A 144179-nucleotide genomic window follows, 5' to 3' on the forward strand; every position below is an offset into this window, starting at 1 on the left:
CAGATCTTCTCAACACAAAGTGCTAATCCCATTAATGTATCAGTTAGTTGCAAAATGTGAGAGAATTATAAGAGCTCATTTGAAAATGTCAATTTCAAAATTTCAGTGAAAAATGGTGTGACGTTATCTGATTAAAATATGACCATATAGATCATTGTTGCAACAAATCTTGTACAAAGGTTGTCAAGTAAGGTGTCTATGGAAAGGATATAATTTGGTGAATATGATTATGCTACTTGTATGCATGTATGATTTTTGTATTTGAAGTTATGAGTATTGGCTCTATACCTGAATTTCAAATGTTTGCTCCTGGGGTAATGCCCACAAGGTATTTAGCCTGCACATCTTGGAGGGACTATTCGGATTAAGTGGCCAATCAAGAAACACTTAACTGACAATGGACCATGGGAGACGCCCATCTACACTGAATGGACTGTCCTGTAAATGTTCTGTCTGGGGTATAGGTAATGATTTCCTGCTGTGACTAAGCAAAATTTATGCCTGGACACGTGACTTGCCCATGTGACTCCAAACACCATCTTGTTCCTGTAATTTTCCACAGTAAGAACAATGGGATTCCCTCCACATGGCAGAAGATATAAAAGGCCCTGGAAACATCTCCATTTAGCCTCTTTCCTGCTCCAGCCTCTGGACTATGGATTTACACTAATGGGAGCATTCTAACCGACGAATTGAGGACCTTCCAATGATTTCGAAGCAACCAGAGACTTGACTTAAGCCAGCAGTTTGTTCCATCACTGCTACAAGCCTTAACCTAGAACTTTCCAATTATTGTATGTATTTGATTCCTTTAACCAATTTTCACTCTAACCTTTCTTTCTTTTTATAAATAAACCTTTAGATTTTAGATACTAAAGGATTGACAACAGAGTGATCTTTGGGTAAGATCTGAGTTGTATATTGACCTGGGTGTGTGGCTGGTCCTTTGGGATCAGAAGAACCTGTTATTTGATTAAATTGGTTTTAAAGAACCACTCATCTATAAGTCTAGTCTTTTTGGTGGTGATACAAGGACTGGAATGCCTAAGAAAACTGCTGTTCTGACTTCTTGTTAGCCAGTGTGGTGAAACAGATGTTTACTTTTGTTGCTGGTTTGGTATATCTCATGGGAGAATAATTTCCAGTTTTGGGTGTGTCTGCCCTATTTCTCAGCAGTTTGTCCTGAATTTAGGTATTCTCAGTTGTGACCCACAAAGGCACGGTTACAAATGGCAACACATTTCAGTGCAGTTTTTCTTGGAAGGTTATATTTGCTAACCTCTAGTAATAATTAATAGGCCAGAATATCTCCTCCCAACTCCACTGTTACATAATATGCCACTGGTTTCCTCTTGTCCACTGCTGAGTGAATTTGAAACGTCCTCAGCAGTGGCCGAATATTGCTCCCATTAAAGAGCCAATGGAAGTTTTACTGTTGACTTAACTAGAGGCCGATAGGACAACATTAAGCACTTCAGAAAACTTTACTCGTACTAATTTTATAGGCATCCAGTGAGGATCCTAAAATGATCCTTAGCACTGAAAGCTGAACAGGAAAATGCCTTACTTATATCCACTAAATGAGATAACATGTGCTGCATACATATTACCCGAGACACCTCTGCTAATAAAATACTAACCACCCCTGAAACTTGACACCTATACTGACATCCACAGTAATGAATACTATGTGGGTGGGGCGGGGAGTGTTGTGCATATATTCTCCCCTTTCCTGAAAAGATTTATGCACATGCTTAACTTTATGCTTTTAGGTAATGCTGATCAGAAATTTTATGACTAAACTTAGCTTAGTAGAAAAATGCCAATTTGATAGAACTAGTGCTTAATGTCTGGAGGACTGAGGTAGGTTGTGGAGGGTCACAGATCTCAGATTTTTTTTTTTAAAGTTTTAGGAGGTCACTACAGGGTTAAAAGATTCTACTAGAGCTGCTGACCTACCCAGCCCCTGGGCTCTGCTCCACTGCCACATGGGCAGGTACTGCCCACTCATTGGCCCATCCATCATGTATAAAGGGGTCTGTATCCCTGGGGGAGTAGAGCTGAGCCCAGGCTGTGAGCAGCAGGAACCAAGGGAGCAGTAGTTGTAACTTGGCTGGAAAACATTGCAAAGATTTTGGGTGAGCTAAACTTCATTAGACAGGAGAGCATTTTGTTAATTAGTCTAAGCGCTAGAATGTGTGTTAGGATTTTATTTTACATGTAACCATTTGTTTTCAATATTTTTACTTGCTACTTCTTAAATCTTTGTTTACTTTGTTAAATACATTTTTACTTGTTTTCACTATAAACATATCTATGTGCTGTTTGTTAAAGGGGGTGGTGATCTGAGGTAAAACTGACAAGCAGATGTGTACTGATTCTTTGTGAGCAGCAAATCTGTGATTTCTGTGAGTGTCCAGTGGACCAGGGGCTGGACACTCTAGGAGGACACTCTGAGGTCATGCGGCTTGGAGTGTGCCTAATGCTGATTGTAGAGAGTGGATCCTGCACAGTCCTAGAGGGGAGTGCTTCTGTTGTCAGTGGCCGGTGGAGTGGGGGAGCTGACCTGCGGTGGGCTTCCTCACACTAAGGGCAGGTGGTAGCAAGGTGCCTCACAACCCTAGGTACTGTCACACCCAGCCTCAGAGACTCCCCTAGCCCCACTGTCACTGCACCCCCATGAATGGAGAAAACCCCAAACCCACTGATTGTCACTTTACCCCAATTCCCAGAGAGCCCTCCAACCTCACAGAATATCACTGCACCCCATTCGCCCATTCCCAGAAAGACCTCCACCAATCTATCACTTCACCCATTAGCCCCAGAGAGATACCACTGAATATCACTGCACCCCTAGGCCCCTCTCCCTAGAGAGGCTCCCCAAAATTCACTGAATCTCACTGCAGCCTGAGCCCCCTATCACCAGGGAGACCTCAGCCACATTAAATTTCACTGCACCCTCCAGACCCACCATCTCCCAAACTTCCAGGATTGTATTTTATTTTAATAATTTGTATGAATCCCATTGTAACATTAAAAAAACAGTAACTATAAATAAGCATAAATAGCTTAATGAGCTACAATTGCATGCAAGTATGTAATATATGTATAAAAGAATTTGTGAATTGTCTGTACCAAGTGCATGAAAATTGACCTCAGAGGGGTTATGACAGACCCATACACACACTATTTTTAGACTGGGTACAGAAAAATGTTTCAATGAATTTATTACAGATTACATGAAACACAGGAAGGTTTCTGCGGAAAAGGACCTAGGGGTGACAGTGGACGAGAAGCTGGATATGAGTCAGCAGTGTGCCCTTGTTGCCAAGAAGGCCAATGGCATTTTGGGATGTATAAGTAGGGGCATAGCGAGCAGATCGAGGGACGTGATCGTCCCCCTCTATTCGACATTGGTGAGGCCTCATCTGGAGTACTGTGTCCAGTTTTGGGCCCCACACTACAAGAAGGATGTGGATAAATTGGAAAGAGTCCAGCAAAGGGCAACAAAAATGATTAGGGGTCTGGAACACATGACTTATGAGGAGAGGCTGAGGGAACTGGGATTGTTTAGTCTGCGGAAGAGAAGAATGAGGGGGGATTTGATAGCTGCTTTCAACTACCTGAGAGGTGGTTCCAGAGAGGATGGTTCTAGACTATTCTCAGTGGTGGAAGAGGACAGGACAAGGAGCAATGGTCTCAAGTTGCAGTGGGGGAGGTTTAGGTTGGATATTAGGAAAAACTTTTTCACTAGGAGGGTGGTGAAACACTGGAATGCGTTGCCTAGGGAGGTGGTGGAATCTCCTTCCTTAGAAGTTTTTAAGGTCAGGCTTGACAAAGCCCTGGCTGGGATGATTTAATTGGGGATGGGTCCTGCTTTTGAGCAGGGGGTTGGACTAGATGACCTCCTGAGGTCCCTTCCAACCCTGATATTCTATGATTCTATGATTCCACCTCTCTCCCTTCTAGCTCCAGGAAATGGAGAAGCACAGAGCTGGTGCTCTGCCTCTCTGTCTGCCCCCTGTCTCCATGGGACAGAGCATCACAGTGCTCTGCCTTCCTACCTAGCTCTGGGAAACAGAGAAGCTCTGGCAAATAAAGAGACACGGTATCTGGCCACTCTCTCTCCCCACTAGGTTGAAGGGGTGGAGAGGCAGAGTATTCCGCCATCCTGCCTAGCTCTGGGTGATGGACTCCAAGAACTGGATGGTTGGTTGGGAGACAGAGCTCCCAAGCTCTCTGCACCTCTCTCCAGCAGCCAGATGGAAGGCACTTGTAAAACTGACAAGAGCCTTCCCTGAAGGCAGCTGGGAAGCAGAAAATTTTCATTTGCGGTCTCCTGAACTGAATTAGTCTTTAAAACCTTTTCTCAAACAAATTTTGTGTTTTTGATGTTTCTTCCTGCTTCAGGATGAAACTTTTTCTTAAAAACACATAGTATTTTGTGAAAGGGATTCCCTTTTTTCAGCCAGTTGTACTTGTAAGTATGCCTTGACTGACTGGGACTACTCGTTAAGTGGGCACTATTGGAATACAAATAATAAACTGATTATGGGAGTATGGTCTAATGATTAGGGCCCTAGCCTGTGGCTTCAGAGAGGTGGGTTCAATTTCCCTGTACTGCTATGGACTTCCTAGATGACCTTGGGCAAGTCTCTTAGGTGTTCTGTGCCTCCATTTCCCATCTCTAAAAATGGGGATAACACAGGGATGTTGTGAAGCTAAATATAGTGAAGGTTGTGATGTGCTCAGACACTGTGGTGATGGGGGCTATTTGAACTAAAAATAGTTAGGGGTAAAAACACTTAGGAGTTTGGATGTTTGTCTACCTTATATGTTAATACTGCATTTGCACTCTTTATTTTAATAAATCAGGAATTACCTTTTTAATTCAAAACATTTATGGTTATAAGAAAGATAAATTAAAGGTCAGTTAATGAACAAATATCCAAGTGAGTTAATTGGCAAGATAGGGCTACTTCTATTCTAACCCTTGGCTTTTTCAAAATCACCTTTCCTAAAAGATCCTAAGTTGTTGGGTCAAATACTTCCTGGGTGTAACTCCATGGCCATGGATTTACAATCCGTGATGAATCTGATCTAGGGCTTTCGATTAATCGCAGTTAACTCTCGTGATTAACTCAAAAAATTAATCATGATTAAAAAAATTTATTAAATATTTTGGGTGTTTTTCTACATTTTCATATATATTGTATTCTGTGTTGTAATTGAAATCAAAGTGTATATTATTTTTTATTATAAATATTTGCACTGTAAAAATGATAAAAGAAATAGTATTTTTCAATTCACCTCATACAAGTACTGTAGTGCAATCTCTTTGTTGTGAAAGTGCAACTTACAACTGTAGATTTTATTTTGTTACATAACTGCACTCAAAAACAACACAATGTAAAACTTCAGAGCCTACAAGTCCACTGAGTCCTACTTTTTGTTCAGCCTATCGCTAAGACAAACAAGTTTGGTTACATTTACAGGAGATAATGCTGCCTGCTTCTTATTTACAATGTCACAAGAAAGTGAGAACAAGGCATTTGCATGGCACTTTTGTAGCTGGCATTATAAGGTATTTACGTGCCAGATATGCGAAACATTCATATGCCCCTTCATGCTTCAGTCACTATTCCAGAGGACATGCTTCCATGCTGATGACACTCGTTAAAAAAATAATGCATTAATTAAATTTGTGACTGAACTCCTTGTGGGAGAACTGTATGTCTCCTGCTCTGTTTTACTCACATTCTGCCATATATTTCATATTATAGCAGTCTTGGATGATGACCCAGCACATGTTGTTCATTTTAAGAACACTTTCACTGCAGATTTCACAAAACACAAAGAAGGTACCAATGTGAGATTTCTAAAGATAGCTACAGCACTTGACCCAGGGTTTAAGAATCTGAAGCGCTTTACAAAATCTGAGAGGGCTGAGGTGTGGAGCATGCTTTCAGAAGTCTTAAAAGAGCAACACTCTGATGCAGAAAATACAGAACCCAAACGACCAAAAAAAGAATATCAACCTTCTGCTGGTGGCATCTGATTCAGGAAATGAAAATGAACATGCGGCAGTCTGCACTGCTTTGGATTGTTATCAAGCAGAACCCATCATCAGCATGGACGCATGTCCCCTGGAATGGTGGTTGAAGCATGAAGGGACATATGAATCTTTAGTGCATCTGGCACATAAATATCTTGCGACGCCAGCTACCACAATGCCATGAGAAGGCATTGTATATTGCTAATGCTTTCATATGCATTGGAAAGGAGTTCAGGACGGGCTGAAAGAGTGTGGAGTGAAAGATTCCTTTGCAGGTTGCGAGAGGCCGAAGGGGGAGGAAGGGAGAAAGGAGCGGGTTAACTTGACACTCCAGCTAGGTCCGAAGATAAGAAGCTGACTCCAGCCCAAGTTTACTGCACACAACAGATTCTCTGCTACCTGCCAAGAAAGACGGGAGCCTAGATTCCAACCCCGACCAGCCACGAGAAAGGAGAATTGCTGAACAGAACTGCAGGGGCTGCAAAAATGAGTGAGACTGCGAAGGTCAGCGAGTGGGAAAACAGTCTCGCATCCCTGAAGGTGTATATTAGGACAGCTGAGGAAGCCGCAGAAAGCCAGTGTGGACCGGTACAAAGAGCACAGGGGACAGAGGTACCTGAACGAAACGCCCCAGGGCTTAAAAATCCTCTCAAAAGCCAAAGCAGGTCGGAGATCAACAGCAGACCCTGGACGGCCTGTGCACAGGACTGAACTCTTGTCCACCTTTCCCCCTCTTCTTCTTACGTTACTCCCAGGCTTGGCCGGCCTTGGGTTGTGCGTGTGAGTATGAAAGCGGATGAGGGCTCAAACACTAATGCTTTCTTCCTTCCTTTGAGTGACGTGGGGAGAACCCAGCATTCACCTGTTATTTTATTAATAAAGCTTCAAACTTAATCACTTGGTGTGCTCCTTCATCTCCTCCCCTAAAGATCCTGTGGCCTCAGCCTGATCACCTGACGCCCCAGACAGATCCGTAACCTAAATCTGTCAGATTTCAGAGCAGCAGCGGTGTTAGTCTGTATCCTTGACAAGAAAAGGAAGACTTGTGGCACCTTAGAGACGAACAAATTTAAATCTGACGTACAGTCAGGTCCTCGGCCCCTGCCCGGCTGGGTGGCCCTGGGCGAATCCCGGCCCGGCTCTGCGGCTCGGTTATGGGGAGGGGGGCTAGTGACGATGCCCGGCTTTGGATCCGGCTCTGCATGACTGACAAGGGCTGCGAGTCCCGCTCGGGCCCGCCCACTGGGTAGCCACTGCCGGGCCTCGTTAATAACCAATAGCAGCAGCGGCCGCGGCTTGGTGGGAGTGTCCCCGCCCGGGGCCGGCAGCAGCACGGCTCTGGCACATCCCCCTGCAGCCGCCACCGCCAAGCGCCGTGTGGAGCGAGCCCGGCCCGGGCCTGGCCAGCGGGGTCCGCAGCCGCCCGCGCGGGCGCCCCGGGCAGTGAGCGGGAGGCCGGCCGGCCGGCCCGCCCGCCCCGCGCTCTCCGTGCCCCGGCGGGGCCTGCAGGCGGCCCCATGGCTTTCACCCGGAAGAGGCGGCAGGAGCAGCAGCTCTACTCCAAGGAGAGGTGGGGACTCCGCCGCGGGCTCGGCTGGGCCGGGCAGCCTGGCAGGGGCGGCCCCTCCCGGGCCGGGCAGCCTGGGGGCAGGCTTCGGCTTGGCCTCTTGCGGCAGGGGGGCCCACAGACACCCCTGCCCCCAGCAGAGAGGAAGGGCCAATTTGGGCAGCGCTGCCCCTGCCCTCCAAGAGGAGGGGGTCGGATTTGGGCAGCACTGACAGTTCCCGTTTCCTTTCACGGTGGGGGTGTCTCGTACGGGGCTGTGCATAGTGCAGACTCTGTCACACACACACACACACACACTTATACCCACGGAGCAAGTGTTCTGGACGTATGGAAGCACAGGATAAAGATCTGTTTCAGAGCAGCAGCCCTGTTAGTCTGTATTGGCAAAAAGAACAGGAGGACTTGTGGCACCTTGGAGACTAACAAATTTATTTGAGCATGAGCTTTCGTGAGCAGTTCACGAGGTGCCACAAGTCCTCCTTTTCTTTTTGAAGATAAAGATCTGTTTATTGTTACATTTGGGGCATGGGGTTGGGAAGATGACATGAACACTACTCTGAGCACTTCTGGTTAATGGAGAAGACTAGAGTCACACACATTGGGTCAGGCCTAACTCTTCATTGATGCATTGTACTCTTCATCCTCGGCAAGGAAACCACAGAACGATGAGACAAACTGAATGGCTAATTGGCCAATGGCTAATAGAAAAGGGGAGCTGGGGTGAAATTAGTAAAGCATTCTACATATACATTAAATACAAATGTCCATTGGATTACTTTTATATTATTGAATATTCTGTTTACTTATAATAAAAAATACCACTTTTATGCTACTCTGATGCTTTTGGGGTAGTGTTGGGCACTGCCATAGGAGAAGGGTGTGATTCTTAGGAATATACAGCCTTGAGGGGGAAAAATCTTGTTGGAGGAGGAGGAAAAGAACAATCCTTAAAGCTCTGATGGGGCAAAGAAGTTCTTAGAGGGAAAGAGGATAGGAAAGAAACACTAAATCTGTTCCACCAAATTTCTTGTTTTGTGGAAGAATGGTTTTCTTTTGTTTGAATGGAGAACTTGTAAAATGTAAAAAACATGATGAGATCGGGGTTGGAAAACTTAGTAGTGGCTGATAGAAAAGGTGAAGGACCCATTATCACCTGGGTTTATGGGCAAACTCATGTCTAATTCATTGTTCATTATTTGTGGATTGTCATCACTGCTTCTGAGACGTTTTCTCAGCCATTGAAATCTGATTATTTTTCTCTCAAATTTAATCTCACAATTTTATTGCCTATTGTTTCTAATTTCAGCAATTCAAGAAATACTGATTTCCATCTTTACTGGTATTTATAACCCCTCCCAGTTTAATATCTGTGAATTTCATTTCAAGTGCTTGCTCCTTCCCAATCATTAGTCAAAATCAAAGTTCCCTTGAGCCAGTGGCTCATGGGGTTGACCTGGTTAAGTGACGTCAATTTCATAGCCAACAGTACACAAGGTAATGATGTGGCCAGTGTGTCCTGGTGCCTTTGAGTGCCCTAACCTGCTGGACCAGCTACACATTTTGCAGCTGGGTGAACTGGAGCTGGCCTTTCAGTGTGAAATCGAGTGAGACTTGAACCCACAACCTTCAGAATTGTGATCATGTGATTGTACCTGTAGATTCCTTTGTTTTGATACCCAAATAGATGCTCCCCCTTTAGTATATTGGTTTGTACCCTTTTTATGACAAAGAAGACATGAAAACATTTAAAGCAGGGGTAGTCAGTAGGCAGACCCCAGGCCAAATCCAGACTGCCAGATGCTTTTGAATGAACCCTTTTACTTACGTATTATCATTATTGTTGTTTTTTAAATTATTTTTCTCTGGAGTCTGGACCTTGCCTATACATTGACCAAGCAATTTGGACCTTGACAAAAAATAATTGACTACCCTTCCTTTAAAGTGTTTTTCTGCTCCACATGTTTTTTTTTTTTTTTTTTTTCAGTAATATAAAGTCTTGACACTCCTGTTTTTCTTAGATGCTTTTTCATCCCTTAATTGAAGGGCTAAGCTGTTGATTCTCTAACAGAGAGATTTTCTTCTATTTGCTTGCTGGGTATTTGTTAAAGGGACACAATTTTTGTCCAAATGCCTTTATCTACTAATGTGATCTTGGGTGTTGTAACTATATAACTGAAAGAGATTTGATTTTTTTCCCATTTTATTTACTTTGTGCATTTGACAGTTTGTGTATAGTCAGTTTTGCTGGCTTTTTGCACAGCAGCATAGAGAAATATTTAAGATATAAGATGGTAAAAGTAGAAAATTTGACTGAGAGGCTGGCATAGTACCTCAAACAACATTTAACTCTCTTCGTGAAACTGACTAGATTAATTAGTTAATTGTATCCTTTTAAATGACCCACAGAAAAAGTTTTAAATCTCAATAAAAATAATTCCCTTCTCACTTAGTATATGATTTCATAAGTCTCCTACTCTCCAGTTATCTACAGTTTTCCAGAAAAACAGGACAAGACCAGAATTTCTTGTGGTACAAACTGAGCAAATAAAAAAGCAAGACTTCTTTGTATTTCTTAAAAAATGTCAAACACGAAAAAAGGGCACAAAACCCAGTGTCTCTTTTTTTCCTTTGCAGACCATCTTTAATAGGTTTAGAACAGAAATATCCCTTTCAGATGGGTAGACATCAATTCTTATTTCTCTGACACTTTTTTTCTCCCATTTGCTTTGTAAGAAAACTACTTGAGGGGCATGTATTGTGTCCCTTTTAATTGACTTGAATGAAAATCTTCTGTTTTGTAGCTGCTATTTTTGCTGTATGTTTGTTATTTGAAGGAAATAAAATTAGGTTTCTAAAAAGTACACTAATTTTAGTTACAAAATTTACAAGTAAAATGATATGGCTTTATTTCCTGTAAGATCATTGTAGTGTTTATGGATTGAGTTCTCTATGCTGTTGACTGTTAACGTGAACAGATGGGGGTGGGATTAACTCATTGGTCTGACACCTGGTACAGAGGAACTTATAAACAGATATCTAATGATCTACATCTTGCATGCTACACCGTTTCCTGTTTAGGAAGCTTATCTGTTTCTGCATTAGTGTTCTGTTTGTGTGTAAAATATGGCAGCATACAGGTTCTGCAGGTGGATCCTGAGCAAAACAATTGTTTGGCTTTTTTTTCCCCCTAAGCTAATAACCTTGTCATCCTCTTGGAGCAAAATATCCAAAAACTTACTGAGGGCTGTCATGCTCAAACATCTGTAAATGAGTGCCACTTCTTATTTATGGATACTTTGTTCAGTTAATAGTGTCTAAAATTTTATTATGAGTTTTAGTTTATGAATAACCTGGTGATTCCAGCCATTGCAGATGTTACTCACATTCTGATGCTGCAAGCTGTTCTATATAGATAACTTCAGTAGGGCTCTGTGCAGGCACAGAGGTCCACCCATGTGGGGCACGTTGCAGAACTGAAGCTTAAAGCTGCACAAGTTGGAAATCCTACTTAAGGTTGCCTCCTCTCAAATAAGTATGTCTTTGAAAGTCTGAGAGTGAGCTAAAGGTGGAAATAGAACTTCTATTTATTTTGTCTTACTGAAGGCTTTAAAACTCTGTAGTTATCTAAAATCTTCTCTCAGTGAATATAATTGGGCTGATTTGGTAAGCAGACAGCTTAGAGACCCAGTGGGAAGGGAGAGTGGTGAAACTTCAAATTTTCAGGCATCTACTAATCAGATTGATATGAGATGAATTTCTCAGCAGGATCCAGGGAGTACCCTCTCTGCCTAGGCGCTGAGGATGGTAATGATAGAAATGGGCTTCTCACAAGCGATTGACCTTGGTAGCCTCGCTTTCATATCGGTCTCTTTTTAGTAGGTTTGACCAAGGGGTTCCTGAGGTACAGACTCTTAGGGGGAAAAAACAGCTTTTCTTAGTGACGACACACTCTAGTAACATTTTTTTTGTGCACAGATAGAGATGAAACCAGAGCGCCGATCATCTCATCAGGGTCTCAATTGCTTGAGGGTGCCTAGCACCCATCAGCCTTTTGCAGGAGCTCAAATGAAAGCGTTATTTCAAAAAGAGTTTGGTTCTCCATGTTTGTGCATGTGAAACAGTTCTTAGGCTCATGTGCCTATTTATGTAGCTAATGGATTTCAGATGTGCAGAGAGAGAGGCTAGCTATCTGGAAAACTATCTCCACATCACAAGACCTCAGGGTGTGTTATGGTTAAGGTTGCGAATCTGTCATGGAGGTCATGGATTCCATGACTTTCTGCGATATCCATGAAATTCTGCTGCTGCAGCGGATAGTGTGGCTGACCCCCAGGGCTGTCCGAGCAGGTGGCCACGGGGCCAGCCGCTGCTGGAGTGGCCCCACAGCCAGCCGCACTGTCTGCTGCTGGAGCAGCCGCATCAGCCGCTGCTCAGTGGCCCCGGGCAGCTGGCCCTATGGACCGCCCAAGCAGTGGCCAGTGTCGCTGGTCCTGGGTGCTCCCCAGAGTAGCAGGTCCCATGACAGCTAAGATTTAGTCACATGTGTGTATAGTAAAAGTCATGGACAGGTTCGGCTGTGAATTTTTGTTTGTTGCCCATGACCTGTCAATGATTTTTTCTAAAAATACCCATGACTAAATCTAAGCTTTAGTTATGGTCACTGGATCTGAGCACCACCTCAGTCATTGTAGGTTTGAACCCAAACCAGGGCAGAATCTGAAGTGAAAAAAGCAGACACAATGCTCCAATCCGCCTCTGTCAAAAGTTGGTTCTTATTTTGGGGAAAAGTAATTTGAATACAGCAGAATATTCAAAAGGTGCTGAAACCATTTTTTGAAAAGAAAACAAACTACATAAGAAAATGCTTGCTGGTAGAGGAGATGATTGGGGTGGAAGAGCAGGTGGGACTAGGGGAGAGGAGTGGGGGATGGGAGGGGACAGATGGGGGAGTGGGAAGGAGGACATAGAGATGAGTGACGGGGGGATTGGGGAAGAATAGAGGCAAGTGCCTGCCAGCCCCACATTCCCCTCTCCTGTGCGTGCCATGATCAGGAGGCCCCCAGCCCATCTACAGGGCTGTGACCCCCCTACCGTGCCTCCCTCCCATTTGAACCAGCTTTTAGAGGGAGCTTGCCTATCTGAATGAGGAGGTCTAAGTCCCTCTCGCTGTGCTTTCATGTTAACTGCAGTCTGGGGGTTCCTGTCCTTTGGGAGTGTCTGAGCCCTGAGCCATGCCCTTGTGGTGTGCCAGGATCTGGGGGGACTTTGCCCATATATGGGGATGTGACGTCCCTTGGGATGTCCCACTCACTGCCCCACTCTGTGTTCCAGAATCTGGATGCTCCTGCCCATCTGTAGGGGTCTGATCCCACCGTGTGAGCTAGATTTGAGGGAGGGGACTTGCCTCTCTAGGAGTGTCTGGGACCTTCTCCTTACCCCCTCATGTGAACTGGGATCTGGGTTTTATTGTGTCTCTAAGGGGGCCTGAACCCATCTCCCTACCACCTCCTTCCATATAAATTAGGATCTGGGGAAGCCCTGCCAGTGGGTGGGGAATTTAGGACAGGTGTGCTCAGAGTGTTCATGGACAACACACTGGGGTGAGGAACTGAGGATGGGTATGTTTGATCCACCCCAGGACTGGAGAGTTTCTGAGATGTGGCAAGGGAACGCTCACCGACATGAATGGATCAGTTTGTGCATCATAGTGCTATTGTTTCAGGCTGTGTTACTCTCCATTGGGTGTTCTGTTTCAGCTGAGAACAAGGCCATGTCTCTACTACCACTTATGTCAGCAAAACATATGTCACTCAAGGGTGTGGGGAAAAAAACCACCCTCCCGAGCGACTTAAGTTTCACCGGCATAAGTGGTAGTGTGGACAGGGCTGTGTCAGCAGGAGAGCTTCTCCTGCCAAGATAGCGACAGTCGCTCGTGGTGGTGGTTTTATTATGTCGATGGGAGAGCTTTCTCCTGTTGGCATAGGGCGGCTACACAAGCAATCTTACAGCAGCACCGCTACATGGGTACCGCGGTGCCACTGTAAGCTCTCTAGGGTAGATGTGGCCCAACTCATTGAGATGAATGGGCACTTAACACCTTTCCGAGCCCGCTATGCTCCCTCTAATTTCATAAGAATTTATAATGAAGCGTCAGCTCATCTGTAGCTATGGTTGGGATTCTTGCTTAAAGGCTGACTCTTTTGAGGGGGTAGCTACACTTGAAATACTGTAGCCGCACAGCTGTGCCACTGTAGTGCTTCAGGGTAAACATGACCTACACCGATGGGAGGGGTTCTTCTGTTGGCGTAGGTAATCCACCTCCCCAAGAGGCGGTAGCTATGTTGCAAGAGATGGAAGAATTCTTGGGGAATAGAGATCCTGGAGATGGTCTGCAATTCTCTGCCCAAGGCTTCTTGGAAGGGCTGCCTTGTTTCTTCCCCCATGGTCGGACACCTTGCCATGCCACTGGGCAATGACTTCCGGAGGCACCATTGCGGCACACAGGCTAGCAGCATACGGACCTGGTCTGCAGCCAGACGCATGCAGGAGCTGTTGCCTTGTAACTTCAGTTACTGTCAGGAGTGATATATCAGGTAAAATCACCACCAGCTGTGAAAGACTGAGCTAGTTTTCAGTGCAGTAGCCCTATCCATTTGTACTGATGCCACAGTGCAATCCCTTCCTATTATTCCAACTCACCCGCTTCTTCCCCGGGCCATACTCAGCATGGCTAGGGCTGCCATCATGCTCTGAGTCCCAAGGGGAAGTGAGAATGTTGTGCTTGTAACTTGTGTGGATCAAGAGGAGTAAATGCAGACAGTAGTACCTCTGCCCATTGTTTCATTAGCAGCTGCAAATGTAGCATCACAGCAACCCCCACGGTTGACTGACTCCAAACTGATTCCTGACTGACTGATAGCAATCTGGCATTGCCAGCTTCCTCATGGTGATCACCACTTGCTTCTCCACTGTGAATGCAGCTCTCATTTTGGTGTTGCTGCGCCGGAGGGCTGTGGTGAGCTCCATCCATGGTTCCAGGAAAGTGTCCTTGCCCATCCGAAAGTTCTGCAGTCACTGCTCATCATCCCATACCTGTATAATGATGCGAGCCCACCACTCAGTGCTTGTTTCTTGGGCCCAGAACTGACGGTCCCCCATGTGCAGCTGCTCTGTGAATCCCAGCAGCAATTTGAATTGTTTCTTTCCATGGCACACAGCAAGGCAAACACCAAGGCATCTTCATCAGATTCGCAGCTCAGGAAATGCTGCAGGGTCAGATGTGTTCATAATGCTCAGCACAATACTGAAAAGCAGTGCAGGATCCATGCTTTCTGACAGAGATGGCGGGCATGCAGGTTACTGGGCCTGTTGAAAAGTGTGGTGAAACCTACATGGAATGATGGGATGGAGAAAACTGCATCATGGGATTCTGAACCTGCCTCCATGAGGTATTGCACACTCTTTCTAAAGTATATGGTGGCGAGTTGCAGAGTGGGCTACCCATGGTGCACTGCTCTCTTTGCTGATGCAAGAGTTGTTACTGTGGATGCGCTCTGCTGATACAAGGAGTGTAGTGTGGACATGCAATAGGGTTGCCAGTTTTGGTTGGATGTATTCCTGGAGAGTTTATCACATGACATAATCTTTAATTAAAGAGTAATCTTTGAATCCTGGAGGGTTGGCAATCTTATGGTGGTTTAATTACAGCGGCAGCTGTATGTTGCCATAATTTACTTCAATTTAACTTTGTAGTGTAAAAAAGCTCTTAGTATTAGGATGTTTGGCTGTTTTCCTCCATAGGTACAGTGGCTTGTGCCAACACTCTTTCCCCCTGCTCTCCCACAATGTTCAATCGATAGCTCAGTGGTTTGAGCATTGGCCTCCTAAACCCAGGGTTGTGAGTTCAATCCTTGAGGGGGCCATTCAGGGATCTGGGGCAAAAATTGGGGATCGGTCCTGCTTTGAGCAGGCGGTTGGACTAGATGATCTCCTGAGGTCCCTTCTAACCCTGATATTCTATGAAAGTGTAGATGATCTGTTGCTCAGGGTCAAGTACTCAAGCAGTTTTCTATACATGTGTCTTAGCATCTCCGCAGGCAAGATTTTTTTTTTTTAAATTTCTTCTTCAGAAATTATATTCCACTTTGTCTCCACATTTATTTTTCTTGTATTTTAGTAAATTAATCCATTAATTTAATTGGCACAGTGTAAAAAACAGAGCTATGAAATGAAAGCTGTTCAAGCAAAACTATATAGGTTGTTCTTGGTTACTACAGAAAGTACCCTTATGTAGGCATTTTAAATTCAGCTGGTACTGTGATATGTACAGTATTAAAAAAGTGCTAAACACTTTCTACACCCACTGACATCAATGGGAGTTGAAATCACTCAGTACCTTGCAGGTTCTAGTCCCTAAATCCAGATTATCTTTTATGAATATGTAATCTCTTATACAAAGCAAATGCTTTTCAAGCCTCCAGTTACTAGGTTCGTACCCCTCCATTTCCAAGCTGTATTTTAGGTTTCAGCACATCTCATGAAAGTAACTAATAGGCAGTCCCCCATCTCTGGTATGTGTTTTAAAAAACTAAAACAAACATGTATAAATAGCCGTGTATGTGTGTGTGGAGATAGACTTTAACAATCTCATTACACCATTTCAGAGAGAGATCCATGTGAGTCAATACACAATATTACAACGCTTCCTGTTTCTCAATCAGTCTGACTAGGTTAATTTAATATCAGCTGAATTTGTTTCCATAAACTCACATCATCTTCTCTTTTAATTTACACATTGATACTGATGTGCATCCTAAAGGTTTTTTCCCCCACTATCAACAAATATTTTTACCTGAAGACGTGAGACCAGCTTGTGATCTTAGGTAGTCTCCAGAGTTTCATTGATGCCTTCTGATTGCCATGAACACTTTCTGGAGACTATTTCTGTGGATGTAGCCCCTTTGCAGACAGTCTGCTTGCAGACACGGTGTATATTCAATTGAGTTTCCTTGCACTGGCTGCTTGCTGGTATCGTTATGTTGGAACTGGTAGGATAGTTGCTTCCACATCCAGAAAAAAATTATATTGAATAGCAGAGTTCCTGGAACCCCGACCAGGGGTATTCTATCTGCTACCCAAGATCCATAAACCTGGAAATCCTGGACGCCCCATCATCTCAGGCATTGGCACCTTGACAGCAGGATTGTCTGGCTATGTAGACTCCCTCCTCAGGCCCCATGCTACCAGCACTCCCAGCTATCTTCGAGACACCACTGACTTCCTGAGGAAACTACAATCCATCGGTGATCTTCCAGAAAACACCATCCTTGTCACTATGGATGTAGAAGCCCTCTACACCAACATTCCACACAAAGATAGACTACAAGCCATCAGAAACAGTATCCCTGATAATGTCAGGGCAAATCTGGCGGCTGAACTTTGTGACTTTGTCCTCACCCATAACTATTTCACATTTGGGGACAATGTATACCTTCAAATCAGCGGCACTGCTATGGGTACCCACATGGCCCCACGGTATGCCAACAGTTTTATGGCTGACTTAGAACAACGCTTCCTCAGCTCTCGTCCCCTAATGCCCCAACTCTACTTGTGCTACATTGATGACATCTTCATCATCTGGACCCATAGAAAATAAGCCCTTGAGGAATTCCACCATGATTTCAACAATTTCCATCCCACCATCAACCTCAGCCTGGACCAGTCCACACAAGAGATCCACTTCCTGGACACTACGGTGCTAATAAGCGATGGTCACATAAACACCACCCTATACCAGAAACCTACTGACCGCTATGCCTACCTACATGCCTCCAGCTTTCACCCAGACCACACCACACGATCCATTGTCTACAGCCAAGCTCTACAATACAACCGCATTTGCTCCAACCCCTCAGACAGAGACGAACACCTACAAGATCTCTATCAAGCATTCTTACAACTACAATACCCACCTGCTGAAGTGAAGAAACAGATCGACAGAGCCAGAAGAGTACCCAGAAGTTACCTACTAAAGGACAGGCCCAACAAAGAAAATAACAACTCCACTAGCCATCACCTTCAGCCCCCAACTAAAATCTCTCCATCGCATCATCAGGATCTACAACCTATCCTGAAGGATGACCCATCACTCTCTCAGATCTTGGGAGTCAGGCCAGTCCTTGCTTACAGACAGCCCCCCACCCTGAAGCAAATACTCTCTAGCAACCACACAACAGAACCACTAACCCAGGAACCTATCCTTGCAACAAAGCCCATTGCCAACTGTGTCCACATATCTATTCAGGGGACACCATCACAGGGCCTAATCACATCTCCCACACTATCAGAGGCTCGTTCACCTGCGCATCTACCAATGTGGTATATGCCATCATGTGCCAGCAATGCCCCTCTGCTATGTACATTGGCCAAACTGGACAATCTCTACATAAAAGAATCAATGGACACAAATCGGACGTCAAGAATTACAACGTTCAGAAACCAGTCGGAGAACATTTCAATCTCTTTGGTCACTCGATTACAGACCTAAAAGTGGCAATTCTTCAAAAACAGACTCCAGTGAGAGACTGTGGAATTGGAATTAATTTGCAAACTGGATCCAATTAACTTAGGCTTGAATAAAGACTGGGAGTGGATGTGTCATTACACAAAGTAAAACTATTTCCCCATGTTTCTCCCCCTTCCCCCCCCCCCCCGAACTGTTCCTCAGAGGTTCTTGTCAACTGCTGGAAATGGCCCACCTTGTTTATCACTACACAAGGTTTCCCCTCCCCCCCACTCTCCTGCTGGTAATAGCTCACCTTACCTGATCGCTCTCCTTACAGTGTGTATGGTAACACCCATTGTTTCATGTTCTCTGTGTATAGAAATCTCCCCACTGTATTTTCCACTGAATGCGTCTGATGAAGTGAGCTGTAGCTCACGAAAGCTTACGCTCAAGTAAATTCGTTAGTCTCTAAGGTGCCACAAGTCCTCCTTTTCTTTTAGCAGAGTTTGAGTTGGCACACTGTGTTGATAATGTCAAAAAGGGGAAACTGTACTTCTGTGGTATTCTCTTGTGATTTCCATATTAAAATGAATTTCTCTTTACTCTGGCCTTCTTCTGCTATAATACAAATAATAAATAATTATCTTAATAATTTTTCACATTGGTCTCAGAAACAGTAGATGGTAATCCTATGTATTCTAGGTGTCCTGCTGTCTTTTAAAATACATCCCCAAGGCCCCAAAAGTTGGCAGGGTGGCTCAGATAGATATGGTACCAGAAGTTCCTTTTAGCTGACTTGATTTTAAATGCTCCAGTCCAATATATGAAGCCCTTCCCCCTTCCTAGGCTTCATAGCCTGAGCTCCAGCTTGAGCCGCAACTTCAAAGCAATGTCTCTACAGCTATGTTTAGAGTGCTAGTGTGAACCCTGCTAACTCGAGTCTCTTGACCTGCTTTAGGAGGCTCACTCCTACTAGTAGCTCCAAAACATTGTGGAGAGATACTCTTTGAGCTCTTTTGAAAGCTTCCCCCTTTTGTTTAACTCCTTAAAGATGTCCTTTTCCTTTGTCTTCTGTTTTAAGGGTATTGTTGCCTTTAAAAGCAGTCTACTATTTTTCATTCCAATCCCACACTTAAGATAAAATATTTAATGATCCTCAAAGAAGTAATAATTTGTGAGATACTCATTGTATGATGTGTTCCTATCAATGTATTTCTGAGCAATTAAACTGCATAGTGGTCCTACAACTTGTGGCCATATCGATGAAAAGTGTGTCTTGACTTACAGAGAGGCAACATAATTTGATTATATTACATACCCCTGAGGGAATTTTGCACCACTGCGCAATACAGAATTTTGCAGAAATTAACGTGCCTGCAGAATTTCCTTTTTCCCTCCACAGAAATGTGATGCAGAGATGTTGGCCGCCACTAGGGGCCACTGGACCCAGCAAAGCCCAGCTCACATATAGTTAAGGCCAGGGGGAGGAGAAAGGGGAGGGAACTTGAGGGTTCCCAGCAGCTGCAGTTCCAGCATGCTCTCAAGGAAGGAGAGGGTGGTGCCATGCAGGAAACTCTCTGCAAGCATGGGACCCTGCATCAGCTGTTTCTCCCTCTGGATCCCTGGGCTCTGGAGGAGTACAGGGTTTGAGCATCTGGGCTGGGGTGACCTGCAGCTGGTCTCTTGAGGGGAGGAAGCGTGAGTGTCTAGGCTGGGGGGGGCGGAGGCAGCTGGCCTCTGGGGAGTAGGGGATGTGAGTGTCTGGGCTGGGTGGGGGGCCTCTGGTGGAGATGGGCTGAGAGTGTCTGTCCCTCCGGACACTCTCAGAGAAACAGGAACTGGGCTGTCATAGGGGTTACTTTAAATCTCTACTCCTGGAAGAATTTTTGTCTGTCTGTATTATTACAGATCTATTTGCTGACAGGTATTTTGGAATAAATTACCAAAATAATTGAAAGTGGCATGATTATATAGTTTTATTTTGACAAATACAATTTGCAGAATTTTAAAGTATTGTGTGCAGAATTTTTAATTTTTTGGTGCAGAATTCCCTAAGGAGTATATTACACAAGTGCTTCCTATGATCAACTTAAAGTGATGTTTCAGTATGGGTCGCTTGAGGTTTGAGCCCAACAACGTTGAAGTCAAAGGTGATATTTCCATTGGCTTCAATGTGCTTTGAATCAGCTGGTTATGTGTATAGTGCTGAGTTATTTAATATAATTGTTAACAGTTAGTGTTAATTAATTAAGTGTCTTACACATGGCAAATTTCTGATAGCAATAGTCGATTTACACACTTCCAGAAAACTGACCACTTTTTGGTGTGAAGAAAAATCTTAGTCATCCACAGTTCTCTCTAATTTCACAAAGACCCTACAGGTTAGGGCCAGACACTAGTTTTCACTCATACCAAATAATGGAACTGAGAAGGGCTGAAACAAATTTGCCTGAAAGTGTGTGTGGGGGGGAACATCGCCCTTTTATTTCTAATACAGAAAGCAGGGCCTTTCAGAAGGATTCATTGTTGTGGTTATTCACAGATTACCCAAACAATCTTGACAGTGCAGTTTTTAAAAATGTTTATTATTATAATTTAAAAGATTATGCATATACATAATGCTTTCCTTGTAATGCTTACAAGAACATGTACATCTAAGTGATGGTGGCATAGATAATATCAAATGATTCAAGGCTATATTGTGGAGAGAAGCCTTACTTATTTTGAAATAATTGTTTGCTTCCTGTTTCCTTTCAAACTGCTGTGAGGTCAGCTTCTGTGAACGGTGCTTGGTGATACTTGTTCCCTGGTTTACCTTGATCAGGTTGAGCTATACTGGTCTTTGTGGTCCTGCTGGGTTCATCCAGGCAATCAGGATTGCTTTTTTGACCAAAATAGTAACAGAGCATAAAAGATTTCTTCTATGGAGTTTTAACACTTCAGAAATGCCTGAAACACAATTGTGGTATTTTTTATGAAAACCAGTTTCCAACATGTCTTTAATTGTTACTCCTGCCCATTTGACAGTATATTTTAATAAGAACAATGCAGAGTCTGATCTCTGCATGAAGAACAAAGTTTCTTTAAAAAAAAATAAATTCCTCTTGTTGTTTTTATTTGTAGGTTTTCGCTGCTCCTTCTTAATCTGGAGGAATATTACTTTGAACAGCATACAGCTAATCATATTATAAACAAAGACTGCAGAGATGAAAGGTAGAAAGCCATTTGTGTTTTGAAAATTATACTGGAGTCATTCAGCTATTGGATCTCAATTTAGTTATGCAAATCTTTTTTTTTCTTTTTTCCTTTCTCTTTTTAGGAAAATCAGAGGTTCACTAAAAATCTGCTCAAAATCAATTATTTTTGAACCAGATGAGCAAATCCAGCCCATTATTAAGGTAAATTGTCCAGTCTGATCATTTGGTAGTAACTTAGTTTCTTTTTAAAATGTATGTTTAAAGAAATATGTATTTCTATAACTTCCTGCAGATCCCATTGCGAGACTGTATTAACATAGAAGCAGCAGAAGATAATGAAGAAAATAACCCTTTCACATGGTATGTGGATTTAAGATGTTTAGATACTTCTATTTTTGTTTTTAATAAGTTGAATACTTGTATTTCAAGTACCTTATCTGCATTATAGGTATACACCTGGAGTGATTTCTGTTGTATCCAATCAGGTAAGAAATACATATAACAAATTTGTGGCTCATAAGTAAGAAAAGTTTTTTTTCTACGGTTCCTTTAAGTATTTTCAAAAAACAATATTGGACACAGTGAACTAGAAAACAATATGCCACATTACCTTTCTTAACATCTTTCATAAATAAGTAAATACAGAAAAACACAAATGTTCAAATCAAACTGAGTTGAGGTTATCTCTTGAATAGATGGTAAGTCAGATACGATAAATTTACCTCCATGCTCAATTGCAAATTGCCTAATAAAGATAGTATTTTCAGAAATGAATGGATACAGGAGGATCACTTTTATCATTAAAAACCAAGGGAGGTGTATTCCAGCTTTGATACTTCTTGTTTTGGTCTTTCTGCATGTCTTTCAGTTTTTCTGACTCTCTACTCTCACCATGGCTTATATTTGTCTTTTGAAAGATTCAAGTGGAAAACTCTGTTCAAAGATTGGACGCTGTTCTGCGTGTGCATTAAATTTTTCGGTAACTGGTCATGAAGTATGGAAGTAATGTTAGAGCATGGAGTGTCTTGGGTGTGATTAATTCAGATTTGTAAATAATGTTCAATACTCTATGCTTCATTTTTAAAGTGGAGCGGAGATAAAAATTTCAAAATTAGAAAGACTTCAACAAAAAATGGACATGCTTTTCATGAAATCTTTTGAGAAAAAATTCACCCCATTTTTCATGTTGGTCCACTGGTAGATTTCACACTTGTAATCTTGTTTTTGCTCTAATAAAGAACAAATTGCTGCAGTCCAAAATTAATTTGGGCAGGTTACTAGATTGTCTACATGGGAAAGTTTTACTAGTTATGCTGATGTAGTTATACCCAGTATAGTTAGTTATGCTCTTTTCAGTGTAGAGCTTCTGTAAAAATGACATTCTGGGGTTGTGGGTCCATAGCAACAACTTCTATATAAAATGTCCTCTGTTTACAAATATAAAGATGCCTTTCTAACAACCAGTCCTGCAAACTCAGTCAGGTCCCTCAAAGTGGAGCTATGTTCTTTTCCTTTTCGTCCCCACGCTCCCCGGTTAAAGTTGTGAAGAACAAAACACGTTAGCCTAATCTGTGGTCCAAGGAGGATTCCTCTTACAGTATCTCAAAAACATTTTATAATGGAAAGTGTTTGGCAAACTAAATATGGGGTAGTTAGACGCTACCATCTCCTCCCTATAATCAGGGTGCTGGAACAATTTTTGTGAGGGGGTGCTGATGATGGAAACCAGGTCTTTGGTGTTTGTTATTACTACTTCAAGCCAAAGGATGCAGGAGTACTCTTAGTTCCAGAACCACTGCCTATAACACTGGTAACGTATTGAAATCCTTGGATGAAAGCTGTGATATAAAAGTATTTTATATAAAAGAGAGGGAATTTAAAGTGTATAAAATGTATATAATTGACATTTTCTGATTTATGTCACTCTGTGCAGAGAAACCTTTATTAGTATATAAGAATTAGACATTATTACATCCATTTTGTAATAAGTTGTAGTTATATTGAATTATAATGGAACATTTGTACAGTATAATCGCAGTCAGGATTACTTTCTCTGTAAACTCAAAATTCATTGCCAGTGCATGACTGAATAAGAAGCTTTTTGTTTTGACTGCAAATAATAGGCAACTGAAAAGGTATTTAATGCCATAATATCTGCGAAATAAAACCTGTAATGTGAAGGTCATTGGAGGTTATCAAAACAGTATTAAAAAACTGTAACTTCTGCTTTTGTTATCTCTGAGGAATAACAAGATGCATTAATAATATATGTTAAAACCTGAAAGAGCCTTTTCTGTTATACTTGTTTGGTAATACAGATGCTTTCAACCTTCATGTTCTATTTGGTAATTTAAATTTGGGATACCTATTTGAGAGTTCTCCAAACTGTAAAATATTCATTTAACATGCAGTAATACAAGCTAACTGCAGTGTAAGCAAACTTTAGGATTAGGCCCCAATCCTGAAATGTGGGCAGACCTCTGCGCCTGCACAGAGCTTGTTGCTAGGTCAGGGCTTTCATAGCCATAGTTTGATTATTACGGAGCACCTAGGAGCTCTAGTCATGGACCAGTACCCCATTGTGTTAGATGTTGTACAAAGACAGAACAAAAAGACAGTCCCTGTCCCAAAGAGATGTCTACAGAGCTAGGTGGGGGAGTACAAGGAAACAGTGAATCAATATTGGTCAGCACAATCGGCAGTGCTCTCAACACACCAGCACCCACTGTCAAGTTTTTTGTAGGCATTGCTGAAAAGGAGAGTTTTTAAGGAGGATAGTGAGGTAGCTTTCGGGATGTGTACATGGAACTACTCCCAAGCATGAAGGGCAGCATGAGAGAAAGCATAAAGGTACTTTTTTTGAACATTTATCAGGTGGCCAGTTGGAGGTGACATCTTTTCAATGGACTGTTCTGGCCTTGAAATCTATGAATCTTAAGAGTGAATGAGAGAGAGGCCATGCAGGGCCTTGAAAGTGAAGACGGTTTGGAATAGTAGTTTGATTTAAACATTAAAACTAATTCAAAGAACAACATTAGAAATGTTAAATGCAAAAAAATTTCTAGGAAAGGTCTGTGTATCAAACAGCCTTCCAATAAATATAGTTAGACTTCAGTGCTCTTTCTGTACATTGCATTTAATCCTCTAAATGTTGTGGAGTCTTTTAGAGAATAGATAAAAATGCACTAAATCAAAAAAGATGTTTAAGAAATTAAGCTTCTTGGCTGAATTGAACACTTGTGCCTTTTGTAGGTGGTGGTCATATTGCTGAAAAGCGATAGCTCTCGCTAGCAGAAGTCACTCAAAGCAAAAGAGTGCAATCCTGCTTCTATCTTGCTTAATAGTAATTTACTGTCTTTAAAATCAGAAAGTGCTTACAACTTTTTAAACCTGTTCTTACATCAGTTTTAGTGTGTACACACACACACACACACACACACACACACACACATTATGAATGCCTTTGTTCAGCAGTATCACCAGTGAACCTGCCATGCTAATGGCAACGTAAATTCTGGGTACAGCTAATTGAGTGAAAGGCATCATAACATAATTTAGTTAAAAACATTTAATGTAACTGACCTTCTTATTAATATTTGTTTCTATCTTTGGTCTTTTTACATAACATAACAAAACAGTGATGTTGACAAGTTGTTTTAACAGTCATAAATCTTTAACTTTTTGAATCTCAACATCTACCGTCACTAAATAATTATTGTCTGATCCCTTCATACTTTCCTGCAACTGTGAAAATTTAAGCGATAAAAAGCTTAAAAATAAACATTGATATTATCCATCAAAATTATATAAAAACAATTGAATTCTGCCAAGCCTAATTATATAGGATTAGAAAACAAAGCAAAAGCTGCGAAGTTTAAGAATGGATACAAGTCCTCATGCTTTAGGGCATAAGCCAACTTCTAAATGAAGAGTTTTGTGAATGATGTTTTATGAATTTCTAAATGAAGAAATTTTCCTTACAAAAAGGTAGTTCCATAATTGTCCACGTCTTGGTTTCTTGCACCTTACTCTGAAGCATCTGGTACTGGCCACTTTTGGCAACAGGATACCAGATAGAAATTGCCAGGAATGGCCCATGTTCCGACCCCTTTGTCACTGTCACTCTCACTCCCCTCTCGTTTCCACCCCAAGTTAATAGAAGATCTCTCCTCCCTGCGCAGACCTCCACATACACCTCATGAGCGCACACACTTTATCCACACATTATCACCAAACAGTGTAATTCATAGAGAGTTTATTGTCCAAGCGTATTCTGGCTAAATGATCTTTTATCCTTTTTCAGGCTTTTCTCATTAAAGAACAAAACATTATTGCACCCTATAAAACTGAAAGAGTAAGTAGACATTTTTCATTATTTTTAACAATCTAAGGATTTTATATGAACTATGCTCTTGTTCCTGAAAGAGCAAGATTATTTATTTAATTGCCATCTGAGGTTTATGGGAACAAGTGCAAAGTACTCATAATAAGTACTTCTGTGTACTGTATAATAAACGGTGTCTGGGTATTTGTCTTAATGTATGCATGATGTGTCTTTAAAGGTCTAAGGCTGCCATGACTTGGTATTGAAACAAACTTTGAATGCATATAAAAGCTTTTCAATTGCTAGGTTAAATTAGATCAAGGAAAGGCAAATGGAAGAAAATGCAGTGTAAAGAAACAAACTTTTATAAAGTTGCTGTGAAAGAACATAAGCGCTCAAATACCAATAAACTTCGTTCTTACCCAAAAGTTACTGGAAAAGAGTGAACAGGCACAAGAATTGTTTAAATTGCTCAAGATGTTCTGTCTTCCTTAAATAAGGGCAAGATTTCAAGAATAACACAGCCCACAAATTCCTATTTCTATAATGAACAGCAACATGTCTTGGAAATGCTCTCTTGCTCCCTTCACAACTTTTTTAGGTTTTCTATGTACTCTTTATTAACTAGATCTCTATTCATAAAACATAAGCACTCTTGAAAGTTAGGGGGAAACAGTGAAAACCTTGTTGCACTGCTTTTCCCCTGATTCACCAGCAGTATGTTGGCAGTACAGAAAATAAAACCTTATTGACAGGAAAAGGTCCTTGTGACAGGATGCTGGGCTAGGACTGTTGAACCAGGCCTCTGTCACGCCAGCTCCAATTAAGGGAGGTAGATTGGAGCTGCCTAGAGAAACCTGCACCTGATTGGCAAAGGGGAAACATCTGCCAGCCCAATTAGCCTGGGGCTGCATAAAAGCCTCAGAGGAAGGAAGCCAAAGTGGGGCAGACAGAAAGGGGGGAAACCAGAGAGTGGAAGGAGAGGGGTAGCTCGCTCCCCCCAGTTGCAAAGATTGAGAAGCCCTTAAGGCTGAAACCTCCAAGCTTTAGATGGTGAGAAGGTGGTGGGATTACACACTGTAAATAAACTGCACCGATGATTGCTGAGCCAGAAGGTCTCTGCTTGGTTTTTGGAACAGAGCAGAGGCAGATGCAAAGGAGGCCCTGCTACACCCTGTTACAGTCCTGGACAACAACAAACCCAGCTGGATTGAGCTTGATGGGAAGAGATTGAGTCCTTGCTCCAGAGTTCAAATTTACTGGAGGCTGGCTAATTGAGAGGAACTTTTTCAGTCCAGTTCGTGACCAGTTCAGTCCAGTTTGTGTCAGTTATTTTTAGGTACTGGAGATGATTGATTTATGTGAGTGGTAGGGAATCATAACTAACACCATAAAGGGATGAAGCTGTATTGCTGCATGTTAAAACAAGAAACCTAGTGTTTCTTCCATAGCTTCAAGGGCTCACTTGTTCTGCTGTTACCAAACCGATCTTCCCCCTGAATGATTACTAATTCCAGACACTCATATGAGTACTTTGCTCTGGTACTAAGTTTAGGTGTGTGTGTTTTGAAACTCCACTCGTCCTATCCTACATAACACCTATGCAGTAACACTCTCCAACAAATCAGAATATCCTGAGTTGTGGTTTTTATCTTTCCATGTGACTGGGGAGATGGACTTTTTCTGAGATACCTTTTGCCTATGATGGCTATAAATAACCCACAACACTATTCTCTAGCATTCGTGTTGGTCTGGCAGCTTCCACCTTTTCATATTTTCTGTATGTGTATATATATCCTCTTACTATATGTTCCATTCTATGCATCTGATGAAGTGGGCTGTAGCCCACAAAAGCTTATGCTCAAATAAATTAGTTAGTCTCTAAGGTGCCACAAGTACTCTTGATCTCCCAGAGTCACTCCTAGTCATTGAAGGAAAGGTGCAATTCCAGAAATGTGCTATAAGGGTCGTCCTATCAGGCTAGGACCAGAAATACTTTGTTGTTCAACCCTCTTTCTCTTCACTCCAACCCCAAGTTCTTTGAGACTTCCTATTTTCTTCACTATCATATCAAACATTTTATTTTTATTTCCTTAGTTGGATTGCTCTCTACCGTCTGTGAACTGGGACTGTAAAACTGAGTTGAACATAATCCAGATCTCACTAGTTCTTTGAGCCTGAAAAGCAGCTCTTTTGCAAAATAAATCTTTCATTGCATCTACCTGTATCCCAGTGTCACCAAATACCTCTTACTATTCATCTTGCCTCATTAGGTTGTATGTTTAAAAAAATCACAGGAGTTTATTTGATATACTTTTATACCATATTTAAGGGTTGTCAGAAGATTCTGGGATCTCCTTGTTGTGATACAATAGAGTGCAGATGTAAAATAGAGATAGTTAAAACTGAACCTTGTTTTTAATGTTCAGTGTTTTTCCATTGTACATATTCTCCTTCCTCATTCAGAGACCTGTACTGCAATTAACCTGTATAGCCTAAAGAAAAGGAGTACTTGTGGCACCTTAGAGACTAACCAATTTCTCTAACGTGCCACAAGTACTCCTTTTCTTTTTGCGAATACAGACTAACGCGGCTGCTACTGTGAAACCTGTATAGCCTGATCTTCTAAGATGTTGTAGATTAGAAACTTTTGTCTAAAAGATGTACAGTAGCACTAATTGTATCCTACAATAAAAAGTCAGTTGCTAGATAACCATGTACTGGTTCTAAAGTTACAAATAAATATGTTGACCCTCTCTTTTAGGTGTACAAGCATTTAAAAGCTTTTACTTCTAACTAGGGCTGTCTGTTAATTGCAGTTAACGCACGCGATTAACTCAAAAAAATTAATCAGGATTAATTGCAGTTTTAATTGCACTGTTAAACAATAGAATACCAATTGAAATTTATTAAATATTGTTGGATGTTTTTCTACATTTTCAAGTATATTGATTTCAATTACAACACAGAATACAAGGTGTACAGTGCTCACTTTATATTTTTATTACAAATATTTGCACTGCAAAAATGATAATAGTATTTTTCAGTTCACCTTATACAAATACTGTAGTACAATCTCTTTTTCGTGAAAGTGCAACTTAAACAAATGTAGAATTTTTTTTGTTACATAACTGCACTCAAAAAGAAAACAATGTAAAACTTTAGAGCCTACTAGTCCACTCAGTCCTACTTCTTGTTCAGCCAATCGCTCACACAAACAAGTTTGTTTACATTTATGGGAGATAATGCTGCCCAGTTCTTATTTACAATGACACCTGAAAGTGAGAACAGGCGTTCGCATGACACTGTTGTAGCCAGCGTTGCACGGTATTGACATGCCAGATATGCTAAACATTCATATACCCCTTCATGCTTTGGCCACCATTCCAGAGGACATGCCTCCATGCTGATGACACTCATTTAAAAAAAAAATGTTAATTAAATTTGTGACTGAACTCCTTGGGGGAGAACTATATGTCTCCTGCTTTGTTTTACCCACTTTCTGCCATATATTTCATATTCTAGCAGTCTCGGATGATGACGCAGCTCATGTTGTTCATCTTAAGAACACTTTCACTGCAGATTTGACAAAACACAAAGAAGGTACCAATGTGAGATTTCTAACGATAGCTACAGCACTCGACCCAAGGTTTAAGAATCTGAAGTGCCTTCCAAAATCTGAGAGGGACGAGATGTGGAGTATGCATTCAGAAGTCTTAAAAGAGCAACAGTCTGATGTGGAAACTACAGAACCCAGACCACCAAAAAAGAAAATCAGCCTTCTTCTGGTGGCATCTGTGTCAGATGATGAAAATGAACGTGTGTAGGTCTGCACTGCTTTGGATCATTATCAAGCAGAACCTGCATCAGCTTGGATGCATGTCCTCTGGAATGGTGGTTGAAGTATGAAGGGACATGTAAATCTTTGGCACATCTACCACGTAAATATCTTGAGACACCAGCTACAACGGTGCCATGCAAATGCCTGTTCTCGCTTTCAGGTGACATTGTAAACAAGAAGTGGGCAGCATTGTCTCCTGCTGTAAACAAACTTGATTGTCTGAGCGATTGGCTGCACAAGAATTAGGACTGAGTGAACTTGTAGGCTCTAAAGTTTTACATTTTATTTTTGAATGCAGGGTTTTTTGTACGTAATTCTACATTTGTAAGTTCAACTTTCATGATAAAGAGATTGCACTACAGTGCTTATATGAGGTGAATTGAATTTTTTTTGTTTTTTTACAATGCAAATATTTGGAATCAAAATTATAAAGTGACCATTCTACATTTTGTATTCTGTGTTGTAATTGAAATCAATGTATTTGAAAATGCAGAAAACCTAAATATTTAAATGGTATTCTGTTATTGTTTAACAGTGCAATTAATTGTGTGATTAATCACGATTAATTTTTTAATCGCTTGACAGCCCTACTTCTAACAGTATAATAATCTGAAAACTTGTCTCAAAATGTTTATTAAATACTGACTAGCTTGCCAAATACCACTTAAAAAGCTGCATTTTGTAATTTATTGTATATTTGTTATGGGTATGAAATCCAAAATAGTTCAAGAATGCCACCTTCTTTTAAAATACATTTTGGCTAGACAGTGTGTGGTCTTTTGGTACTGTGCTTAATTATAGTCTCTCCTCCAGTACTAAACATACTTTTTGTCTTTGTTAGGGTAAAACTGAATACCTCTTTCAGTTGGATGTTGCTGGGAAGACGGATGATGTTATACAAACTCTACTTCAGGTACAAGTGTTTGACAGCTTTGCAAACTTCACCACCACATCATCTAATTTTGGAATATGTGATACAGGTAGAATCTCTCTAAGCAAATAGTTTGAATAGCTTCACCTTCTGAAGGCAAATGAAAGCATTTTAGGACACTTCCCTCAGAGTACTACTGATTTGCTTGGAGAACCTGTGGTAAAGTACACTAATCAAACATAGTGCTCATTTTGAAATCTGCCTTATACGTCTCTCTTAGAAAACTTTTATTTCTTGATGGTGCTTATCTGCATAGACCACTTATTAAAATGACTTCAAATTTGAACAGTAGATCTGAGTAAAAATTTCTTTTAAAATTAATGCACGTCATTTCTCAGTTAAGTCAGTGTGCAAGTCTGCTGAGTGCCCTCAACTTCTATTGACTGTAGTATGAATCTATATGGTATTTAATTGTAACTCCTTTTTTTAATAGCTCAACCGGGCCTCTCACCTGGACAAGCTGGGAGATCAAGCTGCCATGGTAAATCCCTGACATATTTTAAGGGCATGTTGTTGATGATGATGATCCAACTGCAATTAGGAACATAAAACATTTTAACCTTTTTTCATTAGATAACTGCTATATTGCAGTCACGTTTGGCTAGAACATCATTTGATAAAAACAGGTATGTTTCTAATTATTTTTTACTATGAAGTTCAAGCGTGTTTAGAGATTAACAAAAGCTAATTAGCTTGTTTAAAGTGTTTCAGAAAACCATGTTTACCACAGCATGTGCATTTTAATTTAGAGGATCTTACTTCTCTTTGCATTATGACTCAGTATTGTAGCACCTTACATTTAGCAGAGGATGGAAAATTCTCCGCTATAAAGTCAAATTTGTTACCATTTTATACATCTTCAGACTGTTCTGAGTCCTTCTTATCCATGAGTTTCTGGTAGAAATATGGCATTTCTGAACAGACTGTGGAAAATGCAGCAGTGCATGTGAAGCTGCCAGTGCTTTAAAATGATGGCTGCTGCAGAATGTGATGGAGACGGTGTAACAACTTCTACTTCGAAGTAGCAGGGAAGATGGGGAGAAGACTCTGATACATTTTTCAGAGAACCTGTTTTAGGCATGCAATAAGGTGCACGTAAAAACATTTCTAGAGCAGTGTGTGACCATTTCAGTTAAGCAGGAACTAGTGAGAGATAAATTGACTTCTGTTTTGTTTTTTAACTTTTTTCAGATTTCAAAATGTTTCTGAAACCTTGCATATGGAATGTGAAGCAGAAATGGTGACACCACTGGTGACTAATCCGGGGCATGTATGCATCACTGATGCAAACCTGTATTTCCAGCCTCTTAATGGGTATCCTGTAAGTAAATAAAATTTTGTATGTATTTTTTTTCTCCCCACCCTGCTCTTCTGTGTACCATATATAACTTTTTTTCTAGATTACTCCTCTTAAGAAAATGCCTTCTCTTGGAACACATGCAATAAGCACCTACGTAAATGTAATTTGTTGTGTTGATTAAAGTAATAACCATTTAATTTTCCACAGTCATCTTATGTAATATTATACATATCACTTAAATAACTGGGACTGTTCCTTGGTCTTGACTATTTCATTGAAATGAAAACATAGTTCTTATTTTTTGATTTGTCAGAAAGAGATTATTTTCATTGGATACTGGCCTAATAGCAATTATTAAATTGCTTGGCAGACTTTCCTTGTCTTACTATTCCATGTAATTTACAATTTATAGGACCTTATTCTAAAGTACTGTCCCTGCATAGTGGAGATTTGAGTACATTCTGGTTAAAACTGAACAAGGTTAACTACATGTAGGGGGCTCTCCAGTTCTTGGCCTACTAAACTTTTTTTTTTCGATGGGGGTAAAAGGAAATGTGTTGTAGATTAAACTGGTTGATCATTGCTGCTTCGTTCATGGGACTGTTTTTTGTTTGTGCTGTCAAATGGTTAAAATGATTCTAAAACAATTGTTTAAAAAACTGTTCCAGAACCTACAATAGATTACCACTATGTCCTAAAGTCAGATCCACTGCCACCTTGTGCTGTGTTAGGTGAAAGAAATGCTATTTTATCTTTGTCCATAAGGTGGTATCCACAGCTAGCAAATATTTTTCCTAGCATGCTTATTCTTCAAGGACCTTTTCCATATTCTGACAACTTCCTCGTTTTGCCTTCTACTGTTGTGTGACTACTGTTTTGAGAAAAATTTCTGAATGATGTATAAACAGTGGAGTTGTCACTAAAGTTGGCTCTCAATCTGGGAAGCAGCTAATAGCAAAATAATTATTTCTCCTACAAAATAACTATTTCTTAGGAGAACAGGGGTAGTTTCTTCTCTAATGTGGAGAATAAATCTTGCCTCCAGGGCATTACATGCCTACAAACAAAAAAGAAAAACAAACCCTTGTTTAATTTCCTTGAATGTTACTGATCTCATATATAAGAACCTGTGGAGTATTAATGCTTTTGGGCTATGTCTTGATTTTTATTTTACAGAAACCTGTGGTTCACATAATGATGCACAATGTCCGTCGCATCTACAAAAGAAGACATGGTCTAATGCCATTGGTGAGCTGGGGTTGTTTGCTTTTAGCTACATATATTGCTAATACCTTTCACACTTTTTTTCTCCTGTTGGATAGATTCAGAGAAAGTAACTCCTCTTGCTTTTTGAGAAGTATGAATTAAGAATAAGACTGCAGTTTTCACCCACCATGTGTTTTGTTAGCAAGGTAGAAGTTATAAACTGAAAGGAACAGTGAACTGTCTGTATGAGGGTGAGAAGCCTCTTCCATAGTTACTTCTAAAAAATTAATATTTCAGTTTGATGTTAGTGGGAACTAGTCCAGATCTTATGCTAAAAAGCTATTTAAAGGATTTTATTTAATTTGCTGATTATTCCGATGTGTGAATGAGATGCAAACTTAAGTAAACTCTCAGTAACTGACCTATATTACAGTTATTTCACGGTGAAGTAACCGACCTACTTTCTTTTGTTTTCCATAAAATAATTTGGTTTATACATTAACTTCTGTGGCTTTAGTGTCCAGATTTGGAGTATATTAACGCTTTTTTTAAACTATACATTCTTCTGCAAAATGGCCCGCTTGGTAAATGTGCGTTCTAAAGATTATATATAATCTTGAAGTACAAGAAGGAAATTGTGTTAGCTTACATGACTGATGTGAGAGAGTGGCAGAGGGGCAGCACAACAATTCTGCAGTGAGATCTTGGTTGTACACTTTCAGTGTTTTTGTTTGTTTTAACATAATGTAAATGTAAACTCTAGGCATAACAAAATTTGAGGGGAGGGACCCAAACTTTTGCATTGTTTCAGTCAATTAGTATATATTTTATAAAATTAAAATGTGTACTGTGTATTGTATATGAAATTGTTTGTTAGATTGTCTCATGTGGATCAAATGTGTACAGCTATAAATTTCCTTTCTCTGATTACAAGAAAGTGCATGTGTATGTGGTTGAGAAGGGGAGGAATCTTTACAACAGGCAGCGTATTAGCCAATAGTTAGGCAAAACTGCTGGCAAACTTCTAATATGGGAACAGTCTTAAGTTTTGGATATCACTAACTGGAATGGGCTGTTAGTAACATGGGCAGTAGGGCTTGTTGCTGAATTTCTACATTTAGTTTTTCTCCTTTAATTTTGAAGGGCCTAGAAGTATTTTGCACGGAAAATGATCTGTGTTCTGACATCTACTTAAAATTCTACAACTCTCAAGATCGAGATGAGCTCTATTTCTATATTGCAACATATCTAGGTTTGAAACCATTTATTTATTAAATGTCCTCCTTCTCCCCCTTGTGGGGAATATGCTGAGTTCTGTTGTCTTGATGTGTGGGAAGAGGTAGGTCACAGTTATGCAACTTTTTAATAGGTGGAAAGTGCCATTCCTCTGTGGACTTTTGGGCTTATAGCAGTGCATTTAGAGGCCAGCTGTACCCCCTGTTCATAGGGGTCAGCAGCCTTCGGCACGCGACCCATCAGGGTAATCTGCTGGCGGGCCGCGAGACATTTTGTTTACGTTGACCATCCGCAGGCATGGCACCCTGCAGCTCCCAGTGGCCGCAGTTCACCATTCCCGACCAATTACCCCGAGGATCACCTGTTCTATAAAGGTTACTGGGTAGCTGCAGGGGAAGTAGAATGAGAGGGTATGAAGAATAACCGGTTTCTATATATCTGTGCTGTAGGAGCGCATATAAGCTGCCCTCTTCCCCTCACTACAGGTTATCATGCTTGCACTGTAACTAGCTAAAGATGTTTTTATTTTTGGTGGAGGTTGGCAGGGGGGTTGGTTTCTAGGAGCCACCCACAGACTTGCATCTAATCTTTGATAGTCTTAAGGAACCTGTCGTCCGCTACGCCACCACCCCCAAGTTGCATGTATCAACCTTTGTAACGATGTCTTCTAGTTGCAGAAGATTGTATCTTCCACCTTGATTGTTGCCTTCTTTGTTTTTTTTAAAAAAGAGATGAATGCCAGCCATTCATCAGTAGGATTAAAACTATCGTGTATTTGTTACCAGACTTGGCCAATATTGTTAGGGCTAGTTCACTTTGTGACGACATGTATTTGTGAAATATTAGGATGCACTGTTGAGAGCTCTCTTTTCATCTTACAAACTCAGTGAAGGTGTTAACAGGATTGTCTTAATGAATAACATAATTAATGTTCTGTGAATAATTTAATAAGAGGCTGTCATACAAATCCAAACCCCCTTAGTCTGTGATTAACCCAGTGTGTGTCACAGGGGTGACATAGCAGAATCTACTTAGATAAGCTCAAATATAATCAAAGAAGCAGCCAATGTGACAACAGTACCATATTCTGGAAATGGCCTTTCAGGGTTCCTTCCCCACTCTGAGGTACAGAAGTGAGGACCCGGTTGTAAGACCCCCTAAGCTTATTTTTACCAGCTTAGCTTAAAAACTTTCCCAAGGCACAAATTCCACCTTGTCCTTGAACAGTATGCTGCCACCACCAAGTGATTTAGACAAAGAATCAGGGAAAGGACCACTTGGAGTTCCTGTTTCCCCAAAATATCCCCCCAAGCCTTTACACCCCCTTTCGTGGGGAGTCCTGAGAATAATATCTGAACCAGTTGGTTACAAAGTGAACACAGACCCAAATCCCTGGATCTTTGGACACTGAAAAAAAAATCAATCAGTTCTTAAAGAATTTTATTTAAAAAAAAAAGGGGGGGGGGTAAAATCCCCTCTGTAAAATCAGGTTGGAAGATAACTTTACAGGGTAACAAAAGATGCACAGAACACAGGGGGAACACCCGCTAGCCTTAGTTTCAAAGTTGCAACAAAATAGGGATAAACCTCCCTCCAGCAAAGGGAAAAGTCACAAGTTGAGAAAACAAAGATAAACTAATACGTCTTGCCTGGCTGAACTTACAATTTCTGTAATACGAAGGACTGGTTCAGAATGGTTTGGAGGAAATGGTTTGATGTCCGGTCCCTCTTAGTCCCAGGAGCGAAAGAACACAGAAACAAAGAACCCAAAACAAAGCCTCTTCCCACCCCACCTCACCCCCCCCCCCCGATTTGAAAGTATCTTTTGTCCCCATTGGTTCCTTTGGTCAGGTGCCAACTGGGTTATTTGAGCTTCTTAACCCCTTACAAGTAAGGAGGAAGGCTAGGCTACCCTTATGGTTATGACATGGCCTGTCAGCTCAGACCATCTTTTCCTTTAAGAGTATGGCTTGCATAGCCATACTTCCATTAGAACTGTATTATTTGGTTTTGGAGCTAATGGAGGGGTGGATCTCTGACAGATGCTCGACTCGGTATTCCACAGACAGACAGACAGATCCTCCTGTAATAATTTCCTTTTTTCTGTGTGGTGTTGGTATTGCACCTTCATCAAATCTGTTAAACAGGACCTCATTCACAGAAAGGTGAGACCATGTTTCACTAATAGATGTTAAGCAGGCACCATTAGTTACTCCATAGCAAAACAAATTCCTTTCATGTAGTCTCATCCCTTAGTAAGCCATGGTCCAGAATCTTAAGAGTCTTCTCACTGCTAAGAAGAAAATTCTTCAAATACTATAGACGTCATGTTTCTCTTTATTTTCACAAATGTTTAGTCTTTTTCCCCTGTCCATTCAATTGGACTCCTTAATGATTTTTATGCATTTTAAAGCTATAGATAGATATGTTTTAATTAGATTGTTTAAACTACTACACATTTGGAGTGTATAATGTAGTGAAATAATTCAAGGTGCTGTAGAATAGAGAGAAGCTAATTTTATTTATTTATTTTTTATTAAAGAAAATCATATTACAGAGCAGACGGCTGAGAGTTACATGTTGCAATGGCAGCGAGGTCATATTTCAAACTACCAATACCTTCTTCATCTCAACAATCTGGCTGATCGGAGCTGCAATGATCTCTCCCAGTATCCTGTATTTCCTTGGATCATAGCAGATTATTCTAGTTCAGAATTAGGTAAACAACATATATAGGAGGAAAAAACATAGTCTGCACATGATGTACAAATCTGAAACTGCTGCTTTTACACTGCATAAATATCATGCCACATCAACCTGAGGTTGGAGGGTGAGGAACAGGATGTTAATCAATGTGCTAATCCCAGCTCTATTATGTCAAACAAGTGACCGTGTCTGATTTCTCCATCTGTAAAATGGGGATAATACTTGATGATGAGGTGTGAAGCTTAACTAAATGTTTGTAAAACCTTTTGAGATGCTTGCTGAAAGAGCCACATTGTCGTCTTCCACAAGATTTTTTTTAAGAATGAGTCAACAATATCTGGTGGTCAATAATCTCAACAGCTTTTTGCATTTTTTTTATAAGTCTACATGGACCAACCATATGATAGTCTGGCATGGAACAGACTGATAAAGTACAGAAGAAATGTATGTTGCTAGACTGGGCCATCACCACTTTCTGAGAAACGCTTCCTAAAAAAGGAAAGTTCAAGGCAAGGTACTAACTGTCAAGGTTAGTGCCTAAACTGGCTTCCTGAGCAAGGTTCTAACTGTAACCTGTTTGTGTTGCTGGTAGCTTGCCCTCCTCAGAGTTGTGAATGCCTTTTCCATTAATGGGTCCAGCGTGTCTTCGCTTATGCCTCTCAGCTTCCACTCAGACACTTCCTATTCAAACAATGTTGTCATGACACAATGTAGGTGTCAAGTTATTTAAAGGATGGTAGGGGGGAGATACGCCATTTATCTGTGCCTCAAGGCCACTGGGGACAATATTAACAGATGGGAGATGTTTGCCCAATCGTAGTGCTGTGGAACATATAATGTTAGCAAAATCCTACTCCAGAGCTAGCTGTTATGTGCAACTTTTAGATAAGTAGCTGAAAAACTAATGTTGCGAACAGGGTATACAGTCACTTAGGGCAAGTCTACACTACAAAATTAAGTCAACCTAAGTTATGTCTGCATGTAGCCACCACAGTAATTTAATAGCTTTTTCATGTCCACACTACACACCTTGTGTTGGTGGTGCATGTCCTCATCAGGAGCACTTGCACCAATTTAATTGTGAGTGTAGGAAATTGTGGGACTGCTTCTGAAAGGCTGCAACAATTGATGTAAGCAACACACTGACACTATGTCGCCCTAACTACATCGAACTAAGCACTACGCCTCTCATGGAGGTGGAGTTAAGTCAGTGTGATGGGTGAGTTACATCAGTGGGAGCTACTTTTTAGTGTAAGCTGCCTTACGTTGACCTAGCTCTGTAGTTTCAGAGTAGCAACCGTTTTAGTCTGTATCTGCAAAAAGAAAAGAAGTACTTGTGGCACTTTAGAGACTAATACATTTGTTAGTCTCTAAGGTGCCACAAGTACTCCTTTTCTTTTAACTCTGTAGCGTAGGCCATGCCTTAGTGTGAGAGCTTCTTGTGCCTGTAGGAAGAGGAGGAAAATGTTTTAAAATATTGGTTTACAAGTGATTCCTATCCGTGGGAGCAATCCATACAGATTAATTTCTTTTCTCTTTTAGATTTGACAAAGCCTGAAACGTTCCGGGACCTTAGTAAACCAGTTGGTGCCCTGAATAGGGAAAGGCTGGAAAGACTACTGGTATGTGGAGTTCAGTTTTTTTTTGTTCTATAATTTGTGACCTACAAATCTTATTACTAAGAGGACTCAGTTTTCCATCTAGCATCTCTTGTGAGGATGAAATTTGCACAATACAAAAATAAAATAAACATGCTTGTATGACTTGTATTCAGATATTTCTAGGATTATTCACTGTATTTCTTATGTTCTGCAATTCTTAAAGCTGTTATTGAAACGCAGACTACAAACGTTATCAGAAGCAAACTCTACCTGTATTAAGTTAGTGTGGTGTGGCATTCGATATATACATAATTAATAGTGCAAACTTAAATATCTAAAAAAGAAAAGGAGTACTTGTGGTACCTTAGAGACTAACAAATTTATTTGAGCATAAGCTTTCGTGAGCTACAGCTCACTTCATCGGATGCATTCAGTGGAAAATACGGTGGGGAGATGAACACATCCGATGAAGTGAGCTGTAGATCACGAAAACTTTTGCTCAAATAAATTTTAGTCTCTAAGGTGCCACAAGTACTCCTTTTCTTTTTCTGAATACAGACTAACACGGCTGCTACTCTGAAACCTGTCATTAAATATCTAAGAAGCACTGCAAGTAAAATATGGAACACAAACTCTTTAAATCTCATTACAAATATGAGGCTTTATGCCTCTTTAAAATGAAGTCCAGTAGGTAGTTAACTGTTGTGATTGCTTTTCCATGGATACTACAACGATTAGCTATATAAAACCCTATGATAGATGGATAGATTACAATACATAATGTAAAATAAGTGTGTGTGGATCAGTCAAATTATTTTTTAAAAACAGAAGAATCTGTTTTAACAAACACTATGGTTACAAATTAAGGTAGAACATAGGCACATGCTTCTAAAGCCATGTCTAATTTTTAGGTTGGAAAAACTTGTGTCGCCAGACGGGGTGCTTTTTCACCCCCCTGAATGCCATGAGTTTTGCTGGCATAAGTGCTTGGTGCACAGCACTATGTCTCCCACCGACATAGCTACTGCTGCTTGTTTAGGTAGTTTTATTATGTCAACAGGAGAACTGTCTCCTGTCAGCATAGAATGGCCACATGAGCTATCTTACAGCGGCACAGCTGTATTGATACATCTGTGCCACCATAAGCTTGCTAGTGTAGACATGGCCTAAGTCTCTAAGAAAAAGGGTTTAATGGGGAGAGGAAAGGGGGGGAATATTTAAAAAAGAAAAAAAAATTGCGCACACATGGCAAAAGACCAGGGTAAAAAGTGAATGCAGTTATAGACAATGCCACATTAGAAATTCTTTCCCATTCCACATCAGGAAGGAATTTTTTTCATGAGCAATCTAACATATAAATGCAGTGTTTGAAAGATCCCCGTCTCTTCACTAGCGTTAGACTTCATGATTGTAAGACTTAGACATAAAGCTGCAAAAACACTTTAGAGAATCCTAGTATATTCTTTATAGAACCTGTCTTATTGGCAAATTGGCAGCATTAAGTTATCATAAAGGAAAAATCATATGAAGAATATAAATATTATTCAATAATTATCCCCATGCTGCTGAGCTACCTTAAGAAGCACTGGGACAGGAAATTCTTGCCAAATCAGTAGCATCTTTACTTGTGAAAAAGAGAAAAGGGTTTTAAAGAAATAAAGATTCTTAATGCAAATTCTGACTTCCACCTGTAAATTTCTTTGATTCTATGCTCTGAATCAGTTGATTGCTTTATTTGTATTGGAATACATTCTAATTTCAAAAGGTATCTTGAAAATATTAGTTTCTGCTAATAGATACCATTGAGTTGGAGTTGTATGTGGAGAGGCAGCATGTCCAAATAAAACAATTAAAATTATTGTAGTTATACATGTTTGGAAACTTACATAGATTCTTAGTCTGTGATTGTTATGGATGATTTAAAAAAGTATAACCTTTAACTTGTCCTAAGATGTGAAGAAGAGCTACAACACTGAATTTACAGAAATGCTTTAAACTTACAAAAATGCAAACAGCCAATGTACCTTGGTGTTTTTCCACTTTTAGCCTGCTCCGCTCTTTTCAGCGTAATAGGAATGCATTTCAGATCTTGTGTATAGAAAGATATATACACACACATATGGGAATACAGGAATTCTTTCCTGAGATTAAGTATCTGTAACGACACAATTTAAAAGCTTTGTATTTTGTTTTTATCTGAATGAGAAGAAGTGTTCAATCCTATCTTAAGTTTTCTGATAAACGTGTGTGTTTAATACAGAAAAAAATACTATGATTTTAAACAGTTTGTCTTGTTTTCAATATGTTGCAGACACGTTATCGGGAAATGCCAGAGCCTAAGTTTATGTATGGCAGCCACTACTCATCTCCAGGTTATGTTCTGTTCTATCTTGTTAGAGTTGGTAAGATTGCTTTCATTGCAAGTCTGTTGAATACCTGGTGGGTTTGAAAATAGCAGCATTTGGACAGATCTGACTTCCATTCTTATTTCCCCAGCACCAGAGTACATGCTTTGTTTACAAAATGGAAAGTTTGATCATGCTGACAGAACGTTCAATAGGTTTGTTTAAATTGAATTTAACAGATTTATTTTTCACTATATAATGGTTTCCTTTAAATTGTATACTTATACGGGGTGTAAAGTCCTTTTCTGACTGATATACCATTGACTTTATTATGTCTAGTATTGCAGAAACCTGGAAAAACTGTCTGGATGGTGCAACAGACTTCAAAGAGGTAAGTAGCCAGAAGCTACTTGAGGTCACATTACCTGAGTGCTCTGTCCTCCTTTTTTCCAGTTCAAAATTTTTAAATTTCTGTTGTTTGCTTCTTATGGAGGTGAAAACTGCCTTGCTATGCCTGGTTTGAGCTTGGCACTGAACATAGGTTTAAATTCCTTCTCTTAATGTTCACATGGCTTCTGGTGGGCTGCTTTCCTTTTTTTTCCCCCCTATTTTGATCGGATCATTGGTTGGAGATTTTAAGTGAAGATCATGAGATTATTCTACCAAGTTCTTTTCCTCACTAAATGTAATTGGGACTTGGCTTTTATAGTGCAGCCCATTTTGAGGGTTTAGAATTATAGTGCATCTTTTTTTGATAGCTTCTGTTTTTAAGCATCATAGAAATATTGCATTTGAGGAGTCTTAAAAGCCTTCTCATTGTTCTTAATGTCTTTTGAAAAACTAAAGGAAATCTGTCAGGTAGATATTTGGAGCTGGTAAATCATGCTTCAGTGACATCAGAGAAGCTTGAATTGAGAAAGGAGGCTTTTCTTAACATTCCAGTCCAGTTTTCCACTACAGAATTAGGAGTGGTTAATTATATCTGATCTTAAACAACTGGCTTACCTGAAATGCTTTAGAACCTTGGCCTGATATGTTTGAGTCAGAGTTCTATTTGCTATTTTCAGAGCTTTAAAATTGAATCTATGCAAGACTTAGCTCTTTATCTACCTTTAAGATGCTTTGGGGGCTTTCCAAAATGTTGACAAGTTTGTAATACTGTAATGTTACAAAAAGAAAAGGAGTACTTGTGGCACCTTAGAGACTAACCAATTTAATACTCCATGTGTTTTTAGCAGTATTGTTTCAGCATATGTATTGATTTATTTAATTTAAAATTATAAAAAATAAAGGAAATCCTGAAATGTTTTTCTTCTCTCCCTCTTCCATCCTCGCACTAGCTGATTCCAGAATTCTATGAAAACGATTCCAGTTTTCTAGTGAATAGTCTGAAGCTGGACCTAGGGAAAAGGCAGGGTGGAAAGATGGTTGAACATGTAGAACTTCCTCCTTGGGCATTAGGTAATGGCACTGTGAATGCTTTTACTAAACTCAATACTGCACACAGTTTACCTTCATTGTTTTCAGACTCTTGGAATCCTTTGTCTTCCCCTTCCCTCCCTCAATTTTATTTTTATCTTCTGTTCTGTTTGCTGTTACAAAAACTTAAATAACAATAAGTGCAGCTATTGGAGAGGAATAATCTAAAGTGGCTATTAATAAATGAAGATCATATTCTTATATGAATGTATAAATCAAATACTTTTTTTCAAAATGTTACTAAATAGCTGAAGTAGTGTTATTTTAATAAATCTAGAAGGTTTCTCATTGGAATGTCTGTGCGGGTGAGAGAGAGGAGAGTTCAGCCACATTTAACCGTGGTAGATTTCTGCACTGATTAAACTTTCTCTTGTTAGATCCTGATGACTTTCTTCAGAAGTGCCAAAATGCCTTAGAAAGCCAGTATGTGTCAGAACATCTCCATGAATGGATTGACTTAGTATTTGGCTACAAGCAGAAGGGAAGTGAAGCCATTGCAGCCCACAATGGTAAATTGTAAAATTCTCTAAAGAATCACTTTTTTGACATTCTAGCTAAACTCGGATGGAAAACATAACTAGCAAGGTTTCCATGCTGCCCTGCGTTCTTTTGAACCTGCATCATGCCTGTGCTTGATCCTTCAGTAATTGAGAAAATTGCCAATCCTTTTCCACTGAAAATAGTGACTCCTCTTCTAAAACTTATTCCCTTTCTTGTAATGCCTGTCTTCCCGGAATACAGTATATAAATGAGAAATGTTTGATTATGTATTGTGTGTAGCTGTTGCACTTAAAATGACAGTCAAGGGAGACCGACAATATTTTTGTCATTTCTCAAGTCAATGATAATGGCAATTTGGTGCTGAAATAGTCTCTTGTGTAGGTTAAAATGGGGCTGGCACACAAACCATTTGTGTATTTCACATTTCTGCCCAAAAGTTGCAGCATGAAACTTCAGGTTCATGTGGGTAACATTGGTTTCCAAGAAGAAAGTGAGAGGGAAGAGAAAGGATAAATAGGTCGCTGGGCTTCTCTCTGTGTGCCACTCTAGCGACAATAAGTCTTTGACTCACTTACGATGGTTCCTCTTTTTTTAAAAAATTTTTTGTGATCTTTATTTTGAGTCTTATTGCTCTGTCTTTGCTGTAATTAGCCCAGAATATTAAGACATTGTAAATACTGAAAGAAAAGTAATACATTCTTTTTTGAGTGACTGAAAACTGTTTTGCAGCATCAAAAGCAGTTCTTTCATGATGAAGTTCTCTGAATTAAACTATTGAAAGTCTGCTACATCAGAAATCTGGTGTCTCATTTAGTTGGGTTTTTAATACATTTACTAACTTCTCAGTGAGGAAACACATAACATTTTGCCAAACCAAGTGGATTTCAGAAAGAGCGGGGGAGTGGATAAAACACCTTTATCTGTTCTAAGCATCTTCCCCACCACACACATTCTTGAGTTTCCTTTATAACCACCTCTAAGCCAAACAGCCATGTAGTCAGTTCTCTCCAGTCTTGTTACATAGCTTCAATTTAGATGTAGCTGAATGTAAGGCACATGTAGCTTAGTTGTACTAAGCTAAGTTTTATGTCTCTGAATTACATTCAATGTTTATCTTCCTGGGGAGCAAGAGATTGAGATCTGAAATCTATCCTACACCTATTAGTAATTGAGTCCTTCAGAGATCTAATGAGGAAGCAATAATTGTGGGTGGGTGTGTGTGTGTGTTAATACTGAACTAACCCTAAATCACCAAGCCTCTCAGCTTATCACTTAATCACAGTTTACAAAATTCTCACTTTCTTACAGATATGGGATTAGTCCACTGTGATGATGGGCTCTTATAATGATGTAATAAGATCACTGTTGTGTATCCAGTTACTGAGAGTCTTTGAAATCACAAAAAGAAAAGGAGTACTTGTGGCACCTTAGAGACTAACCAATTTATTAGAGCATAAGCTTTCGTGAGCTACAGCTCACTTCCTCCGAAGTGAGCTGTAGCTCACGAAAGCTTATGCTCTAATAAATTGGTTAGTCTCTAAGGTGCCACAAGTACTCCTTTTCTTTTTGCAAATACAGACTAACACGGCTGTTACTCTGAAATTTGAAATCACAGAAAACATCCTAGTGAAATGCACAGTCAGGAAAAGTTGTGTCTGAGACTGTTTTTTCCTCTTTGGCCTAGCTCATACCTTTTCTGTTTGGCTTGAAACAAACTATAACTTGCAATAGGTGTGAGGTGGGTGGAATTGTCTAGATGTGTAGCACAGTTAAATATTTGTGGTTTACAGCTCATGTGTGAGTTGAAAAAAATAAGGCATGTTTATCTACATTGTGCAAATGACTCTCTTTCCCGCTTCTTTCAGTGTTTCATCCATTAACTTATGAAGGTGGAGTGGATTTGAACAGGTAATTAATGCTTATAAGCAATGTTTGGTAGAGGCACGTATTAAATTTCTCTTTATCCCATAGAGTTCCCTGTTAACTATCTAAGTGCTCCCAACAATTGAGGTAGCCATTCTGTTTTGGACTCCAGAAGACACTGACCACCAATCTTACCATTGTAACAAAGGTTGTATTGAAGGACTAAGTTCTCAAATGTCTGTGCAGTCTGAGATTTCAGTTACACTGATACAAATTGCTATATTTGCAGAGTAGCATGCATGCAATTATTGCTTTTGTACACACAATCATGGTTATGTGCTTGCATTGCAATTCTCCGACAACAACTATGTAACAGGTCAGTTGTGTATGCCTTTACTGTGACTGTATTTTACAGCAATAACTGCACACATGTGCCTACATTTTCAGAAACAATCTTTCTGTCTTAAAATATTTCACTGAACACTTCGCTTTTCTTAAGTATTATGGACCCCAATGAGAAAGTAGCTCTGTTGACGCAAATCTTGGAGTTTGGACAGACACCGAAACAGTTGTTTACAACTCCTCATCCCCGGAGGATAATACCGAAGTTCAAAAGTTTGTCTCGAACATCGAATCACAATGTTTCCATAGCTGAATCTCCAGGTAAACGTGTAAAAGAATGGTAGTTATTTTTTGTATTGTTACCTGAAAACATAACTGACTTGACCTTATTTCTGGGAGGGTTGTATCTTTTTTGTTTCAGAGGTTCATATGTTATATAACTTGCTTGGCTGCTTTCCCTGTAAGTCATGGAGAAATAACTACCCGAACCAAAGGCTCTGACAGAAAACAGACTTTTGCCTGGCAACTCTTTTTTTATTCTGTTTTAAACAATCAGAAACGGAAGCATTGTCTTGTTGAGCTCTGATTATTCAGTTTGCCTCTTAAAATTGTTTCAAGGGTTTAAATGAACATCAGACTTTACTTCTATCATCGATATACAGGCCTATAAATATACAAGTCAATAACTCCTGCAGTTAATATGCAAATTACAGCACTCAGTTTTTCTATTCTATGTGGTGGTGACTTTACCAAAAAAAAAAAGTGAATTCTGTGACCTGTGAAGTACCAGATCGACAACAGTGGCAATCAAATTAGTATGTCCACAGCATAGGTACGGGATGCCCACTGGCAGTGCAAGCTCCACACAGTGTCCCACTAATGTACTTTTAATCCTGTCCTGGAAGGATCACCTCTAGGGTGAGAGGGTAATTCAGTTCCTATGTCCACTCAATCATTTAGCCACCGCTGAAATGGCCAACAAGCGTGCCAGTCAAGATGGTGGCTCTTGTGATGTGGACAGGGGGCCACTTAGAATTGGACTAAAATGTGAGACCACATATATGCTTAAATCGGTCTCTGTACCAGATGACTGTAGGGTAGCTAATGTAGTGCTGATTTTTTAAAAAGGCTCCAAAGGGGATCCTGGCAATTACAGGCTGCAAGCCTAACTTCCGTACCAGGCCAGCTGGCTGAAACTCTGATCATTCTGCTTGTTACTAGACATTTAGATAAACGCGATATGTTGGGAAAGAGTCAACGTAGCTTTAGTAAAGGGAAATAGCGCCTCCGCAATCTATTGGAATTCTTTGAGGGGGATCAACAAGCATGTGGGCAAGTCATTACAGTGACCTTGAACTTTCAGAAAGTCTTTGACAAGGTCCCACTCCAAAGGCTCTTAAACAAAGTAAACACTGCTGGGATAAGAGAAAAGATCCTCTCATGAATGACTAACTGCTTAAAAGATAAGAAACAAAGGGTAGGAATTAATTATCAGTTTTAACAATGGAGAGATGTAAATAGTGGGGTCCTCCAAGAATCTGTACCAGGACCAGTGCTGCTCAACGTATTCATAAATGGAGGGGTGAACAGTGAGGTGGCAAAATTTGCTGATGATAAAAAATTAATCCCAATAGTTAAGTGATTGCGAAGCTGACTGCGAAGAGTTTCATGGGGATCTCACAAAACTGGGTGACTGGGCAACAAAATGACTGGCAAAATACGTTGTAATGCACATGGGGGAAAAAATATTCCCAACTGTACATACAAATGATGAAGTCTAAATTATGAAGTCCAAGAGATCGTGAAGTCACTATGGATAGTTTTCTGACAACATCCATTCAATATGCAGCAACAGTCAAAAAAGCTAACAATGCTAAGAACCATTAGGAAAGGGTGGGTTAGATAATAAAACAAAAGATATGATAGTGCCACTATATAAACCTATGGTATGCCTGTTTCCTGGGGTTATCTGAACCCAAAAAAATGGTAACTAGTTTGTGTTTTCTAGGCAGTTTCAGGACATAAATCACTAGGGACATAGCTCGTCTGTCTGATAAATGATTGGTGTACACACAAGTGCTTTAAACCAAAAATCCTTGTTTTTGAGTCCAAAGCACACATCTAAAATAACAATAGTCTTGAGCATCCCCAATATAGTTACCCAAATAGATTGAGATTGTGTCAAGTGGTCAGCAGTACATTTCCAGTGGCCAGCTTTTCTCCTAGCCGCGGGGGAGTTGTATGTCAGTCTCTTAGCTCATCAAAATCCTCTCCAAAACTTCTCCAAATTGCACACCCTAACTAATCTCTTTTATAGGTTGCTCAAAACAAAGCACATAACTCATAGTAACCCCTAATGGGCAAGTAGTTTCCATAGCAACAGCCAGAAAAAAAAAATCTTATTAGCAAAGCAACTCCCACACCCAGATCCAAGGTCAGCTATCCACACTCCCTCCCCATCTCATGAGTCTGTCATTTTGTCTCCTTGTCAGCAACAATGAAGCTGTACCGCTGTTTTGTCTGCTCCGGCAAAGGCCAAATTATTCCTGACTGTGTGGTGGTCTCACTTCCAAATAATGATGGCTGAATACACAAAATGGCTGCGGTTATGTTAATTACAGTTTGTCATAACATGCCCACACCTTGAATACCACATGCAGTTCTGGTCATCCCATCTCAAAAAGGCTGTATTAGAATTGGAATGCAAGGTGCGATTCCAAGATGCAGAGAAGGTGTTGGAATTATTAATGTTTATGAAGGGTATTAGCATGACACTAATTTAACCATAAATTCCTTTATTAAATTCAAAGGTCACATGGTATTTATACAATTGCTCTGAACATGCCTATAAAGTCTAACTAATAAGCAATTTGCTACACCTACAGTAACAAAACATTTATAGGCATTTGCTCCAGATACTTACAAACGGGCTAAATGCATCCATATTGGTTGGTTCCAAAGTGGTCAGGCAGGTATTAGCAATGAAGCTTTTAAGAGTTTTCTTTCTATACCTTTTAACAAACAAATGATGTCCTTTCCAATTACTGACTTCAGCTAAAGACCAATTGGGACAAATCCCCCTTATTTGCAGTCTTAGGAGGTGGTAAATTTTATCTGGATTTTCTCCCCAAGGTCTTTCCTCCCTATCTCTTCCCCTCCTTGCTGATCAACATTTTTTCTTTTGCATCTGGTTCACATCGGCCCTCATTTTTTAAATAAGACTGGTGCGTGGGTCGTATTGGCTCATCTAAAACTGATTCTGCTTCCCGCAGTTCCCATTGGCCGGGAACAGTGAACCGCGGCCACTGGAAGTTGTGAGTGGCTGTACCTGCGGACGCTCAGGTAAACAAAGCGTCTCGTGGCCCGCCCTGAACAAGCTGCGAACCAAGTTTGGGAACCCCGGCGGCTGAAGCAACTGGCATTGACCACTATCAGAAGAAAGGATACTGGGGCTATATGGACCATTGATCTGGCCCAGTATGGCCATTATGTTCTTATACTCCGTCAGCCAATAACTATGCTTTTGACCATCATCTTAGATTTATACCATTTTCCTCATTCCCCTATTGGGTGATCTTTAACTTTGAAGTAAAGGAGTGACAATACAGGTTGCTGTTTTAAGTAGAATATCTCTTCCAAATGACTCTCCTAGAATTAATTCTAAGATTATGTTGGGTGGTTTGTCAAAATAAGATTCTATTAAAAAAATTCTAGAAATTTAAACATTTCTAAATCGTGTTATGTATTCTCACGGCTTGGCAATTCTTATTGACTTGGTGGTATTCTTGGTAGCAGTTGCCGCATAGTTAGCTCATTTAATTTCTTTAAACCCCCATAACCTTTGAAAAACATAAGCCATAATTTTAAACCTACAGCTTTACAGAATTTGACTCTTAAATACATGAACATAAAAGTGGCAGCCAGTCATAACAGAAGAACATATACTGTCTAAAAACTTCTGATCCATTTAGGAATTAACCAGAAGATTTTTGGCTATTTATGTTCTTGAACTTCTGTCAATAAATATTGTGGGATAGTTAATGACAATCTGTCATAAATTCTCTCCTCTCTATAATAGAACTGAAATGATAGAGGTGCCTTTTTGTATCATTAAATGTATTCGTATTTGTTATAACTTCAACTAATTTATTATCTGAAGTCTTATCTTTTTTTAATTTTCAATTTATGACTTCTCATTTTATGGTGGTATTTTATTTTAGTTTCTCCAAGTGAAGAATCTTTTGAAGATTTGACAGAAGAAAGTATAACGCTTGCATGGAACAACATTGCCAAACTAAAGTTAGATGAACAACATAAAATTCATAAAGAGTAAGTCTTTGTAGTGTCCTTGTCTGTGGTATAATTATTTCAAAATCTATTAATCTCCTGTAGTCATCTTGATAGTTATTGGATCACATGTTTATCTGGATGCATTATGTGAAGGAAAGCTTCAAGAAGGTGCATTCCTTCATGAGATTATCTGGTTGTTTGGCAGTGAAAAATGAGTTGTATACTAGGAATGGGCCTGATATCTTAACAGTCATCTTATTATTGGCTGACCCAGTAGAGGCTAAATGACTTAAGTGGGTATGGGCCAATTTAGGCTTTCACCACCTTAGGCACGTCCTTTTTGGTTAGGGTTGAAGCATGCTGGCAGAACAATGTGGGGGGAACTGGTACTGCTCCTTTTAGTTCTTTGGCAAGGTCTATTTTGTCTGTAGAATTGTGATGCGCTCTACAACAATCGTCTTAATTTGTTTGTGTCTAAATTAACCCTTGTGAAGATCAAATACTGAATTGCAGCTGTAAAAAAGTCACTGTATAGTATGATTGTTGAATGAAATACCCTTTGAATTCACTTCCAAATTTATTTGCCTTGAATAGGGAAATTACTGGAATAGCAGTCTCTTGCAATGGGTCTTCAGTTTTCACTACATCGCAAGGTGGGTATTCTCGTACAAGTGTCTCCTTGCAAGACACTGTGATGCAAACATTGCATCACTGTGTTATAATGTCTTGGCTTAATGAAGTTTCATGAACCATCAAAAATTCATACCACTCAAAGTATACCTTTGGATGGGATTTGCAAAAGTGCTTAGCATTGGCCTCGCTCTGCTGTTCTTGAATTCATGCAAGTAACTTCACTAAAAACAGAGTTAGGCCAATACAGTGATTTTGAAAATCCCATCCTTAGTTTGTTTCTTTGACTTTTTCAATAAAGTAATCCACTTTTTGACCTCTAGACAGGCTTTAATGACCTGTCGAATGCAAAAATCTGTTTCAGCCTGTACTCTGGAGCCACCATCAGCGTTTCCATTATGTGTCTGTTTCTCTCAAAAAAACATGTGAATAGATACAGGATTAAAAAACTTCAACAATAGTCTAATGTGGTGTGAAGGCTTCTTATCTGAATGAGTTTGGGATAGTCAGGTTATCCAGCTCATGCCAAATAAACGTTGTTAAAACTGTGCGCCACATTACAATGTATATTCTGCCATATATTTAACATACTTAAAACTGCTATAAAACCAATTTTAGGTCACTTTTTATATACATAGTTGTCATGCTGTTGAAGTTGCATCTTGAAAATTTGCAGGTGCCAAGTAACTGAGAAAAACTGATGATGCTGGTAACTTCTATTTTCTAATGTTACAAAGTTCTTTAGTTAATTAGCTGTTTAGTTAGTTTAATTAGTCAGTGAGCCCGGGCCAGGGCATGCCCAGGGGTTTAAGTCTTGCGGCTCTTGTAGGTGTTCTATGCCAAGTAGTGACCCGCACACAGACTGTTTGTGCTGCTTGGGAGAAACCCATATCAGTGAAAGGTGCAAGATTTGCAAGTGATTTAAGCCTTGGACCAAAAGAGAAAGGGATATTAGGCTCCGGGCCATCCTGAGAGAGTTGGTGCTGACCCTGACCCCGGCACGCCGCTCTGAACTGGTACCTGGCACTGCAGCATCGGTACGTGGTGACCCTCTGGTGCCATCGACCAGTCGGCACCATTCCCCATCCACGAGGCACGCCAAGAGGGCCAGGAAGACTTCCTCTTTGCAGCGGCACCGAGGGAAGTCTGAGACAAAGGCTAGGCCCATGTCGGGCAGTCCTTGATCCCCACCGGGCCCCAGGCCTCTGAGTCACTTTGAGAGTGACTTCTCTTCAGAACAGGCCTCTCTGGATGTCAGGATGCCGTCCACGCCTGAAGCCCTCCAGGTGGCCCGGGACGTTATGTCCATGCTGGTGCCTGGAGTGCCGCCGATGTCAGCTCCGTGCTTCAGAGGCAAGCCACCACTGGGATCTTTGCAGTCGCCTCCAGCCTGGTACCGGTCTTGGTCAAGGGAACGTTCCCAACGCTGATCACCGCCCACCAATCGCTCGGGGCAGAGTCCAGGTGGATCACCCTCAATGCAGACCAAACTGTCTGGCTGGATTCCGTCCGGATGGGACTCGCGGCACCGCTCGTCCTCAAGGAGCAAATGTCGGCGGGACCACAGCGGGCGTCGCCATCAGTCCTGGTCTTGGAGAGGGTACCGCAGTCAATCACAGCATGGTCGTTGACACTGTACTTGCTCGGACTCCCGCTCCAAGTCTCCGCCAAGACATCACAGCCCCAGGAATTGATAGCCGGCGTTTCGCTATCGCAGGTCCGCCCGTCGAGGCCGTTTGCGAAGCAGCTGTTACCGCCGGTACCAGTCCTCCATGTTGAGATCACGGTCTCGTGGCCATCATAGATCCCGGCACCGCTGCTCCTCCCGGTCTAGAGACAGCAGCAGATCTTATGCCAGTCTGGTCTCCATTGATAGCCGTCCTTCGATGGGGCAGGCCAGCCAACCTGAACAGCCGGCCCTGCCACTGCCACAGCAGGTGCAGTGGCTCTGAGTATCGTGACCAGCCCAATGGTAGCAGTGAGCATCGTGGCTTCCGGCGCAGCCCCCAGTGGGAGCTTGCTCGGTGGCCGGAGTTTCGGAGGCACCGTCGGCCTCCTTCTCCAGACCCCCGAGAAAGGAGGCGGTGGGACATGTGTCCGCGGCACCATGCCTGGAGACCGACCATGTGGTGGACCCTCCGGTGCTGGCCAACACCCAAAGCACCGCACTGGCCTCTTCGCCCTGCCCAGAGGAGGCGATTGCGGCCCCGCCCCCCTCCATCCTGCAGGAGGACTTCAGGGCCCACCAAGAACTCTTAAAGAGGGTGGCAGCAAGCCTCCACTTCCAGGCAGAGGAGATGGAGGAGCCCTCAGACTCCCTGTTTAACGTGTTTTCCCCATCGGCACCGGGTAGGGTGGCCTTGCCTCTCCATGAAGGGGTGGCTAAGATTTCAAATGCCCTGTGGCAAACACCGGCCTCATTGGCCCTCATCTCTAAAAAGGTGGAACGCAAGTACTTCGTACCTGCTATGGGGCATGAATACTTGTATACCCACCTGGCGCCCAACTCCCTGGTGGTCGAGTCGGTCAACCACAGGGAACAGCAGGGTCAGCCAGCCCCGACCCCAAACAACAAAGACTCTCGGAGACTGGACTCTTTTGGAAGGAAAGTTTATTAATCTTCGAGCTTCCACTTATGAGTGGCAAACCATCAGGCTCTCCTGGGCCAGTACGAATTCAATCTGTGGGGCTCCCTGCCCAAGTTTGAGGACTCCCTCCAGGAGCGTGATAGGAAGGAGTTCAAGGCGCCAGTGGAAGAAGGGGCAGCGGCTGCTAAGGCATCCCTGCAGGCAGCCTCGGATGCTGCGGACATGGCCGCATGATCAGTAGCCTCCACGGTGTCCATGGGACAGGCTCCTGCTCTCTGGGCTGTCCAACAAGGCACAGTCTTCCAGGCAGGATCTCTCGTTTGACAGGAAAGGTCCATTTGCGGAGGAAACAGATACAAGGCTGCATGCATGAAAGACTCCCGCACAACCCTCCACACTCTGGGCCTCTATGTCCCAGCTCCAGTAAAACCTAATTTCAAGCTGCAGCAGACTCCCACCCAGGTCGCCCTCGCGAAGTACGAGGCCGCCCATTAAAAGGAGCGGGACTATAAGAGACGCCCTCAGAGGCAGTCTTGGCCCCTAGGTCCTCCAAGGGCAAGCAGGCGGGGAAAAGGCGTTTTTGATGGGACGCTCGGGGGCACTCCACCAACCCTCATCAGGAATCCACCCCCAATAAAGCTCCCCTTCTCCAACTGGTTGGGTGCTTTCCTCCCAGAATGGTCGCGGCTAACCTTGGACCAATGGGTCCTCAACACCATCTCCCAGAGTTACACCCTCCAGTTTACTTCCTCCCTGCCCAACCACCCCCCCGCCTCCATCCCCCTTGGGGGACCCCTTGCACGAAGCTCTAGCAGGAGGTGGGGTGGCTCCTAGGTCTAGGAGCGATAGAGGCTGTGCCCGAGGAGTTTGTGGGCAAGGGTTATTACTCCCATTATTTCCTTATCCTGAAGGCCAAAGGGGGGCTCAGGCCCATCCTGGGCCTCCGAGATCTGAACCAGTACATGGTGAAGCTCAAGTTCTGCATGGTCTCCCTGACCTCCATCATCCCTTCCCTGGATCCCAGGGATTGGTATGCTTCCCTCGATCTACAGGATATGTATTTCCACATCTACATATTCCAGGGGCACAGGTGCTTCCTCTGTTTCATGGTGGGACAGAACCGTTACCAATTCACGGTCCTCCTGTTTGGTCTGTTCACTGCCCCCAGGGTGTTTACAAAATGCATGTAGATGGTAGTAGCCTACCTCAGATGGCGGGGGGTGGGGGTCCAGATATTTCCCTATCTGGATGATATCAGTGATGAACAACAAATCAGAATGTTTAAAGATTACACCTTCAGCATACCTCCGTTATCTTGGGTTACCTTTGAATATAAAACACTAGGACTGCCTTTCCCTTCAACTCCCTGTTCTCCTTCCTCATTCACTTCTTCAGAGTTAAGAAAGAAAAATGTTCGGTAGTTTCTGTATTTAACAGTATCTTACAATGTGCCTCTTATAGTGACATTTTAGAAGTGATGTATGCATCCCTTGCCTGTTGTTAGAATTAAATATTTCAATATTCACACAGGAGCAAAAATTATTAGTTTAGGTGAGAGTATTGCAGTACAGTCCTGTTCTGTCTTCATAATTACCTTCCTAATGTTTGCATTAGATTCAACCTTGAAGATGTTTTCTAAAGAATCAAAAACACTCCAAAGAAGTATATCCTTTTCAAACATGGTGAGTAGTTGTCATCATTAAGGGAAGTCTTCCTGAAAGCTACCCACAGAAAGATGTCCCTTGTCAGCAGTATAGCAATGAAATGCCAGATTTGCCTTTGTTTCCTTCTCTCTCCAGCCTTCTGCATTTTCTCTTGCATGAGTAATTTACCGATGTGGGGTGAGGTTCAGTACTGTGCCTCCAAAGAAGCATAGCACAGCTCGCACCCTCCTAGGTTTGGGCTGCTTTGAGGCCCAGAGTAAACCTGGTGATGTAATTGAGACCATCCAAGGGTCTGCCTATATTACATAAATTCATCACTGATTGTCTAAGGCCAGCTATGCTGCCCCGAATCTCTGCAGCACTACATGCTCTCTCATGCCCCTGACATGTCCCCTGGACCAGGGCTTGCAAGGGGATCCTTGGAAGAATATCTTTTGTCTATCTTCCTCAGTTCTGTGCCAGGAGAGTTATCCTCCAGAGGGAGCTGAGTCTTTTAGAGCCTCTTTACACAGCTCCTGTCATTTTAGTTAACATAAAGGGTCTGGAGCAAGGGTGAGAATCTCACCTGTGGCATTGACTAGGCTGCTGCTAATTCTGGCTGTGACTGCTGTTTTCTTTTCTTTAGTACTTTTTTCCTAATCCTTGGCCAAGGAGCCAGTTTCTCTCATTAATGGGCCTTGTCTACACTGACATTTCTCTTAGTCTCCTACAAGTGCGGTGCAGCTACATTGCAGAAATGGTGAAACCCCTAGTAGAGACTTGTAGCTGCCTTTCTGCCACTGTTACACCTAACCCTGCTTTGGGCAGGTGTAGCACGCAAGGCAACAAAAACACCAGCAACAGAACTACACAAATTCTCCCGCTGTTGCTGGTAGTGCTGCTGGTTGTATAACTGCAGCAAATTTCAATAGACAAGCTAGTGTAGACAAAGGCCTTAGCACTAACAGCACTGTCTTTCCTTAAATTGATAGATATTCTTTGCTTGTTCAGAGCTAACAGGGCTGCCTTTTTACTTATGCACTGCAGAGAGAAATACCCTTTCACAATCAGAAAAATATAATCTTCCATGCACCCCTTTTCATGAAAATATCGTTCTCTGACTAGTAGTTATCATGAGATGGTTCTTGGCAGTGTAAATATAGAACAAAAGCTTCCTTTTACTTCGGTGGTTTTAGGTGTGTTCAGTATTTGCTATGTCTCAAGTGGATAGGTAGCTGCAAAATTGAAAAGCTTGTTCATGCGAATAGGATGAAGCAACGCACTGTATTCTTGAAGCATGAACTAAGATTTACTGTATCCTCTATAACATACTGGAGGGAGTTGGAACTCTTATGCAAAGCTGGTAACTCTCTTATGTTGACCATAGTGAATCCACCATCCTTTAAGGCAGTAAGAGTTCATCTCGGTCACCATCTTTTTTTTTTTTTTTTTTTTTTTTGAGAACATGAAATGTATAGGATGTAGATACTGTTTGGTTTTTTCCCAAATACGTGCTAATGCACTTTAATTGACTTCTATGCTATCTGGCACTAAATTGAACACTGCTCTGTTTTCCTTATAGGCCTTGTCATCTTGTTTAATCTTACCGGGAGATACCACTGTCATAAGTTCTTCGTGGGACAATCATATGTGTGTATTTATTTTGTGGATTATATTTAATCATACCGTTTTTGGGTAACTGTGCTTTATGAAACTTCTTTTGAGAACATGGAAGTAAGTCGCTGTCGGGAAGCATTTACTCTTTTTCTATATTTTTTTTTTTTGGCCAATTTCTATCTGTTATTTAGAAATTATAGAAGCTAAATTATTTTAACTTATTTAAAACCTATAAAAGTTTGCTCTCTAAAGCTGTACTTTCATAACTAATACTTTTTTCCTGATAGCTATTTTTATTCAGTCGCATTTGGAAGACGGCAAGACACCTTAATGGGACATGATGATGCCGTCAGCAAGATCTGCTGGCATGATAATCGCTTGTATTCTGCATCTTGGGACTCCACTGTAAAGGTTTGTATGTCAGCCACTTTACTATTTATACTCATGGTTTTCATTAAGGTGATAGTGGAATACTCCAGAGTTCGTGATAGTAGCTTTCCTGTTGCTAACAAAGATTGCTGTAATTGTGTCTTTATGTCCTTTATAATTAAGGCTGCAAGTTTGTCACGGAAATCATGGATTCTGTGACTTTCCGTGACTTCTGCAGCGGCTGGCCCTGGGGCTGTCCAAGCTGCTCGGGTGGCCCCTGGGCCAGCTGCACCGGCCACTGCTAGGGAAGTCTTGGGTCACTGTCTCCTCCCCCCAGCAGCAGCAGGAGTTTGGGAGGGGTGCTGGGGGTTGGGGTACAGGAGGGGGTGAGGGCTTATCTCACTCTGGGAAGTGCTTACCTTGGGGGGGCTCCCCGGAAGTGGCAACATCCCTCTGCTCCTAGAGGGTGGCACAGCCAGGGTGCTCTGTGTGCTGCCTCCACCTGCAGGCACCGCCTCCTCAGCTCCCATTGGCCGCGGTTCCCGGCCAAAGGGAGCGGAGGAGGCAGCGTGCAGAGCTGCATGGCCGCACCTCTGCCTAGGAGCTGAGGGATGTCGCCGCTTCCAGAAAGGCACGGAGCCACCAACCCTCCCCCCCTGAACCCTCCCCCCCCCACCAACCGGGATCCCAGGCCGCCCTCCCTCCCACGGCACCTCTGGGCCGCCCCTTTCCCCAAGAGTTAGTTAGGGGTCTATAGTACAAGTCACGGAGAGGTCACGGGCCGTGAATTTTTGTTTACTGCCCGTGACTTTTATTAAAAATACCCATGATTAAAACGTAGCCTTATTTGTAATAGCCCAGTGGTTTTCAACCTTTTTTCATTTGTGGACCGCTAAAAAATTTCAAATGGAGGTGTCTTTGGAAATCTTAGACATATTCCACAGGTTGAAAATCACTATTCTATGTTAATGACAACTTTTGCGGACCCCTTAGACATAGTCTACAAACCCCCAGGGGTCCCACAGGTTGAAAACCACTGTAAAAACCACTGTACCTTAAATCCACTCAAAGGTAATGCAGTACTTAAGTGGAATATCTTGCAATGATGCTAGTGCTCTATGATCTGCATTGACTATCTATTGGGCTTTGAGTAGAGATTAATGTGTTGGCTTTGCCTTATGACCATTAAATGGGATAAGATCTGCCTAATTAAAATATCACCTCTCCCTGTCTAATACTGTCATAGTTAGAATCGGAGACCTCCCCCCAAACATTTGTTTTAAGAGGGGGAGCATTTGGAATTTTGAAACTTGTCACTGCCCTTAAGGGCATTCTGCAAAGTCTGTCTGTCTGTTTGGTGGATTGTTTTATCATGTTTTCTTGCTCAGTGGGTAGAGGATGCTTCTGTTTGGTTCAGTGGAATATGCTGCTGCTGCTGCTACTGACTGTTTTTAATTGTTATAGACTAAGTTCTTTGTGATTTGTGAAGAGAGCTTAGAGCAGGCAGGTTTAATGTTTAAACCAAAACAAGTTTTGCGGATGATACTAAACTGGGAGGAGTGGTAGATACGCTGGAGGGGAGGGATAGGATACAGAAAGACCTAGACAAATTGGAGGATTGGGCCAAAAGAAATGTGATGAGGTTCAATAAGGATAAGTGCAGGGTCCTGCACTTAGGACGGAAGAACCCAATGCACAGCTACAGACTAGGGACCGAATGGCTAGGCAGCAGTTCTGCAGAAAAGGACCTAGGGGTGACAGTGGACGAGAAGCTGGATATGAGTCAGCAGTGTGCCCTTGTTGCCAAGAAGGCCAATGGCATTTTGGGATGTATAAGTAGGGGCATAGCGAGCAGATCGAGGGACGTGATCGTTCCCCTCTATTCGACATTGGTGAGGCCTCATCTGGAGTACTGTGTCCAGTTTTGGGCCCCACACTTCAAGAAGGATGTGGATAAATTGGAGAGAGTCCAGCGAAGGGCAACAAAAATGATAAGGGGACTGGAACACATGAGTTATGAGGAGAGGCTGAGGGAGCTGGGATTGTTTAGCCTGCAGAAGAGAAGAATGAGGGGGGATTTGATAGCTGCTTTCAACTACCTGAAAGGGGGTTCCAAAGAGGATGGCTCTAGACTGTTCTCAATGGTAGCAGATGACAGAACGAGGAGTAATGGTCTCAAGTTGCAGTGGGGAAGGTTTAGATTGGATATTAGGAAAAACTTTTTCACTAAGAGGGTGGTGAAACACTGGAATGCGTTACCTAGGGAGGTGGTAGAATCTCCTTCCTTAGAGGTTTTTAAGGTCAGGCTTGACAAAGCCCTGGCTGGGATGATTTAACTGGGAATGGGTCCTGCTTTGAGCAGGGGGTTGGACTAGATGACCTTCTGGGGTCCCTTCCAACCCTGATATTCTATGATTCTAAGTAAAAGGAAGAATAATTCTGAACTTAAAAACAAGGAGGAAGTTTCTTGAACTGTCGTTTGTACAGTTGAACTGACCTTTGTACAGCTTTTAGTTAGCATAAACAACTTAAACCTTGCAGTGACAGAGCTAGGTAATTAAAAGAAAAGTTAACACGACCTAGTTGTCCTAATGCTTGTTTAAATAAACTGCAATGTTGGTATTCTAGGTGTGGCACTGTGTTCCTGCAGAGGTTCTGGGCACCAAAAGACATCAATTTGAATTGCTTGCTGAGTTAGAACATGATGTTAGTGTGAGTATGGAAATGTACACATATATAACTTCTAATCAATCAAAGACTACAGTCTGGAGTTACTTGACAATATCTCAATTAAGCTTTTAAAAGATCTGGCATAAACCAACAAAAGTGAAAATTCTGAATTAAGACTACCATTCATCAAAGGCTGTCAGTTGCTAGATATTGCAATGCCAAGACTAGGATGGACTAGAATAGTCTAAGGGGAAAGTGAAAGCTAACTCCAAATATTTTTCTCTTTTCTTAAAAGAATTGGTTCAAGTGTCCACTTCTGGAGAGTGGAAAGGTTGTATAAACAAATGGGTTTTCTTATTATTGGTCTGGCACTACTTGTGGTGTGTGCAAAGGGTTCATGGGCTCTTTCAATAAATCAGAATAAATTTGTCTGAAGTATTTGCATCCTCATGCCTTCTACATAAATACCAAATTTGGCTGTTTAGCGTTTTTAGGTAAAAGTCTGACTTGTTTTCCATGTTTTGTACTTTCCTATGATCTATGTTATCATAAACACCACTGTGAATATCTAAATACATTGTACGTGTTTGGCTCAAACATACAATTAAAAATAAATATGGGCAGATACTGGTATATACATGTACACAAATCCGTTAACTTCTAACATCATTCCTGCAGAGTATTTAGAACACTTGTATTGAAATTTCTTAAACCTCTCAGTGGATTTATTTATAGATCACAAGGAGGCAACAATGCCTGGTAAAATTTACCAACAGCATCCAAGGATATCAAAAACAGATGGGTTGGGCAAAGCGCAGGCTAGTGGTTTTTTAGACCTGTTTGCTATGGTTAAACATTTCTTTGACTGATAACTAATTAGAAATGTAGGCTGTAATCTTCTCTTGGATAAGATCTTAAATGTCAATTCAAATGTCTGATTCTGCAAGGAAAAAGAACGCTTATAAATCTGCTTAAGACTCCATTTCCTGCTCGCATATAGTTGGCAAGGATTTTACATTTTGAAAAAAAGTAGGGATTTTATATAAAAATATGTAATCAACTGATGTCATAAAATTGGATACTTATGGAAGACAGGCTTGTTTGTGAACACTCAGAGGTCTATCAAGAATGCCCATGTGAGAGCTGAGTAAAGGAATAATGTGGTACTTAATTGTCTAGGTAAATACTATCAACCTAAATGCTGCAAATGCAATGCTGGTGTCCGGAACCAAAGAAGGCACTGTTAGTATTTGGGATGTTACTACTGCCACTATGTTGCACCAACTTTCATGTCATTCAGGGACCGTGTATGATGCTGCTTTTAGTCCTGGTATGTTGTGTTTAAGTCTCTTCTAATATGCAGGTGTTGAGAGAGATGAGAATTGCTAGAGGAATCTCTGTCTTTGTATAGCTCTACTGTACAGTGATATCTAGATTTGTAACGTAATTGTAGAGTTTTAGATCTTCGGTTATACTCAGACACAAATCTCCAGTCTCCAGGTTTTATCAGTGCTTTACCATACTTGAAGTTAGAATACTTTTCTGGGCTAGTTATAAATTGCTTCAGTTTTTTTGCTTGAAGATTTACTTACTCCTCATTATCTGAGATGTGACTGAAATAACTGCTTTTAATTAAAGCATGTTTTCTGACCTACCTAACTAATGTGCAGTATTAGTCATCATTCCTTCCTTTGACCACTGGAAATATTAGATATGCAGTACTGTACATGTTTAATACATTTAATTTTTGTATAGACAGCAGACATCTGCTCAGCACGGGAGAAGATGGCTGTTTTAAAGTAATAGATGTGCAAACTGGAATGCTCATTTCTTCTATGGCCTCAGAGCAGCCTCAAAGGTAATGCTGAGGAAAAGCTCTGTGTGAAGCGCAACCCCTTCTAGCTACAGTGGCTGTGTGGATAATTGATAGTTATGTCTCTGAATTATAGTGGGGGCAGGAAGTGGACATTGGTGTTTGCATCAAATGCCCAAAGGGAATGTGGAAATGACACAAATATGAAACACTTCTAAGGTATATGTCATCTAGGAGAAATGGGGTCATCTTAACAAGAGATGCATGTATCAACAGATGGAAGTGCAAAGGTTGGGATTCTGTGTGCATTGTCTGCTGCCGCCACAGTTTCTCAATTTGGCTGCTAAAGCTAGGCACTTCTATAAATGACCAGCCTGTCAGATGTGCTAAGCAGCTGCAGTTTTCACTGAAATTAGTGAGAGCTGACACTGAAAATTGCTACAATTAATAGATGCAAGTTTGTGTGTAGTTCAGCAGCTGTAAAGCATCTTGGATTCAAAACTTGTTAGTTTGCAGTATACCAAAAACTATAGAAGTGTCAGCCTTGGTATCTTACGCTGAAGAAAGTATCAATTTTAACTTGAGGGGGCTCTTTCCCACCTCTCTCTACTCAGACTGATCTAGTGTTTCAGAGTATAGAGCAATACGATTTGTGCTTTAAACTATCGACAGCCAGTTTTCTTCATTTTTCAAACTTTCCCTTTACCCTTGCACCAAACTCTCATTGCTTAATTCATAGTGCAGCATTGGCCTCAGTACTAAGTAGAACAGTTTCTTTTATGCATAGGTGATGGACTAAACTAACAGGTAGAAGAGTCTTAAATAATGCCGCCACTTAATGCAAGTGGGATAAAAGATTGCCGAATTATTTTGCAGATGTTTCAAATGGGATGGACATACTGTTTTATCAGGAAGCCAGTCTGGAGAATTATTGGTTTGGGACCTTCTTGCAGGAAAAGTTATTGAAAGAATCAAAGGACATACAGGTGTGTGTGGAGTACTGTGTAATCTCCTCGGGCCAGATCCACAAAGGAACTTAGGTGCCTAAACCCCAGTTTTAGGGGCCTATGTCCCAGATTTAGGCTCCCCTGTGGTGCCACCTACTCCTGTGGCATCTAAACTCACTCAACCCCTAAATTTTTGCTGTAAATGTTCCCTCAACAACTATGTTTCTGCCTCTGCACATGCAGACTGCTGCCTCCCTCTAGGTATCTGGACACCTATCTCCTGTCTAGGCCCCAGCACCATCCGCAAATGGGGGGAAGATAGGTGCTACTCTGCCTATCTTGTCTGCAGAGCCTGATCTGGTAGACATGCTCAGAGCAGCCTAACTACACACACAGCAACCAGAGTGTGGCAGGGAGGAGGACTCTCTCTTTTAACCTTCAGCACAATGGCTAGGGTACTGCCCAGGATGGTGGGAGACCCAGGCGAGTCTCTCCTATTGAATCTGTTCCACTTTAATTCAATGTTTGACTAATTAAATATGAATTGGGCCAGAGGGAGTGAGGTCATGTCTACACTATGGGCTCTACAGTGACACTGTTACAGTGTTGTAGCTCTGTAGTGTAGATACTTCCTACCACAGCAGAAGGGGTTTTTCCTTCATTATTGATGATCTACTTCTCTGAGCAGCAGAATGCTATGCCGGGGGTTCGGTTGGCTTAACTATAGCGCTACGGGGGTGTGAATTTTTCACACCCTTGCGTGATGTAACTAGGTGAATCTAAATTTTAAGAGTAGACCAGGTCTCAGGGTGACTATATAGTCCACTGGCTTCAGCGCTCAACTGAGCGGGGGGAACCCCCTCTTCGAATCTCTTCCATCATCAGGCAGAGGGGGAATTGGTCTGATCTTCTGCATCTGAGGTGAGTGCTCTAATCGTTGAGCTAGTGGTTATAAGGGAGGTCCTCCTCCTTCTCTTGTTTTGTGTGGAATGAGACAGGCACCTAACTTATTGCTGCAAAAAGGGGCTTAGGCACTTAAGCTGCCTGACTTCAGGAGAGGGGTTTCTGGCTGTGGGTTATAGGCAGAGAAAGGCACCTTGCTCCATGAGAAGGGGGGGACTGAGGATACACCCCTCTTATTGGCATCTCCCCTTGGCTGGCTTGCACAGCTCCTCACCTAGCACGCTGGCTTTTGTGGAACCCCTTCTCTCTCTCTCTCCCCATGTTGTGTACTGTGAGCCCAGGCACCTAATTCAGGCTTTGTGGACCTAAAAGTTAAGCATTGCAACACCCTACATACCTTTGTGAATCTGAGTCCCAGTTCTGTGCAAGGTTCCTTTTTCCAGAGGAGCACTGTACTCTGACATGGGTCACAGAACAGTTACAATTTCTGACACCATCGCCAGTTTCGGTGAACTGGAATTTCGAATCAAATGACAGTTGGATCAGATGCTAAATTTAAGACCATAGAAAGTCTCCCATTGGCTTTAGTGGAAGATGAAAAGGACCCTTCATCTCCCTTTATAATGCTGCTGGCCCACGAATAATGGATGATCTGCCCCTTGGTGACCTGACGGGAAGAAGAAAGAAAAGATTAACAGGAGAAATGTTGATTTCTACTGATTTGGATGTTGCAGTGATACTGATGAAAACAGGCTGCTCTAATAGCATGCAAGGCCTAGTATACTCCAGCTATGGCAAAATACCCAGGTTTTGGCAGCAGATGTGAAATTTTGGGAAAGTCAGAGTTTGTATTTTCCACATTTAATAAAACCTAATTTTGAAAAAATCTGTCCAAAGTCCATATATTTATTTTGATGTCAAATTCAATTTTACAGTCAGCACACTTTAAGGTTTCGGTGTGTTAGTCTGACCCAAACCTGTTTCAGAGCATCTAAAGGCTTGAAGATAATACTATCTAGCATCAGTTTGCTTGTAAGGTTTCCCTTGCTCTTATGAGGGCTGGAAACAGCAGTGTAATAAAAGCTTACTTGTGGAATTCAGCTCTGCATGGAGGGGTGGAATCTCAGCAAACACACGATTTCTGGCCATATGCTCCCACTGAAGTGTATTGTAGGATTGTGTAGGATGCCAACTCTGATTTTAACATGTGAGAAATGGGTCAAGTGGCAGGGGCTAAGAATGCTGTGAAGGGTCCTCTGAAAGTTGGGCTAAAGGAAAACTCTTGTAGCCTTTGGCCAGTTGACTAGAGTGGAAATGGCTGTGGCTAAATTGACTCATCCAGTTCAAAAGACTGCTAAGGATATGCAGTGTGCTAGAGTTAAGTATACATACTGTAAATGAGATCACTGGTCCTCACTGAGCATGCTCAAGCAAGAGAAATTTTAAGGCTGTGCTGTTAAATGCTATTAATTTGATCAAAACTACCCATCAAATACCTCCTGCAAACTTGTTTTTAAAATAGTACTCTTCTGATTTGTTCACACGTCTCCGCTATTCCCACTGTGTTTGTATCTAACACAAAATTCAATTCCCTGTTTTTCTCAGGTGCTGTAACATGCATGTGGATGAATGAGCAATGCAGCAGTATTCTCACAGGAGGGGAAGATAAACAAATCATGTTCTGGAAACTGCAATATTAAGTGCCTTTTCCCTACAGATACTTAAATGAACTCAACATATTTTAAACCAAACTTCATAAAGGAACTTACCCATGTGCAATGATGGCTGCTGAAGGTCAACCAAAAAAAAAAGCTTGGTTTATCTAAAACTTTCTAGCTTATGGTGACTTCATTTAAAGCTCTTGTACTGTAATTTCCATACTGTAATATTTTTGTTTGTATTTCATTAAGTCTGTCATATTGTCTCAACTTGAAAATGCTTGTCTTCATTTGAGATGAGACTTATTTTTCTGTAATTAAAGAGATTTTAACTTGCAATCACTGTGTGATCTACTTGAACTGCATCAAATAGGGTAGTGTATGTTTAAATCAATAAAGCAAGCCTCTCTTATTTCCGCAAGGACCATGTTCATATCATCTTTTTTTGAATTGGAAGCTTCTAAGCAAAAGCCTTTTCATAAACCTCTGCTCTCTACAAATTTATTAGAAGGAAACATGATCTTCCCTTAGCCCTACCACTCTAAAGAGTCTTTCTCATCTATCACACCTGCCTGCTTCCTAGTATAGTAGAACCTCCAATTTCTTGTGGTGAACAGGGGCAAAAGGAGGAATCTTTACTCATGAACAAAGTGTTTCTATACCTGAGGCAGCTGTTATACTTTAATCACCTACAGGACAGCTGCAGTAGCTCCCACTTTGTGCAGGAGAAACATTTGTTCTGCTCCAAGGGAGCAGAATTGGGGGTTGTGAGGTTACTTACCAATAACTTGTTCTTCCAGTTGCCTTTGTATATTCACATTGGTGCCTCTTGGTGTTGAGCTGCAGAGTCACCATAGGGGTGGATGTGCATTCAAATGCAATGGTGCAATTTCAGCACCTTACTCCTACATGTGTCCTCCCAAACTCGAGTTCTGATTTTTTTTTTTGTACAATGCCGAGGGAAAGATGCAAGTAATGTGATGGCAGAAGGGACTGAGAACAGTAACCTCATCTTATTTTAAGCCCCTGTGTACTCTCAGAAGGGGGAGATTAGTGATGGACAGTGAATGAGGAGTTCTGTAGATGAATGTGGACTAGCATTGCTCTCCCAACTGGGCATGAATGTGAAGTCTGATTAATAGTGCTTGCTGATTGTATGGTTGGTGCTGCTCTGTGAATAGGAATGTGCCTGAAAAAAGCCCCAGATGATGCAGCAGCTCTGGCAGGAGTGCATTTTAATCCCAGGAGCATTGTGGTTGTAGCTAAACTGTCACCTCACAGTATACATCTTTGTATCCTTCCAAGGAGTGTCAAGTTAGAGCTGAACCCAATTGATTCCCTTTGTTCCACTGGCAGAATCTAGTAAGGGGCACCATGATTAAAACTTGGAAAAATATTTTGCCCAAAACTTTTCCAGTAAAAAATACAGATTGTTAAATTGAAAATTTTGCCAAATTGTTGTGGGTTTTTTTTCTGAGGGACCTTTTTTAAAAAAAAGAAATTGAAGGGTTTTGACACTTTGGAAATGCTTCCATTTTTAAATGTTAAATGCTCAAAATTGAAACACTTTTTTTAATTGTTTTGGTTTGACCCAAAATTAATTTTTTGTAATTGCCAGAAAACTGAAAAGTTGGTTATTCACTTAGCTGTCCTTCACAAGCTGGTAAGAAAGCCAGGCAAACTTGATAATTGGCCATTCAAAATCTACTGAGCCAGAAGCAAAGGCATTCTGCCTGAAGATCCATTTCCTGCTACTCCAGTCAATGGTCATTGTGATGGGTTTGGTCACAGAAACCCCCTTGGGCCTGTCTATGCTGGGGCAGATGTAATGTCCTGGTGAAGGAGCTGGTCTCTTAGCTTCAGTAAGAGCCTTCATGGAATACTGCATTCAAGGACACAGGAGAAGCTAGAGTGGCTGCTGCATTATGGTGTTTCCATGATGCCTGATCTGAGGATAGAAACAGTATCCTGGGATCCTCCAAACTGATGATGTGGAAGGGGCTCAGGATACCAGATTAGCACTGAAGAGCGAGGTGTGGGGCAGCATCAAAATGGCCATTAGGTACTGTACTCAGATGGTGTCCTTGGGATTTGTAATAGTGAAGTGTTCAGGTTTGTTAGTGCTGAGAGGTCCAGTGGATGAGATGTGTGGAAAAGAGGTGACAACTGCCATTTGAGAGGCCCCATACCAATCCTATATTGATGGGAGAGAGTGCTTCCTCTTATTTACATCTCCCACCCTTATGGGGAGCTGGCCTTCCTTTTTTTCCTTCCCCGAGGGTACTCTGATGGGTCCCCTGGAGCAGTTATCAGTGCTGGAGGACAGGCCCAGTACAGGACTCAGAGCTGGTGCAGATAGCAGTGGTGCTGGTTGAAGTGGTAAGACACCTGAGTCTATACAAGAGCTTTTGTAGCCTTGTGAAACAGGATGCCTTCATCTCAGTGCTGTACTATGAATCAACATTGGGGCAAAGCAGTGTTGGCTAATTCACCCCATGATGAACTCCCACCTCTTTGGTGGAAGGGTGTGCTGAAGCCAAAGTGTGTGTGTGTGTGTGGGGGGGGTGTATCTTCCACCCCAACAGGGAAGTACTCAGCCCTGAGGCTGCACTTGGGCTATGTACATTCTAAGGCCAGATGAGCCTGGGTCCTCAAGTCTCAATCCCTGCTCATCTGAGGAGTAAGGGTACAGCAAACTGTACATCATGGAGGTGACAGCTATGGGTGTCAGATATTAGCATAGTCTATACTGCAGCCGGGAGCAAGCTTCCCACCTCAGCTAGATAGACTTGTACCAACAGGCTTGAGCTAGCAGTATGGATATTGCATGAGAATGCTTGAGAGCCCATGCTGCAATGACATCACTGCTATTTTTAGCATACTAGCTCAAGCCCTGCACCCATGAGTCTGGTCTAGGTGATTTACCTCCAGCTACAGCACAGCCTGATGGGAAGTGGCTCAGGCCTCAACACAGTCCCAGTGGAGAACTTTGAGTGCTTGCAGGACAAGAAAATGGACTATTTAACTGAACAGTAACCCCCTCTCCCAGAATCTTGCCCAAGGCAGTGCTATTGCTTGACAGCAGGGGGAGTCAATCCCACAAGGCTGTACAGAGACAGTTTGAAGAACAACAGGAGCATAAATGCCATCCCTTCCCTGTTGCAAACCTACATAGGGAATTTGAATGAAGCACTACTGCCTAGGCCACCTAACTCCCCCATTTAGACTTCCTTTCAAACCCATACACACTCAGCTGTGGGTACAGATGAAGCTTCCTGGATCCTGATGCTCCCCCAGAGCTAATGGCCTCACTCACATCTCAACACAAGTGGGAGTCTCAAGGTAGCTATTCAGCCCCTATCTCTGCAGTGGCATCTGAGCACCAGGAGGCATTCAGAGAACATGCCTAAGTGGTAGCAGCTGGGGCTAAGCAGGTAGCCTAGCACTTAGGAAAAGCACTTGGGATATGGAAGACCTAGGTTTGAAATCCCTTCTGATTTAGCCTACCTACTGAGCAGAAACCATAAAGGGCTGTGCCTAACTCTCTTTGAGGGGTTAGGCTTAGGTCCCCCTCCTTCCCTCAGCATTTCCTACTAACTAGCTTGGTTTGCTGGCATCTGGGAGTTTGGCTCTTTGCCTCAACGGCATTTAGGTGCCTAAGTCCCACAGGAAATCAATGCCATGGCAGGGAACCTGACTCCCTTTCCACTGCCTCTCTTTCCTGTCAGGCTGACTCCTAGAATAATTATGGCATGCATCAGCTTCTCTTTAGGAAGGGAGGTATTTTTTTTTCCCTTCATGAGCAGCAACAACTTGATTGAGCCTGAACCACTATGGCATTTTATTAAAGAGTGGGAATTTAGCACATTCTCCTTCAACAATCCCCCAAATCAGCACCAACCCTTTGCCCAGAAAAAAAAAATTCAACTGATCAAGAAGTTCACTGCAACAGTGATCATCTGCAGCTTGCAAACAACCTGAAATAACTGAGTAGTTATGATTGGTGAGGCTTGAGAAACTTAAACCACCCATCACGGAAGTCAATTACACCCACACAGACATCCCCTCCTCTCAAACAGATCACAAGGGAGTTGTCATCTGATTTTACCAGAGTCTTGCTTGAAAGCTTTCCTTCCCACCATTTTTCAGAAAGCAAGTTTAGTGTGAAAGACCAGTAGGTTCTTGACAGGGAGAGTGCACAATTAGCTGTATGTACTAGAATAATCACATAAATGACCCAGCCTCAAAATATGCAAAGACTTCTGTACTGGAATTGGCTTAGGAGCAGCTCACCCTCTAAAAACTTTAGCTTAGAAGATTTAGGAAGCAATGGTCAATCCAATGCTCAAATAGTTGGTGTCCTGGTGTAGGAGCACAAAGCAGGACAAAATATGTGGCAATCATTGGCCTATGGCATCATCTGGCTCCATTTCATTAGTAAATATGGGAAGTGGGGCCCTATCCCTCATGCAAGTATGAAAAAAGTTATTTCAGCATGCATTAAACCTCCATTTCAAACTGTGAGAAGAATGTAATATTTGTAGTTGCCTAGATTCTGTTAAAAACACTTAAAATTAGAAGTAATTTCACTAATTACACTTACTGCTGAATGCCTTTTATTTACTTATTTCTAAATGTTTTTCCCTTATTGCTATGTCAGACCCCCAAAGAAACAGGACAAGCTAACTCCATAAAGGGGAAAGAATGAAATTGACACCACACCCACCCACCCAACAAATACAGGATGCTCTTTACGATACCGTTGTTCTGTAAATATTCAACTTACATCAATTAGCTGTTATTTGCAACAGTAGGTAATGTGTATGTTTAAGTTAACAGTGTCCCTTTAAGTCTAAAAAGCTCTGGGACTGTTTCAAACAAAGACTGCTGCTAGCCAAAACCATTTACAGGAAAGGGAAACCATTTCTACACTAACCCATTGGAGCTGCTTATAATGTACAGCTATTTGAATTGTAACATTTAACATAGGGGAGATTTAGACTCCCACTGAACTACCAATAGAAAGAACCAACTCTTCCTTGAACGAATGCTCCAATTTTTCAGATGCCGACCAGGAACAGCATTTTGCAAACTATCAATTTTAATTTTATTTGGATATACCTCCTGGTTAACGCTTACCCTTAAACTCAGTTTGCTTGAATAGTTAATCAACAAAGTTACTCTGCAGTTTTAAAATGTTCATCCTACATCTTAAAAAAATATCCAAAGTTTTGCAATCTTATTTGGTTATTCCTGAACTTTATTTTTAAACATGTTTAAGGATACAGAATTTAAGCATATTAGAGTTACAATTTGTATAATAAGAGTAGTAAAAAGTTGAGTTTAACAATCGATTTTTATCGATATACTTTACCCTTTAAAGCACTTCTTTAACGTTTAATGCCAATATTAGCTAAACTTCGTTTTCAAGTGGCTTTTTTTTTGCCAACAAGATTACTTGAACAAAAAGCACACTACCACTAAAATAGTCAATTTTCTAAATATACTGTTCTAAATATATGGTTACAAAGAGAAGGCAATAAAAATACTTATTCATCCGAAAAAGAACATACAAAGAGCAGCAATATGTTCTAGATCATGGATAACTGATATTATCACTTGCAGAAGAAACACTTATTAGTTTCCTTTTGTTGCAATGGCTTATAACCATAGAAACAGTAGTAAATTAGAGTAGCATGATCCTACAGAAAAAGAGATCAGCAGAACTTTGTTGAAAATTTCACATTTGTAAAAATCAGCATTAGGCTACAAACAAGTCTTACGGTTGCATGAATAAACAAGATAACGTGTTGAATGGTAACATTCCCAGCCATGATATATAATGTAAATGCTCAATGCAGCATATCTCCTCTTGGACTCAAGAAATGCTCATGTGCAGAATCCAGAAGTTGCTGAGTATAATAGCCCAAGATTAGCTGAGTTCTCATATGCATATACAATACAATGGCTTTAAATTTAGACCTCAGGGATTGTATGGTCCATCAGACTTTTCATGATGCCAGAAGCCATCCTGGGGGAAGGGGAAAAAAAAAGTCCTTTACTAAATTTAAAAAAAAACTTCAAACCCTTACTTTGTTATTAAAAAAATGCAAAGAAAGAGAAACCAAAGAATACTTGACATTAAGTTTTAAATCAAAGCATTTTGTCTTACTAGATTAACAGCAAAACATTGCAGCAAATGATATAGAAAACTAGCAGGTAACCATGCCGTTGGCATTTTATTCTACCTTGTACGTTATGAAAGAAAACAGAATATTCTAATATACTTTGTGTATGGGTAAAGAACTGGGAGGTGTATTCTGCCTGATGTCAACTACAGAGAAACTGCTGAGTGTAGCAGCTAAGGATAACTTTTTCCATCCTCAACTTTGAAAGCAATATGTTTTTGTCATACTGCAACCAGAAGAGGTGCTCAGGTAGTGGCAAAGGCTTAAAGCACAAATGAAGATGGCAAAAATGTCTCAGTTTTACAGAGAATAGTGGAGTCCTAGTCCATCTTTAACAGAAGCTGGACTAGTTTTAGTGCATCACCATGGTCTAACTGGGGTGAGCAAACTTTTTGGCCCGAGGGCCATATCTGGGTATGGAAATTGTATGGCGGGCCATGAATGCTCGCGAAATTGGGGTCAGGGTGTGGGCAGCAAACCACTGAAGCATTTGAGATTTCAAATACATTGCTATATTCAAAAATCCATTAGAACTCTGAAAAATTATTTGGCTAAATTTCAAAGAGGGCTGTTACTTTGAAAAACGTTAATGAAGCAGAAAGTTACATATTATTGATTTTTTTTTTGTATATGAGATGTAGGAGACATCTTTCAATTTGACTGGAATAACAGGATTAAAGACAATGATTTCCCAGTCCCAAAAGACTCCATTTCAGGTTTACAATTGTTTGAAGTAAAAAGGTATTCCATTTCTGTAATCAGCTACTCTAACATTACACATGAACTCTGCCCAAGTCACAACAGGACTGAAATGAAATACAAATCTTGTCCTACAATAATCTGAGATATAGTCTAAACTGTGGGAATTTTATAAGTTACACACTTCCCCCATAAAGCTATTCCAGTGCCCTAATTCCTTGCCACTAATTTCTTCTGTAAGTTTACTCTGTTTTGTTTGCAGAAAACATGTTTTCAAACTTTTGTCTTAAAAGGATCCATAGTCATCCCCCACAAATTCAGATTAAATCATGTTAGTGAACTGAAAACACATGACAGCAACGCCCTTGGCATAAATGCATTTCCACATTTCCTGATGCCAGATTTGGCATTTTCTTGACTCAAACACACAAAATGCATTTGTGTTTGAGAGTTAAAATTTACCCTAGAACCAAAGGAGTAATCGTCCATTGGAATATTGTTTCCACAACACTTAAGAAGCAGATTCGTGCAACTAATTAGCTATATTTAAAAAATGAATCAAAGTTTTCTTGCTTACCTCTTAATTATATGTTCAAAGATATATGAAGGCATGATAGTAATTGTCACAACATTCCCAGCTGTTGCCAATATGTCTGCAATTTGGGAGTCCTGTTAATGAAATACAAATGAACAAAAAAACCTCATGATCTGAATTCCTGAAATCCTTCTGCATATAGCTACGGACCATAAACAGGGCAAAAAGAACCTTTTCAAAATATCTGCAAGGAAACACTAAGGGAAGATATCTAATGTAGACTAGGACCAAACAATAGCTGTTAGCATCATTAAAAGATCCCTGGTCTTGGAATACAAAGGTCAGCATGTACCCAGACACAAGGACACCCTGGACAGGAAGCCATAAATTTACAGGGCAATCACTCTCAATGTTGATACTGGCAAGGGAACATCTAACAAGATGTACCTCATGTCTCCAGATGGAGAAGGAGAAGAAATACCACGCACACATTTCTTAGAGAAATGATACTAAAACAGAGAGTTTAAGAAAGTTGATGACAAAAACCTAAGGATAAAGCTAGGTAAGAGCCTAACTCTTAATAGCCATTTCTATCTGCTAAGACACACAGAAAACTGGAATAATCAGATAGACCACCTTCAGATATTGAGATGTTGTTAAAATTTTGTTGAGCATTCTTGATTACATGGACTGGTAAAAAGTCACATCAATAAATGTTCAGAATGACACTCTCTCATACCATACTTGTGATCTTCTAAAAGCCCCACTCCCCTCTCAGAAGAGTGCAAAGATAGGACTATTGTTACGCTGAATTTATTTTTGTAAAGCACATTACTTTACCTTCAGTCCAATTACATTCTGGCCATTAATTTCACACATGTTGTGATCTGTAAGAAGACCATTTCTAGCAGCAGAACTGTCTTTTACTATTGAGGTTACTTTTCCATTTTTGAATATGAAGCCAACATGACCTGTGCTGTCCTTATGCATAGTAAGAGTTCGTTCAAAAGGCCTGTAAGAAATATGTTCACAACTTATTATTGTACTATATTCACTAAGTATTCAACATATACTGAACAATTCCACAAGATATTATAGAGTTACTACTAAACGCTAACAGCTCTGCAAGTTTATGCCATAATATATTATAACATTTACAATATCTTTGACCTACAAGTATTCTTTTTGTCTGAAATGTCTGTTCTCAATATTGGTACTATCCACCTTCCTAGCTAAAATATTTATAAAATTATATAGATTAAGATACAGTACGTTCCAGAAGTCAGTTTTGATTATTCAATTTTATGAGTAATTGCCATTTCAGTTTCAAGTTATGATTCTAACACACACAGTTCACTTCAGCGTTGAAAGAGACTATGGTATTTTAGGTGACTAATGTACTCTACACACCCATACTTTCAACTATATGCTGAAAGTGGCCTGATATAACCAGCTACTTCACTTAATATTTTAAGCTTATTTTTTCACTCAGGCGATAATCATTGTTCATTGGCTTTTTACCTATATTCCCCTATGACACAGGAAATACGTAAGTATCCCACCCTCTTTAACATATGTACATTTACATTTTAAATTACGCGTTCTTGTAGAATGGATTGGTCACCAAGTGTTACAACTAAAATAGCATTGTCATATATAGTAATAACATTGGTCAGATCACTGATCTCCTTTTTGAAGGCCTAATACTTGCCCACATACAAACTTGCACTGATGTGTTTTTAAATCAGTTTAAGTTAACAAGTGCAAATGTGTATGCAGACACTTATTTCAGTTTAACTAACAATGTCAAAAACACACCTCTAATTAAACTTGCACGAGTCTGTATTGCTAAAGACCTTGGTTTAAAGCAGGGGTGGGCAAACTTTTTGGCCCGAGGGCCACATCGGAGTTGCAAAACTATATGGAGGGCCAGGTAGGGAAGGCTGTGTCTCCCCAAACAGTCTGGCCCCCCTCCCTATCCGCCCCCTCCCACTTCCTGCACTCTGACTGCCCCCCTCAGAACCTCCCACCCATCCAACCGCCTCTCGGGACCCCACCCCTATCCAACAGCCACTTCTCCCTGACCTGACTGTCCCAACCCCTATCCACACCTCCACCCCTTGACAGGCCCCCTGGGACTCCCACACCTATCCACCCCCCGCTGCTCCCTGACTGTTCCGACCCCTATCCACACCCCCACCCCGTAACAGGTTCCTGAGACTCCCACACCTATCCAGACCCCTCTGTTCCCTGACTGCCCCCCCGAACCTCTGCCCCACCTGACTCCCTTACCATGCCAGAGCCAGCCATGCCACCCAGCAGGAGCAGTGGGCCAGAGTGCTGGCGGCGCAGCGTGCCATGGCTGCAAGGAAGGGGGACCACGGGTGAGGGGCCGGGGGCTAGCCCCTTAAGATATATGTATACTTTTTTTCCTATTCAAAAGAGGCCTAGACAGTAGTAGCAAAATTGCATTGGCAGAGTTTGAGAGAAACTCTGCATAATACCTGCCTGAGACAGAGTTAGCAGCCCTTGCTAATGCCAACAGTCTTAATTTAACAGATTTACTCATGAAATATTAGACAAGAAAAGGAAGCTTCTGAACTACTTAGACTGTAAGCTCTTTTGGGCAGAGATAGTCTTTGTTATGCGTTTGGTGCTTAAACACAGAAGAATCCCACACCTGGACGAGGGGCTCATGGTGCTACTGCAATACAAATAAGTAATAATGAACAATCACTTTCCTTTACACTTGATAGTTTTACCTGTCACGAATTATCATCGAAATTCTCTCCCCCGAAGCCTGCTTGAGAACTTTATGGGATTTCTCAGAGCTCCATCCTGCACAGTTTTCACCATTAATTTGCAGAACTTGGTCCCCAAACCTCAGACCAGCTAAAGATGCTGGAGAGTTGGCTTGTACTAACTGGACAAATATACCCTAAATGGAATGATAAAAATTGATTATTCTTGAATATTAACAGTCAGAAAAAGTTCCCAGTGCCTATTTTACACATAACAAAGTATACATAAGCAGCAAGCAGAAGATGAGTTGAACAACTATGCCTTTTGAAAATAAAGATATACTCAGGAGATGAATAGGCAATAATTTTTTTTTTAAATACATACAAAGGTGACCTACAAAAACTAAAAGGCTTATTAATCCTTTTATGATACAATGAAGGCCTGAAATCTTGTTTTTCATTTTTAAAAATGAAGCATTACCACCACAGAACTATCAGGAAGACTAGTCTTCACATCCCCTGATTTTACGGCAGGATCTCTTGGTCTCAAAGCAGGTTTATTGTGAGCTTTAAAGACTTGCATTAAAGTGGTGAAGGATGGTGAATCATTAGCAATGGATTTTACGTATCTCAAATGCTACTCTGAGATAAACAGGTGTTAACACAGTTGACTGAAAATCCCTTCTTCTCTCAGCTACTCAGCTTTGATTCCTGTGAGGTTATTTAGTAGTGCTTCAGTCATCATGGACCCTGTCTACAGTTAAAAAGCTAAACTAGCAATGCTGGGAGCCCTAATGTAGTTGGGGTTGTGTCTGCAATTATGGTTAACACCATCATGTTGATTAGATTTGCCCCCACTTCACTTTCATGAAAGGGTGCTGAAAGCTAAACCCCACCAGTGCTGGGGCACACAACACCTGTTCAGCTTAACCAGTGTTGACAATAGTGGGATGTTTCCGAAATGCAGACAAAGCCTTAGGGTTTTCCAAGGTAGACAACACCAGAATTTCTATTTTAAAAAAAAAAGCTGTAAGATAGTTATACCTTGGACAAGCCCAGTTTCTCCTGATTTTGCAGGTCACTTAAGAATGTGACAAGTTTCACAGTTGGGAACAGTCAGTCAGAAACCACAATGGAGGAGAGACTGGCTGCAGAGAAGTTATAATGATTTCTTTGCACATTTGGTCACCACAAAGGAAAACAAGAAAAGCATACTTTGGTGTTACTCTTTATAGATAGGTTTCAGAGTAGCAGCTGTGTTACTCTGTATCCGCAAAAAGAACAGGAGGATTTGTGGCACCTTAGAGACTAATTTATTTGAGCATAAGCTTTCGTGGGCTAAAACCCACTTCATCGGATGCATGCAGTGGAAAATACAGTAGGAAGATAGATATACACACACAGAGAACATGAAACAATGGGTGTTCTCATACACACTATAATGAGAGCGATCAGTTAAGGTGAGCTATTACCAGCAGGAGAGGAAAAAACCCAAAACCTTTCATAGTGATAATCAAGATGGGCCATTTCCAGCAGATGACAAGAACATGTGCGGAACAGTACGGGGGAAAAAACATGGGGAAATAGTTCTGCTTTGTGTAATGACACATCCACTCCCAGTCTTTATTCAAGCTTAAGTTAATGGTGTCCAGTTTGCAAATTAATTCCAATTCAGCTGTCTCTCACTGGAGTCTAGCAAATACTCACCAGCAACCACATGCCACACAACAAAAACACTAACCCAGGAACCTATCCTTGCAACGAAGCCCATTGCCAACTGTGCCCACATATCTGTTCAGGGGACACCATCATAGGACCTAATCACATCAGCCACCCTATCAGAGGCTCGTTCACCTGCACATCTACCAATGTGATATGTGCCAGCAATGCCCCTCTGCCATGTACACTGGCCAAACCGGACAATCTCTACGTAAAAGAATAAATGGACACAAATCAGGCGTCAAGAATTACAACATTCAAAAACCAGTCGGAGAACACTTCAATCTCCCTGGTCACGCAATTACAGACCTAAAAGTCGCAATATTACAACAAAAAAAACCTTCAAAACCAAACTCCAATGAGAGATTGCTAAATTGGAATTAATTTGCAAACTGGACACCATTAAATTAGGCTTGAATAAAGACTGGGAGTGGATGTGTCATTACACAAAGTAGAACTATTTCCCCATGTTTATTTTTCCCCCCGTACTGTTCCTCACACGTTCTTGCCATCTGCTGGAAATGGCCCATCTTGATTATCACTACAAAAGGTTTTTCCTCTCTCTCTTGCTGGTAACAGCTCACCTTAACTGATCACTCTTGTTATAGTGTGTATGATAACACCCATTGTTTCATGTTCTCTGTGTCTGTGTCTTCCTACTGTATTTTCCACTGCATGCATCGGATGAAGTGGGTTTTAGCCCACGAAAGCTTACGCTCAAATAAATGTTAGTCTCTAAGGTGCCACAAGTACTCCTGTTCTTTAGAGATAGTATAGGCCAAATCAGAGCTTCACTTTCCCTAACGTTCCCCATCAGAGTATATGGTCTTAATCTAAAGGTGATGCAGGCACTCTTACAGTGGTTAATAGCACAATGAGAAATTAAAATTGCAATGTGTTACCCAGCTAAAGTTTATGAATGAAGACTAAAGCTACCGAGCTATGACCAAAATGCCATTTATCAAGTACTATAGCAGATAGCTGAAAGGTGTCCAATATCTGTGATGCTGCACCCCATATTCTTCAGTGATATTAGCATATGATTATAGCATAATTATGATGCATTTTGTACAAAATGAGTCGTGTGAGGTGTCGTTGGAAAAGTTACGATTTGCTGAATATGATTCGTATGCATGTATCATTTTTGTATCTAAAATTAAGAATATTGACTATGTATTTGTATTTCAATTGTGCTTACTTTGGGTGACACCCACAACTAGCCTTTCAGGTACAACAATGAAGAAACCAGATGGGGCTGATGGCCCATCAGCAAAGACAATGGACTGTGGAATAGCTTAACTTTCCTGTGGGCATTTTGGCCAGCCTGTAAACAAGAGCTGCTATAACAATGCAAGGGCATGTGACCAGACCACATGTCTCAGGACTCCATCTTGGATGTCAGTATTTTTCCACAAACCAGTTTGGGAACCAAGTTTTGAAACAAAAGGGTTCTTGCCATATGCTAAAACTATATAAGGCAGGGGAGTGACATCATCCGTGCTTCTTTCCTCCCCACACAAGACGAGTCCTAGAAACACCCGAGGAACAAAGACTGAACTGGGGGGAAGTGCTAGATCCAGGCTAAAGAGATTTCTAGCCTGTATATGAAACAACTGGGCATGCCAAGCTGCAAAGCAAGTGTAACTTGTGCCTTAAGACTCTGTAGCCCACTTATATCATCTGTTCGCGTGAGATATTAATTCAAATCTTATCTTTCGAGTATGTTAAGCTTAGTTTGCATTTTTGTTTATTTACTAGGTAATCTGCTTTGTTTGCTATCACTTACACTAACTTAATCTATTTTTTATAGTTAATAAATGTTTTATGTTTTAATCTAAATCAGTGAGTTTCGAGTGAAGTGCATGGGAATCTTAGCTCAGAGGGGCTGGTCCATTTCCTCTCCACACTGAACTGGAGGTGAACTGGATAATAAATTCATACTGGGTTGGGGTTTGGACCAGGGCAGAACAGCAACTGGTGGTTATTTTGGCTGTAGCCTCTCTATTGTTGGTTCACATGCAGTGGCTGGTCAGAGAACTGCAGCTGTGAGTTGTCCCTACCTGTGTGAATGCTGGTGGAAGTGTAAGACTGGGAGCATGTCTGCAGCTTGTCACAGCAGCATAGTGTGAGAGGGAGCCCAGGCTGGTGGGTCAGAGGGCTGAGTGGTACCCCAGTTCGAGGTGGTACCCTGGTGGGGAACCTGTCACAACCTGTACTTTTTATATAAAAAGGTGCGATATGTAAACTTGGGTACTAAACGTACAAGTAGTACATAATGCTAGTTGCTTCTATACATTTATATAAAAGTAAATCATTAGGTAGTACTTAAGTTTAAATCTCTAATCTATTAGTATATTTTGAAAGTGTTAACAGAAGACAAAAACAGCAGCTATAGATAAAAAAAGACAGAAGAAACATTATGCACCAGATAGAAGTTTATCCCATTTCGTATTAAACTTCACACTCCCATACAATTTCACTTTTCATTACAACAGGATTCAGTTACTGATCTACAGAAGCAAGACAGATTTAAGTTTCCATATACTTACATTGTCTATAGATTTAAGACGAAGTCCAATTTTTCCATCCTGATCTTTACACACAACTACTTCACGGATGCCTTGTTTAATTTCTGCTCTGCGAATTCCAACATCATTTCCAGTTACTGGAGCCACCATGTAATTCACAGTGGAAGGTCTTGTTACCAGTTGCTGCTGATTAAAAACCACATCATATCAAACTACTTAGAACAGCAACTTGTGTAGACATCTGAACAGGACAGGAGAGTCAAAATGAAATCACATTTTCACACAAATAAATGAAATTTTAGGATGTCTTACTTCTAGTTATTTTGGGGGCAATAAAATTGTTAAGGTTCAGTAAAAATTTCTTTATACAAAGTTCTTACTGAAAGGTAAGCTCTAGAGATGGAATGACTTAGCACCTTAAGATCATTAATCCATCACTGATTAACTATGGTAATTACCAGAAGTATAATCCACTAAATAGAATATGTGGAGTCCTATTTTTAAGGGCAAGGTATTTTGTTAATAAATACCCTGTCTCTGTATTTTCTAAAGATCAGGTTTACTTGAATGGTACCTACCCCCTGAGATTGTGTATCTGCAACCATTGGCAAGTTTCTCTGTACTTCTTCTTCATTAAGACTTAGGCCCATGTACTGAGCAAGTTCTGGGTATAGCCTGGGATAGAGGCCTATTGAAAGAAAAAAAATGCAAAGTAAATGATTCACTATTTACAATATAGAAAATACTTAGTATTTTAGTGAATAAACATTTACTGATTTACCAGAAGAACACTGTAGATTATGTTCCTATATGTTACTTGTCTGTTCCAGTACTTTACTTCAAGGTCAGCTGCATCAATAGCAACAAACTTTGCTTCTGAAAGCACACGCAATATCATCCATTAGAACAATACTGCTATTTTGTCACCCATCTTAAGATACTTTACTACTACTACATTTTACATAAAGCACTCTCCATTGTTGAGGTAATTTTTAGCCTTTTTTTAATCCTAGCTGAATCTATGCCATGCCATTTTTAGTTTCCAGTAATTCATGAAAACAAGGGTGAAGGGATTTGTCACCACAGACACGAGGTGAGAAAGCACTTAAAAGCTAGACTGTGCTCTGGAAGTCTCTGAGCAGAAGGCATGCGCTTCAGTTCCCCAGGCCTGTGTGGAGGGGGGGAGGGGGACCATTTCCCTTTCACCCCATTCCCAGGACTGTATGAGGGACTCTGCATTGGGAGGGACCCAATCTGGATGGGCATACACATGTTGCAAAGGAGCAAAGCATCCGATCAGTAGTTCTCGCAGAGACTCAGAGACTGCACACAGACCATCCTTGCTTTTTGCAGATCCCCAGGCACCCGTAGAATTTTGGAAGGCAAGAGGCCATAGCCATATCCTGTCAACAAGGGAAATAACAACAACCCTAACGGAATTCCCTCCCACTGTACCTCTTTCCACAGGTTTTTACCAGAAGCATGCCCAGTATGACCCTCAGTTAGTTCAACTTTCTGGGATGGCTATACTGAATATGTTTAAGCAAAGGTTAGAAAAGCATGAACTATTCATTCTCTTCAATACCTATTTGTTTTAGCAATTAGTTGATGCATAAGTGAAGACTGAAAAGAATAATCTGTCCTGAAAAATAGTAATTATCAGATTTTAACTAACTGTGGTGTCAATTTCCCTAGGAAAACAAGATATTTTGATTACTTAAAATATTTTAAGTATAAATTCAGTATTTTAAATTACTGATGAGACTATTAAGTACCCCGACACACTGTGTAGTACTAGCAAGTTAATGGCGCTATGAAAACCTTCTGAATTTCCTATCTTGCAAGTTCAAAAATGCTGAGTGTTACACAAAGGATTTTGCATTTAAAGCTACTGTGAATTTGCTTTTCATTGTCCAGTGTTTTAAGTATTTCACCGTACCTAATGATGAATATATTTTTGCTTTCAATAGTATCAGCCGACAGTAAACATCTTGATACTTTGCTCTAACACAATTCACTTCTTACAGTTATATGAAACTAAGGCACACAATCCACTTTATAAGACCGTGTTCGGCCAAATCATACTTCCATGGGGGAAAAAAAGCCCTCAGAAGGGCCAGAAAGCTATTAGTTGCAAGTCAGTTTCTGTGGAATAGCAACATCAAGGGAGCAGAATGTGCTGTCCCATAGAGCAAACATGGTAAAAATTGGAAGTAGTCATTGTTTTATTACAACAGGAAGAAAGTCAGTTTTGTTGAAAGGAAGTGGTATAAAAATATTTTAATACTGAGTTGGTTGGTCACTGGAAATTTCAGAAAAGCCAGGAAGATGTTTTTTAAAAACAAAAAACTGTTCAAAGACATTTAACACTTAATAGTTTAAAGCCATAGAACTTTACTCAACTATGATGGAGAAAAAGCCAATTTTTTAAAGAATAGTTCTGCTCAATAACTGTGCAGTTGGGTGACAAAATATCCCACCAAAAAAACAAACTTAATTATAGTGGAGCAGCAGCACCTCTATAACTAAAGGTTACTTCACAATATCTGTTTAAAGGTTACCTTTCTTAAATCCTCTAAAACTGACATGCTTAGTCGGATTTCTATGAAATTTAGTATGCCTTGGGAGGGTGTAGAGCAGGGTTGGTGAACCAAATGGAGTCACTGAGCCCAGGGTGCCAGAAATATAAATTCCCCACACAAAAAAATGCAATATTTTAAAAAGTTTGTAGGTGGGATTTTTTTTGCCCAGAGCTAAAGGCGGCGGGTCAAAATAGTCTAAATCTGTCAAATCTTATCCAAGATAGTGCATGGCACCCATGAAATCTCAGGGGGGAGGGACGGACCCAAACTGAGAACAGTAATAAGAAAATGCACCGATACCGAAAATGTGCTAGGTTTCCATTACTGCCATTTTATCTTTGAAGCTCCACTCTTGCAAGTGCTCTCAAATTGAAACATTTAACCGGATTGCTCTGAAATTCGGTGTGCTTCATGGGGGCACAGAATAGCATTAGGTGATACAAACTTGGGGTCATATGACCAAGGGATTCCTGCAATGCACCCCTCCCTCCCCAGGTTTCCTTTTGCTGCCTTGTACTGTTAAACTGAGAGGTGCTAAGGATGGGATTAATCAACAGAGCTCTGGATGGCTGTAAACTCTCACCCTTCAGTTAACAAAACTAAGGATAAATTAATCACACACCCTCCACCTACGTAGTTTTAGACTGAATAGCTGGAGGCTGCTATAATCTAAGCCCCGGTCTACAGTAGGACTTTAGGTCGAATTTAGCAGGGTTAAATCGATGTAAACCTGCACCCGTCCACATGATGAAGCCCTTTTTTTCGACTTAAAGGGCTCTTAAAATCGATTTTCTTACTCCACCCCTGACAAGTGGATTAGCGCTTAAATCGGCCTTGCCAGGTCGAATTTGGGGTACTGACGGTATTGGCCTCCGGGAGCTATCCCAGAGTGCTCCATTGTGACCGCTCTGGACAGCGCTCTCAACTCAGATGCATTGGCCAGGTAGACAGGAAAAGAACCACGAACTTTTGAATCTCATTTCCGGAGACTGCGGGAACTGTGGGATAGCTACCCACAGTGCAACATTCCAGAAGTTGGCGCTTGCCTCGGTGCTGTGGAAGCACTCCACCGAGTTAATGCACTTAGAGCATTTTCTGTGGACACACACACACACACACGAATATATAAAAACGATTTCTAAAAAAACGACTTCTATAAATTTGACCTAATTTCATAGTGTAGACATACCCTAAGAGTCATGGATGGCAATTTTATTTTGGGGATAATGTAATCAGTCACTGAGGGAAAAAATTAGACATGTGAATGCTTCCTGGGAGAGTAGGCATATTAGGGAGGGGAGGAAGAGAGGGGAAAAGGGGTTGGGGCTGCAGCAAAGAGATGAGGGTTATGTGGATGGATGGCACCTGCAGGTCTGCCAGTACACCCTGAGCCCTGTGCGCTACCAATACTGCCAGTGCATCCCAATTAGGACGGAACGCTATAGGTGACAGTGAACAGGTTGTAAAAAGGAGACAAGGTGCATCTGCATTTCAGGAACAGTGGGGTGGACATAGAAAAGGTGTGTGTTAACAGGGCATATTGGGGCACTGCTGAAAGAGAGCAGAGTTAAGGTTGAATGGGCAATCTTAACTCTGCATTTCCTGGTTTTCAGAAGTTTGAGTTTTGCTAAACACAATGTTCTGCAAGGGAACAACATACCACCAAGCAAACAATGTTGCATTAAAATATTTTTTGCCATTGAATCTTATAGTGACTAGTTCATCACAAACTTGGGATCCATGCGGACATCATCATCTTGAAGTCAGAATCTTTGAAAAGCAGTTTCAGAAGCATCCTTGTGCATCCCCACCAGAGGTTGAACGGCCAGAGTGGCTACAACCCACCCTTAGTTCTCTTTACCTGGGATTTTGAATTGGCAAGTGAATGACAGAGGTTTGTGGGATCTATGTGGACAAGAAAGAATGGCTCAAAGAAGCATAATTACTTTAAGGTAAGTAAACTGTTTTTCCTTTAAGTTTGTGCGCACATGTGAATTGCATTCTAGTCTAGGTGACTAATAAGCACACATGCCAAACTTGTTGGGGGGCGGGGGGGAGAGGAAATGCAGAAACTGGCTTGTTTTTGGCTTAATTGACTTGTGAGTTGATTATTGGCTTGTAGCTTTTTTTTTTTTTTTGGATCAGCTCCTAGCAAGCAGGGGAAACGGGGGTGGAGGGGAAGCAGGAGCAAGAAAGTTAGGGGTACACAGTGGGCCCATCACAGTTCCAGGGCGATCTAGTCAGATAGAGTGTTGGGGTTCTTAGGGATTAGCTTGTTTTAGCATTGTTTTGAAATGGGATTAGCTTGATTTTTGGCTTATTGTGAAAATCGGGGTGCTTACTTACCACAACTGTGCTAATAAGCAGTATGGAAGATGGGACTGAGGAATCTTAACTGCCACTAACAATCCCCTATCAAATTTTGCATCTGATCTCATAGCCAGGAGAAGGGCAGTGTTTAACAAAAGTAAGGGGACTACCACAATTAGCTGCCTTGCAAATTTCAGATATGGTGATGTGTCCACAGCATGCACAAAATGCAGATTGTGCAGTAGTGGAGTGAGCTTTGGCATTTGAAGGAAGCGGTGTATCAGTCACATTACAGCAGATTGAAATACATGCATAATTCTTTTTTATATTCTCTGGGAGAGAATGGCTTGACCCTTAGGAGTACCAGAGATGGCAAGAAAAAGATGGGAAGACTGTGTAAAAGGCTTTATTTATCTTATGATGAAGATACAAGATCTTTGAAACATCCAGGATATAGAATTTCTTCTTTCCTGAAGAAGAATGGGGTTTTCGAAAGAAAACAGGTAAATCAACTGTAATTCAAAATGAGAGTGACAAGTTTGGGAATAAACTTGCGATGAGGTCTTTACACCAATTTATCTCTGTGGAACATTGTGTGAGAAGGGTCAGCCTTACGAGACTGGAGTTTGTCATCCTTCCGCCTGACATAATGCTGACTAAAAAGGCTATCTTGAGAGTAAGGTAGTGCAAAGTGCACTCCAAGAGGCTTAAAGGGGGGCTTATAAGGACAGTGTGGAATCTTAATATTGTAGACCGTTATCTAACTGCTGGGTAAGTATGGAGTAGTGATGGTATATGATGGTACCGAGGGGGGGGGGGGGGAGAAGAGACGGACGGACTTGAGAACACTGCAAGGTGGCTTTTGATAGAACTGAAAAAAAAAGTCCAGTGCTTTACATAACGAATATAGTATAGGGTTTTTTGTTTGTTGGGGCATTTTTCCCTTTTGTCCAGAGATGGTCCAGGTGCACATACAATGCATCTGTGATCAATGTCTTCATAGGAGGAGCAGAGAAGGGAATCTCTTTGAATATTTTTGGGGTCTAATGACCCATTCAGTGCCAATAAACGTGTCCCGACACTTCAGTCACATGCTTATTTGATGTCCTATAAGGTAATACACCCAGCTTTAATCAGCCTTTTAATGGACCCAGGTGAAGTCTGACTAATAGTGTCACATAAAAGCAAGGTGATGTGAGCTAAAAGTTTGAGGCAGTTTTCTTACTGTAGTTGACATTCATTTTATGAAGAGAAAAATCTGCCTTTGGCAATATATGTTTTTGCTGGTTTGGAGTCCACTACAGCTCTTATAAACTATCATTTATGATGGACTGAGACAGAATTTTTCACAAGTTATCACGAGGCCCAGCTAGCTGAACAAGACAACGTAGTTCAAGGCTATGATGTCTCCTTAGATCAGCCAATCATCTGGTTATGGGTATATGTGAATGCCCTGTTTTCTTGGATGTGCCACCACTACAGCGAGGCATTTTATAAAGCCTCAGTGCTATAGAGAGACTGAATAGCAAAACCTTGGATGGGCCCTACTGTGAACCTACTGTGCACCAGGGGATGGCAATATAGAAGAATGTGTCTTCAAGGATGACAGCCAACCAACCAGTTTTGAGCATGAAGGGACAGGATGATGGAGGCAAGATACCATTTCTTCCTTTAGATAATTTTCATTAAAGGTCCTCGAAGGACAAGAAAGGGGATGGATAGGGGTTAACGACTGAAACTGGATGGAACAGCTACAGGAGGTAACAGAAAGATGGGTATTGGAAGTGATGTCCCAAGTCGAATGGGAGAACGAAAGCCAGTATCTACAAGACAGAGTTTGGAGATGGCTTTTGAGTGACTTTAGTGTGGTTTTCTACCTTCACATCAAACCTGCTGTTCTGGAAGCAGCTGTAGACTGCTCAACAAACAAGGAAGATTCTCTTGGACAAGAGAATCTCAGCTTCTCCCTTGTTAGGTACTCAGAAGACCACTGTTGAGAGAAGGCAAGATGTCTTCTGCCGCAATTGACATCCTAGTATCTGAAGGTCTTACAATTTGGGGCTGAGGTGTAGATGCCCCCAAAAAACTATGTGGGTCTGGAATCCTATAGGGAGTGTAGTGATTCATCCGTGTACAAGTTAAATAAATCTGTGCTTTCAAATGACATCCTCAATCGCATTTCGCTGAACGCCAGAGACTTGCAGCAATGAAGCAATGGGCAGCCGCCACAGATCAAGCTGTGTCTTATTTGTCTATTGCTGACTGTACATGTTTTAGCCACAAGTCCTCTTCAACCACTCTTCAACCAATTGAAATGCCTTTCAATTCCCCACTCAAATCTCAGAGGAGTTTAGCTAGATGGAGAATACCTGACCCCATGTGAGATATTTTGCATTTAAGCCCTGATGATTAGCAACTCATAGTTCCAGTGATCCTGAAAAATAGGCTTTTCTCCAAAATAAATCTCATTTCTTTTGTCTTTTAGAATGTTCTTAAATTGCTTGGTCTTTTCATGAACCACATTAAATCATCAACAAACCCAATGTTGGATAGATACAGAACTCCTTTTGGGGTAACCAATGTTTCTTTTCTGCTGTCTTAGCCAGAAGAGGCAGCGTGGCTGGTGCCTGTCACAGAGTCTTTGCTGGATCTAATAGGCCCTCACTAATTGCGGTCCCAGCAAAAACAGAAGAATATAGAATACCAAAGAGCTTGTGAGATTTTTTCTTCTATCACAGATGTTCTATCTTGAGAGTCTCAGCAATGAGGAAGAGCAGCTCCAGCCGTGCTCTAAAGTCATCAAAGGCTGATACATGATCTGAAGGGAAAGCCTCATTCGGAGAAGCTGAAGATGAGGTGTGTTGCTCAGGGGGTATGAATGCCCATTCCTCCTCTGCCAGCTGCTGCTGTTGTTCTTTCCTGTCTGCAGATAAAGATCAAGACCCTCTATACTTCCTTCTATATCATTTAAGAAGGATCAGCCCCTGGATGCAGGTCCCTGGTATGCCTATAGGGCTAAGGCAGAGCATTACATTGGTAAGGCTTGTTCTGATAGGATTGACCAGGCCATTGCCCTGCCAGACAGGAAGACACTGGGGCTCTAAAACGGAGTCCCTGGTCTGCAGAGAGAAACCTTTGCCTGACTGGTCAGAAAAAGGTTCCCTGCTGGATAGTGGAGATGTAGTACGTACTGGAGATGAAGAACAAACATCTTCTAGAGGCAGGACCAATCTTCAAGACAGCCTCAGTACTGGGAGATCAGAAATAATGCAGTACTGAATGTAAATAGGGGTGTTAAGGGTGGTGCTGGGACATAATTATCTCCTTCAACATTGAATCAGGTGGTACATTTAAGGCCTCCATTGACAGGGCCGACGTTCATGCTGATGTTTACTAGTTACCAGTATTTTCAGGTATGGGTACCAAATGTGACTTCAGTTCAATGGCCACTGCTAGTCAAAGATTTTTGACCTGAGGAGCATGAGGTTCATGCAAAATTAGATGGGATCCATGTGGTCACATACTCTAAGAAGAAACATGTTTTTATCATGAAAAGTGGCAAGTCAGTTTGTATCAGTCTTTAACACCTTTCCAAACACACGGATCTTAAAACATCAGCAGGAACTTCATGCAGAAACTTCATACTGTCACACAATTCCACTGTCCTGGCTTCTCCTCAGTATTAGAGATAGGATCCCTGACCCTGTCCCAAAAATCCCCCTTCATTTTATGACTGTGTATGCAGAGACGAAAAATATGTGAAGATAATGCTGACAGTCCTCAAACTTGCAAATCTCCCATGGATTTCAAGGGTGATAATGGCAAAGAGCCACTAACTCCCCAGCTTCAGAACTGTAATCACCTGAAAGAGGTATCCACAGTGAAGAGAAAGGATGAAAATATATGTATTTTCCACACAACTCCCTCTAATTTCCTTTCCTTTCCACACAACCCCCCCTAATTACTTCATTTTTAAAAAATTCTGCAGCCTACCACCCAAATATTTGCATTTCCAGAGGACACAGTCTGACCCTTAAAGAATTATTTTGTTCTCCTATACAGTACAGTTTGACTGTACTTCAAGCTCCCCTCCAAAAGAGTGTTTGTTTACAAAGTTTCAGGATTTTACATTTTTTTTTTTCAAAACATCAACTTTTTGTACAGTACTTAAACTTACTTCCATCTTGAGGGATGGGAGTGGAGGCTTCAGACAAAATTGCTGGATTGGAAGGGTTTGAAGAAAAGGCAGTCTGGGCCTAACAGGAAAAAGGAATTCACATGCATCATTCTGTACAAGAGAGACTATTAGATAATTATGTAGTTGCAAGGTCAAATGTTCAGGTTTTTAGGAAGTACAGCTCGTTACATTAAAAAGCCAAAACTTCAGAACTCATTCTTGGATCTGAACACTAATTCATATAAATGGAGTCTTTTTCAATGGTGTTAAAAATTGCTTAATTAAAATAAATATCACTTGTCAAAGGAGCTTACGGCTGTGACTTTCTACAGAGAAAAAGCAAGGGCAACAGCACAAAAAGGTAGTACCTTATAAAGAAAGAGGGTTGGTAAATTAACTAAGTGTACTTACTAAAACAGACTCAGAATTTAAGATATTTACACTAAACTTCTCATCCAGAATACATGATGAGAAATCTACACTAATAATACACTAAGAAATTTAAGTTGTTCTGAAATGGCACTGTTTAAATGTAATATGAAATTTATAAAACTTCAGCAATTGCAAATACCCAAAATATTTTCTTTTAGTTCAGTAATTCATAAGGACCTTCAGAGTCTAGATGTGTCACACTCATCCAATCACACCTACCTCTTCTTGTGCGACCCACAGGGATTAAATTGTGAATCAAAGCTAAAATGTCAACAATCCTTTAAGATTAACAGCTCCTATTCAGAGAAGCAGTTAACCTTCTAATTAGATTTGTATACAGAACTTGAGAAGTGGGTTATTACAAGAGAGGACACAATGCTTACAGCTAATGCCCCCCAAAAATACTCTCTATTTATAAATTAGTATTTGCTAGTCACTGGAAGAGAGTAAATGATAAGCTTATGTGTAATGCTACATATTTCCTTCCTTTTCAGTCTCCCCATCTTTCAGTAGTTTTAGAGAACACACACGTTTTCTGCGCCTCTGAATGCAAGCCAGGTACTACTGACCATTTAAAAATTACCTTTAATCATAGAATCATAGTTGCCACAGTTCATGGCTATCTGACGTTTTACAATTGAATTAAAAGAACACAGGCATCAGCATGATGATTTAACAACCTAGTTCAACACACTGGTCAAATTAACCAACAATTTAAGAAAATAAAGCCACCACTAATAATGCCTTCTCTGGAAAGCTGTGGATTAGAAGTCAAACACAAGTTGCACTTGAAAATAAGTCTGAACAATAAATGAAAACAATTGTAATGGTTAAATATGACAAGCCATCTGGGGGTTAGTTTCCAGTTTAACTATTCCTGTTCAAATCTGTCCTTTTAATCTATACTCACTGGCTGAGACTAGAGAATTTGTGCTTTTTTCTTCAAATGAAATTATTGAAGGGGAGGGAAGGTCTCAAATCTCAACTACTACAAAAAGCTTTAATATGTATCCACACTTGACTTGCTTGCGACACCAATCACTAACACTGGTAATACAAAAGAAAAAACATGTTCAAACACAGAAGCCTCTAAGACAACCAGGTTACTGCATAGCTCAACTTCTAGCGTGGACAGGCCCTCATAAAGGCTGGTTAGCAGGATTTATTAAACTTAAAACTTTACATCAGACCACATGCTGGAGCACCAAATAGTTTAATCTTTATCACTGAGAGTAGCAGTGAAACTGGAGTGGTCCAAACCTAGAACATTAAGATCAATTAACTGTCCCCCAAAAAACACATATTTGTTCAACATAGTATTCCGGGATGCAGACTGTGCTTTGAGATCAAAATTTGAAGTGGGGTTGGAAATAACTTGACAGTACTTATATTCAAGGGGTTATTTTCTTTTTATTACGCACACTCTAAGTGAGACGTGCAAAGTGTGTATACTGACCTGTCTAGCACATCTGAATAAATGGAGTAATTTTGTTCTAGAAAGAGATGCAGCTTTTAATCAGCATTTTGTTACTCACTGGTTTACTGTATGATCTAACTTTTATTTGCTGCAGCCTTTATCATTAAAATAAAATGTACCTCTTATCTTTAAATTGTCATTTTGATATAAGCAGAGAAGTTGCTATCAATTTTGAGATACCAGCAAACAAACAACTATTTGGTTAAAAAAAGCATAAGTGTGCCATATGGATAACATAAGATTTACACTGAAATATTTGTAAGAGCAAGCTCTCCTAATTTAAGTATTAATATCCAATCCATCCAAATAGGTGGCAAAGTACAAAAAAATAAAGACTTTATAGTAATTAAGTATTAAATGTAGTACCCACACATTTAACATGAGAAACTTGTTTTAGATATGAAAATCTAATTATTAATTGAACTGTTCATTTTTAACTAGAACTTATCTCAAAAAGAAGTCTATATATTTCAACATACCTGAATTACCTTGTCCACTTTCAGATCTTCCAGAGAAGGATAGAGAGACATTTTTGTGCAATTTCCACTAAAGAAAAATAAGAACATTATTTTAATAATCAAGTTATTTTACTCCCAAACAATATAAAATGCCAAGTAAAGTTTGGAAGTTGGCTATGTTAAAAGCTCCTGTCCAGAAAAGTGAATTTCTGTGAGCAAACAAGAGTAAATCATGTTATAGAAGAAAGATGAAACCCTTATTTGATCTGCAGTCTAAAGTCTTGCTTAATGCTGAACAAAAAACTTCAGGATAGATTGATGCACAGGACATTACTGCACTATCATCATCATGACTTCTATTCTACCCACCAAAGAACCTCCAAATGTTCAATTTTACTGAAAGATAGATCTGGAATGTAAACAGAACTTCTAATGGAGATAACTGTGTTCCAAAAGAAATATTTTATTCTATAAAGGTGGATTTCTAGGAAGCCAAGATTCACAGAACCACAGGTTTAGATGGGGCCACAAGGGTCATCTAGTCTAACCCCCTGCTAAAATGCAAGGTTTTTTGTGTCTAAATCAGGGGCCTCAAACACGCAGCCCGTGGGGGTTATTTTTTGCAACCTGCCAGCTCCCCGCAGCCCCCCCAGCGTTTACCTAGAGCGGCTCCAGTGCGGCCCGGCACGCTCCGGGGGCAAGGGCAAGATCCCCACCTGCCTGCCCTGTCCCCGCGCCACTCTGGGAAGCAGCCGGGACTTGGGGGATGGGGGGCACAGGGGTCTGTGTGTTGCCCTGTCCGTGCCTCCAAATACCTCCCTCAAAGCTCCCATTGGCAGCAGTTCCCCGTTCCCAGCCAATAGGAGCTTCGGGGGAGGTGCCTGGAGGCACAGCCAGGGCAACACACAGACCCCTGTGCCGCCCCCTCCCCCAGGTTCCAGCCGCTTTCCAGAGTGGCATGGGGGCAGGGCAGGCAGGCAGCCTGCCCTGCCCCCAGTGCATGCCAGGCCGGAGCCCGCCCCCAGAACCCTTCCTGCAGCCAAACCCACTGCCGCACCCCGTGCCCCTCCTGCACCCGGACCCCCTGCCCTGAGCCCCCTGCTGCACCTGAACTCCCTGCTGCACCCCGACCCCCTGCCCTGAGCCCCCTGCTGCACCCTGCACCCCTCCTGGGGGCAGGGAGGGGGTGGAGTTGGGTGGAAAGAGGTGGGGCAGGGCCTCATGGAAGGGGTGGGGCAGTGGGGGGAGGGTGTCAGTGATGCAGCCTTCAGGACAATGTACTAGTCCTCATGTGGCCCCCGTGGTCATTTGAGTTTGAGACCCCTGGTCTAAATCATCCAAGACATACAGCTAATCCAGCCTCTTTCTGAAAACCTCCAGCAAAGGAGATTCCATGACTTCCCTAAGCAGTTTGTTTCACTGTTCTTCCAGTTAGGCAGTTTTTCCTGAGATTTAATGTAAATCTGCTATGCTGTAATTTGAACCCATTGCCTCTTGTCCTGCCCTCTACTGCAAGAGAGAACAATTATTCTCCATCTGTTTTATGGAAGTCTTTCCAGTATTTGAAAACTGCTATCATGTCCGCCCTTAATCTCTTTTCAAAACTAAACGTACCCAGTTCCTTCAGGCTTTGCTCATATGGCTTGCATTCCATCCCTTTGATCATCTTTGTTGCTCAGCTCTGGAATCTTTCCAGTTTCTCTATATCAGGACCAAAATTGAACACAGTAGTCCAGCTGAGGTCTAACCAGCACCAAGTAAAGTGGTACTATCACCTCCTGTGACTTGAGTGCTATGCCTCTGGTAATGCAACCCAAAATTGCATTTTCTTTTATTTGCAACAGCACCACATTGTTTACTCATGTTAAGGTTGTGATCCACCACAACTCCCAGATCCTTCTCAGCAGTGCTGCTGCCGACAAGCCAGTTATTCCTCATTCTCTATTTGTGCATTTGGTTTTTCTTCCCTAAGTGTAGCACCTTAAATGTGTCTCTATTGAATTTCATTTTGTCTATAGCCCAGTTCTCCAAGTGAAGGCCCCTTTGAATTTTAGTTCTATCCTCCAAAGTGTTTGCAACCCCCCCACCTCCTCCCAGCTTTGTATTATCCGCAAATTTAACCAGTATGCTTTCTATTCCTACATCCAGGTCATTAAAAAAGATGTTAAGTAACACTGGACTGAGAACAGATCCCTGTGAACCCCACTTGAGGCCTCCTTCCAATTTGACATTCTATTAACAGTCACTTTTTTTGCAGTTATTTAACCAATTATGTATCCACTTAATGGTAGTTCTACTGAGCCCACATTTCTCCAGCTTACTTATGAGAATGTCACATGGGACTGTGTCAAAAGCCTTGCTAAAGTCCAGGTGTATTATGTCCACTGCATTCCCTCTATCCACCAAACCAATTACTTTGTCAAAGAAGGAATCAAGCTGATTTGGTATGACTTGCTTTTAGTAAATCCATACTGGCTGCTAGTGATCACCCCTTCACCCTCCAAGTATTTGCAAATTTAATGTTTACTACCCTTGCATAGCTTCACAGGTATTAAAGTCAGGTTGACTGGTCTATAGCTCCTTCTTTTTCCCCTTTTTAAAGAGGAATACTACACTGTCCTGGAGAAGGGCTTTCTCCTGTCATCCATGAGTTTCCAGGGGCTCCAAGATTTCTTCAGCTAATTCCTTCAGCACCCTGGGGTGAACAGTATCAGGCCCTGCTGAATTGAATTCATTCAAATTAGTCAGAAGATCTCTGACATGTTCTTTACTTAGCCTGATCTTCATTCCTTCCCTTTTATTGTCTATGATAACTTCGTCAGTAATCCTGTCACGTTATTTTATATGTGAAGACTGAAGCAAAGTAGGTATTCAGCAGCTCTACCTTCTTATCTTCTATAGTCAGCTCACCTTCTCCACTGAGTGGCAAACCCACACCATCCCTGATCTTTCTTTTTTGCCTGACATTTTTCAAAACCCTTCTTAAGTCTTCAGAGTAACAGCCATGTTAGTCTGTATTCGCAAAAAGAAAAGGAGTACTTGTGGCACCTTAGAGACTAACCAATTTATTTGAGCATGAGCTTTCATGAGCTACAGCTCACTTCATCGGATGCATGCCGTGGAAACTGCAGCAGACTATTTATACACAGAGAATATGAAACAATACCTCTTCCCACCCCACTGTCCTGCTGGTAATAGCTTATCTAAAGTGATCATCAGGTGGGCCATTTCCAGCACAAATCCAGGTTTTCTCACCCTCTACCCCCCCACACACATTCACTCTCCAGCTGGTGATAGCCCATCCAAAGTGACAACTCTTTACACAATGTGCATGATAAACAAGTTGGGCTATTTCCTGCACAAATCCAGGTTTTCTCACATCCTCCCCCCACCCCCATACACACACAAACTAACTCTCCTGCTGGTAATACCTCATCCAAACTGACCACTCTCCAAGTTTAAATCCAAGTTAAACCAGAACATTCGGGGGGGGGGGGGGGGGAAGGAGGAAAAAATAAGAGGAAACAGGCTACCTTGCATAATGACTTAGCCACTCCCAGTCTCTATTTAAGCCTAAAGTAATAGTATCCAATTTGCAAATGAATTCCAATTCAGCAGTTTCTCGCTGGAGTCTGGATTTGAAGTTTTTTTGTTGTAATATCGCAACTTTCATGTCTGTAATCGCGTGACCAGAGAGATTGAAGTGTTCTCCGACTGGTTTTTGAATGTTATAATTCTTGACGTCTGATTTGTGTCCATTTATTCTTTTACGTAGAGACTGTCCAGTTTGACCAATGTACATGGCAGAGGGGCATTGCTGGCACATGATGGCATATATCACATTGGTGGATGTGCAGGTGAACGAGCCTCTGATAGCGTGGCTGATGTTATTAGGCCCTGTGATGGTGTCCCCTGAATAGATATGTGGACGTTCCCGATTTTATCCCTATACATTCAAGCTACTCGCATGTATATTTCCATAGTTACATGCTCCTCTGTCCATTTCCTGTTTGTATCCCTTTTGGTTTTTAGATACCTAAAAAGCTCCTTGTGCTGCCATACTGGTGTCCTGTGGCTCTTATCTTTCCTCTGCATTGCAAGAGCTTGATATTGAGCCTCTAGAATTACATCTTTTAGGAACTGCCAGCCCCCGCCCCCTTTGATGCTTTTTCTTCTTAACTGGTCTCTCCCCGGAACCTTGCCTACTATTTCTCTGAGTTGGCTGAAGACTGCCTTTTTGAAATCCAGTGTCTTTGTTTTGCTGTTCTCATGTCCTCATTTCTTTAGGACCTTGAATTCTATCAGAGCATGATCACTTCCTCCCAATTTCCTGACAACCTTCACATTCGCAACTAATTTATCCCGGTTGATCAAAACCAGAACCAAAATGGATGACCCCTCATTGTTTCGTCAACTTTTTGAATCAGAAAGTTGTTCCCTATATATGGTAAGAACTTGCAGGATACATTATATTTTGCTGAATTAGTTTTCCAACATCTATCAGGGAAGTTAAAATCCCTCATTAACAGAAGCTTGTGTGTGTTAGCTAATCTTGTCACCAGCTTGAAAAATGCTGAATTAGAAGTTATGTCCTTCTAATTAAGTTGAACAAAAGTGTTCCATAGGTAAACATGAAATTCCAGAAGTGCCACCTTAAGTGCAGTCCTACGAAATCTGTTAACAAGCACAGACAGAATTGCAGAATCAAATCCAGGCTCTCCCTGGCACTAGGACAGTGGCTCTCAAACTTTTTTACTGGTGACCCCTTTCACATAGCAAGCCTCTGAGTGCAAACTCCCCTTATAAATTAAAAACACTTTTTAATATATTTAACACCATTATAAATTCTGGAGCAAAGCGGAATTTGGGATGGAGGTTGGCAGCTCTCAATGCTGCCGCTCCCCCCACCCCCCCCAAATAACCTCATGGCATCTTAGGGGTCCCAACCCCCAGTTTGAGAATGCCTGCACTAGGACCTCAGCACAGGCAGGCAGGGTGGGTTGCACAGCTGAACTATGTGCAGCCACTGGAGGTAACAGACCAGTGGGCACGGGGCAGGGGAGTCGCGCCAGCATCTGGGATTTACAGGCAGCTTCTAAGAACTCACTTCTTTGCTGTGTCAGTTTCATGTCAGGAGTTGCAACTTCCAGGCAGACTCCAGCCATGCAAAAAACATCGATTAGTATAACAAACTACCACCTCTCAACCATCCCTCACCAGAACTGTGTGAACAATGGTTGGTGTTTCTGTATAGCACTCAGCATGAGCCCACCTCAGATCCATGGGATCTTTGCGCTTATTTGAAGGTTATGAAGGGACGAGTGCCTAAAGTAGCAGAGGTTGCCCTATCTTACATCTTCTTCCTTGTCAGCTCTGTAGGCAGAGAAAAGTTTTAGTAAATATAAAAATCTACTTATAGACAAGAGGGAATCACTTTCTGAGGAAAACACTAAAAGGCTAACTACAATGTATCACAACGGAAATGTCCGTCAGAGATGGCAAAAACATTTAAGTTTATGAATTTGTATGTTATTCAGCAATAAACTGTTGATTTGATAGTTTGAAATTTAAGCATTCCTTCAGAATATAGGAAGTACTGAATTTAATTTAAAATGGCAACAATGAATGCTGCAAGGACAGATTTTATGCTGGTGCTTTTCTTATTTTTTAATTATTCAAATATTAATTCAGTTAAATTGACACTACAAGGCTCTTCTGGGGACTTCTTGTGTTACTGTTCTCCAATGTCAGTGTGGTCATATTACTAAGTGCTACTTCAAAAAGTGATTTAAAATGTATTACTTTTACCATATACTGCATATCTGCAGTATTTGTTTAAACTGTACGCTTTTTTCCTAAAATTGTTTTTTCCTATTGCAATCCAATTCTGAACATTTTTATGCATTTATAGTAGGACCACTTAACTGTTAATGCAAACATTTGATTAAAAATCAAAGACGGAATTTTCTTAAATGATAAAACAAAACAAAATCAGAAAATAAAACCAAAAACCCACAATAAAATGGATTTCATAGGGTGCTACTTAAGTATTTGTATACTTTCTGATCTCCTATGAAGTTTGTAAGACCAACTCACTCAAACAATTGGATTCTACTGTCCATTAAAGCCACTTTGGTGCCATATTAGTAATAGTGAGTGACCTTAAAACAATGAGAAATAGCCAGTGGAGAATTCCCCTTATGTAAGTGAACTTCACCATGAGTGAAAAGTTGGCGGAAGTGGCCAGACCAGGGGTTCTCAACCTTTTTCCTTTCTAAGACCCCAACCCCAGCATGCTATAAAACCTCCCACCTATGTCACAACCGATTTTCTGCATAAAAAAGCCATGGTTGGCATTAGAGGGTAGCAAACATGACAACTGCTTGAGGCCCCATGCCACAGGGAGCCGCATGAAGCTAAGCTACTCAGGCTTCACCTTTCTGCTCTGGGCCCCAGTGAGTCTAATGCTGGCCCTGTTTGACAGACCCCTTAAAACCTGCTTGCGGCCCCCCAGGAAACCCTGGACCTCTGGTTGAGAAACACTGCACAACACCCCCTTCACCCACAGGCTAAGGATAGAAAGAGGCAGGTCATTGACTTTCTAGAGCCTCATTTCACCACATGTGATCTTCCAATGGATCTTATGGAAGTTAGAGCAGCAGGGGGTCTACTCTAACATCTGCCAGGACTAGGTGGCTGAGAATCAGGGAGCCACATTATTGAATATTATCTGCACATGAACTCCCACTGAAGTCAAAAGGAACTCCATACAAAGTTTGGAAACGCTGGATACTAAAGTTTTTATTTGTGCTTTCCTTTCTTAATAAAAAGTATATGAACTGTCAAGAGAGGATTTTGCCACGTAATCTGGCACGCATGGTTCAAACTTTCTGTTCTCGTTTATGCAAGTATCAAGTGCCAGCTTCAAACTTAAAAGATAGGATTTAAATCATCAGGTCATTAATCCATAACCTGTTGATTCACTTTGTCAAATATTGGGGGTAGCCGTGCTAGTCTGTATCCACAAAAACAACAAGGAGTCCAGTGGCCCCTTAAAGACTAACAGATTGCATCTGAAGAAGTGAGGTTTTTACCCATGATAGCTTATGCTCAAATAAATCTGTTAGTCTTTAAGGTGCTACCAGACTCCTTGTTGTTTTTGATTCACTTTGCTATGTAAAGAAGTTAACTTCCTTGTCTGCTTTTAAACAGATTACTTATATACATCTTAACACTAGCCAAAGTGCATAGCCTAATTTTGCAGCAATACAATAGACATGCCTATGCCAGTCCAATCATTAACAGATTTTTGTGATTCAGTTAGCTATCCATCAGACAGCTCCTACAATGTCAATTTGGACTATAATCAAGCTTTAGAAAAAAACCCGCTCAAAATTCAATATCCCTGTACACTACACAGCATACGTACAGGAATACGTACAGCATATCTACCTATTTCTAAGGCATCAGTAGTGTACCTAAATGCTACATCTGTGTCTGTAACAGTTTATGGTTTAAATTAGGCTCAATCCCAATTCCTTGTTGGCTTATTTCCCAAATCGCTAGCTCAGAGGACCCCGAACTGTGGGGCAAGCCCCCATAGAGAGGCGCAGAGGAACATCTGGGGTGGCGCAGCAGGGCCCAGGCCAATAGGGAGTGGGGAGGGACCACCACCCAGTCCTGCTCTGGCCCCGCACCCAGAAGCTGCCCAGCTCCCAGCCCTGCCTTAGCTTTGGCCACTGACCGTGGCCCAGATGTACTCAGCCCCATCCCCAGCCTCTGGCAATGGGTCCTCAACAGGCCCCAATCCCATCCCAGCCTCAGCCCCCTTACACTGCCCACTTTGTCCCCACTTCCCTGCCCCCAGGAGCCACATCCCCTGTCCCAGCCACTGGGGGGAGGTGGGAGCACAACACTGAAAAGATTGGGAACCACTGCTGTAGCTGTTCCAATTGAATTAGGGGGGAGGGATAACTCAGTGATTTGAGCATTGGCCTGCTAAACCCAGGGTTGTGAATTCAATCCTTGAGGGGGCCATTTAGGGATCTGGGGCAAAAATTGGGGATTGGTCCTGCTTTGAGCAGGGGGTTGGACTAGATGACCTCCTGAGGTCCCTTCCAACCCTGATATTCTATGAAGAGGATGCAACTTCAGCATTAAGGCCTTAAATACACTGGGCCAAAAAAGTACATTTAACCGGTTTAGAATTCCCTTTAAAACCAGCGTTAACCTGAACCAATTAAGTCTTCTTTTCCCCTCACAGCCAGAGTGGATGAGCTCAAACAAAATCCTGAAAAATCCTTACTCATGCAAGCAGTCCTTCAGACTTCTGCTTGCACCAAGTAAGCCGATAAAGAGAGAAAGAATCTCCACTTTCTTATAATTTTTCTTAGCAATGTCACCTGATCACAAATAGGAGGGGAGGTGGTCCCTGCAATCACAAAAGAGATGGGGAAATGGCCGGAGCGGCATGTTGCTACAAGGAGGTTCACATTATGGAAGGGTTTGAGAATCTCTTATTTATAATGTAAATTTGCAATGAGTCAAACATAAAAAAACCTTAACTGCAACCACAACAGCAGAGATCAATAATCACTGAAGGTCTCGGTCCGAGCTTCTAAAAAAAATTATACTAAGAAATAGCATCTTTAATGATATTGGGTATTCTAATGGACCAAAAATTCCAGTTATTTTAAAAAAATCATGTATTCAGCTGAAATATGTCATTAAATGGTCAGATTTATACAAATATTAAAAGCCACCAAGATGAAAAACCTTGAAAAAACTCCCCACTGCAATTAGCTATTGTAGTACATTGTGTAACAGGCAGGCATCTTCTACCACAGACTTAGTAGCTTGTAGCTAGCTTGTTGGTTAACATATTATGACAAAAGTATGGACAGAAATCACTACCCTATTATTACAGCTATTTAAAGTTATGAGAAACACCGAGCAGGAAAAGGATTCTGTCTCCCCACACAATCACTTAGCTTGATTTTTGTACAGAGATGACTCAGTCCATTTTTGTTGATAAAATTTTGCATGCTGGTATGTGCTGCAATACCTAAAAAGGGGGGGATTAGATAAGTGACTCTTTGGGGAGAGGGGGAACTGAACTAGCAGACTTAAACAAGCTTTTCATTAAAACAGATTGCTCCCCTTTTCCCAAAATCCTGGCCTGTAGATGTATCTTGTTGATTCTCTCATATCCATCTTCCAGACTCCACTGCGAGCAACAGACTGAGGACAACCAGTTGTACATCCCCTCGTTCACAGACTCCACCAAAATCATCTCTATCCCTAGAGATCAGTAACTGGTTCAAATTCAACCCAGCAAGACCAAAGCTATACTAGCTGGAAGAGAGAAACACTTTGAAGAACCGACCAAGCAACTGTTCTCCCATTCCATCAAGGACATCTCTAACCTATTCACTTGAAAGATTCGAAGGCTCATGGTCTTGTCTTAATTGCCACTTCGTCTGGAGTCCAAGGCAGCATCAGTGATGAAAATGTCTTCTTATACTTCCAATTTACTGCTAAGTGACTCCTTTCTCAGGCAAGGAAGATATCTTGCAAAAGTGACCCACATATTCACCAGCTCCACTCTGGATTGCTACAACTAGTAGCATCTGCATTTGAAGCTGAAGTTTCAGCTTGTGCAGAATGCAGCAACTCAATTCTCCAGTGTCACTGCAAGGCCTTAGTTCTCATCATTAAGGACATTCACGAGTCAGGACCCAGTTATATCAGCAATCATCTTCATCCACAACCCACTAAGTAGGCTGTCCTTCTCTCAAAAATTTAGTTTACAAATCCAGGACAAAGTGAGAATCAGAGTAAAGTCATTCTCAGAAGAGGAGTTAGAGTTTTCAGAGGAAAACAGTCTAATCCAGAATAGTACCATCTTCAGAGTAATTTGGTGACCTACGCACAAAAGTAATCCTTCAAGAAAACAATCTTTCCAACCAACTATAGTCCAAGCCCATCCTCCTCTATCAAGGCACAAGAAGATTAACAAACCTAGTCATGTTTCACAGTAGCAGCCGTGTTAGTCTGTATCCGCAAAAAGAAAAGGAGTACTTGTGGCACCTTAGAGACTAACGAATTTACTTGAGCGTAAGCTTTCGTGAGCTACAGCTCACTTCATCTATGAAGTGAGCTGTAGCTCACGAAAGCTTTATGCTCAAATAACCTAGTCATGCAATCCTCATCATGAAGCTCCAAGTAGGTTACCTGAATAGAACTTAGATTCTGTAGTGACCGGCATAAAAGAAAGGGAGGGGGGTGTGGGGGGAAACAGGGCTGATAACTAACCACAGACTAAAGATCTCTACCTCTAAAAATGTAGGCATAGATAAATATTTACTATAGATCCTGGGTAAAATAAACTTGTGGTCTCAGTAGAAAATGAAAAGCAAGTCAGTCAGCCAGTACACAAATGAAAAGCTAGTTTATATATGCAATCCTAACTGACCATTGTTGCAAGGAAGTTAGTTGAGCCTTACTTACAAACAGACAGGTATTTATTCATCATCTTCTATAGTGTTCAAATTATCTATAAATTAAAACTCTAATCCCAAACAGTTTTACCCAACCATTACTAAAGTGAGAAGCTGATACACAGTAGTATCTCAATTTTAGCCATGTTTTCAAGCAGATAGTTAAGGACTCTGTCTACACTGTCGACATCCTAGCCATAAAATCTGTTCCTACATGGATAAGTCAAAGTGAGTTAGTTTGTAAAAACTAAGAGCATTAACCAAGTTATGGCACAGAAGCCTGAATTAGCCACTGAATGGTTTGTGAAGTGCTACAGCGCCAGCTACGGCACTACGGGTCTTGTGAGCGCACCAGATCTATCCCAGTAACACCGACGCTTTCAAGGGGAGGTAAAAGATTGCCAAAGATACAAAAGAAAAAAACACCTTCTCCAGTAAACCGAGCCGAGCAGACGAAGCACTGATTACTCTCGCTGGGTAATCACCAGAGAGCCCAAGGGAGCAGGGGCTCGGCTCAGCCCCCCAGCCAGGACTGCCTTATTTCGGGGGGGCTGGGGGAGACTTGCAGGATTTCCCATTGCGGGGTCTCCACGGTACCCAGGTCTGCTGTTTGCCTCCTTCAAGGGGCAGGAGCTCGAGTAAATGACATGCCCTGCTCCCCCCGCTAAAAAAAACCCGTCTCCCACCACCCACCCCCCCGCCCAGCCGCCGGCCCGGGGTGTGCGTGTGTGTGTATGGGGCGGGGCCCTCAGGGCTTTACTCCCCGCCCGCGGAGCAGGGGTGGGGGAGCGCGGAGCCCAGCCCCACGCTGGGCTCAGCGCCAGCCCGAAGGTGAGGGCCGGGCCGGGCCGGGCCGGGCCGGGCGGGGCCGGGCCGGGCCGGGCGGGGCGGGGCGCGCTCTGTACCCGGGCCCCCAGCCGCTGCGGCTGCCCGGGTGGGGCGGCAGCAGCGAGCGAGCCGGGAGAACGGGGGGGGGGGGGGCGGGGGTGATACCTCCCCGGACCCCGCTCCCGCAGGGGCAGAGCCGGGCTGCCCACCCCGACACTCACCGGCCGGGCCGAGGCGGCGGCGGCTATTCCCAGACCGCTGTCGGCGGCGGCTCCTGGCGACGCGTCTCCGCAGAAGGAGCGGCGACCGAAGCTGCGGAACAACGGCTGAGTGCGCGGCTGTGCGCATGCGCCGCCCTCGGGGCCCCGTGACACGGCGGAAGGAGGGGGCGGGGAGTCTTTTGCCCGCTGAGGGAAGCGCCTGCTCCCTCCCCCGTCCGTCGTGCCGGGGCCGGCACCCGCCCTCCTGGAGCGTCTGCAAAGGGCCTGGGCGGCGATCTGCGGGGGAGGGGCGGCCCTGGCGGAGCCGGCGGGGGACGCCCGAACCCCATTGCCTGCAGCCTGGTCCGCCGGGCGGTGCCCGCCTAGCGCGGTGTTACAGCCCCCGTGCCCAGCAACGCAGCCCTCGAGTCCCACCCCAGCGCCCCCCGGGTCCCTCACACGGACCCCCTCCCCCCGCAACCCGTGACCGGAGCTGCTGGCTCAGCGGCATGGTGATTCCCCGCTTCCGTCGGTAGCCCCGGCGCGTGGCAAGCCGCGGGGCGCCCGGAGACCCTGGCCCATAGGTGCTGGAACTAGGGCAGCTGGGCAGCACCCTTGGGGTTGAAGTGGTTCCCATCGTTTACAGGGTTACGGTTTTGTTCTCTGGCTTTCGGCACCCCTTCTGTAAAAATTGTTCCAGCGCCTCTGCCCTGGAGGGGACGCAGTTGACCATGCGGTTAACCTGAGTTCATTTATACAGCACAGTCCTGATTAAAGAAATGAAACTCCTCATCAAGGCCCCTGTGTCATGCTGAGAACGAGAGAACTGGTTTTACATTAAAAACAAACAAACAAGGCGTCCTTGGGGCACCTTAGAGGCTAACAAATTTATTTGGGCATAAGCTTTTGTGGGCTAAAACCCACTTCATCAGATGCATGGAGTGAAAAATACATAAATAAATACATAAACATTTATGCCCAAATAAATGTGTTAGTCTCTAAAGTGCCACAAGGACTCCTGGTTGTTTTTCCTGATACAGACTAACACAACTACCCCTCTGAAACTTGATTTTACATAGTGTCACGGCCCTGAATTACGCCTTTCTACTTTCATAGCCTTGAGGTATGATTTTGGCATGGGGCTGACAAGAAACTAAAGCATGTGACAGTTGTGCATACTGTGAAGTTTTTTTGTTTTTTTTTTAACTAGCCAGAAGTCTGGGATAATCAAGTGAGGAAGCATAAGTGAAAACTGCAGCTTTTCCCAAAGTATATGAAAGCTTCATAGCACCCACCATAGCCATATTTATTTATATTACGTGTGTTCACTCTCTAGAATAAAGGTGGGGGGTTTTCAGTCTTTCATCATATATTTGCCTTCTTTACTCATGTTTTTATCTTCTCAAATCAGCAGCTGCGTGCCCATATGATTCAGTGTTTCTCTTTCCATTTCTTTTTTTTTTTTTTTTGTAATCTTTTAAATGGTTTATGTACTGTTGTTGGTTGTGTTTGTGGTTTCACTTCCTTATAGGAGGGACTTCAGTTGCTCTTTTTGTTGCTGTCTTGTAGACAGTTTCATTTGTGGCTAGATATGGCACTTGGCTTCACCTCATCATTGAAAGAAAGCATTTGTGGATTTAATTTGTTTATTATTCTCAGAAACATTCATATTGGCACTTGGAAGACTAATTTAGATTGCAAGATCTTTAAGGGAGGGACTGTCTTTTTGTTCTGTGCTTGTATACCATCTAACACAATTAGGGTGACCAGATGTCCCGATTTTACAGGGACAGTCCTGATTTTGGGTCTTTTTCTTATATAGGCTCCTATTACCCCCCCCCCCCAACCCCTGTCCCAATTTTTCACACTTGCTGTCTGGTCATCCTAAACACAATGGGGTCCTGGTCCATGACAGTAATACAAATAATAATAATAAGACAGATAATGATTCTTTTACTGCTTTTCTAGCTTTGAGTGTGACCACAATTAGTTGTTTAAAAGACATGGACTGAAAGATCCAGAAATATTAAAGTAAACCAGGTTCAGCATACCAAGGGAGCAAGCTGCAGCTGATTTAGGCCTCCACCTTATAATGAGCTCAGTGCTGGCAAACCCTTGCACCCACACCAAGTTCATTGTAGGACTGGGGCTTTAGTATTGTCCACAAAACTTAAATGAAAGGCATTATAGCACAGTTTGAAATTTGTGTACTCAAAAATAATCAATAATACAATTATGTGCTTCATAAAACCAAGTTAAGACACATTTCTGAGCCTCGTTCCATTAGTCAATGGGAGTTTTGCCACTTTCACAGAACCAAGAATTGGGTCCACAATTCCTGCCATAACAAAAAAAAAAAAAAACCCACCAAAAACCTTATGTTTTAAGGCCCCAATCCTGTAATCTGATCTGAAATGGATGGGTCTCTCTGCAACCCCTCTCATTTCAGCAGGACTCTACATTAGCAAGAGCGAGAGCTTCCCCAAACTCTGGGTCCATGTTGAAGCTCCCCAAGGATAACTTGAGGGAGTCCTTGAAATGTGTCTTCTGGCTTCCCTGAGTGCTTTCCCTCCTTTAGCTTGCCGTAAAAGATCTTAGATGAGCAACTGCCAGACATTCTGGTGACATGGCCTGCTCATCTCATCTGTGACTTCATCAACCGTGTGGGGATGCTTGGAATGCCTTCCCATATGAGAACTTCAGTATTTGGAACCTTGTCTTGCCATCATTGGTTTCCTTAGACAGCCCATGTGAAGTGAAAGTGATTCAGCTTCATAGCATGGCATCTGTACACCATCCAGGTTTTGCATACATACCTCAGAGTTGGGAACACAATGGTTTTGTAGACCTTCAGTTTTGTTTGACTGATGTCTCTACGCTCCCACATATTTGCACATATTCTGCCAAAGGCCATGCTTGCTTTGGCAAATCTGGTGTTGGTTTCATCATCAATGTGAACTGCATGTGACAGTGTATTGCTGAGGTAGGAGAACCCTCTTCAGTATGATGTTCTCTGCCATGCTTCCATATGCCTTTTGTGACTGACACCAGGGACTGGCATCAGATACCGGACTGATGGCAAGCTCTTCAATTTGAGGAGACTATAGGAGAAGACAAAAAGGTACAGGAAGTGGCTGTTCATGATCTTCTGTTTGCTGATGGCTGTTCCCTGAATGCTAAATCGGAGTCTGACGTAGTGGACTTTGTCATAAACCAAAGAAAAATAATCCAATTTAGGTCTTACAATCAACATCAAGAACACAGAAGTGATGTACCAGCCTGCACCAGGAAAGCCTTATGTAAGCCTACTATCACAATGAATGGCCAAACCCTCCAGGCAGTGGACCACATAGGTAGTATGTATGTATATTCACGGTTACAGGGCTAGCTGAACCTCTGGTCTGTTCAAGTGCAGTCTTAGTGGTCTCAGGCCTTGTTTCCTTACCTGTCTTTAGGAGAGAATCACACAATTCTCATTGCTTTAGACCAGGTTCTGAGTTGAAGTACCCTGTGGATCAACTGTGCCTTCCCAGCAGGTCTGGGTTCTTGTGGTTCTTTCCTTTAGGAATCTGTGACCAGTGGGTTACAGTGACCCGGAACTGCCTTTTTAAACAAAAGTATCGATTATTTAACCAGAGGAACAAAGCATAGCATAAGAGACAGAATTTTACACCACCACAAGGGGTACTTACGTATCTATCATACCTAGTGTCCTAGGCATGCCTATTTTACCTTGGGCTCCTAATCTCAGGGATGGGTTGGGGGAGGAGGGGTGAGTGGGTTTGAGTGTCAGTTTCCAAAAACCTAGGTAAGTCCTTATGGGAGTGTGGGTGCCTTTAATTCCTGCTATGGTTCTTTGTTCACAGTTTCCTGAACTTGGACTTGCTGCCCAACATCAGTTTGGTGAGTTCTGCAGGCTCAGAGATAGCACATCCAAGCCGATGGCTCTTGTATCATTCCTGAAGTGTTTGCTTAGAGGTGTATATTGAGATCCATCTCCCCTTTCCTGGGTGCATTTCCTGACAATCCTGCTATTGAATTAACTCAATTTATGTATACAGTAAACCGCAGAGTAACCAGATCATACATAATATTTATAAATTCATACAGGAAACTCAAAATTCATCACCACCAATGTAATTCATAGAGATGGCTGGAGAATGAAAACCTATATTTGTGAACAAATTTTAAATTGTTTTGTTTCAAAGTTTTCAAAATGGACTGGTTCTTTTTGGGGGAGGAGTTGAACATTTTTAAATGCCTTTACTGTTTTGCTTCTGCTAGTTTCTGCTGTTCTGAATTGGCCTTGAGCAGTGACCTTTCCTGAATTGGAGAATAAGAAAAGAAGATAGATAGGAAAAAGTGGGAGTGTCTTTAACAACTATAACTTAACAAGCCTCACATACTTTGAAAATATTTGTATAGGGATCAGTACCTTAGCAACCTGAGATAAAAAAAAAAACATTTATCTTGCTTAATATAATAGATATTCTCATTGTATGTATGACAGGACCGGAACATCATCTAAATAGCTAGAAATAGACTTCTGTTATTTTTTTTAAATGCAAAAAAATGCATTTTTTAAATGCTTTTAGTGTATGTGAACAGTTCAAAAGGGGAGGACTTGCAAATGTTACTCCTGAGTAGTTACTCTTTACCCTAGCGCACAAATCAGATAAATGTAGTATTTTTAAGGGTATATTTAACTGAGCTGATTTAGAACTAAAAATAGCATGTAAAAATAGCATTTTTAAAACTCTAATATGATATTGTTTTCTTTGGTTTTGAATAGCAAGATCAAGTAGGGCTGGTTGCTTTTCAGATTAACTGTTTATGGAGAAGAGTCCTTAATTTCTTAGTCATTGAAGTTCACGGGAGTTTTGCTTGAATAAGGGTTACAGAATTAGATCTATTGTTTGAGAGCAGAGCAAACACATGGTGAAGTCATCAGTTTTTTGTTCACTTAAATTGCAACCAATAGCTTGGTAATTTCTGTTGTTGAAATACTTTTTTAAACAAACCCTGTTATTGTGCTAACATCCGGAGAATAACAGACTCTACCCGTGGGGAAATAACTAGTCATCAGAAGCTGAAGAATTCCTAATAAAATAATCTATGGCAGGTAATGCGGGCATTTTCCCCCTGAAACTGGAAATAGACTCTACTTTGCACATGAGAAAGCTCTCTGACCATCCAGCAGCAAACAGTTGTGAAGAGTCACTTGGACTCTACAGAGAACAAAGACATTTGTTCTCTGCCATATACATTGTTTGTATATGGCAGAGAGGGATCCAGCATGTATGTGGCAGATACAATTATTAAAAAAAAAACCTACATTAAAAGATTATTAAGGTTGCAAAATCAAGCACTCAAACGTTAGGAAATGCCAGACTAAGGCTGCTTGTGCAATGTTGATTTGGCCCTCTTGTGCATATCTGTGATGATACATTCTTTAATCACATGAACATGTGCTATTTTTTCCACTTCTGGCTCATTCCAAGGAGGGACAGTGCTAACTGAATGAGCAGCTGTTCAGTTTTCTCCTTGTTCAACAAGAAGCCATATGACTTATTTACTGCACACTATTCAACCTGGCTTTAATGGCAGAATTATTAATTTCCTCATGGGCTTTTCTATTATGCTTATCAATGTGCTTCACAAACATTAATGAACTTATTTTCAGAGCAGCCCTATGAGATGAGGGAGTATTATTCCATTTTACAAATGGGGACCGAGACACAGAGAGATTAAAGTAAAAAAAAGTATATGAATTTTGGTACCCAGTTTGAGATGCCTATAGCCTGGTTTTTCTCCCCTGAGAAATTAGCATTCTGCAGCACTTTATTGCTCAGTACACACCTTCTGACTCCAGATTTTTACAGAGGTTCTGACTGCATCCCTACCACCTGATTTATGAACATCCCATCCATGGGCCCACAAAGTCGCAGAACAGCCTTTTCAACCTCCTCCTAGCACTGGCCAACATAGCCATTCATCACACCAGGTGGAGGAAGCTAGACGGGTGGTTTCTCTGTAACTGGGGCCTATTTCCTTTCCCGTGTTCAGTCATGTCTCTAGGCTGAGTTCCTCTGGGCAGTGTCCACTGATTCCTTGGACACCTTTGAGGGACAGTGGGTGCTGTCCAGGGTTCTCTGCTCAGTGTCCCTATCTGGTTCGTTGATTTTTCAACTTTGGACCTCACTCCCATTTCTGTTTTCTCGTTTGTTGTCCTCTGTAATTAATTGGAGCCAGGTGTTGGTGGTTCCTCACTTAATTGTGGTGGATGGCCTTTAGTTTTGGGTGGACCTAGATGCACCTGTCCCCAGTACTTCAAATGCTACATACTTCCCAACTTTAGAACCTCTTGCTGAAGTTCTGGCTATACTTTTCCTCACACCACCTGATGAAAGCACATCCTATGCGTGGTTCCATAAAGTCATGGGACCTCCTTGCCAAACTCCTCCTGGCACTGGCCAGGACAGCTGGATGGGGGTGGTGCTCTGCAACTCTGGGGCCTATTCCTGATTCCTCATATGATCATGCCTCCAGGAGAGTTCCTCCAAGTAGCATCCATTGAATCCCTAGCTGCCTTTGAAGAGCAGTGGACTCTGTCTGGGGTTCTTTGCTTGGTGTTCCCTTCTAGATTCCCGATTTGTTACTGCTGACCTCCTTCCTGCTCCTTTTCTTTTATCTGTGGCCCTCTATAATCAACTGAAGCGTGGATTTAGTGGTGCATACTTCTTAGTTGAGGGCCTTTAATTTTGGGCAGGCCCATAATTGCCTTTCCCCAGTACTTCAGATATAATATGCCTTCCAACTCCTGCAACAAATGAGGCAGGGGCCCTACAGACAACAGCCTCTTTCATCACACAACTCTGATTTATTCCCTGTGAGAGGAGACAGGAAAGAGAAGTCAGGAAGTGGGTGGAGTGAAGCTCTGCACTTATACATAGAGGGGCTTATTGTGCCTTTTCTGTAACTAAATCACAGGTGGGGTTCCTCTGGAAGGGATAGTGACTGAATGAGCTAATATGACTTTTCCATCTCCTACCTTGTATAAGTTAATGTTTTAATGTGCTAAGGCTGGAAGCTGAACTGAACAAATTAGCACTGAAATAAAGCTCACATTCATAATAGGGTAATTAACCATTAGATCAACATACAAACGGATGTGGTAGATTTTCAGTCTCTTGAAATCTCTAAATCAAGATTACATGTCTATCTAAAAGATCAAACAGAAGTTAGGGGCCTGATGGTGGAAATACTGGGCAGGAAGTCAGATTAGATCATTATAATGTAGCCCTCAAAAATCTCTAAATAAAATGGAATAATTGAGTGTTTCTCTGTATTCTGCAGGTAGTGCTACACTATATTCAGCTGAAAATGCAGTAGTGGTTTAGTTAGAATGTTAAGTGAGTTAGAATTCATCCAGGACACTGGGACTTTGCAACTCTTATGAAAAGTGCCATGGGTTCTTTAAGTGGTCAGAACCTCCATTTTATAACTCAGTGCTCTCCCCCTGCCCCCCACATCAGTAGCACAGTCTCAATACTGACTTAGAGCAGAGGGAAGAACACTATATTAACAGTACTTTCTGCAGCTCATGGGTTTTTCTTGGAAATCTGCCATCTAATTACTGACCAAACTAAACCTGTTTCATTTAGGAGGTCAGAAGCCTTAGATGGTATGGCTGCAGGAACACCCATGTGAACACCAATTTGTAAAGAAAATAATTTCACCTATCTAAACTTTCCATCTGTTTCTATTCTTCTGTTTTCTACCCCTCTTTTCATGTCTCCTCATTATGTGTAGGAACAGGTTAGGAATAAAAATATACCTCTCTTCCAACATCTAGTTTTTTATTTCTCTATTCTCTTCCCTCTTTCAGTATATTTTTTCCTCTCTCCTCCTTCTCCTTTGGTTGAAGTCTCTCCCTTCAGTGCATGATATAAGCATGCTAAGTGCTAGTTCTACAGCCTTTACCAACTTTAAAAAAAAAAAAAAGAGATACAAAAAGTTCTAGTGATGTTTACAGGGACAGAATAATTTGTTTACACACAACTGCACAATAGCAAAATGCAGTGTACTTAGTTTGGACAAAGGACAATTTAGCTGTGAATTTTTTGTTGCTTTTTAAATTTGTGGAGAAACTGAAAGAAAGGCTGCTTCTGAATTCCTGCTCCATCTGCTGGAGTAATACAACATGGCTTGTCACATGTTTGGAGCAGATTAGGATAATTTTCTGTTGGTAATTTACATAACTTCTTCACTGTGCAGTAATTTTTTCATACTAATAGCTACCATTTTGTGAGTTTTTTAATTTTGACTTTTTAAAAACTACTTTTCTCTGTTCAGCTGAGTGCTTTTACTTATTCACTTGAAACTAATGAAAGTTATTTTTTAAATATGCTGTTTTAATGGGGGCCTTATCTTTAAACAAATGATATTGCCCAAGTTTTAAGAGTACACTTTTAATGCAATAACTGTTAGCCATATCCCTTCTCTTCATGCTACATTTTGTGTCCACTTCTCCAGTTCTGTGTCATTTGCTACTTCTCATTTGTGTTCTCTCTTTCACCAACTTTTAGTTTGCTTCTGCTTCACCAGCTGCTCCCTCTTTTCAATTTGTTCTGAAGTGAAACTTACTAGAATCCTGATCTTTTGCATCACTGTTTGCCAATATCAAAGATCAGGGATTGAGTAGACTCCCTTTGCTACCAGCTGCCAATGGAAAAAAAAATAAAGCACAATAAAATTGTTTAAAAACAAAAGTTGTAAAATCATAATGCTAAATGTTATTAAAATCTGCTTATTTGACAGAAGGGAAACTGTTTGTCCAGAAGTTATATTTCATATTGCTTGGAATTATGGAGAACCAAATGATCCCAGTCCAGAGCAAGTGCACCTGTATTCCCCATCCATGGTCTCTTGAGGATACCGAGTCTAGACTCCAGGCTCCTCAGTGAATACCTCTCTTGGGTAGAGACCTGGGTCAGTCTGTCTCTCCCTCCCTCTCCGAGTTTTTGAGGCTATGCAGTTCCCTGCTTACACTGTGATATCCTCAGCAAGCCAGGCTGTCTAAACAGGCCAGCGTCTGTGTTGGCTCTCTCTTCTGTTACTGCCAGCAGTCATAAATTACTACCCAGCCTTTGTGTAAGCAAGCACATTTATTCTTAAAGTAAAAATATGACAGAAAAAACCCATTAATAAAAATAAAAATCTACATGTTAATAAACTTACCAGAAGTCATGCATCAGTCTTATTGGGCCTTAGTAGGTCAAGTCCTTGCAAAGGAATACTATCAAAAGTGGAAACATGGAAAAATTTCTAAGGACGAGTATAGAAGAATTGGATAAACATGTAAGGACAAAATCAGAAAGGCTAGTGCACAGAATGACTTACACCTAGCAAGGGGGAGATAAAAGGCAACAAGAAGCGGTTCTTTAAAGGAGCAACAGAAAGATGAAGGAAAGTATAGATCCTCTACTTAGTAGAGAAGAAGAGCTAATACAAAATTACATCAAGAAGACTGATCAGTTCAATGTCTATTCTGATTCAGTCTTCACTAAAAAGGTTAATGGTGACCAGATACTCAACACAATTAATATTAACAAGGGGGAAGGAACAGAAGCCAAAATAGGGAAAGAACAGGTAAACAATATTTAGATAAGGTAGATGTATTCAAGTCAGCAGGGCCTAATAAAATTTATCCTAGGATACTTAAGGAACTAGCTGAAGCAATCTCAAACCATTAGCAATTATCTTTGAAAACTCCCAGAGGATGGGGGAGGTCCAGAGGACTGGAGAAGGGCAAACATGTTCCCCTTTTTAAAGATAGGTACTAAATTGGACCTGGGAAATTATAGACCAAATCAGCCTAACTTCAATATCTGGAAAGATATTGGAACAAATTAAACAATTAATTTGAAAGCACAGAGGATAATAGGGTCATAAGGAATAGCCAGCATGAATAAAACGTGTCAGCTATAAATATTATAAGCATAACCTCTTCTCCATTATCCAAGTAATTAATGAAAATATTGAACACTACCAGTCCCAGGAGTGACCCTTGCAGGATCCCACTAGATATGTCCTCCCATTTTGACAGAGAGCCATTGATAACTGCTCTTTGACTATGGGTTTTCAACAAATCGTGCACCTACTTTATAGTAATTTCATCTAGACCGCATTTCCCTAGATCGCTTATGAGAATATAATGTGGGACTACTGTGTCTAAAGCCTTACTAAAATCAAGACATATCACATCTATTGCTTTCCCCCATCCACTAAGCTAGTAACCCAGTCAAAGAAGGACATTAGGTTGGTTTGGCATGATTTGTTCTTGACAAATACATGTTGGCTATTACTTATCCTATTATTTTCTAGGTGCTTACAGACTGATTGTTTAATAATCTGTTCCAGTACCTTTCCAGGTATTGAATTTAGGTTGATTGGTCCAGAATTCCTGGGGAATTCTAGATAGAAAGTAGACATCAATCTGTTCATTCTCAAGAAACAGTGGTCTATACCAGTGGTTCTCAAAACCTGAGGACGTGGCAGGTAAACAAACTGGACTAGCCCGCCAGGCTGAAAAAAGCCGGTGGCCCTAGTTTGAGAACCACTGGTCTATACAATATTAAATTAAATTTGAAATGTTCAGTGACTACTATGTTTGGAACAGGAGAGAAAGAAAACCACTTCCCAATATTGGACAGTTTCAGAAACACTGATTGTCCCAGTGCAAATATAATTCATTGTAGCAGAGTACTAAAACATTAACTTCAAAGATTCTCCTAGGTATAACTGGCCAAAATAAAGCAGGTCACCTGGGCTCAGAGGATGTGAGAGCTGCACCTTTGCCACGGTAAGACTCAGACAGGATTTGATACAGAGCCTGAGAATAACACAGAAATCTAGACGTTAGAGCATCATATTTTCTGATTTCTTTTGTGTAACTTTAAGGATTTGGGCTTGCCTATGAAAAACTAGGGAGTCTTGGGCTAGGTATGTTTCTTTCTACTGTTTATTTATTTTCTTCAAAGACAACTGAATCCTAGAATGCACTTTTTACTACAGTCCATCATAGGAAAGGTAAACAACTTCGGAGGAGCCAGTCTAATTTGGTTATAAATCAAGTACACAGACCAAAGGATGCAGCTGACACACAATGCCCAGAAAAAGCCTGAAACCTAGACAAGAGAGGATTGGAGGGAAAAGATTGACATTAATTTTGTCAGGCTATGTCTACACTGGCAACTGATCAACAAAACTTGTGTCTTTCAGGAGGTGTTAAAAACAAACACTCCCCCCCCCCCAAAAAAAAGACAAACGTTTTGCCGACAAGCACTGGCATGAACAGCTCTTTCTGCCAACAATGCCACTCGTTGCGGGTGAAAGGTTTTTGTCGGCTGGAGAGCCGACAAACAGTAGTTACACTGCACGACTTTTAGCGGCATGGCTGTAGCCACACAGCCCGTCACTAAAAGCTGCATAGTGTAGACATAGCCAGAGACTTATACCAACTGTTAACATAAGGCCTGGTGACTTTTGTCACAGATACTGGGCTACCTGATCTCTGAGTTCCACCTCTCAGGCCTCAAGCCATCACCTCTTTGGGGGCAGAATCATGTGATTCTCTCATTCTCACACCAGGTTTGGGGCTGCAATCCCCTCTGTACCAACTGTGATTACCTCAGGAGGCCTGACTTGTTAGGTTCAATACCTGCAGTTCTGTACCCTCCTGGAGCTAGGACCACTGATATCCAGTGACCAGATAATCCTTTGCTTTAAGAAGGCTGTTTGTTTAGAACCAAAGCATTTCAGAGCAGAAGATTGCACAATGAAGAACAGTCTATATACATGCTTATCTTGCCTAAGGATTACCATTGCCTGGAAGTTTGGGAAGCCCCCCCAACTGCTTCAGACATTCTTGCAGTCTCTGTGACTGTCTGTCCCCTGGGTGACCAGCTCACAAACAACTCCCCCCCAGCCCTCTCTCCAGGGAGTCTTTTTAAACTGCTCAATATGCCAGTAACTTTGAGCGGCAGCCTGGAAGTAGCATATTCACTGCTAAAAGTTCATCTGTTTTGTAATCACTCCCAAGTGTTTGTTAGGAAGCTGGTTATCTAAAACCACTGTGTTGTCTTCTTCCTTGTCTGTCCAACAGCTCCCTATTAAAACTAAACCACCACATTCATACATGAAAGCCCAGTAACTCAGTATAGCTATATAATGATTGACCTGACTAACCAAGTCACATACTGTATTCATAAGATTATTACCCATCATTATTTCTAGATCATTACATAGCAGCTGCACGTCCACTACAATTTTTCGTCAGTGAAACTGAAATGTTGCTGTATAAAATGGTACATGTTCTACTTCTTAGATGGAAACGTTCGTAAGCAAACCAGTAAGTAGGTGGCTGAAATACTTCTCTGATGGACTGTATTTACTGAAACAATGAGGAGCCCTTGTGGCACCTTAGAGACTAACAAATTTATTTAGACATAAGCTTTCGTGGGCTAGAACCCAATTCATCGGATGCATGGAGTGAAACTACAGGAGCAGGTATCAATACATGAAAGGATGGGGGGTTGCTTTACCAAAATTCAAAAGTTATCTTTCTTCCCCTGGTATCCTGCTGTTAATTGATTTAACTTATTATACTGTCCACTAACTTGGTAAAGCAACCCCCCCCCCATCCTTTCATGTATTTATACCTGCTCCTGTATTTTCACTCCATGCATCCGATGAAGTGGGTTCTAGCCCACGAAAGCTTATGCCCAAATAAATTTGTTAGTCTCCAAAGGTGCCACAAGGACTCCTTGTAGTTTTTGCTGATACAGACTAACATGGCTACCACTCTGAAACCTGTATTTACTGAGGGACTACCTATCCTAAATTCTCAATTACTAAGGGACAATCTACACTCATTGCTATATTTGTTTTCCACAAACTACTATTAGCATAACCTTTTATGAGTGATGTACCAGAATATTTGGATGCTAATATCTAAACTGTATTGTTAAATTTATTAACCTTTATTTGGGATAGTGCAGATTATGTACTATATGTATTTTATTACTTTTAAACCAAACTTTGTACTTTTGGATAATTTAAGCATTAGTCTCTCCCTAACCTGTGTATTAGATAATTTTAGCATTAGCTTTAATACATTTTTTAAATCTGCCTATTAGATCATCTAGTACTTTACCATGGCAATGCAAAATTGTTCTCTACAGAATATTTGCTACTACTTTACTCAGTCTCCTTTCAAATGCTTCAAAAATGGATTTTCTCCACCATTTGAGACTGTTCCACTGTCTAAGGAAGAAGGAGAAGACTGAAAAAGAATAGTGAACTATTTTTTGGTCAATTTACCTCTGATATCACAACCAACACATAATCCAAAAACAATAATCTGTTGTTGAACAGCTACAGAGCCAGAAGGAGGCAGAGAAAATAATGGGGAAGTGGAGGATGCAACAAACTACCTTTGATGTCACAATCCCATTTCCTAACAATAAGTTTTCTCTTTGAAATGGGGAGATCAGCAGAAGTTGTAGTGCAACAGGGAAGAAGCAGAGTAGTGCTGATCATTTCCTCCCAGGATTAGTACAGACCAAACTGCTTTGCTCATTACTAGAGAGGAAGGAGGAAATCCTGGCCCTGTGGAAGTCAGCAGCAACTCTCCCATTGACTCCAATGAGGCCAGGATTTTATCTCAACCCTCAAAGACAGAGGTGAGTTAAACTGGCAGAGTAGTGGGGAAGGCTACCTTTCCACTCTCTGCCTAAACTACCTTTAGTCTGACTAAAATAAAGACTTCCTTCTCAAGTGCTATTAGTACAATAACTTTCAAAAGCCCTATATTTATTTTACAAAGAAGAATACTTTTAAGGAGGATACAATTATCATTCCAAAAGGCACTTCTAGTAATGGAAATAAACCCCACAAATATCAAGAGATAAATTCTATTATTGCTGTAGAATACATTATTCAAGTACCAGTTCATAAAATGAAAAGGAATACTTGTGGCACCTTAGAGACTAACCAATTTATTTGAGCATGAGCTTTCGTGAGCTACAGCTCACTTCATCGGATGCATACCGTGGTATTCCGATGAAGTGAGCTGTAGCTCACGAACAGACTAACACAGCTGTTACTCTGAAACAGTTCATAAAATGCCACTAGGTGGAGATGTTATGTAATCATCAGTCACTTTACAGGCAAGTTAGAAGACGCTGAGCTAGAAGCAGATACCTTGCAACTGTACTAAGCTTTTGTTTCCTGTTTTTGTTCTTTATTATTCAAGTTTCCAACATAGGTTTTACATATTTCACTGATGTAATTGTATCTTCTGATTGCAATGCCATAACAATACAATCTATTGCTGACCTGTGAGCTACGGCTTTCTTTTTGTATTGCTTTCTCTGGTTCTTTTGATGGCTGATGTTAACAGAGATCTTACAAAATATATAGGGAAAAGCAGCAAAAGGCAAAGTGTCTCTTCACCGGGGACATTTGTTATCAACCATCACTGCACAAACAGAAATTATAATAAGCACACTCTAAGTACATTTCTTATTGCCACTTATCAATTGCCTTTCATAACTCACTCATTTCCCTGCTTGCTCCACTGCACCTGAATTATGAGGCTATCACTAACAGTGGGAACAAATTATGCCCATTTTATACACTCTAAATATTATAGGTCAAATAACGACATTACTAGTGGGAGCTGTGAGGGCAGAGGAAGCAGCGTGGTCTCAGCTACACAAAGCTGGATCGTTAGTGGCCCCTGAGCAGCTGCACAGAGGTGAAGAAGAAATTCGCCTACACCTGGTGTAGGTTTTGAGGAAACATAATAGCAGTTCCTTTGCCTGCACTGTGGAGAGAGCAGGGACTACTTGCTCAGTCTGCCACAAGAAATTCATGGCCTTGCTTGTTCCTCCGCTTTGGCTCACAGAGTAGAGCCGGAGCATTCTTGGCAGACCGATGTCTGCTGCAAGGTATGCATGAACCCCCATGTGTAGGAGTGCCTCAAGGATAAATTGGCATAATCTCTCTGGTGCTCTTTTTATGGGCAGAATAGTGCCACTCCCCTCCTCCTCAAGACTGTGACATTAAAGGCACAGTCTAACCCATATACTCTGTGGCAATTCTGCCAGTATTGGCTTTGACTCATGGCCAAGAAGGAAGTGCTGCTAGGTGTATCTTATTACTGCTAATATCTGCCTCTCGCTAGTGCATGCTATCAATCACAGTATGTGCACTGACGCCATCTATACCCTCTTGTGGGCTTTCCTGTTGGGTCTGGGGTGCATTTTAAAACCAGGAATCCCTCTCCATGTTGTCTTTAGGGCTGGGCAGGTATTCATTGGATAGCACAAGGCAGATCAGGACTGGGACCCTATGGCAGGAGAGGCTGTTAAAAATATTTGTTTTTTCAAGAAAAGGTTGAATGAAATCTAATTGCTTAAAAAAAAAAACAGAAACCCCGTTCTCTAGTACAGTTTAGTCCATACTAATTCTCACCAAACAATAAATCAATGTATTGCAGGTCTGCACCACTCTTTCTAACCGATATTTCTATGGCACGAGCAGTTAAACTGACAAACCCTATTAAAAATAATAGGGCCCAAGTCATGCTAAAGGTATACCATGACTACTTTTTTTAAAGTAGAAAGTTATTGGCCAAATAAAACAAGGCCCTGCACTCAGTGTGATGGCATTTCTCTGCCTGCCTTGTAAGGCGATATCTTTTGAGCACTGCATCCAATCAATTCCAAAACTCCAAGGAATGTTCTAGGCATCAAAGGGCAGAACCCCATTGATTTTGGTGAAAATGGAAAAGCTAGAAATGCCTGGTGTGACCAGAGTCCCGGGGGGGCCACACTGAGATTTCTCAATTAGAGAAAACTGCAAATAATAGGGCAGACAATCCCCCGAACTTGTGGTTATTCTACTACTTAGATTCACCAAGCTAGCAACAAGCCAGCTTCTATAATATCTTATTGGTTACCCAGAAGCCAAAACCCACAGTTCCCTTAAAGCAACCCAGCCTTGAGCTCCCACCCAGACAGCCAAGTCAAATAGGATGAGGATTATTGAAAACCTTGGTCATCATATAGGAAGTTCTACCAATCCCAAAGGATCAGACACATTACCCACCAGGTTAATGAATATTTTAGATCTTACCCAAATACACGCTTACAGCTAATTCTTATTAAGAAGCTAAAATGTATTAAAAAGGGAAAAAAAAGAGAGAGTATTGGTTAAAAGATCATTATACATACAGACATGAATAGAGTTCTTAGGTCAGCTTTATAGTAGAGATGGTGAGCTTTAGAGCTGCAAAGAGTTCTTTTAGAATTAGTCCATAGGTTACAGTCCAATGTCAAGGTGATCCCGATGAGACTGAAGATCTCAGTCTTGCAACTCAAACTTCCTCTGATGAAGCTTAAGCACATCTGAGATAAAAGGATCAGGGTCCAAGAGTTCTTTTTATAGAACTCTGGCAGGCCATTGACAGCCTCTTGACAACAGGTGTTCCTTGGGTGAAGCATTGTGACTTTTAAGTAGAATCACCTATTTCCTATGTATACACAGGTAATTAGTTGCATTCATTAGCATAAGGTAATTATGCATTAAGCTGTTCATAGACAATTTACTACAAACTTCAAAGAAAAATATAGACAACGAAATTATTACATTCAGGTTTCATTTACATTTTAATATTCCCTTTTGATCTCTGAATCAATAGACACAGTAACAGAGAGGAACCATCTGTTTACATGGTTAACATCTAGCAAGATATAAGTAAATACATACAATTAGTATTACCTCTAATTCTCTAACAATACAGGTATACATTTCAAAGCTTTAGTCTATTTAACATGAAATTGCCCTAATTACCATTTACATACTTTTCTAACACATCTCTACAGATTGAAGTTGGGTCATTTAGCCTGCTAGTCATTTAACCCTTTCTGGCTTAATGTCACACCTGGTTTTCCACTGGTACAAATCAGAGGAAAAAATCAGACACCTGTGTGGCCTATTGGGTGCTGCTGGCAGAGGAAGCTCTCTGGTGCCTTCTACTGCTGCCCACACATATCACAGGCAGAAGCTTCATAAATTAATCTCTTTCCTTTTCAAAAGTTTTTGTATTGATGACCCCTTTCACACAGCAAGCCTCTGAGTGTGACCCCCCTTATACATTAAAAAAGGGGGGGGTAATTTAATTTAATGGGGGCTTAGGGCTGTCAGCCCCACATTGCTGACAGCTCACAACCCCCATGTAAACACCTTGGGACCCCCCTGAGGAGTCACAACCCCCCCCAGTTTCATGAACCCCTGGCATACAGTGTGGACCACATAATCAACAACATGTGCAGCCCTCTAGTATTATTGAGTACCCAATAACTGTGCTAGGCACATCAGTGAGAGCAGCCATAGTGGTATTTTATCTATGGTATTACAAAATATTTTAAGAAAAAGTGGAGATGGATTTGACTCCCCTGCCTATAACAGCAATCGAGGTAGGCTTTGTCAATGACCGAGATATGGATGGTCATGCCAGTGGCTAGAGCAGGAGTCAGGTTTACTGGCCAGAGAAGGAGTCAGTAGTCAGGAATCAGAGCCCAGAGTCAGAGGCCGGATGCCAGAGCCAAGTCAGAGTCGAAGTCAAGAACTGGAGCCAAAGATCAGGACTGTGTCACCTGGAGTGAGGCAAGGCAGGGGCAGTGCTGGGAATAAGCGGGCACAGGAGCTATTGCAGACACAGCTGAATGCTTTGAGAGCCACTGAACTGTTACTGGGCTTCAGAGCCGGTCTGCTGACTCTTCCAATCAATCGGGTGGTGTAGCCAAACAGGCAGCCTATTGCAGGCCTGCTGCACTCATTAGGTTGCCTAGAGACTGATTCTGCTGCAGGCCCTGCTTCCTGACTGTACTCCCCTGCCAGCTGCAGGGTGCCTCTAGGCTTGGTTTCTTGGGCTACTTCCGATGGAACTCTTGCAAAAGGTCCAGGGCATGGATGTTCTCTACCAGTTCCCAAGAATCATAGAACGGGAATGGACCTCGAGAGGTCATCTAGTCCAGTCCCCTGCACTCTTGGAAGGACTAAGTATTATCTAGACCATTCCTGACCGGTGTTTGTCTAACCTGCTCTTAAAAATCTCCAATGATGAAGATTCCACAACCTCCCTATGCAATTTATTGCAGAGCTTAACCACCCTGAAAGTTAGGTAGTTTTTCCTAATGTCCAACCTAAACCTTCCAAGCTGCAATTTAAGTCCATTGCTTCTTGTCCTATCCTCAGAGGTTAAGAAAAACAATTTTTCTTCTTCCTCCTTGTAACAACCTTTTACATACTTGAAAACTGCTTGTCCAGACCATAACCTTCCCAGTCCACCACATACTGGAGCCTTCCACTAATTTGCCAAAATTGAGGATCGACTTTCATGGGTTCAGATGACAGAGAGGGGACTAGTGATGGCCGTGCAGAGCCAGAGGGCTGGTGGGAGCAAGGAGGACCATCTTTTTTCTTAGTTGCAGTCGGTCAGGTAGTTGTCGATCTTGATGCATAGGTCAGCTAAGGCAGTGGTTCTCAAAGCCGGTCCGCTGCTTGTTCACGGAAAGCCCCTGGCGGGCCGGACCGGTTTGTTTACCTGCCGCGTCCACAGGTTTGGCCGATCACAGCTCCCACTGGCCGTGGTTCACCACTCCAGGCCCAGGGGGCTGCGGGAAGGGCGCTGCTTCCCACAGCCCACATTGGCCTGGAGCGGCGAACCGTGGCCAGTGGGAGCCGCGGTCGGCCAAACCTGCGGACGCGGCAGGTAAACAAACCGGTCCGGCCCGCCAGGGACTTTCCCTGAACAAGCAGCAGACCAGCTTGGAGAACCACTGAACTAAGGGATCCAGGCTGGATGGAATTCCACCCGTGCCAGTTCATCTTGAATATTATCATTTAGGCCAAGCGGGAAATGATAATGCCAGGCAGCCTCATTTCACTTGGTATCTACTACCAAGTATGGAACTCTGCTGCATATTTAGCAACTGGCTGGCATCTCTGCAGCAGCACCTGATTGTGGCTTTGGCCATATACTCATGTCTCGGATCATCAAAGATCACTGCCAAAACTCAAAAGAATGTCCTCAAATTTTCCCAGAAGGGGGCTTGAGTTTTCCAGGAATGGAGACACCCAAGCCAGGGCCTCCCCAGTAAGCAGGCTGATAATCAATTCCACTCAGGCTTGGTCAGTGGCATACAACTGTGGTCATAGTAGAAATAGGAGCAGATACCAATTTAGGAACCCAGAAAACCCACTGTGGCAATCGCCTTTGAACTTGTCAGTTATGGGGCGCTTGGGCTCTCAGGCAGTGGGGTTTGGAGCTGAAGGAGGTTTGGCTTGAACTTGCATGACCCCATTCTGCACCTGCAGGGTGGCAAACTGGGCCTGTGAGGTCTGTAGGGCTTCCACTGTCTCTGTCAGAGAGATATTGTCCTTTGAAGAATCCATAGCTACCAGATCAAGGTAACTCCTCAAGGTGTCAGTGACCAGGATATGGGTGGTTGTGCCCATTTACTTGGAGTGATGCTAGACAGGAGTAGGAGCTGCCATGGGCAAATGCTTTGAGCAGCCACTGAACTGCTGCTGCTGGGCTTACGGGTTGGTCTCATGACTCTTTCCAACCAATCAGGTGGTGTAGCCAATCAGGCATCCTGTTATAGGCCAGTTGCACTTATTAGGTTGCCTGGAGACTGGCTCAGCTGCCAGCTCTTCTTCCTGTCTGGCTCTGCTGCAGGCTCTGATTCCTGACACGGTGGCATCAAGTTTCTCCATAATTCCCAGCCTTGCACAATTTGATTTCTATAGTACATGAAGAAATCAAAAGGCTCCTATTTTTAGACTTGCTGCTCCTTCTTCTGGAGTAGCTGAATCCAGTCTGTGAAAGGCATAATGACATTATCACATTGTATTGTACCTACACAAGTCAAGTAAGGAAATAAGGAGCAGGTGTGACAGAACTATCTAGATGCACGTGTTATGCTGTCGTGAGCCAAAGATCTTAAAATAAAATAGGTCAATATCTGTTATTTGAATAAATCCTATTACTGCTATATGACCTTCCAGCTCATAGGAGGCAGAAATTTTTGCAGACACACCCCCTATTTATTGAAAAAAATTTTGCTAAACAAAAGACTAAGACCTGCACATGTGAAGAGAAGAGACATTGTTTTGCATAAAGTGACATCCAGAATTGAAAGGGTTTTAGCTTATTGCTCAATGTGCAAATTTCTCATAATGGAAATTACCAGCTTGGTAGACTGGGAGTAAGGAACATGAGTCTTACAAAGTGACCACCAAAAGAGGATATAAGCAGCAGCCTGTAAGCTTAGTTACAAAGGGGCGGTCTTTTCGGGAAGTCAAAAAAGGAAGGAGGATGTGAAATCGGACTTTCAGCTGACATGCAGAAGGAGACAGACAGCCTTCAGACAGAGAGAGGGAGCTCTTTTTTTTTTTTAAAGGATTTTTGTCTTTGTTCAAGAAAATTTAAAATTGTCTCAATTACATTAGCATAGTTAAGAGCTATTTGCAGTCCCACAGCCTGCCTGGAATGTGGAGCAAGGGGACATGGGATAAGAAGATTTCTATCCATCAGATTTTCAGTCTGCTGACTTTGGCTTTGCTCTGGGAGTTTTGCCCAAGGGCCAAATTCTGCAGTCCTTACAAAAGGAAAACTCCCACTGACTTTACGTTTCCATTGTGCTTCTGGAGCAAATCTCCTGAGTGGGAAATTTCACAGAGAAGTGAATTGCACAATGTGATATTTAGAAAGGAAAAAAAGTCTCTGTGTCCTCAAAATGACATGGTTCACAAAATTAGATGAATATAAAAACCACACAATGAATTGCCCCAAATATTCCTAAAATCCACACTGGTTTTACACAGTTCTGACCAACTCATCACTTTTGTGTGGAGTGGTGGGAATGTGAAGGTTGGGATGCTTTTCATGTGGTGGAGAAGAGTTAGCAGGGTTTCTGAGTCAATTAGGACTTTATGGAATGATATGAAGCCGGTGGGCTAGGTCCTCTGCTACATCCAATAATTATACTGTAAACAGCTGCCAAACCTGTGATACCCTCTAACAAAATGGTAGTAGATTGTAAATGTGTATATATTTGCATAAATTCACAAAATCATTAGAAGCACGTATCTTCTAACTATATCTTGCAACTGCATATCAGGAATTTCCATTTACATAGTTTAGAAGACAAAAGCCAGATAATTGCTATAAAACATTTTAGTGCCAGGGCTATTTCTCAACACATGTTCTAAGTAGAGGGAAATACTGTTGTGTCTTAGACAGTAAAGCTCGAGAACTATTGGAAAATGTTGGCATTTTAATGACAATCACTGTATAGTGAGCTGGGATAAAGTGCTCACATGTACCCAATTTCATGTTCATTTACTGTGAGGGCACGTGCAAAAATAAGCATAGAGGTGTGCCTACAAAATGACTGTAGAGCTTCAGCTTCTTTTTCAAGAAAGTAAGTGAGGTCCCAAATGACTGGTGAGACATCACTTACTATCTGAATCTTCTAACTTGTCCAAATGCCATTGCTGATATTGGTGGGATGCCAAGATTTGAGGTCCTAGTGGCAAGAGTCTGAACTACAATCAAAGCTTAAAGAACAGGAGTACTTGTGGCACCTTAGAGACTAACCAATTTATTTGAGCATAAGCTTTCGTGAGCTACAGCTCACTTCATCGGATGCATTCCATGAAGTGAGCTGTAGCTCACAAAAGCTTATGCTCAAATAAATTGGTTAGTCTCTAAGGTGCCACAAGTACTCCTGTTCTTTTTGCGGATACAGACTAACACGGCTGCTACTCTGAAACCAATCAAAGCTTAATTTGTCTTGATTACATTTGTATTATAACAGCAATATTACAGCCACTCCTTTTTCCTCATTGGAGATCCGGTGTCCTCATTGTGATAAACTACTCTAACTTTGGTCTTGTAATGTAGTCACTCAGAAATCAGACTATTGACAAGAAAAAGCAGACGTGTAATGACACTGTCATATAATCAAGTAGCCCTTTTTCAGTGGAATTCCCTTTAAGACTAGATTGAATTTCCAATTCTTGAGACTAGACCCCTAAAACCTACCACTGAGTCACTAAAGAGTGCTAGAGAAGGTGACTACTCTGCATCCTTATCCCTCTCTAAGCAGAAGGAGTACCCTGATATCAGAACACACACACACTGGATTAGTGCTCAAACTGACCCTTCTCCCTGGGTTCTTCTTTTATTGGAAGTCAAAATAATGATAACACAATAAGCTAGGCTGCTCTTAGGAATTCCCTCCAGAACCTCTCTGTCCCAGACCCTAGTCACCTCTGCCCAGAAAGCCACTCCCATCTATTTTTATCCAAGATGGTGCTAGTGAGCCAGCAAGAATCAGTCAGCAGCCCCAGGCAGGGTTCTAACAGTGTGTGTGAGGGGTAGGTGGGTACAGAGTGGTAAGGACACGAGAGGAACAGTTTCTGAGTGAGGTGGGATGGAAGGATGTTTCTGAGCTCCAGAAGTTCTCAGCCTATAATGAAGTAGGTAGCACAGGAAAAGGTTCTGAGCCTGGAAGTTTAGGTGAGCAGGACCTTGGATTTTGAGCCAGAGGGAAGAGTGAGGTCAAAGGGGGCGGGGCTTCAGAGGTATATGTGAGATGAATAGGAAAGGATGAGTTCTAGGTTTTGAGCTAAAGGGAAAGAAGATCTGGAATATGGTGGGGTCAGGCTGAAGGAGATTTCTGAGCAGGAATGGGTTAGGTTAGATGGAGAATCTGATGGGGTCAAAGTTTCTGAAAGGGGAGGGAAATGGCAGAATTGAGTGTAGGTGAGTGGGGAGAAAGGATTATAAGGATGTGCATGAGAAAGGGGTTAATTGATGAAAGAGGGTTTTGATCCTGTAAGGTGCTGAAAGTTCAGTATATTCTTTGGAGCTTTGCTGGATCAGGACTAGAGTGTCCAGATCCAGCCAGGAGCCTGACTAAATTGGTGGTGTGCAGACAGGAGGAAGATAGATCAGGAGATAAGAGCTAGACTGGAAGAGGGAGAGGGAGGCTGGGACTAGTCAAAAACAGCAAAATGAGGCTAATGCTGTTTTCTCCTACTCCTGCCCTCTGCTGTAACTGTGTCCATGCTTTTCATTTTGACAGTGACAGATGCTTGGAGAGGGAAAACAATCTTTTTCTTCCCATTTTCCTATTAATCTCTCATTCCCAGCCCAAATCTTCCCCTGACTCCCTTGAAAATTTAGTCAATCTGCAGGGAGAGCATAAAGTGTGGTAGGGTGCTGTGGCAGAAAAGTCAGGGAACTATGGTAAGTACTTGGGGCACCAGCTACCACCGTCTGTATGTTGGCTAGTCATCTCCTATATTGCTAAACTTGAACTATAAACTGTAGTTGATAAATCTACATGACAGATCAAAACACACCTGAGAGACCTTCAAATTATTAACTATTACAGCTCTTTGATTACTTTGGAATCTGCTGATACTAGCTCAAGGCCGTCTCTGCAACTGTCCAGATTAAGTCTCTCAAATTTTTTTTACAGAGATATCAGTCAGAATGAAGACATAATAGTTTCTATCCAGAAATGGTTAATTAATAGCTTGCCTAGGTTATTTAAGTTCAATTAAGTAAATTCGTGCCCCTGATCTATATAAAAAGTGGCTGTTTGATTTGTCATTTGCATGACTCTCAGTCTTTAAAGTGTACCAAGCTACTCTTTTTCACTGTAATTTGAAAAGTTCACTGTAATTGTCTGAAATGTTAGCAGCATCTTTGATCTGGGGAATAGTGATGATACTATGCTGTTGTTTTTGGTTTGTTCTGGGACTAAGAAGGAGGTAAGGTTTCTTTTTAAACATATCCCAACTCTAATTTCTGTAAAAAGATAGTATGTATATAGCTGAGACAAAACTAGTCTGAACATTGGCAGATGGATATGTAAAGGATAACAACGGTGATGTTGGTGTTTGTTCTTTGAAATCTTTATATTCTAATGGCATTTTTTGTGCACATAAATTTAAAAAAAAAACAAGCAGGCTATGCAGATCTATAGTCATGACTAACAGAAGATAGAGATACAAAGAAAGGAGGAATCCATTTGCAAATGAGGTTATCATCATTTGGAACATTAAGGATCTGATTTTTCAGAAGTGCTTAGTATGTGCAGCTTCTGTTGAAATCAACAGGATTTACAGGTGCTCAGTATTTTTGTGAAATCAGATCCTACATGTTTGTGCTTCTGATTACAGATGACTGTTTTATCCCTTATACCTTTTTCATTTTCTTTTCTGTATCAATGTAGTTTAATCTGGACTGCAGCCATATTGAATGACTTTTAATGCTAGTTATCATTCGTCTTGTTTACTGTATTGAGTAAATACTCTCAAGTCTTTATCCTATTGGCATGTGCTCTGTACAGAAACAAAGAAATTAATTAATATATTTACTATAAAAAGTGGCTCTTTGACTTGTCTTTTGCATCACTCTCTGGTTTTAAAGTGTACTGTACTGTTACCTACTCCTTTCCACTTGAAACTCCTGAAATTTCACTCAGATTGCCTGAAATGTTAGCAGCATCTTTGATCTGGGGAACAGTGATCTTCTGTAAGTTGTAATACTTTGGCTTCATCTTGGTTGTTGGGTTTAGTGTACAGGCGCTGGGCGGTGTTGTGACCTATGCTATACAGGTTAGATTAGGAGGTGATTGTAGCAGGATGATCTGTAGCCTTTAAGGGCCTGCAGAGTTAGGGAGCAGCAGGCTGTGGCTTAAAGAGAAGCCCAGCAGGCAGCTTTTGGGAACCAGCTGATCCAGCTCGGAATCAGATCCAGTCATTAGCTTCTGCTTAGCTAGATCAGCTAGTTCCCAACACAGGCTTGCTGGGCTTCTCCTTAAGCTATAGCCTGCTGCTCCCTAGCTCTGCAGGTGGTTAAAGGCGCAGACCACCCTACTACAACAGTCTGGAGGTCCCTTCTGACTTTAATCTCTTTGACATGTATTATTTAAAAGTTATTAGTGACTTACTGTGGGTGTCCATATCCAGGAATACAGTTATTTGGATCCCATTCAACAAAGCACCTGAACACATGCTTAATTTTAAGCATGTGCTTAAGTGCTTTGTAGAAATAGGGCCTGTAAGCAAAACTCCCATTGATTTCAATGGTGCAGAATCAGACCCAAGAGGAACATGCAAACAACAATACTATAATACTCTTTCTTTGGTGGGTTCAAAGGCCTCAGCATTCAGTGTGCTAGAGAATTGTGCAAGCCAAAGACCGAACAAATAAATAAAGTAATCCTATCTTCATGTCTCTGGAAGTCCAAATGATGCTTGTCCATCCATCTTCTATTCCTCCTTTCTTTCTGTCCATTAGAACTGTTAATAATAAGTTTTTTATACAGTCTTAATTGAGTGTGTATTTGAGGTAATGTTATCTATTTTAGAATTTGCAGAGCAATTAAGGGCCCAATCCTGAGCAACTAAGGGGTTGATTCTTGCAAAGTGCCATGCATCCTCAACTCCCAAGGGGCATTGAGGTAGTCAGCAACTCCCAGCATCAGGCTCTAGAGCAGAGGTGGGCAAACTACAGCCTGTGGGCCACATCTGGCCCGCGGGACCGTCCTGCCTGACCCCGAGCTCCCGGCCAGGGAGACTAGCCCCCAGCCCCTCCCCAGCTGTCCCCCTCCCCTGCAGCCTCAGCGCACCACGCCGCCAGCACTCTGGCCCGCTGCTCCTGCTGGGCAGCACGGCAGCGTGGCTGGCTCTGGCGTGATAAGGGGGCAGGGGTCCTGGGGGGCAGTCAGGGAGCAGGGGGCGGTCAGGGAAAGGGGGATAGGTGTGGGAGTCCTGGGGGGCCTGTTAGGGGGTGGGGAGGTATGGATAGGGGTCAGGGCAGTCAGGGGACAGGGAGAAGGGGCGGTTGGATAGGGGGTGGGGTCCCAGGGGGCGGGTAGGGGCGGTCAGGGGACAAAGAGGAGGGGGGTTGGATGGGTCGGGGGTTCTGAGGGGGGCAGTTAGAGGGCAGGGGCCAGGTTGTTTGGGGAGGCACAGCCTTCTCTACCAAGCCCTCCATATAGTTTTGCAACCCCAATGTGGCCCTCGGGCCAAAAAGTTTGCCCACCCCTGCTCTAGAGGGGCTGAACCTGCACTACTGAAGGAGCTTTGCCATTGACTTCAGCTGGAACAGGGTCAGGCCCTAGGTGCTTAGGGCTCTATCCTGTTCCCGATAAAGTCAATAAGAGCTGGGCCAATGACTTTAATGAGAGCAAGTGTGGATTATTACTAACAGAAACTACAAACCAGAAATTCTGGACCTCATTCTGCACAGCATTACTTACGTGAGGATCACTTATTTATTTGAATAATAGAGTGATATAGCGTCAGTTCAAACTACATTTTTTGTTGTTCTTGGATTCTAATAAGGCTTCTGTAGGCTGTTAAGGTCATTCTTTCTAAGATACTATAGACCTCATCATGGATTTGTTATGAAACGGAGGGCAATTTCCTATCAACACTGATAGAAATTGAATGTTCTAAATAGACCGGTATCACAATCTTATTTAGCTGGCTAAGCTGAAGGACAGGTCTTAATTTATAACCCTAATTTGTAACATTTGTTTGTAACTTGTAGGCGTCCAGGTGAGCCGCCAGTGGAAAATGGGCTACTTCCATATCTGGGCTGCGCTTTGCAATTTGGTGCCAACCCTCTTGAATTTCTCAAAGCAAGACAAAAGAAATATGGGCACATTTTCACTTGCAAAGTGGCTGGAAAATATGTTCATTTTCTCACTGACCCTTTTTCATACCATTCAGTGATACTCCAAGGAAGGCATTTGGACTGGAAAAAGTTTCACTTTGCTGCTTCTGCAAAGGTACCGCTTTAAAATTACAGTAGTATTTTAACATATTTTAATATTTAATATGAAAAATATCAACATGGTCAAGTCAGACTGTACCTAGTTAATCTATATGTGACTTTTCAGTATGTCTGCCTGTCTGAAAGATAGTTTGTCTCCTGGCTCAAATCTACCAACAATGTGTAATACTAAAGCAAAAGTACAGCACAAGATGGTTTGCACTATTGTGAATTTATATTGAATTGACTAATTTTAAAAACAAATTACTACTTGTGAAAGATGCCAGATTAGCGGCCCTGGAAACTGAAATCCTCTATATATCCACAGAGCAGGTCTGGCATAGACTCCCATCAGTACAAGTTTCTTCCCATTAGCCTAGCATTGTTCTTCAGTCAGTAGTTGGAAGGGTCACCTCTAGAAGTCTCATTCAGGCCATTCAAACCTTGGCCTTTCTGCCAACAGAATAACAGTTATGGTGTTGGCTGTGTAATGTAGAAGCCTGTGTCCTAGAATCTAAATTCTAGATTAATCCACACACTCATTTCACTGAGGACCTCAAACAACACTTAGATAGTAATGGTCACTACTGATTTATCCCTTTATTTGCCCTGCAGTGACACCCTGAGAAGCAAATATACATCTGTAAAATAGAATGTGTCTTTACAAATCAGTTTAATCTTACCTCAGACCACAAACACTAAAATGCCTTAATCATAACTCAGGCTACATCTACACTGCAGTTGGACATCCATGGCTGGCCCATGCCAGCTGACTTGGGCTCACGGGGCTCGGGCTAAATGCATCGCTGGCAGGTATAAGAGGCTTGGGGAGACTAAGCCTCCCCAAATGGGGCACGAAATGATGGATGCGGCACACCTCCCTTTGGAGTCAGGCTGGCCAGCCGCCTTTAGAGCACCCCTGCTGGAAGCTCCTGAAAAGTAGGGAGGGCCACTGGTGCCTGGACTGTGGCCCTTCCCGTGCTCTGCCCCAAGGCCCCATTCCTACTTGGCCTTTCCTCACATAGCCAGACCCACGCTGAACATCTTCCCCCTGAGGCCCCCCCCTTGCTCCGCCTCTTCCTGCCCCCACTCAGTCTCTTCTCCCAAAGCCCCTGCCTGCCACTTGCTTCTCTCTGCCCCTGTTGCTTGCCCCTAAGGCGGGAGGGGGGGGCAGAAAGGAGTAGGTGGAGAAGAGTGAGTGGTGGACAGGGTGACCTTGGGAGAAGGGGTGGAGAGGGACAAGCAGCGGGGGCTTCAGGGGAAGGGCCTTGGGAGGGGGGCAGAGAGGAGCAAGCAGTGAGTAGGCGGGGGTCCTCAGGAGAGGGAGTGGAGAGGAGCAAGTGTCGGGCAGGGGGTCCTCAGGGGAGGAAGTTGAGAAGAGCAAGTGGTGAGCAGGGGGTCCCTGCGGAGAGGGACAAGCAGCGGGTGGGGGGGTGTCTCAGGGGAAGGGGCCTCGGGAGAGGGGACAGAGAGGAGCAAGCGGCAGGCAGAGGACCTCAGGAGAGGGGCCCTTTGGGGAGGGGGGCAGAGAAAAGTGAGCAGGGGCGCTTTGGGAGAGGGGGCGGAGAGAAAGAGTGGCAGGTGCAGGGCCCTCAGGGGAAGAGACAGAGTGAAGATGCAAAGAGGCAGAGTGGGGGCGAAATCTTGGGTAGGGTGACCAGATAGCAAGTGTGAAAAATCAGATCAGAGGGTGGGGGTAATAGGCGCATATATAAGACAACACCCCAAATATTGGGAGTGTCCCTATACAATCGGGACATTTGGTCACACTAGCCTTTGGGGGAGGAGGCTGAGCAGGGGCAGAGCCTCAGGCCACAGTTCAGGCGCCGGTGCCCCCGCCCAGTTGTGAGCTGGAGTCGGTTTGCAGCGGTTTGCTGGAACCAGTTGTTAAATTTAGAAGCCCTTTTAGAACCGGTTGTCCCGCTTCTAAATTTAACAACCGTCCAAAAGTGGCGCCTTTTGCTCCGGGGCTGAAGCACCCACTGGGAAAATTTGGTGGGTGCAGAGCCACTTGCCTCTCAGCTCTCGCAGGCTTCCTGCGCGAAAAACGGAAACGGGGCGGAGAAGCCGAGCAGAGCGGCGCGTTCAGGGGAAGAGGCAGAGTGGAGGTGAGCTGGGGCCGGGCGCAGGGCGGGGAGCTGCTGGTGGGGGCTCTGTACCCACCAAATTTTCCCAGTGGGTGCCTAAGGCCCCACTTTTGGCCAATTATCACTTTACAGATTTGACAGTTCTTACTATATGTCCCAGTGTTAAATTATGAAGATGACATCTTGGCTATGATTTCCCTTGTAAATTATTATTTACCAAGGTTGTGGTGATCCTCATTTATCTTTCATACAATTTATTTGGTGGCAGGCTTTTGGACATGGCAGTATTGACCCACGTGATGGAAACACCACTGAAAATATGCATCAGACTTTCATTAGAACCCTGCAAGGTAATGCCCTGAATTCCCTCATTGAAGCTATGATGAAAAACCTACAATATGTCATGCTGCAATCAAGTACATCTAAACTGCATTCCAACACCTGGGTAACAGATGGGCTGTATGCATTTTGTTGCCGGGTGATGTTTGAATCTGGCTTTTTAACACTTTTTGGTACAGAGTTTAATTCAACCCAAGACCAGAATCTATCTCAGCAGGAAACCCAGAGAGCACTTATTCTAAATGCTCTTGAAAACTTCAAGGAATTTGATAAAATCTTCCCAGTCCTTGTCGCAGGCATGCCTATCCATGTGTTCAAGAGCGCCCACAATGCACGGGAGAAGCTGGCAGAGGCTCTGCTCCATGAGAACCTCAGAAAAAGGAGCAACATCTCTGAGCTCATCACTCTCCGTATGTTCTTAAATGACACTCTGTCTACTTTTGATGATAAGGAAAAAGCAAAAACCCACCTGGCTGTACTATGGGCTTCACAAGCTAACACAATACCCGCTACTTTCTGGAGCTTGTTCTATCTTATTAGGTAAGTAGCAGTGTTTGCAGTTTCTAAAGGAAAATAACTTCTTGACTTTGTTGCCACTCAGAAATTGTCTCAGCATTAAGGGCCAAATTCTGCTCTTGGATGAATGTCAAATCTAGGTCCCACTGACGTCAATGGCAAAACTCCTATAGACTTCTGCGGGCCCAGGATTTTGTCCTGCATAAGTAAGACTTCCACAGAAACTCCTCTCATGCTGCCCAGGGAAGGAGATGGTCCCACATAGGGTTTTTCTACATTAGAGAAATTTACTAAAAATATCTCGTCTAATGCTGTGAGCCCTGGTATAGAGAAGACTCCTGCAGCCACAGATGCTTTTAATGCTATGTTAATTAAACCTTCAGAGCAAATCCTAAACAACACAGTATTAAAAACACCAGTGCCTGTGGAAGTCTTGATTACGCTAGGGCTCTCAACAGTAGGTCCTGTGGGACATTTTTAGATCATTGCCCTAGAATCAACAAGGTTTTATTGCACACTTTTGTTTATCTGCCCACTTGTTGGATTCGCAAATATATATTGGCTGCTTTACAGGAAAAGAAAATGAGGCTTCTGCAGAGCTTATGTTGATGTAGCACTGTTGAAGTTAATGGAGCTACACCAATTTGCACCATCTGAGGATCTGACCCATAAGTCCTGATTCTTCACTCTGCTGCTCTCTTTTCACTCTGGTGTAACTCCCCTACATGTCTTAAAAAAAACCCCAAGCTAAATTTCTAAATCTGTACTTTTCAAGATGAGACTTTACACTGCCTGCCTACATTTCTGTGATAAATTGACATAACATTAAAAAACACCATACCTACCTGCATTAATGATGATGATTGAGATTTAGATAGCACATTTCATTCAAAAATCCGTAAGTGGTCTATTAACTTTACAAACATGATCCTGAAGTACTTGGGCACGCCCATTGATTTCCATGGAAGTTCTGTGCCCCCCAAGGACTTTGGGATTAGAACCTGTATATCTGTTTAAAATCATGTTCTCCATTACTAACATCTGCCATATCTGTATGGAAGACCAGAAAGTGAAGGATACATTATTTAATTTAAACTATGGGGAGACTTTTTTTTTTGGTAGGCAGAATGTAATTGTCCAACTGGATATAATTCAGGACAGCTGATAATGTGAATGTGATCTAGATTTTTAGCTGCAATGGGGCTATCTCCTAATCTAGGATTGATCACTATATTCCTTATTCTTGGCATTGCTTAACAGACATGTCATTATTTAACAGCATTATACACATTAATTTGGTCTTGCTCAAAATTGGATACTGAACAAAATCTTTGAAGACCTTTTCAGTGTTTTGAACAACCAGGATTTTGCCAATAAAATAAGTATACTTATATTTTTTTTCTAGGTTCTTACGTAGCTTTTTTGTTATACATCCATGGATTAACAAACTACACTGTAGACAGGAAAAAATGAATATCATATTTAACAGCAATCCTTTTGAACATTCCTTAAGTTACAAGTAAGAAATATTTTTGTTTCTGGCATATTGATTTTAGGAGCCCAGAAGCAATGAAAGCAGCTACTGAAGAGGTGCAAAAAACACTGGGAAATGCTGGTGAAAAGATCAACTTCGATGGCAAATATATCTCCTTGAATCGAAAACAACTGGATAATATGCCAGTATTAGGTATGGTCACCACATGTAACAGTACCAGGAACACCCACTTTCAGATATTTTTCTATCTATAGTCAATAAAACACTTCCTATGAAATGCTAAATGACTATCCAACAGCAGGATAATAACGCTACACTGTATCCTTAGTTAGCAAAGGCCACACTTCTCAGCAGTCCTCATGTCTGTGGTGTGGGGATTATCAGAATTTTGAAAGGAATCCCATTTTTCCCATGTAATTTCATGTATGAGTAATGCTTAAGTACTATGTCATGCAGCACCAATGATCTATAGGTAAGTCAAAGTAAGGTTGTATTTTGTTTTTGTTAAAGGACTAAGATCAAAAAGAAGGATCTTACCATATATGGAGTTAAAACTAATGCTTGAGAAATGTTAAACAATGAATTTCTAACAACATGGCTAAAAGCATTATTATGATGATGCATATTTTTTAAAATATGGGTAACATTTTCAAAAGCACCCAAGTGACTGAGGAGCTCACTCCCAAGTCACTTAGGCCCCTGTTAATGTCAATGGAAGTTAGGAGCATAAGTAATTGTGAGGATCTGGGCCTTACAGCTTTTGAAATTGTTGCCCTATAGTTACTGGTGGGGGGAGGTTCAATGTACTTTTTTTTTTTAAATCATTTTTTTTGTCAATATCATTCTCCTCCCTTGAGCTCTAAGGTTTAGGAAGATACTGCCACACTATTCTGATTTTTTTTTTTCTCCACATCTTTCTCCAGCATCTTTATTCCTTTCCCATCTTAGTGCAGGTTCATTTCCCAGTCTCAAATATTTTGTGCCTCCACTTTCTAATGTTTCCCTGGGAGGAAAGTGGAATGTCCTCCCAAGATGATCCGCACAGCGGGTTACCTCTGCACAGACCTCGCCGCTCCCTAGTAGGGCAAAGAGGTGTCTGTCACCTCTGCTGCAGCATCCTCCCATCCCCACAATCCTCCAGGGGAGTAGGAGCCCACAGCTGGAGAGTGGTTGGGCAGGGGAGAGCTGAAGGTAGGGCTAGGAGCTGTGTATTGAGGGACCTGCAATTTCAGGTGGTGGAAGAGGTTTTTTTTCCACAATGGTGAGGCAAATCCCTCTGAGGAACAATTTTAGGGGGAGGCCACAAAGGGATCTTGTCTGTTTTCTCCCTATCCAGCCCCCTTTTTTGTTTGTTTCCTTGGGAAGAGTGATCCAGGTCACAGTTTCGTTTTCATATCAAATTGACTTGAAATTGGAATGATAAACAAAAATAGATCTGCAAACTAGGGTCCTTGATTTCAAAAGGGAAAACTTTTAAAATAGTAAGAGAATTAGTTAGGCAAGTTGACTGGCCTGAAGAACTTGGAAGGCTTGGAATTACTTGAAGACAAAGTTGCAGGAACTATCTGGAGCCCGCATCTTAGCTCTATTCATTTTAGCAGTTTCCTTCTCTCCATAATATTGCATGTTTATAGAAGATTACAGGCAATTTAAACTGTGCAGCCTTCCCAAGGGAATACATAGATTCTTTTCATATTAATAATTTTCTTTTTCTCTCTCTACAGATAGTATTATCAAGGAAGCAATGAGGTTGTCCAGTGCATCCATGACTGTCAGAGTGGCTAAGGAGGATTTCACCTTGCACTTGGATAATGACTCCTACAACATCCGCAAAGATGACATTGTAGCTCTTTATCCTCAGCTGCTGCACTTTGATCCAGACATCTATGCTAATCCCTTGGTGAGTGATTACAGTGACATACAAACTTCCTGTTCCAGGAGATGTTAACTGCCTGTTAACAAGGCATCTGGCGTCAGTGCCCTGGTGGTTGGTGCTTCACTCTACCACGCATGTCCTGGATTTATGCCTGGGAACTCCCTGAACAGGTAGGGGTTGGGAGCGCAGTGGAGGCAGCAAAATCAGCCCTGGCCTCTTCCATCACTCCGCAGAGAATTCTTTGGCTGAGCAAAAAAGTAGCGTTGATAGGTTTAAAGGCAGCTCCCTTCAGCCTTCCTCAGCCAGGAAGTGGTGGTGTTTCAAGAGAGGACAAGAGAAGGGGAAGTCCTTAAGGACATACAGTGGTGATGCGGGAAGTGGCACAAAGTCTTCCAATTTGGACATATGTACAAAAAGCTAGATTGCAGCTGTTCTGTGTGTGGGTCAGTAAAAGGCAAGGAGAGGTCCAAAAAGCTTTCCAACAGTGATGCCCCTGCACAGGGGTGGGTATTCTGCTACCCCAAGTGGCAGAGCTGCTCAGGGTAAGGGGCCTTGCAGAGGCTAACCTCTCCCAAAAGGGTTTAGAGGACGGGAAGCATGGCCAGCCACAGAGAAGGAGCATACTGTGCATTGGCTGCTCTTCCCAGAAGGCATTGTGTCAGTGCAGTTGCACATCCTTCCCTCCCTGCATAATCTGGCTCTAATAGACATTAAACTTTCAACTTTCATTACAGACATTCAAGTATGATCGCTATCTCGATGAGAATAGAAAAGAAAAGACTATCTTCTATCGCAACGGTCACAAGTTAAGATATTACTACATGCCATTTGGATCAGGAATAGCAAAATGTCCTGGAAGATTATTTGCTGTCCATGAAATCAAACAGTTTTTGACTTTGGTACTTTCATACTTTGAAATTGAGCTTCTTGACCGCAATGTGCCGTGTCCTTCTTTAGACCAATCCCGAGCAGGGCTGGGTATTTTACAACCAACTAATGACATTCATTTCAAGTACAGATTAAAATGTCTGTGAATATATAAAACATTTTACCTATAGGAGAAAAAATAAGTATCAAGATTATCACTGATCTAAAAACTCCAAACAGATTACACCATAATGCTAATGCATTGCAATGTGAATAGCACACAGTGCTGGTAGGGATTACAGAAATGGTTGTTTTTCCTTCCACCTGGCTTTTCATATGCAAATTGAGATTTTTGTACTGGGGAATCCGGCATACATTTTCTTTTCTGCCAGCAAACACAACTTCTTCCTGTGAACAGAATAAGAATATTGCCCTCTGAGTTAAATAATTTCCCCATATTTGCTTGTAAACAAATTTTTGCCATGTTCACAGATGAAAGGTCTTATATTTTTTTTCATTATTGTAACATTTTTGTTGTATAATGGCATAATACTTTATGTTTTCATGGAAAAACTAGCACAGTTTTTGAGGAAAACCTACAAAATGTTTCACGTTTTAGTGAAACTGCACCAACTTGTACTATATTCCTGGTGTGAGAATCTCTTCACAAAACTCTAACCACATGGGTGTGAATCTAATTGACTGAGGGAGATGCTTCTCTCAGTTGTCTGCTCTTTCGTCATTTTTCAACAGTCCAATGTCATAAAGCACTGGGCTCAGCCATGATTCGTTTCTCTATTCCATACGATTCTATTCATTTCAGTGTTCCAAACTGGGCATTTAACATCATACAAGACCAACTAAATTTGGATTGATTTTCTTAGGAAAATTTCTTCAGGGTAGAAGAGGTAGTTTTGTTGTCATCTGTCAATGAAAAAAACAAATGAGAATCTAATCTACAGTTGTTTTTTCCCCATTCCTTGCATGATTTCAGGGATTGAAGGTCTGATCTTGCAAACCTTACTCATGAGAGTAACCTCTGTCCAGGAAGAGATCACATAAAGAGCTCTTAGCCATTTCTAAACTGCATATACAGGCAAAAATTCCATTGCAATTTATAAGAGTTATTCCTAAATTAGGAATTTGGGATTGAGCCCTAAATCTGCTTTAGATTTGCCATCTGCTTCCCTTCTCGCTAGCCTTTATTTTAAATATTCCTGGACAAAGAAAAAGAAAAGGTTCTGCTATTTGTAATTATTTATTACCCATATTTTGTCTTCTAATTTTATTTACTCACTTTTCATTTTCAAAAGAGAACTGGTAAAAGCAGAAAATGACACTCTATCACTTCATGTCTGTCTTAGCGTTTTAACTGTTATGTACAATGTAAATACAGTTTAATTTCTTATTGTAGCTGATATGGATGTAACCTTAAAATATGGATTATTTTCATAGTTTTGTCAATCATATTTATGTATAATCCATTTACCATACATTGCTGCTCCCACCTAAAGTGTGTTAGAAGTACAGTAGTATGCTACTCATACACAGCATGGAAGGCCTTGCTGCCTTTACAGTATGGCTCCTTTCCTCTTAAAAAAAGTTCTTTTTAAAAATCAGTGTTGGTGGAGGTGGTGGGATATGGTATGCAGCATATTCTTCCACTATGAAAAGTAGTAACTAGTAGAATGAAAACACAAAACAATGGGGAAAGACTATGAAAACACTTCCTCTACTGTTTTAAATATATTTATTGATAAATTAATTTTGCATTACTTTTACTTTATTTCAGGTTCCCTGGAACATTTCAGCCTCCATCTTCCTTCTCCTATCCCCTTTAATTTAGCTGCCTTTTCAGCGGCACTTTGTGGCCTAACATGCTACTTTCAGTTCACTTTGTATTTTGAAAACTAACTTGGAAGTGTTAAACAGTTGCTAATGTTGACCTCTATCACCACCTTCCACAGAGATACCTATGGGAAGGAGAACATATGAACAAATTCTCTCCCAGAATTCCATGGGGACAGGTGCAGGGTCTGCATCTTGTGGAATGGGTATTGATTTTAGCCCCAAACTCTACTGATTGTGAGGAATCCACAAGAGGCACAAAGACCTATGTTCGATCTGAGGACCTAAAAGAAAAGGAGTACTTGTGGCACCTTAGACTAACCAATTTATTTGAGCATAAGCTTTCGTGAGCTACAGCTCACTTCGACCGATGAAGTGAGCTGTAGCTCACGAAAGCTTATGCTCAAATAAATTTGTTAGTCTCTAAGGTGCCACAAGTACTCCTTTTCTTTTTGCGAATACAGACTAACACAGCTGTTACTCTGAAATCTGAGGACCTAGTAACTTTTCCCCTCCCATTGCTTCCTGGCAGTGCAGCTCCACTTGAGACAGCTAGCGGGCTTTCCCCCTGACCATGTCCGCCCCTCTTAAAGGTGTTTCGCACTGTACAGAGGGTGTGTGCATTCAAGTAGCACAGCCCCAGAGTCTATTATCTTTTCTGGATAATGTCTATGGGTAATGTCCATGGGAGGATGATGAAAGGGGTGAAAGTAAGGGGGTACAGGCTGGTACAGTGTACCGGTAAAAAGTGTCTGCCAGTCCCGGCCCCAACTGCCTTACTTTAACATCGCTGCCGCTTTTGCGCCCCCCGTCGGCGGCCCCTCCCGTAGCAAAGGAACCTGCTTAAAGCACTGCCGTGGCATTGCTTTATTGTCGCTGCCCCTTTTGCCACCCCAGGCTGCCAACAGAGGCGGGGGACAAAAGGAACAGCTGCCCCGGGGCCTGTGATTTAAAAGGGCCCAGGGCTCCGGGCCCTTTTAAATCGCTGCTGGAGCCCCAGCTGGCATGGGCCAGGCACCCTGGAAGGGCTGACCCCCAGCCCCGTCCCTTCCGCCCAAGGCCCCACCTCTTTCGGGGGTGGGACAGAGCTGGCCCCTATACCGGTAAGTTTTCAATTTTACTTTCACCCCTGGGTGATGCACCCTTTCCCCCAGTCTTTCAACTTCTTCTCCAGCTTGCCAGTTCCTACTACCTCTCTGCTCCTTCTAGGTAGCTGACCCAATAAACAGTCTTGCCTAGGGTTTGAGGAAGGGGATTGGGTGTGGTGCCACAGAGGCAACCAACCACCCCATACATTCTGCACAGTAGCACTTTACATAACGGTTCAGTTATAAGCAATCTAGCCCTCCCATACCTCAGGGCTGGCTCTTAAATCCTCCTGCTAGTGCTTCTCTAGCACTTAAGAGCGCTCATGTGCCCCATTTAGGAAGTGATGCAAAGCTCACTGAAGCCAATGGAAAGATGCCCATTGCTTTCAGTGAGCTTTGGATAGATCCTTAACAAGCTGAATACACCAGAGACAACCTACATATGCAAACTGGCACTGTAGTAGCAGCAGCTTGGTCGTCAAGGAAAATGAACATCACTTGAGTAAAGCATTGTAAAGATCACGTTAAACGTACTATTAATGAACTAGAATATGTTTGATATCGATTCAAATGCTAAAATTGCTGTTGCTCCCTATTATTAAAAATCTAGATGGAAAAAGTGCTTCCTTGCAACTTTCAGATGCCCTCCAACATTTGGTGATGGAAATAAGCTGAATTGTACTTTAAAAAAAATATATCATTCCAATTAAAATAGTTGTAAAATATGTGATTTCTCTGTGTGTGTGTGTGGTTTTTATTTATACAGTTGTGGGTTGGGCTAAACCTTGCTGTCATGGGTCACACATAACCACTGCCCTTGAAGACAGCTGCAAAGTAAAAACCCCTTCACCTAATACAAAAGCATATGTGAGTTTACTCAGGAAATTTGAACCATGTTGGTGTAAGCAGTGTCAGGATGAGCTCCACCCTGACAGCTGATGGGGAGGTGTGGCAAGCTGTGGAAAAGAACTTCAGGGGCCGATCTCATTTGCATAGGCACACCCACCCCGCCTAGAATGAGGCCATAGCTGCCCAAATGGTCACTTTGGCTGCTGTGGGATCCCCATTGTCTCTGTTATTGGGGCAGGAAGAATAAATTGTTATGACCCTGATTATGGGAACTGTGCTTGGAACTGTACGTGGCCTTTTGTTATGATGGAGGGACTCACCATCAACTAAGCAGCACTAGCTAGGCAAGGGTCATGGGTTCCAAAACTGTGTGAATTGAGAGAGACTGGGGACAAGTATTAATACTTGGTGGCATGGGCCCTTTGGTGAGGGCCTTACATGCTACTTGTACTTCTGCCTCTCTCCACTGTAGAATATCAGAGCTAATTTTGATTCCATTAGGAGTCTAGTTACAGGCTGCTGAGCTCACTTTGGGCTAATGGTGCACCAGCACTGAGGCTCCCCTACTACAAGCTGAATTCACCTAAGAGCTGAAATCACTGAGCGTTGTGTTAAGTAGTGGGGGAGCCTGAAGATATATTGTGGAGCAGTTTGTGGGACGGTTGGTGGAGCAGTTCATAGGACGGCAGGAGCTGCTTGTGGGACGCGGAGCAGTTCGTAGACCGGCTGGTGGAGCAGTTTGTGGGACGGCGGGAGCTGCTTGTGGGGAGCGCAGCAGAGTGGAGCGGAGCGAAGTGAAGCAGTTCATGGGCAGCTGGCGGAGCGGAGCGAAGGCCTATGGAGCTGTGGGGCGGTCAGCTTCAGATCATGTAAGGTGCCCCTTACCTCTCTTTCCCCCCGCATCTCCACCCAGGTTGGGATGTAAAGCTCTGCAGATAAACTTTCGAACTCTGAGGCTGCCCTGACCAGGGACAGAGACTTTTGGGTCATTGGACTTTTGGAACTTTGGGTGATTTTGGGTTGCTGGACTCAAGAACCAAAGGGAAAGGCCATGCCCCAATTTGCTTGGGGTGGGTTTTTTGCTCATGAGTTGTGTTACGAATCCTGTTGGTGGTGTTTCCCCAACATAATGCCACATTGTTTCTCTGTTATTAAAAGGCTTTTTGCTACACTCAGACTATGTGATTGCGAGAGGGGAAGTATTGCCTCTTGAAGGCGCCCAGCGGGGGTGGTATATATTTGTCCCAGGTCACTGGGTGGGGGCTCGAGCCAGTTTGCATTGTGTTATTGGAATGAATCCCCTAGATATTGAACCCGGCCCTTGTTGCTGCCAACTCTGACGGGCAGAAGGGTTACATTGGCAAAGGGCGTTTGCTGGCCATTACATTGTTTGAATAAGGGGTGTGTAGGTGCAGGGGTGTGTGTGGGGGTTGTTTGGATAAAGGGGGAAGGGGTAAAGGGTAAAGAGCAAGACAGAGTGAGAAGCAGAAAGAAAGCCAAGCAGGCACAGCCTGGAAGCACAACACGTGGCCCTGGGAGAAGCCTAGAAAGAGACTTTTGGTTGGGATACTGGCTGAAAAAGGCCTGGACCTGTAAGCAAGGACACTGTCTCCCATTGTTCAATTCCTCCTTGTTCAGGCAAATGGGGTTTTGTAATTCTTTGCAAGTAAACAAAACTGCATCAAAGAAATGCCTGACTCTCATCAGTTTTTCCTCCTATCTGGAACAACTCAGAGCACCACAATTTGGGCTCCCCACTTGGGTCCAAAGTGGTAACAATACTGTATATTAGATAACTTTGCTCTAAAAATGAGTCCTCATAACACACAAAGCATTGAATGAAGAGAAGGCCTTGAGTGTAAAAGGAATTATATTAAATCCAGATCCCATGTAGAATGAATCTATGCTGGCATTGGGGCTGAAATGGTTGAAGAGGCATAAATGCAGCTAGCGCTCCCCAAGACATTTAGAAGCCGTGGCTTTGCAGTCTTCTCTCTTGTCACTGTATCCATGAACTTTGTTTTAAAAATGAGGTTGTTAAATAAAATTCTAGCCTGAGACTAAATCTTGAGGGCTCTCAAAAGGACTTAGCTGTTCTGGCCAACACTATTTTAAAAAGGTCTATTTTGTTGAATGATATTGTTATTCATGACACAATGAGAGAGGTGTTGGGCACTAAGCCCCCCCCCCCCGGTTCTGGGCTGGTGCTGGAAATATGGGCAGGTTGCACCCCTGTCAAGATGGAAGAATGGTTGGGCCAAATTTGGGAGGCACTGTGACCCTATGCACCATGTTGCAATGACATTGACTCAAATTTGGCCCAGCCACTGCCCCTCCCCCCCCTTCGCATTATGACAGAGCAACATCTGGGCCAAATAATAGTGGGGCTGCAACCACATGCAACAGCCTGGCCCCTCCCACTTTTGCAATCTTTCTGGTGTCCATGAGCACCCAGCACCCTGAGAGAAGTGGAGAAGGGGGCATTCCCAGTTCCCAGGAGGATGGGAGGATTGGATCTGGGCTTTTGGTACCTCCTGGGGAAGTGGCAATGAAGAAGGAGATGGGGTCTGGGGCTCTCAGAACTGCTGGCCCCTGGTGGGGATGGTGCTCTTCAGCTTGACTGCCTTTCTGGGTAAGGGCTTGGTATTAGGTGTAGCGGGGAGAGCTCAGAGCTGGGTGTGAGGCAATGTGGAGCGCAGAATGCAGGCCTGGGTATGGGGCAGCAGGAGGAGAGTGTGTGTAGAATTGGATGCAGGGGAAAGAGTGCAGGTCTGGGTACAGAGGCTGGGGGTGGGGGAAGAAGGAGTGTGCTGGAGGAGAGAGCTTGGGGCTAGTTGCAAGGCAGAGGAGGGAGAGCTCTGGGTTCCCTCCTTAGACAAATGCTTGTTGTGTGGCTGGTGTGATTCGTATTTCCATAGCACTTGCCTCTTCAAAGTGCTGTTCAAACGTTAACCAGCTCACCCTACTAAAAGTCTGGCTGCATCTCTCAATCACAGCAGACCAGCCAGCCTTCAAGCCTCCTCTGAACAAACAGGGCACCTCCTTAGCACAGTCCAACTTCCCTTATCTCTTGCCCTGTTGTAGGGAGGACCAATGGATGTGGATAAATTGGAGAGAGTCCAGCGAAGGGCAACAAAAATGATTAGGGGTCTGGAACACATGAGTTATGAGGAGAGGCTGAGGGAACTGGGATTGTTTAGTCTGCAGAAGAGAAGAATGAGGGGGGATTTGATAGCTGCTTTCAACTACCTGAGAGGTGGTTCCAGAGAGGATGGTTCTAGACTATTCTCAGTGGTGGAAGAGGACAGGACAAGGAGTAATGGTCTCAAGTTGCAGTGGGGGAGGTTTAGGTTGGATATTAGGAAAAACTTTTTCACTAGGAGGGTGGTGAAACACTGGAATGCGTTGCCTAGGGAGGTGGTGGAATCTCCTTCCTTAGAAGTTTTTAAGGTCAGGCTTGACAAAGCCCTGGCTGGGATGATTTAATTGGGTATGGGTCCTGCTTTTGAGCAGGGGGTTGGACTAGATGACCTCCTGAGGTCCCTTCCAACCCTGATATTCTATGATTCTGTGAATGCCCTGCTACCTACTTCATTGTCTGCAAAGGTAAAATGTCAGCCCTGAGCCTTCTCTTCAAATATACCTCACATTTTGATCCACCTCTCTCAGGCTTCTTCTTGTGTCCTTTCTCCTTTATTTATACTCCTCTTTGCCCTCCTCCTTTCTCCTCCTCCTCACACTGTCCCTCCTTCAGTTTTTCTTCTCTTAAATCCCCTCTCTCCCTATCTCAGACTCCCACTTTTAGGCTTCAGCTGAGGGCCACACTCCCCAGGGGACAATATTGATGCTGTGAGGCTGAGTGCTGTTTGTACGAGCCTCCTAGCCAGCAGGTACAGTCAGGGCTCTCTGTGCCAGAGGCTCTCCTGCTCAGTTCAGAGGGAACATGGAGGGTGCATAGGAGAGGACAATGCCTGTGGCACAGAGAATGTTGTACTCTGCCAGCTGAGGAAAGAGAAGAAAAATCTGCCTGACTCCTGCCCAATGCAGTAACAGCTCAGTTTGGCAAAAAAAATGAACTTTTGTCCTAGAAGAACTGGAAATCAACAAACAGAGGGAAATGGGATGGGTTGTGGTTTGAGGTCCTACAAATCAGCCCAGAGATACTGCTGTGGCAGAAGCAGGTAGTGTCCCACAGTGCTCTTGTGCAGTAGCTAGAAAATTTTCTGGGTCAGCTAGGTAGGACTGTACAAACTGCACTACAGCTGATCAGAGAATATTAATGGACTGGGCTGATCGATCACGGGTTTGACCGGAACCCAGATCTACCCTGATTTCAGGTCCTAGCTATTTTTTTCTCACCACACCTTTCAGAACCTTCCCCTGCCAATCTTTCCTGTAAATTATTTTGTAAATCCTCAGTCTAACTTTCTAAATTCATTGCTTTCAGTGTTCCACTATTGCCATACGAAAGAAGAAGTGGATTATAACTTTAGTCAGGATGTCCTGAAACACATTTATAATCAATCTCCACATATTATATATCCTGGAATTTAGTTCATAATTATACCATCTTCCTTCCACACATACTTTTATTCTGTGTTCCGAAGCAACAATATTATCCAGATGCTATTTTATAAAATTTCCACACATAGATTGCTTTAGAACTTGATCGCTATTTGAATGTCTTTGTATTTTGCCTGTATTGTTCACAAATAGTTTTACATATGCAAAGCAAAAGTAGAAATCTCAGTTTGTATTAATATAAAATGCTAAACCT

General features: G+C 42.0%; 3 protein-coding genes across 14 annotated transcripts; 2 read left to right on the forward strand and 1 right to left on the reverse strand.

Annotated features, from left to right (window-relative positions):
- The first annotated feature begins 7372 nt into the window (after window positions 1–7372).
- Window positions 7373–64520, forward strand: NSMAF (neutral sphingomyelinase activation associated factor). Of its 11 annotated transcripts, XM_073331083.2 has the most exons (31): window positions 7375–7625; window positions 21250–21339; window positions 21446–21524; window positions 21616–21683; window positions 21772–21808; window positions 25627–25677; window positions 30330–30401; window positions 30853–30900; window positions 30993–31045; window positions 31611–31740; window positions 32896–32967; window positions 34069–34177; window positions 36704–36880; window positions 38410–38489; window positions 40780–40870; window positions 40965–41028; window positions 41153–41204; window positions 42154–42274; window positions 42670–42801; window positions 44659–44701; window positions 45156–45319; window positions 49219–49327; window positions 49883–49941; window positions 54121–54188; window positions 55732–55799; window positions 56054–56177; window positions 58764–58847; window positions 59985–60135; window positions 60561–60663; window positions 61495–61604; window positions 64074–64518. In XM_073331083.2, the coding sequence occupies exons 1-31, from the start codon at window positions 7573–7575 to the stop codon at window positions 64166–64168; spliced, it is 2757 nt and encodes a 918-aa protein (XP_073187184.1). In that variant the 5' UTR covers window positions 7375–7572; the 3' UTR covers window positions 64169–64518. The 11 variants fall into 11 exon arrangements, 9 of the variants coding, with proteins under 9 accessions (XP_073187186.1, XP_073187187.1, XP_073187189.1 ...); XM_073331085.2 differs by lacking the exon at window positions 61495–61604 and having other exon boundaries at window positions 7373–7625; window positions 64074–64520; XM_073331086.2 differs by lacking the exon at window positions 60561–60663 and having other exon boundaries at window positions 7374–7625; window positions 64074–64166.
- A 4845-nt stretch (window positions 64521–69365) lies between these two features.
- On the reverse strand, window positions 69366–101659 carry SDCBP (syndecan binding protein). 2 transcript variants are annotated; one of them, XM_073331092.2, is made up of 9 exons: window positions 101521–101659; window positions 89994–90060; window positions 87606–87684; window positions 79115–79224; window positions 78558–78722; window positions 74311–74486; window positions 72389–72560; window positions 71591–71682; window positions 69366–70157 (listed from the first exon to the last, which is right to left on the reverse strand). In XM_073331092.2, exons 2-9 carry the CDS (start codon window positions 90042–90044, stop codon window positions 70103–70105), a joined length of 900 nt encoding a protein of 299 aa, XP_073187193.1. In that variant the 5' UTR covers window positions 90045–90060; window positions 101521–101659; the 3' UTR covers window positions 69366–70102. The 2 variants fall into 2 exon arrangements, with proteins under 2 accessions (XP_073187193.1, XP_073187194.1); XM_073331093.2 differs by having other exon boundaries at window positions 78558–78719; window positions 101521–101658.
- Window positions 101660–125341: 23682 nt separating this feature from the next.
- On the forward strand, window positions 125342–135784 carry CYP7A1 (cytochrome P450 family 7 subfamily A member 1). Its single transcript, XM_073329402.1, has 6 exons — window positions 125342–125421; window positions 128213–128453; window positions 130793–131403; window positions 132936–133066; window positions 134599–134774; window positions 135485–135784. The coding sequence occupies exons 1-6, from the start codon at window positions 125342–125344 to the stop codon at window positions 135782–135784; spliced, it is 1539 nt and encodes a 512-aa protein (XP_073185503.1).
- Window positions 135785–144179: the final 8395 nt, after the last annotated feature.

The sequence above is a fragment of the Lepidochelys kempii genome, chromosome 2 (genome assembly GCF_965140285.1).
Source record: "Lepidochelys kempii isolate rLepKem1 chromosome 2, rLepKem1.hap1, whole genome shotgun sequence".
NCBI classification, from domain to species: domain Eukaryota; kingdom Metazoa; phylum Chordata; order Testudines; family Cheloniidae; genus Lepidochelys; species Lepidochelys kempii.

Bases quoted from the DNA above. Each gene is read 5' to 3' on its own strand.
- NSMAF (XM_073331083.2), top strand. From the start codon at position 7,573: ATGGCTTTCACCCGGAAGAGGCGGCAGGAGCAGCAGCTCTACTCCAAG. The intron at 40,871-40,964 runs GTAAGATTGCTT...TTATTTCCCCAG, and splicing joins GTTCTATCTTGTTAGAGTTG to CACCAGAGTACATGCTTTGT. The intron at 42,275-42,669 runs GTAATGGCACTG...TTCTCTTGTTAG, and splicing joins ACTTCCTCCTTGGGCATTAG to ATCCTGATGACTTTCTTCAG.
- SDCBP (XM_073331092.2), bottom strand. From the start codon at position 90,044: ATGTCTCTCTATCCTTCTCTGGAAGATCTGAAAGTGGACAAGGTAATT. The intron at 87,685-89,993 runs GTATGTTGAAAT...TTTTCCTGTTAG, and splicing joins AAGTGGACAAGGTAATTCAG to GCCCAGACTGCCTTTTCTTC. The intron at 74,487-78,557 runs GTAAGTATATGG...CATTCCATTTAG, and splicing joins GTCTTAAATCTATAGACAAT to GGTATATTTGTCCAGTTAGT.
- CYP7A1 (XM_073329402.1), top strand. From the start codon at position 125,342: ATGTTAGCAGCATCTTTGATCTGGGGAATAGTGATGATACTATGCTGT. The intron at 125,422-128,212 runs GTAAGGTTTCTT...TGTAACTTGTAG, and splicing joins GTTCTGGGACTAAGAAGGAG to GCGTCCAGGTGAGCCGCCAG. The intron at 128,454-130,792 runs GTACCGCTTTAA...ATTTGGTGGCAG, and splicing joins ACTTTGCTGCTTCTGCAAAG to GCTTTTGGACATGGCAGTAT.